We start from the raw sequence: 144,179 nt of genomic DNA, 5'->3' as shown, positions 1-144,179 counted from the left end.
AACTGTTACCTCTCAGTGATGAACAAATATCACGAGAGCTGCTAGGGTTATATTGAATAATCATCTCGAATATGATAACACTTATAGTGTAAACCCTATGTCTGTGTTTATATACTACACAGTTACAAGATAATCGCTAATTGATATGGAATATAATTCTGCTTCCTAAAATATATCAATCATATATCTTTTCTTCCAAGTATTCTATTCTTCACGGAACTCCTTCTTCATGCATATCTCTTCTTATGTTTATCTCGATCTTCTTTCCTTTAATCAGCTACTGTCCTTATCTGAACATCCTTCAGCACTTAAGTTCTGATATCCATCTTCTGATGATTATCTCTTGATAATATAAGTACTGATATCCTTAAGTCCTGACTTCCAGTAAGTACTGATTTATCCTGTTTAAGTAAGATCTGAAAACTAAACATAAATCATATTAGCCATGACATTATCAAATATATCTAAAAATCTCCCCCAACTTGTAAATTAGCATAATATACAAGTTTAACAGATATTTGATGATGTCAAAAACATTAAGTACAAATGCATGAGAATTAGACTAGATAACTATAACTTACAGTCCTTAAAGCTTTACCAATATTTAACTTCTGATAACAGCTTCAGTCTGTACAAATATCAGAATTTAATCAGTTGTAGATCTTGACTTGGCTTCATCTTCTGATCTCTCTGATGTCAGGAGTTGTTCTGAGATAGTCCTTCAACAAACATCTCTCAGCATATCTAAGTTCATCAATCATCCTCCTTTTAACATCTTTAAGCTCTGCAGTATCTTCACCAATTTGAAAGATTGCAGCCCTGAGATCATTAATCTTTGCTTTTCTTATATCCTGATCCAGTCTGATCAAGTAAGCTTTATCAGACTCAAGATTGAATTCCACAGCCATGTAACCTAGAAAGGTAGTTATAATCTTAGCAGTGTTGGGCTTCATTTCAACTATATCATCCTTGTGATCTCTGTACTTTGGAACATATGTGCTGTCAGACTTAACAGAATAAAGTCTTTTCTGTCTCTGAATCTGATCCTTCAAATAGTTTGTAGCACTTCCTGTCAATCTTTCATCCACTTGAAGTAAGAATAGTACATGCTCCAGTTCTTCAAAATACTTCAATGGAATGGCATTTTGCCTTATATGATAAACCCTACCATCTGTCATGAAGTACAATAAGATGTGTTCTTTCAAGTAGGTATGGTAAACCATTTGTACAGATTCCAGTTGATTCAATCTCTCAGGAGTTGCTCCAATACCTGGTTCACTTAAGGAAGTTGGATCATTGGTAGTGTTCTGTATTCTTCTTTCATCAGCACTTCCCAATCCAGTTTTATCTCTTGTTTCCTTTCCAGTAACTACTCTTGCTTCAAAACCACTTGCAGCAGTCTTCAAAGGTTGAGTCTGTTTTGCTTTAGTGAATCCTGGTAGGAGTGTCTTTGGTCTATCTTCTGATATCAAGTTAACTTGAGCTGTGTCAGAGGTTACTTGCTTCTTTGGAATATCAGAACTTGTTGTCTCTTGACTCTGAACAACTTGAGCCGTGTCATAGGTTATTTTAAGAACTTTTCTTGAAGTCAGAGCAAGATCATCCTTTTCATCAGTGATTTCTTCATTCTCAGGAGGCACATAAACCTTGATAGGTTCACCAACCTTTTCTTTACCCTTGGATCTTGGATCTATCTGCGGTTGTGATTTAGCCAATGTTGCTTCAGTATTTGTCCTTTCTTTTATCACAATGCCTTTGAGTTTTGGATGTGTCTTTTTACCAGAAGCTTCAGATTTAGATGTGACTTTCTCTAATTTAAGTCTGGCTTCTTCTTCCATTAAACTCTCCAAGTCCATTCCTGGATTTTCCTGAAGAAATAACTGTCTTGACATTTCTTCATCAATATCTAAAAGTTCATCAGAACTTATCCTTTTACCAGTAGCAGAACTAATTCTTTTCCCAGTATCAGAACTTGTCCTGTGACTTGTGATTTCAGCTTTTCTTGATGAGAAACCTCTACCTTGACTATGACCTCTACCCATTCCAGAGTTTCCTTGATCATCCTTTTCATCATCCTTCCCTTTCAGTGTCTTGTCAGTCTTGCATTTGGACTTAATTACTTTCTCCCCCTTTTTAGCATCAGCAGGTAGTAGAAGAGAGATAAGCAATTCCACTGAGGCTTGGATTTCAGTAAGTTGAGATTGCCGAGAAGCTTGATTTTTCAGAATATTATCAATCTGAGCTTGTTGTGTGTCTTGAGTCTTCTCAATATAAGCAATCCTGTCAAAGGTAGGTTGGAAGAACTTTTTCTTATCAATCTTTTAAACTTGTTCTTGCTTCGTTAGTTCTTCCCTTAAGAGATGTAACTCTGCATGAGTATGTGAATGAAGACCTTATAAATGTTTAGTACTCAATGCAGTGACTCTAAGATGTGTTTTGAAATCATCAGTATTTAACATCTCATCAGCTTTTGTCAATTGCTCAGCAAGATGCTTTGCAGTTGGAACACAGGTGACTGAGTTCCATTCCTTAGTCCACTCCTGTCCAGCAGGAGTTTCACTCCAAGGCACTGGTGCTTCTCTGGTAACAAACTTCTTAACAAGTTCAGATTTAAGAACTGTTTATTGAGGGGCATGTCCTGAAGGACCTGCTTCATCAGTATCTGCTTGTAGAGCAGCATCACCAGTATCTCCAGCATTTGCAGCATTAGAACTTACAGAATCAGTATCTTCTGATAGAACAACAGTGTGAGTAGCAATGGAGGCTTCAGCATCCTCTAATTGTTGATCTGGTTCCAAGTTCTGATCAACAGCCATATCCTGATGCTCACCTATATTCTGATAATCAGTATCTAGATGCAGAGAAGGTGTAGTAGATAATTCTGGAGTGTGAACAGCATCAGTAACAGGTGTTGTTGATGGATTAGTCGCTGTTGGAGCTTCTAAGAGAATTACTTCAGGCACAACCAAGTTTTGAACATCAATATCAGCACTTGTGCCTGGATCAACAGGATGACCTTTTCAAAAACAGCTTCCTGAGATGGAGTTGATGAAGAAGAAGTGACTTTAGCAAATTCCTGTTCTTGTGAGATCAGAGATTCCTGACCCCCTTTCTTAGCTGTTGCTTCTTCATCATCTGAAACTGGCCTTTTTGCCCTCTGTTTCTTGTATCTCTTTGTAGATATGGATTCCTTGGGAGTTTCAGGAACAGTCATTCTTCTAAGCCTCTTGAGAAGCCTAGATCCCCCAATTCCAGAATCCTTCTGAGAAGTCACTTTCTCAGCTTCTTTAACAACAGGTTCTGAAGAAGGAACCTGTTCCTCAGTATCAGATTCATCTCTCAAAGCAATCCTCCTTCTCTTTTGAGGTGTTTGAGGAACAGTCTTTGTCCTCTTAGGTTTGGAAGATGAAGGCTTCACAGTAGGTGCTGAGGATGAGGGTTGAACTGTCTGTGAAGTGGAGAGATAGGATTTGATATATTGTCTGAGGGGTGGTTGAGTAGAATGAGTGGTAGGTGCTGATGGTTGTTGTGGTGTTTGAGAGATTGATGTTGGTTGGACATCAGAATAAACAGATCTATAAGTATCAGGATCGGCATTTACTAAAATCTGTTTTACAGAGTGAGGAATCTGTAAAGGTCTAACCACTGATTTCTTAGTGTCAGCATTTATCAGGTCATTAAAGTAGCGTTTTGCAACCTTAAAAGGTGAAGTTGAGGAACTGACTAATTGAGGTTCATCAGTACAAAAAGTATATATAAGTTGAAAGAATCTAGCAAAGTAAACAACATTCCTATCCTCTGTCATCCTATCCCCAATAAAACCAATTATTGCAGTTGCAAAATCAAAATGAGTTTGGTTTATAATGGCATACTCGATGTGCTGACTCATTATAGGGATGGCATCAAAATTCGAACACTTGTTCCCAAAAGCTTTAGTGATGCAGTCGAAGAAGAAGCTCCATTCCCTTCTGATATGAGCCCGTTTCAACTGCCCAAGCTTTGCCAAACTCTGTTCATTCCCTAAACTGGCCATTAACTCCCGAAGAGCTGATTCCTCTGGAATTGAAAAAGTACATCCTTCTGGGAGATGTAGAGCCTTGCGTATTGTACCAGGAGTGACTGCATATGAAGAATCACCCACTTCGAAAACAATACTTGGAGTGCCATGTGTATCACCATTATCAAAGTGCCCAGTCCGCCAAAATGTCAGAACTTGTTGGCTCGAAAAGATTGATGGCTGGGTCAATGCATACCCAATCTCACTGTGTGCAAAAAGATCTTGCACAAAATGCAATTCAGATGGAGCTACAGCATGATCAAGAATTGCAGCATAGTTGTTTGGAACAAATTTAGCTCCATCAATGATTAAATCCTTTGGTGCCATGAGAAAAATTGATATTTAAGAGTGCATGTTAGGTGTTTGATAAAATGTCTGTATGAAAAACCAACGTGAGAAGAAGAAAGAGAGTAAAATTAAGTAGAGAGAAAAAGTATGAAAGAAAATAAAAGATTAAAAAATCCTCTCTCTGTCTTACTTATACTCTTAAAAAAAATGTTACCGTTGGACACCTGTCAGACATGCAGTAATAACGGATAGTTACTGGGCGCGAGAAAACCGTAATCATTACTTACCCACTTGTAGTTTTTCAAGGAGAAACCGTTCTACTTACCCATTTATTCCATTAATCAAGGTGAAACAGTTTTAATTCAGAATTGAATCCGTTCCCACTTATTTAATTATTGTTCACTGCAACATCAATATTCTGAAAATAAATCGAGTGAAAATGACCAAGATAAATCAGATGAGTAAGTACTGATAAAGGAAAAACAGAACTTAAATTAAAACAGAAATTATATGGTCTTCAGAATATGAATATGTATCAGGATTTAACAATGCATTAAAATATCTCAGAGATAAGATCTTGAAACAAAAACAAATTTCATTAATATATCAAGAGAATACATTCATGAAATTTAAATTACATCAGAACTTGTACAAGATTTCCCTAAGCTGCTAAACCTAACGTCAACAGCCTTTGTCCTAGCTCAAGAAGTAGGGCAAGGCTGATGATGAAGAAAAACAGGAAGAAGAAAATAAATCATTTCTTCTTCCTACTCTCGACAAACAGAATGGCGAGTCGAATGATTCGTTCTTGCTGGCGGAGAGCTTCCAGCCTTTCCTCCTCCAATCGCTCCAGATGGTGATGGTAATCTATATAGAAGAAAAGGAGGTGGGTGAGGACCTCCTGGGGAACAGAGTCCCATATCTCATCAGGAATGGCAGTGACGTGCCATTCCCGCTGCCAATCAGCACAGCTCAGCTCCATATTGAAAGTTTCGTAGTTCAAAAACATATTGTATCTGACCATGGTGTTTTTGATATAAAAAGTATGAAGGTGAGTTTGTGAGAAGAGATTTGATGGGAAGGCTGATGTGAAGTGGTTGCTTATATAGGCAAGAGAATGCCAGGAGACGTAAAGAAATTTAATGCTTACAGGTGGAATTAATTCTACCTCGTCTCCCCAGACTTGGAAAAAGAAAAACATTCATTGGAAAGAGAAAACATGATTTAATGCGCACAAGAAACAAGTAAAAGTTGACTGTTCAAGTACGAGTACCACTATCCCTAACCATAGTGACTATTAATCTTCCACTTCAACATATTCATGTTTAAACTGAGACTGTTAGGTCAAATTTTATCCACAAATAAGTCAAGTAAAAAATCAGACGTGAATATCAAAACTTAGACTTATATCAGAACTTAACAGTCATCAGAACATAATCTCTTAACTCGAAAAATGAATTCCTATCTTAGTAAATTCTCACATAAATTTTAATTTATATTCTTCAGAATATAATCATCAGAACATGCAATCAAAACTTGTCCTCAGAATTTGTGCAATGTGACATAATGACTGTTCATCTAAAACAACATAGATCACCACAGTGATTTTCATCATTCATATGGAGTGGTTAATGTGTGCATATCAGACAAAGAGTAAAGTCTGATTCACTTCAGTACATCTTAGAAATAAGGCATAACTAAAACTTTGTTAAAGAGCTGTCATTATCCTAAAACCTACTGGTGAATGAGTTCATGCTTGAGTCCACCTCAACTATTGTGTGCTAATTTTGTGCATCTTTTTAAATTCCTTTTTACAGTGGCTTCTCAGTGTAAGTGAGTCACGACTGCTTATCAGAATTTATGCTATTATCAGAGTATTTCTCTAGTAATCATAGAATGTGAAAAGTCACCAAGAAAATATTTTATTTGCTTTTCTGATGCATATTACTTAATACCAGCAATGCACTTGGGTCTTCCCTTCCACATTTTTACTCTAGATCTCAAAGGAGTACCTGATTTTTAATCCTTGTTTCATTTTTTTCTTTTGATAAGTGAGGTTTATCAGCACTTAGTTCATTCAATAGGCTTACTAGCATCAGAACTTAACAGATGAGCAGCATTATTCTAGTTTGTGACTTAGTAATAAGATAGACAAATTAAACTCAACTAAGCTCAATTATCAGAATTTGCTTGTGTCAATAGATTTCCACAGAAATAATTACTTCTTTCATTGGATCCCTTATTTATTGAAATTACTAGGTCAGCATCTAGCACAGTTATCCTTATAAGATTGAATATTTACCTAAACAGACATATCACTATCAGAGTTTAGAAACATTGATCAGACAACAGTCAGTACTTAAACAAAATTTTCAATTAAGCACAGAATACACAAAGAGATTAAATTCTGTAAAAACTGATCATAAAGTCTGATGCACCAGAACAAAACTAAGCAGATTTAGAGAAAGAACCTGAAACCATTCCAAGTTCATTTACCAATCTTGTAAAAGTAGCTTCACACAATGGTTTTGTGAAGATACCTGCTAGTTGTTGATCTGTTGGAACAAAGTGCAATTCCACTGTACCTTCATCTACATGTTCCCTGATGAAGTGGTACCTGATGCTGATGTGCTTTGTCATAGAGTGTTGAACTGGATTACCTGTCATAGCAATAGCACTTTTATTATCACAGTAAATAGGGATTTTGAAATATGTTAACCCATAATCCAGTAACTGATTCTTCATCCAAAGAATCTGTGCACAACAGCTTCCTGCAGCAATATATTCTGCTTCTGCAGTTGATGTGGAAATTGACTTTTGTTTCTTGCTAAACCGAGAAACCAATCTGCCTCCAAGAAATTGGCAGCTTCCACTTGTGCTTTTCCTGTCAATTTTGCAACCTGCAAAATCTGCATCTGAGTAACCTATTAGTTTAAAATCTGATTCTCTGGGATACCATAATCCCAGATCAGCTGTTCCCTTAAGATATTTAAAAATTCTTTTCACAGCTGTTAAGTGAGGTTCTCTTGGATCTGCTTGAAATCTTGCACAAAGACAGGTAGCATACATGATATCAGGTCTACTAGCAGTTAGATAGAGTAGTGAGCCAATCATACCTCTGTAATCAGTAATATCTACTGATTTACCAGTATCTTTATCCAGTTTTGTTGCAGTGGCCATGGGAGTAGATGCACTTGAACAATCTTGCATTCCAAATTTCTTCAGCAAGTTTCTGGTGTACTTAGTTTGACAAATAAATGTGCCTTCTTCATTTTGCTTGACTTGAAGGCCCAGAAAATAGCTAAGTTCGCCCATCATACTCATCTGATACCTTGACTGCAGCAGTTTGGCAAACTTCTTGCAAAGTCTGTCATTTGTAGACCCAAAAATGATATCATCAACATAAATCTGGACTAGAAGTAAGTCCTTTCCATGGTTGAGTTAGAACAGTGTTTTGTCTATTGTTCCTCTGTTGAATCCACTTTCCAGAAGAAACTGAGCTAAAGTCTCATACCATGCTCTAGGAGCTTGCTTAAGTCCATAAAGTGCTTTATCAAGCCTGTAGACATAATCTGGATGTTTGGAATCTACAAAGCCTGGAGGTTGTTCAATATATACTTCCTCCTCCAATTCTCCATTGAGAAAAACACTTTTCACATCCATTTGAAAGACAGTAAACTTTTTTGTGAGCAGCATAAGCCAAAAATATCCTTATGGCTTCTAACCTAGCAACTGGTGCAAATGTTTCATCATAATCAATTCCCTCATGTTGAGAATATCCTTTTGCAACTAGCCTTGCCTTATTCCTTGTAATTATGCCATCACTGTCAGTTTTGTTTCTGAATACCCACTTTGTACCAACAACAGATCTATTCTTTGGTCTTGGCACTAGGGTCCAGACTTTGTTTCTTTCAAATTCATTTAACTCTTCCTGCATTGCTTGCACCCAATCAACATCTTGAAGAGCTTCTTCCACTTTCTTTGGCTCAGTCTGAGAGAGAAAAGAATTGTAAAGATATTCGTTTGAAGTACCTGTTCTAGTTCTGACACCTACATCAGGATTTCCAATTATCAAATCAGGTGTATGTGATTTAGTCCACTTCCTTGCAGATGGAAGGTTTTCTCTAGAACTGGATGCTCCCCCATGATCCATGCTGTCTTCAATTTCATTTTCTGATGCTCCCCTTGAAACTATGCTCTCTGAGTTGGATTCTTCAGAATTTAGATTTTCAGCTCTATCAGAACTTGGCTTATTAGAACTTGACGAATCAGAACTTGAAGAGCCAGATGTATGTTTTGATGCTTCTTGAGATGTGGTAAGATCTTGAGTTTGCTCCCCCTGCATAGGTGCATCTTCCTTTGGCATAGTTACCACAGTTTCAATAACATCAGAGTTTAATCCATCAGAGTTTACAGTATCAGGACTTAGACTGTCAGGATTTTCAGTATCAGTACTTGAGTCTTCATTTTCAAATCTCAGCTGATCATGATCAATAAAATCTTCAAGACTAGTAATCTTCTTGTCATCAAAAGAGACATTGATAGATTCCATGACCACTCTTGTTCTCAAATTATAGACTCTGAAGGCTTTTGTGGAAAGTGGATATCCAACAAAGATTCCTTCATCAGCTTTTAGATCAAATTTGGATAGCTGTTCAGGATGAGTCTTGAGAACAAAACACTTACATCCAAATACATGAAAGTACTTCAGATTTGGCTTCTTTTTCCTCACCATCTCATATGGTGTTTTTCCTTGCTTGTTAATGAGTGTTGCATTTTGAGTAAAACAAGCAGTCTGCACAGCTTCAGCCCAGAAGTAGGTTGGAAGCTTTGCTTCTTCAAGCATTGTACGTGCAGCTTCAATGAGAGTTCTATTCTTCCTTTCAATAACTCCATTTTGCTGTGGAGTTCCAGGAGCAGAAAATTCCTGCTTAATTCCATGATTTTTGTAGAACTCTTCCATTATCAAATTCTTGAACTCAGTGCCATTATCACTCCTTATGGTTTTCACAGAATCTTTGACCAATTTATCCAGATGTTTGACATGATCAATCAAGATAGACACAGTTTCACTTTTTGTGTGCAAGAAATACACCCATGTGTATCTGGTGAACTCATCCACTATGACCAACGCATATTTCTTCTTTGCAATAGACATGACATTCACTGGACCAAATAGATCAACATGTAGTAGATGATAAGGCTCAAAAATTGATGATTCAGTCTTGCTCTTGAATGAAGATTTTCTTTGTTTGGCCTTCTGACAAGAATCACAAAGGCCATCAGGAGCAAATACTGACTTTGGCAGTCCTCTCACAAGATCTTTCTTGATTAGTTCATTTATATTATTGAAATTTAAATGAGAGAGTTTCTTATGCCAATTCCAGCTTTCTTCAATTGATGCTCTACTCATCAGACAGATTGCAGAACCATCAGTACTTGTTGAAAGCTTAGCTTCATAAATGTTACCACGCCTGTATCCTTTTAGAACAACTTTGCCTTTGGATTTACTCACAACTTCACAGTGTTCTTCAAAGAAATCAACATGATAACCTCTGTCACAGATTTGACTTATACTCAGCAGATTGTGTTTAAGTCCTGAGACCAGAGCTACTTGTTTAATGATGACATTCCCAAGATTGATATTGCCATATCCCAATGTTTTTCCAATGTTGCCATCTCCATAAGAAACACTTGGGCCAGCTTTCTCCACAAAGTCTGATAGCAGGGCTTTATTTCCAGTCATATGTCCTGAACATCCACTATCCAGAACTAGAATATTTTTCCCGTTGCCCTGCAATCACAAAGACCACTAATGATTAGTTTTAAGGACCCAGACTTGCTTGGATCCTTTGGCCTTATCAAGTTTGTTAACATTTGCAGCGGATTTAGCATCAGAGTTTATGTTAACATTTTTCTTATCAAAACTTACACTATCAGACTTTGTATCAGAATTTACACTAGAAGAAACAATGGAAACTTTCTTCAAAGAAGGTTTTATTTGATAATAATCATAGTACAAACTATGATATTCCTTACAAGTATAAATGGAATGCCATAAACTACCACAATGAAAACAAGGATTTTGTGGTTTATATCTAACAGACTGACTCTTAACTCCTGATTTTGAAGGTAAGGAGTTAATGTTCTTATTCTTCCTGCAAAAAGAGGCCAGATGGTTAGAACTTCCACATTTATGACATGTTTTCCTAGGAGCATCAGGAACAGGTTTATAATCATTGCTTTTATTTACACCTTCCTTTCCATTCCTATTTTTCCTAGGTGATTTTACCTTGTTTGCATTCTTAACATCTTTCAGCTTATGCTTAAGCTGCTTCTTAGTCATTAAGCCTATGTTTACTTCAGCTGTCTTTTCCTGTTTTAGTTTGTCAGAAGTTAATCCCTCTCTAACTTCTGATTTATCATTATCAGACTTTACAGTTACAAACTTAACAGGTTTTAACTTTGGCTTTTGCTTAACAAAAGGCTTAATTTCTACAGTTCCTTTATCATTCTTATCCTCTCCATAACCTAAGCCCTCTTTCCAATTTTCACTACTTAGCAAATTTTGAGTTATTCTGCCAGAGTTAGTCCAAGTCCTGATTATCTCTCTTTCCTTTTCTAACTCAGTTTTTAGAGATTCATTCATTTTTAGCACTTCATCCCTAACATAAAAAGCATCATCTCTATCCTTCTGAGTTTGATGGAAAATAACTAACTCTTTTTCGAAGAAATCATTTCTTTTCTTAAAAGCAAGATTTTCAGAAGTTAATCTTTCACATGTGAAAGGCATATGTCATAGCCTACTCGTTTATTCGAGTATTTAACTCAACTCAAATAAGAATGTAATAAGTAAATAGTGGATCAAGCATCAGAGAGATCTCACAAAGTAACATCTGTCAAAGAATAAAGAAACATTGTTCATCTGCAGACTTGAAGATTCACTGGAAGAAGTTCAAGAATTTGATCATGCCTCAGTGATATAAATCAAGATCGTGGATTTAATCAAGTGACAGAGATCTCGTCAAGGTATCATTTATTACAAGGATTCAATCAGAACAACAAAGTCAAGACATGAAGAAACGTCACGAAAGTTAGTCACTCATGAACCAGACAGTACATCGAGTGTCAGCATTGAAGTGACGGAATTGATTCATAAATCTCAAAGACTTTCAGAAGATTGTCAGAAGAATGGATGCTGCTCAGGGATAGTATTAATTCTCTATTAATTAATTAAGTCATATAATTTAATTAAGAGAATAAATTAAATCTGCAAGGATTAATTTATTGATTAATTGAATTAAATTGATTAATTAATTTAGAATTAATAATGAGGATTTTCAGAATGTTAATTGATTAAAATCTGTGTTAATTCTAAAAAGACAACTGATTGTACTAGTATGACAATCGGTATGACAATTGATAGTCATACCGAATGTCATGCTAATTCAGTTGATTGTATTGATAGAATTTTTAATTAGATTAAAATCAATTATTTATTCAGAAAAACAATTTCAATTGTACTACTATGACAATCGGTATGACAATTAATAGTCATACCGAAAGTCTTGCTAGTTCATTTTAATTGTCTTGCTAGCTCTAAAAGATTGTCACACCAGTTCAACAACTTCGGCTGTGATTGATTAAAAGGAAGCAGAAGACAATATCATTATATCACTTAGAAAAAGCAAGAGCAGCAAATACAGAACAAGAGAACACAGCAGAGAACAAAAGAAAAATATTTCATCATCCATCTGCTTATTCAAGATCAAATATTCTAGTTTGTTAATGTTAAATCCAAACCACTAGAATTACTTATCTTGTTCTTGTATATCAATCTAGCGGATTAAAATCCCTAGAACTTAATCTCAAATCGCTTTTAGCATTTGATCTTTTAATTACAAAAATAGAAAAAGTTCATGTCGAATTTATTCTAAATTTGTAATAATTGATTTGAGATTAATCCCTTGTAACCGATACCGTAGTTGTAACACCTTTCAAGTTTAATAAAAGTTTTATTTAACTTGAATTTTGTTTCACAATTTTATTCCGCATTTTATTCGACGAAACGGTATTGTTTGCATTCAACCCCCCCTTCTACAAACAAATTGGGACCTAACAATTGGTATCCGAGCCTTCTGATTAACGTACAAATCTAGATCCTAGACTTTTGTGTTTCTTTCACTTCTTGAATTTTTTATTCACTCAAAAAAAATTCATAATGACTACACAAAAAGTTGGAACCGTTAAAATTCCACTTTTCGATAAAGAAAATTATGTTATGTGGAAGAAGAAGATGCTACTGTTTTTACAGGTTGCTAATCCCAAATATTTGCAAGTGTTGAAGAAGGGTCCAAAAATACCTATGGTTATTGAACCAGAGGTAATAGAAAATGATGTGGTGATCACCAAAGCGAGAACTTATGTGAAGGATCCTGAGGACTTCTCTCCTGCTGAAATAGAAGAAGCTTCCCTGGATGCTAGCCTTCAATTAATCTTAGTAGATTCCCTTAATCCCCTAATGAATAGACATGTGATGAATTGTAAAGATTCCAAACATATCTGGGAAACTATTGAGATTATTAATGAAGGCACAGAGGAAGTTAGGGAGAACAAACTAGAAATCCTAACCTCTGAGTATGAATACTTTAAATCCAATCCAGGAGAAGGAATCACTGAAGTGTTTGAGAGGTACAATGCATTGATCAATAACCTGAACATTAATGGTAAATACTATTCCATCAGGGAGGTCAACAAAAAGTTCCTTTTGACACTGCCAACTCATCTCGAACATAGAATCACTGCCATAAGAGAAGCAAGAGATCTGAGTGAGATTTCTTTGGAAAGGCTCTATGGTGTGTTAAAGACTTATGAGTTGGAGCAGATTCAGCAGAAGGAAGTTTACGGGAAAGGAAGAGTGGTCAGCACGTCTACTGCTCTGGTAGCTGATGAACAACAACAACAACAACCACTATATCAACAACAATCTCAACAGTCAGAAAGAATGGTACAGTCTTCCAAGGTTGAAGATAATGTGATAATAGCAGAATTTGATTCTCCTGCTACAAATCAATCAGGAGATGATTATTATTCCTTGGAAGAACTGGAGCAATTGGAGGATGAGTCAATGGCCCTGATTGTCAAGAGATTCTCAAATGTCAGATTCAAAAGGAATCCCAAGTTCAAGTACAAGTCCAACTACAACAGATTCCAGAAAGGTGGATCTTCATCCTCTAACACCAGCAGTGGTGGGTATAAAACAGGGATGGTTGATCGAAGCACCATTCGATGCTTCAACTGTAATGAGTTGGGACACTTTGCCACAGAATGCAGGAAGCCAAAACAAGCAAGGAAGAACTCTTATGATTCTAATCAGAAGAGTAAATCTGAAAGGGCGTACCTGGCAAAGGGAAGAAGTTGGGATGATACTGACAGTGAAGACGAAGAAGTTGGGAATCTTGCTCTCATGGCTAGTGATGCAAGCACCTCATCGTCAAGAAAAGAGGGCATTAAACAGGTACAACCGGTAGTGTGGATTCTTGACAGCGGATCGTCAAGACATATGACCGGAGATAGAGCCCTGCTATCAAATGTGGTTGAGAAAGCTGGCCCAGTGGTTACCTTTGGAGATAACAGCAAAGGTTTAACGGAGGGATATGGCTGTTTGCAAGCTGGAAATGTTATCATTGAAAATGTATATCTTGTGCAAGGACTTGAACACAATCTGCTTAGCATTAGTCAGTTCTGTGACAACGGCTATAATGTTTTATTCGACAAGCTGAAGTGTCAGATTCTGCACAAGAAAAGTGAAAAACCCTCCTTAATGGGAATACGGAAAGGAAATCTGTTCGTAGCTGACATGAACTCTGGAAGCAATTTTGAAGTCAATTGTTTCTATGCAAAAGCATCGTCAGATGAGAGTTGGCTATGGCACAAGAGACTTTCCCATCTCAATTTCAAAACAATGAATTCTCTTGTCAAAAGAGAATTGGTAAGAGGTCTGCCTCAGCTGGAATTCTCTCCAGAAGGACTATGTGAGGCTTGCCAGAAAGGAAAGTCAAAGAAAGCAAGTCACAAAGGCACTGACACATCTTCCATAACTGGTGTTCTGCAATTATTGCACATGGATTTATTTGGTCCAGTTAATATCCTTTCTATGTCAAAGAAGTGTTACTGTCTTGTGATAGTTGATGACTATTCCAAGTATACGTGGGTTTTATTTCTTCACTCTAAGGATGAAACACCACAAGTTGTGATTGATCATATCAAGATGATTGAGTTAGATTCTAACGTCCCTGTTAGAGCAATAAGGTCAGATAATGGAACAGAATTCAAGAATGCACTTCTCAATGGATTCTGTACAGACAAAGGGATTACCAGACAATTTTCAGCTCCTAGAACCCCTCAGCAAAATGGAGTGGTAGAAAGGAAGAATCGTACATTGATTGAAGCTGCAAGAACGATGTTAAATGAATCAGGTCTTCCAATGTACTTTTGGGCTGAAGCTGTCAATACTGCATGTTATACTCAGAATCGAACTCTAATCAACAAAGACTTCATGAAAACTCCTTATGAGATTTTGAATGAACAGAAACCTTCTATCAAATACTTTCATGTATTTGGTGCCAGATGCTTCGTGCTCAAGGATGGAGATGATCGTCGTGGTAAGTTCGAGGCAAAGGCATATGAGGGTATTTTTGTTGGATATGGAAGAAGATCATATAGAGTGTATATCATTGATCAACACAAAGTAACTGAAAGTGTCAATGTTACATTTGATGACACTAAACTCCCTAGTATCCAAACTGAAGATCCTTCTGAGAAACTGAAGTTTGATGATACGTCAGATTCAGAGTCAGAACATGGTCAAGAACCTGAGGTTGTTACTGTTGAAGAACCTGTTAATCCTGATAATACTCAAGGTAATAGTGATGGAAACTCTGGAAACAATGGAGATACCACTGCTACTGACGGAGAATCTTCAAGTCAACATGGCAACAACTCAGGGGGAGATGCTGAAGGATCATCTAGTAGGACACAACATCACAATGAATTTCAAGGCGAATCATCAAGATCAAATCTTCCAAGACAGACTGTCTGGAATAAAGCTCACCCTTTTGAGTTGATTATTGGTGATCCAGATGTTGGAGTCAGAACTAGACGTGCTACTCAAAATGAGTGTCTGTTCTCAGGATTTCTTTCTGAGATGGAACCTAAGAAAATTGAAGAAGCACTGACTGATCCAGATTGGGTGATTGCTATGCAAGATGAACTCAATCAGTTTGAAAGTCAACAAGTCTGGAAACTGGTGCCTAGGCCTGTACACAAGAAAGCTGTTGGTACAAGGTGGGTATTCAGGAATAAACTAGATGAAGATGGTGTGGTTACAAGAAACAAGGCAAGACTGGTAGCTAAAGGGTATTCTCAAGCTGAAGGTATTGATTATGATGAAACCTATGCTCCAGTGGCTAGACTTGAGGCCATCAGGATATTTCTGGCATTCGCAGCATTTTCAAACTTTAAAGTTTATCAAATGGATGTCAAGAGCGCCTTTCTGAATGGAAAGCTGGATGAAGAGGTATATGTAGAGCAACCTCCTGGTTTTGAAGATCCAGATCATATGGATTTTGTCTTCTTTCTTTTCAAGGCTATCTATGGGCTAAAACAGTCACCAAGAAAATGGTATGACACTCTCTCTGAATTTCTTATTGAAAATAGCTTTATTAGAGGTGTCATAGACAAAACTCTCTTTTCTAAAAAACATAAGAATGATACTATATTAGTCCAAGTCTATGTGGATGATATAATATTTGGGTCTACTAATGATAATCTCTGTAAGAGATTTGCTAAGTTAATGCACAACAAGTTTGAAATGAGCATGATGGGAGAGCTGAAGTTCTTTCTTGGATTACAAGTAAATCAAAGGTTAGATGGAACATTTATTTGTCAATCCAAGTATCTCAAGGAACTCCTCAAAAAATACAATCTAGAGGATTCTGCATCAGCAAGGACTCCATCAACTACAGCTGTCAAGCTTGGACCATGTGAAAACTCCATTAAGGTAGATGTCACAAGTTACAGAGGTATGATTGGCTCGTTACTCTATCTTACTGCAAGTAGACCAGATATTATGTATGCTACATGTTTATGTGCAAGGTTCCAAGTGGATCCTAGAGATATTCATCTCGTTGCTGTTAAACGAATCTTAAGATATCTTAAGGGAACACCAAATCTAGGTATTTGGTACCCTAAAGAATCTGGTTTTAACCTTGTCGGATATACAGATTCAGATTATGCAGGAAGTGTTGTTGATAGGAAAAGCACCTCAGGAAGTTGTCAATTCCTAGGAAGCAGGCTAGTCTCATGGTACAGCAAGAAACAGCAAACAGTTTCCAACTCAACGGCCGAGGCTGAATATATTGCTGCTGGAAGCTGCTGTGCTCAGATCTTGTGGATTAGGAACCAACTACGAGACTATGGCTCTGTATTGAACAAGATTCCTATTTTATGTGACAACACAAGTGCAATAGCCATCACCAACAACCCTGTGCAGCACTCGAGGACAAAGCACATTGACATCAGGTATCATTTTATTAGAGAGCACGTCATGAATGGTACTGTTGAACTATTTTTTGTTCCAACAGAAGAACAAATAGCAGATATTTTCACTAAACCACTTGACGAATCCACATTTACCGGATTAGTTGGTAAATTGGGCATGTTGAATAGTTTTAGTGATTAATTTAGTTAATATCTGGAATCTGTTCTTGAATGAATTTACAAATGAATTTTTCATAAATGAAAAATTCATCTGCAAATTTATTTTATCATTTTATCATAATTCTTGCTTATTTCTATGTAATATATATTATCTTATCTATTTTTATTTTCCCTACTTGTTAATTTAAAATATCTCAGAATATTTTATTTCCTCTAAAAATATTTTTCTATGAATTTTATTTGCTAAAATTCAACAGAAATCTATTTTTGGAATAAAAATAATTAATTCTGATATATTATCTTTGTTTCTGTAAAAATTATAAGTTTTTATTTCAGTTTTACTATTTTAAAATGTGGTTTCAGTACATAAATAGAAGTCTGTACAATATTAAGTGTTTTTCTACTGCAATGACAATCGGCAAGACAATTGAATTGTCTTGCTGAAAATCATTTCAGTACTTATAAATATAAATACTTATTTTCATAATAATTCTGTATGAAAAGCTTTTATTTCCAGAATGACAATCGGCAAGACAATTGAAATTGTCTTGCTGAAAGTCATTTGCGAATATAATTGTCATTTCAGTGTTTTTTAGTTTAGTTTATACTGGCAAGAAAATCGGTATGACTATTGATTGTCTTACCAGTTATAAACATTATATATCTATTTCATTTTATTATTGTACTGGTATGACAATCGGTATGACTATCAGATTGTCATACCAGTTATAATTTTAATACTTATTCTGTTATTTATTTTCCTTCTTTTTGCCTGGTATGACAATCGGTATGACAATCCCGGATTGTCATACCAGCTGTTATATAAGGCTTTTGCTGTGTTGTGTTAAACCATTTTAATCATAACAGTTCATTTTCAAAAAATTGAACAGTTTTTTCTCTCCTCTTTTTCTCTCTTCTCTCTCCTCGAACAAAAACCATCAAACCTGTTATTCCCTTGCTCGAGTTTTTACTCAGCACACAAAATCATCACTTTGTGATATATACATACAAGTATATACATAAAGAAGTGCTGTTGAATTTTTCTTAAATAAAAATTATTATAAAAACGCAAAAACAAATTAAAATCAGTTTGCCCCTTCAAATTCCATTTGTGTTATTGAATTTGAACCTTTTATTTTAATTTTAATTTCTTATTTGTGTCTTTTGGTTTGTCAAAACTGTGTTAGTGATTTAAGAATTTTAACGAGATACATTTCTGTCTAAATTTTTCGATTATAATTAATTTAATTCGAATTATTAAATTAATTTAATTAATTCGAATTTTCTTAATATTATTCTTAAAATTCTGAAAAGCTTGTGTCTTATTATTATTTTAAAAAAAAAAAAAAAAAATGGCTCTCAATTTCCAAATTGTCGCGCATAATCAGGTTGGTTATTTTAATCCGGAAAAATGTGATGTTGAAAAATTTAAGCCTTGGATTAGATTTTTAAATGATCATTCGATTGTTAGCTCTGCTATTAAATCAAATGTGATTTTAAACGTCGATCTACTTAGACTGATTTGCACAACTTCTACTGTGGCCGATGATTCAAAATCTTTTTCATTCACCATCGCAAACACACAGTATGTAGTTGATGAAACAGTCGTCAATCGTGCGTTAAATTTTCCACTAGACAATTTCTGTAATTTACCCTCTGAAAATGATATCACAAATTTTTTCAATGCTATTCACTATCAGGGGGTGATCAATTTAACCAAACTTTCTAAATCGAATTTGGTGTCTGAATGGGATATATTCTTCGATACACTTTCCAAAGTGTTTGCCAACTGCACAAAATCTAATTTTCATAACATTACTTCCACCCTGCAGTATATTGGTCTTGCGGTTGTTTTCAATCAAAGGATCAATTTTGGCAAACTACTTTTTCCCATTCTCTTGAGACGTCTAACTTCTGCTTTACGTGATCATTCTACGAATCGTAGGGTATCATGTTACTATGCTCGTTTTCTTATGCTTATAGCAGATCATCTACTCACCCCTGAACACAAAGCACTTTTTGCTAACTCTGCTGTAACCGAACCCCCACCAGTTAGCAAAAAGATTTACACTCGCCAAGACACAACCTTCAAATTTATGCAAGTACCAGTACTTGTATCTGCTTTCATGGCCAATTATATTCCCTTGCCTATTTTTAATCTTCCCGGCCATGAACAGCAACCTCAACCTCCAGTGGTTCAAGCCACCCAGGCTCTTCCATTACAGGTAGTAACTCCTCACTCTCACTCTCTTCCTACTTCTGTTAACAGACCCTCAGTGGTTGATAGGGCTGACCATGAAGTTGTAGAACCACAGCTTCAATCCCAGGTCATAGAGCCAAACACAGAGTCTCATTCTATCTCACCCTCTCCCCCACTGTCTAAAATGTTACCCAGAAGATTACTAGGAAGTAGTACAATGTCAAATATGAGTGAACCCTCAGCTCTGCCTCCTCCTAAGAAAAGAAAAACCTATTCTGAGGCATCTGAAAGCCCATCCTTGTCCTCCCAACAGGACATGGACTTTGAAATGGCCAATGAACAGTTACTAGAGGCATTCTCTCAACAGGATGCATCTATTGAAATTCGCCATAGGGCCATGGCATCTTGTACTGAGTCAAGCACAATTCCATTACTCACAATGGAACCATACACTTCCCCAGATAATACTCAGGACACCCAGCGAGGAGTGCACGTAGAGTCGGTTACAGTGCCTGCCATAGTTACGGCAGAAGAGCAGTCACATGCTTCAGAGGGAAAATCTGACTCTCCGCCATCTTTAATAGAGTCATTTTCTCCCCTCCCAGATCCAACACCTCTGGCTCCCTTATGGGATTCTCCACTCGCAGATTTATCTGGAGAAAGTGGAGGGCAACTCGGTCAATCTATCCCTGAAGCAATTCAGACATCTATTCCAAAAGATTTGATAGCATTGACTGAGGATCGGGACTCGCGAATTCCCATTGCACCACCACTGACCTCTCTTGAAGAGGCTAGGGTGATTTTTAATGCAGGTACACAAGAACAGCAATTGGAAGACTCCTCACGAGCAATCATATTGAGAGAAACACATGCACGTGAGATGAGTGAACCAAATACGAGTGAACTTCAGGTGAGAGCACACACAGACACTGATACTGTCAACCTGTTAGCTCAGATTGCTGCCCTGAAAGAAGAACTTGCTAAAAGTCAAGCTGAAGCTCAAGCATTCAAAGCACAAGTGGTTGAACGGTCTTCTTCTTCCACCTCTGTCGACAATCAGCTTGCAATCATAAGGAATGACATCTCAGATTTAAAGACTACTGTAATACCAAAGCTCAATTCTATTCAGGACACTCCAAATTTATCAGCTGATGACATATCCAACTTCTGCTCCCTACATACAAGAATGACTTCTCTTGAAGACCTTGTTGAGATGAATCATTCACTGGACAACTCAAGATTTCTAAAGATAGAGACGGGCATGGAACATCTAAATGAAGGGATGAAGCACTTATATTACATGATCAAGAATTCTCATTGCCCTAATGAAGAACAAAGAGCTTATTTTGAAGGACCGTCTGGTGGAGGATCAGGCTCTGGAAGTGGTGGAGGTTTCAAAGGAAAGTCAGTAGAGGATCCCTCAACTAAAGGGGAGAAGAAAGGGAGTAGTACCAAAGGGAAAGAAAAAGATACTTCTGCTGGAAATAAAGGAAAGGCTGATGATGCCTACTACAGTGGAGAACAGGATGACTTCGATATTTTTGACATTCCCACTGAACCAGTTCAGGAAGATAAAGATGGGTTATTTGAAGCTGAAGAAGAAAGTGATTTTGAAGATTGGGAAGAAGAAGATACAGTGGATCCTAGGTTTCAGAAAGAGCAGTCAGAGATGCAAAGAAAAGAAGCTGAACTCAAGAAGGTCTCACAGATCATTGACAGGAGAAAAGACATACAAAGAACAGAAACTCTTCAAAAGCAACGTCTTCATGACATTAAAGCTCAAGAAAGGAGAAGAGATGTCAGACTAAAGATTGGTGGAAAGTGGGATGAAGCTAGGAGAGTACTCGATATGCCTCAGCTATGCACTAACAATGATAGGCAGTTCTTACATCTTCTTGACAAGCTGGAAATCTCAAATCCTAACAATGACATGTACATGAATGCTATCAAGACTGAAGTCTCAAGGATCACAGCTGCTTTTGATAGATCCCTAAATGAGATGAGCATTTTTGTATATTGTCAGAGTGAAGGATCATTCAAGGTGTCACTTCATCTATTTGAGAATCGATCGTTGTCAGAGATTTGGGTTCTTTTAAACAAAGTGAAAAGAAGCTCAGAGTTGAATGAAGTTCTTCGGGAAAGGCTTAAAGAGTTTGCCAGCAGGGCTAGTCCTCAAGTGGTCAACAATCCTCATCAAGTGAGATTCTTTAAGTCTGATTGTCTTCAAATCTGTCAGCTAGATGTACAATCTCTTAAAGACTACTCAGCTAAGCATCTGGTCTGGATGGAACATCATTTGAGAACTGCTGGATATTCATCCATGTTGAAGACTCAAGCTGCTGACTTGATTCAAGCTTATTGTGAAAAGAATGTTAAAAGGTACAATCAACTCAAGAATAAGTTGAAGTCAGTTGGAGTTCAACCAGTCAGACCTGCAAGCTTCACTTCAGAAAAGGATCGTGTTTTTGACAAGGAATTGCTTCAAGATTTAGAAGAAGGTGAAGTCAGAAGAGAAGACAACTAAAGTCAATTAGCTCAAAACTCAATGTAATATGATTAGAGCGTTATGAATCAAGATAGACTAATGTAGTTATATGTTCAGGCTAGAGGAACATCTATCTTGTATTCACTTGTAAATTTCATTTGGAATCTGGAAAATGTTAAATATAATCCAGAACTTTTCTGCTATTTACTTTACATTACTGTTTATATCTTTTTCTTATTTGTTAGTTGAGTTATCCTCTAGGTATTTGCTTGTTATTGTCTAACAAGCAAATAGGGGGAGATTGAAAGGCATATGTCATAGCCTACTCGTTTATTCGAGTATTTAACTCAACTCAAATAAGAATGTAATAAGTAAATAGTGGATCAAGCATCAGGAGAGATCTCACAAAGTAACATCTGTCAAAGAATAAAGAAACATTGTTCATCTGCAGACTTGAAGATTCACTGGAAGAAGTTCAAGAATTTGATCATGCCTCCGTGATATAAATCAAGATCGTGGATTTAATCAAGTGACAGAGATCTCATCAAGGTATCATTTATTACAAGGATTCAATCAGAACAACAAAGTCAAGACATGAAGAAACGTCACGAAAGTTAGTCACTCATGAACCAGACAGTACATCGAGTGTCAGCATTGAAGTGACGGAATTGATTCATAATCTCAAGAGACTTTCAGAAGATTGTCAGAAGAATGGATGCTGCTCAGGGATAGTATTAATTCTCTATTAATTAATTAAGTCATATAATTTAATTAAGAGAATAAATTATATCTGCAAGGATTAATTTATTGATTAATTGAATTAAATTGATTAATTAATTTAGAATTAATATTGAGGATTTTCAGAATGTTAATTGATTAAAATCTGTGTTAATTCTAAAAAGACAACTGATTGTACTAGTATGACAATCGGTATGACAATTGATAGTCATACCGAATGTCATGCTAATTCAGTTGATTGTATTGATAGAATTTTTAATTAGATTAAAATCAATTATTTATTCAGAAAAACAATTTCAATTGTACTACTATGACAATCGGTATGACAATTAATAGTCATACCGAAAGTCTTGCTAGTTCATTTTAATTGTCTTGCTAGCTCTAAAAGATTGTCACACCAGTTCAACAACTTCGGCTGTGATTGATTAAAAGAAGCAGAAGACAATATCATAATATCACTAGAGAAGCAAGAGCAGCAATAAAGAACAAGAGAACACAGCAGAGAACAAAAGGAAAAATATTTCATCATTCCATCTGCTTATTCAAGATCAATATTCTAGTTTGTTAATGTTAAATCCAAACCACTAGAATTACTTATCTTGTTCTTGTATATCAATCTAGCGGATTAAAATCCCTAGAACTTAATCTCAAATCGCTTTTAGCATTTGATCTTTTAATTACAAAAATAGAAAAGTTCATGTCGAATTTATTCTAAATTTGTAATAATTGATTTGAGATTAATCCCTTGTAACCGATACCGTAGTTGTAACACCTTTCAAGTTTAATAAAAGTTTTATTTAACTTGAATTTTGTTTCACAATTTTATTCCGCATTTTATTCGACGAAACGGTATTGTTTGCATTCAACCCCCCCTTCTACAAACAAATTGGGACCTAACAATTAAAAAATGATATGTGATTATATGTGGCTATGTGTACTATTGTATTTATAAGGTGATTAGAAATTGCGTGCATATAGGCCTAAGTGCCATTTGTGTTTAATTTCGGGTTGTAAATTGGTTGAGTTGGTGAGAATATATTATAATGAGGTTATTATTATTTATGTAGGATCTCGAGACGAGGGTAAACTTGCCATAAAGGTCGAGGTAAAGCTTCCAGTTGCTCCTACCAGCTAGACCAGACCAGCCTTTCTCAAGGCAAGTGATTCAACCTGTTTTTTCGTTTACACTGCAAATGTGTGATAATTAGTTCATATATATTGATGCTAGTGTCCTGAGTTATCTTGATATACTTGAACCAAGCGATTCTTAAATCTATCTTCGTATTATATAGAAATGCCATGAACCCTCAAGTACATATTGCAAGTCGATCAAAAGTCGTATCACACTAGTATATCAAAGTAATTGAATGCCATGATAAAAATAAAGATTTGATATAATACTTGATTGATCCTCTTGATTATCATGCTATTGATTCCTAAAATATTGACATCTCACCCTGATGCTTGAACCCCAATAGAAACTTTACCTTGATACCTAAAAGCCAGATATTCTTTAAAGTTGTTCTTAATTGATTATAACCCTTTCTTACCCTAAAGTTCGATAATCCTGATATACCTTGAGCTAAAGATCATTTCTTCATACCTTACACCCCTAGTATTCATGAAGCTTATCTTCTTGATGTTCTAGTACTTGTACCTTGTCGAAAACCATTGCTTTAAGCCTAGTTGGCATTACTCTTATCCAATAGCCTTGCTAAATCTCCTTGTCAAAGTTCTTGTATATGGAAACCTTTAATTACCCTAATATAGTAAAGTCTAGTGGATCATGGCCCTAAAATTTGGTGACATATTTCCAGTATTCGAAGTTGATCTATAATCCCTTGATAAAAATGTTTACTACTTAAGAGATTTATTATAAATCGGCATTAGTTTTTGAAATGATTAAAATGTGGATTTTCAGTCCCAAAGGGGGATAAATATTTCTTTGAATAGTGGATCTGGACTGAGACGCGAGTCTTTTCCACACTTATATTGTAGGCTTAAAAGTTGTCTAGGGATCTCATTAATGTTTGAGAACCCAGCGAGGTTCGGGATTACTTCGCGACTGATCACCGGCTGTAATCCGTAGCGTCATAAAATGATTTGGATTAAGTTATAATTTTGAAAATATTTTGACTCAAGCAAATGATGCCATCACCCAAAATTTCATCTCTTGTTATTAATTAGTTATATCTTCGCAATGTCATTCTTTAATATCTCGATTTATGTTTTGTACCGTATTGTTTAGCACTTGTTGAGCATTTGGCTCACTCCTTGCTTTAACCCTGATATTAAAGCTAGCAGCTATGGTTAGATTCAAGCAAACAACACGTAAGACCTGTGACGCCGATGCGTATGTCCGAGCTCAGGTAGAATAAGAGATAGTTTTGTGTGAGGACTCGATATTAAATCAGTTATAATAGATGGTAGTGTTGGGCTGTTCCAAAACCCTAAACTGTAAGATCTTGGATTCGGTTATATTTACTTTCTTTTAAATATTGTAATAGTTATATATTTTGTTTGTTAAGTTGGGGGTGTGACACATAGCACTGGTTGCTGAGTTGGAAAAGGAGAAGGAAGTGAAGGTAGAAGCTGTTGAGTCTACTTCAAAGGTCTGTGAAAACAAGGGCAAGGGGCTGGTAGGCTGAAAATGAAGATTCTTTGAGCCAAGATGATATGGATGATATTGATGAACATCTTGCATTTCTTTCCAGAATATTTGCCAAGCTCAAGTTCAAGAAGAACTTTGGAGCAGCCAAGACAAATAGAAATATGGAAGATAAATCAAAATTCAAATGTTTCAAATATGGCTTGGCAGGGCATTTTGCCAGTGAGTGTAGAAAGTCAGATTCCAGCAATAAAAAGTTTGAGTCTGTGGATTATAAACAGAAGTATTTTAAGTTGCTCAGACAAAAGGAAAGGGCTTTTATTACACAAGAAAATGACTGGCAGTAGATGGTTTGGATGAGGATGAAGATGTCAGCTATGTTAATCTAGCCCTAATGGTCAAGTATGATGAAACAGACACAGTTCTTCAAGTAATCAGGGAAATAGAAAGAATCTGTGGTACTTGGATAGTGGTTGTTCAAGACACAAAAATTGGAGATTCTACCCTGCTCACAGAGTTCAAAGAGAGAGCTGGCCCAAGTATTACTTTTTGGAGATGACAACAAGGTTATACTGTGGATATGGCTTGATTTCTAAAGACAATGTCATCATTGAGGAGGTTGCCTTAGTGGATGGTCTCAAGCACAATTTGTTGAGTATCAGCCAGCTTTGTGATAAAGGCAATTCAGTAACCTTCAATTCAGAAGCCTGTGTTGTGACTAACAAAAGGAGCAACAAAGTGGTTCTCACTAGTATGAGAAGAGGAAATGTGTATCTAGTTGACTTCAACTCATCAAATGCAGAATCTGTTACTTGCCTTCTCAGTAAAGCAAGTCAAGATGAAAGTTGGCTGTGGTACAAGAAGCTATCCCATCTAAACTTCAAGACCATGAATGAGCTTATCAAGAAAGAACTGGTTAGAGGTATTACTCAAGTGAAGTTTTCTAAGGATGGACTGTGTGATGCCTGCCAAAAGGGAAAACAGATTAAAGCATCATTCGGAAAGAAGCTTGATTCAATAATTGAAGAACCTCTGCAATTGCTACACATGGATTTGTTTGGACCAGTCAATGTATTGTCCATCTCAAGGAAAAGATTTTCCTAGTAATTGTAGATGATTTCTCAAAGTTCTCTTGGACATATTTCCTAAAGTCTAAAGATGAGGCTAGTGCAATCATCATCAATCATATAAGGCAAGTCAACAATTATCCGGATTTCAAAGTTAGAAGAATCAGGAGTGACAATGGAACTGAGTTCAAGAATTCTGTTATGAGAGCATTTTGTGAAGATAATGGGATTATGCATGAGTTTTCAGCAGCAAGGACTCCACAACAAAATGGAGTAGTGGAAAGAAAGAACAAATCACTTATTGAAGCTGCAAAAACAATGCTTGAAGAATCAAAATTACCAACATACTTCTGGCTGAAGCTGTAAATACTGCATGCTACACTCAGAATATTTCTTTGGTTAATCAAGCAAGGTATATGACACCCTATCAATTGTCAAGAACAAGAAGCCAACTCTAAATTTTCTTCATGTCTTGGCTGCAAATGTTATATCTTGAGAAATCAAACTGATCAAAATGGGAAGTTTGATGCTAAAGCTGATGAAGGAATTTTTGTTGGATATGCTGTGGGAAAAGCATATAGAGTCTACAATCTTAGAACCAACATTGTTATAGAATCAATACATGTTGTGTTTGATGATAAAAAGATTGAAGGACTGCAAGATGAAGATTCCCATGAGAGCCTCAAATTTGATAATGTGGAGATGATTAATGATGGCAGTGATGATGAAACTGATCAAGAAACAGTGGCAAAGGATAATGCAGAAAAATCTACTGCTAATGAAGCACAAAATTCAGCATCTGTCGAGTTACAAAATGCTTCATCCGTCGGGAGACAATCTGCCTTATCCGTCGGGAGACAACCAGCTTCATCCATCGGAACACAAAGTGCACCATCCGTCGGGTCATTGAGAGAAGCTGAAAATCAAGGTAGATCACTCACAGAAAGTTCCCCTTTATTAATCAAAGATACATAAACTCAGGGGGAGTTTCTAATAATCAAACTCAGTCACACATCAAGACAACAATGAGGCCACTTCATATAGAGCTAATCTACCTCAACAAAGAAAATGGAAAAAGATCACCCCTTTAAACTCATCATTGGTGATGTATCTTCTAGAGTTCAAACAAGGAGAACAATTCAAGGAGAATGTATATATTGCAACTTCCTATCTAAGGAAGAACCAAAGAAGGTAGAAGAAGCTTTGTTGGATCCTGATTGGATTTTAGCTATGCAGGAGGAGCTAAACCAATTTGAAAGGAATAAAGTATGGAAGCTGGTACCCAAGCCTAAAGGAAAGAATCCAATTGATACTAAATGGATATTCAAAAACAAGATGGATGAAAATGGCATAGTGGTCAGGAACAAAGCTAGATTAGTTGCTAAGGGCTATTATCAACAAGAAGGAATAGATTTTGATGAAACTTTGCTCTTGTTGAAAGACTTGAAGCCATCAGAATTTTCTTAGCCTATGCAGCCCATGCCGATTTCAAGGTCTATCAAATGGATGTCAAGAGTGCTTTTCTAAATGGAGATTTGGAGGACGAAGTCTATGTGTAACGACCGAGAAATTACGTTTGTATATGTTTTAATAAGATATTATGTGTATTATTATGTAATTAATGTGTTGAGTCTTAAAACCCAAACTGCTATGTGCTACGTGTTGTCTGTTTTGATCAGAATGTGTTTCGGGTATTTATTGAGTGTTTTATTATAAGTTATAAGTTTTATTTCAAAACCCGTACAGCTCAAACAGTGTTTTAAAACCCCGTATTTCAAACAAATTATTGGCCCTATTTTTCCAAGAACGCCTATACAATATCGTTATTCTGAACCCCTAGACTTTTACAAATTTACCTCTTTCCGCGAAAAATGATTTTTTTCCGGACCCCTTCGGGAGTCATAACCCCACAAAAATCACATTTTCATTTTTATATGATCATGAAATTATCAAACATCATTTTTCTTTGCATTTTTGTAATATTCATAATTTTTGGGAATTTTTGGCATATATTATGTATTTGTTGGATATTTAAAATTTTATTATTAATACCCAAAAATTATAAAAATTAGGGACAAATATTTTAATTAGATGTGTAATTAGCCCCTTAATTTATTTAGGGGTATATTTTTCAGTACTATAAATAGCTGTTTATTATTAATTAGTTAGTTAATTATTATTAAAAATTCAGAAAATCAAGAATTACGGTTTGTTGGTGAAGAACACTCAAGGAATTCAATCACATATTTGAAGGTGATTCTATTATCCAAATCAATCATGTAAGTAACCATTTTGAAGCCTGTAAATCGTAGTTTATGATTCTATGATCAATTTCAGTTATTGATTATTCGAATTTTAATTTGTGATTTTCGGATTATACTTGGAATTTGGGTTTTGATTTTGGTTAATTGGTAGATGATTATGTTAGTATAGGCTTGTAGATCGTCGTGTTGCGAGTCGAACGACACCGGTTTCATCGTCGTTGGTGCGCGATTTGTGGTCGTCGGAGAACCGCCAAGGCGGCGGAGTTCTTCGCGTTTCCGGCGTGATGGGCGACGGGGACGATGGAGGAAGGAAGGGAAAGGCTGGGGAGGCTGTAGGCTTGATTATCGAACGAAAACGAGGCTATGTTGTTATGTGTGGCCGTCGAATCGCCGAATTCAGCCCGCCGACGTCGGGTTTTTCCGGGAAGCCGCCTGTTCTTGAGAACCCGGGTTCGACCCAGTTTCAACACGGAATTTGACCAGGGTTTGATCCCCCAACCCCCAATTCCTGTTTCTGTTTTGTGTTTCTGAATTTTAGTTAATTATTTATATTTTATAAAAATCAAAATTTGTTTCCATTAATTCCAAAAATCAAATAAAAATTAGTTTTAAATTCTGAAAATTATTATTAATAATTTCTAAATTGTTTTATTAATTTAGAAATTCGAATTCAGTTATTTAATTAATTATTTAATTAATTATTAGTTATTTATTAATTAATAATTAAGTAATTAATTAATAAATAAGATTAAAAATATATTAAATAATATGATTGATAATTCGATAATTAGTCGAATAATGCGAGTAACTCGTAGTTGTACGGGTAGTAGTTCGATAAGTTGGAATTATTATTCGAGTGATAGTTTATTTATTCGAAGAGTGTTGTAATAATTATTCATATCTATTATTGATTTATACATAGTCGATTTAATCGGATAATTTGATAATAATATGTGAATAATTGTAATTAATCCTAATAATTAAGAATTAATTATTTTAAAATACTAAAAATATTAAATAATTATTTAAAAATATAATTAAGGTTTAATTAATTGTGATTAATTAATTATAATTGATTTATAATTAATTAAATCTTGTTTATTGCATAGAAATTAAAACGTTAGTCCGATTTGAGTGAAACGAAGACCCCTAGACTCAGAAAAATGAACTGATTCCATTAAAAATAATTATAAATCATAATTTCTTTCGGAAGCGAGTCATCTTGTGGTAATTAATTGCTTGTAGGCCCTACTAGGGGTAGAGTCGAGTCTAATAAATCCCGCATAATTATAAATCGAACCAGATAGTGTTTGTTAATGCGAGTTCAAGTCTAGTATCGATTCTAAAAATAATTATAAGTCTAAAATCAATTATGTGCCATATGTGTTATGTGCTTTACGTTATTATGTGAACTTTATGTGTCATATTATATGTGTGCGAGTCTGATGAAATCGTATGGGTAGACGATTAGGGCTACGTGGTATTAATTCGAGATACGCGTATGAAGTAAGTTATCTAAATGAATATCTTTCCATGATAGATTCAGTACCAACATGGCGAATCAAGCCAGAGATAGAAGGCAGTTAAGCATACGAGGTGAAGTGCACACCAGACAAGTTTTTCCCCTATTCTAAGTTCAGAATAGTGAAATATACCCCACTTTCCATATCAATTACACCTTTATAATTCTTGTTCATAAACACTGATACACAGTTATTGATTCTCGTTTCTATTTAATTTCGATTCTTGATTTCTCCCAATTTATTGAATCCTCTATTCATATTCCAATATTGATACCCTTACTTACATATACTATGATATATCCTGATGTTGAGATACATCAAAAGCATACCGATTGTTTAGGATGCTAAGCTATGGACCGGATGGTTACGATGCGGGCCGGGTATTAACCGGACCCTTGATTTTGAGGCCATAGTTTCCTGGGTACCCTATATGTTGGTTGGGTCTATGCAGTTGGGTATAGATCCACACTGTATCCTGACTGATCAACAGGTTATAGTGCATATGTTGGTTTTTGTTTCCAGTCTTGTTCATTTGGCACTCGCCAGTAATGGCAAATTATTATTCTTTACAGATGGTTGTTCAAACCAGCAGATTATCGGTTCATTATTCTTCTCTCTTTACACTATATATACTGTTGCAGGCTTGTTGAGTAATTTTTGCTCACCCCCTTCTATTGTTATTCACATTGTTTTCAGTTAAAATTGAGAATGAAACCCATCAGAACCCGCATAGTCAAGAAGCGAGTTAAGCAGCGGGATCATCTAATACCAAGGGTGTTTTTCCCTATCCCAAAAGAGAGCTTTGAGTTTCCAGATCAGGTGTAGCAGGATAAGTAATAGTCATAGTTTTGAATAAAAGTTGTTTAGTTTAAAATGTGTAATTAGAATAAAGTTTTGTAATAAAGAGAGTTCTTGAGACAGTTTTTTAGTTGTTTGTAATAAAGTTGTTTGTCGTTCTTGTTTTCAATCCTTAACCTTGAAAAGTCCTGAGTAGTAGTAGTTCGGGGTAATTGTTTTATTTATATTTGCTTGTACAGGTTTAGTGAGTAGTTAGTGTTAATAATGCCTCAAATCTATACCCCGGATTTGGAGGGTGTTACAGTTGGCATCAGAGCTTAGGTTTTGGCCCTTGAAAACAAGAACATTAGAGTTAAGATAAGATAGGAAGATCATATAAGATAGAAGTAAGAATGTTAGGGTTGTTTGTTTATGTGATTAGGAGTTATGAGTTCTAGGATTGTGATTTGATTGTTCTTGTATTATGATTATATTAGATGGCTTCTTCCGCGACATCCGAGTTAGAACCAGTAGCAGCACCGACACTAGCACCAGTATCGATGCAGGTATTTCCTCCATTACCACCACCTCCACCCCTACCGCAGGGACCAGTACCAGATCCGTTACCTGACCCTGAGTGGGAGGACTTAGAGCCACAGGTTCCCGTACCACAGCCAGAGATTCCCTAGATGGAGCCAGAGCTAGAGCCACCTATATATGTACCCAGGAGCAGCCTGTTCTATTCCCTGCACCACTGGCTATTTATGCCCCTGTGCCCGGGGTATACCAATTCCCGCGGCCGGAGTTTGTAGATGAAGTTGTAGATTAGCCATTACCATTGCCTTCTCGAGGTTCTCGCACAGATCTTCGCAAGCCCCACATGGTATCATATCAGCAGTACTAGTCAGAGAGAGAGGAGAGAGTCAGATGGCAGGATCAGTGTAGAGAGATTCTTGGGTTGTTTGAGACACAGGAGGACGGACTCGTACGAGCACTTCAGTCAGACTATATACTGAGGGAGAGGCTTCATCAGATATATCGTGCCGGTTCTCAGGAGATGGTTGATTTGAGACAACAGGATGTGCGCACCGAAGCCGTGTATCATAGGGCGATGAGAGTGACCGAGGCCGTACTAGAGGTGCTACAACAGGAGTTGAGCCGTGTATCACCCGGATTTTTGATTTCAGATGACAATAGAGTGTTGTACCCTGTGTATTATATGTAGATAGATGAAGCATAGTACAGTATGAACTTCTTTCATGATCAGTTTTATAAGGTAATTATTGAATCCCTTTCAAATCATTCCTTCTTCAAAATATTGTTTTCTAATTGGGACAAGCAGTGATGTGGTGTGACGATTTGTCGAAATGACAAAGAGTCTGGTGGGACGCGACCTAATCATGTGCTGTGTGCCATATGGTATGACAGACTGGCCATCTTGAGTACTAATATGGTTGTCTCATTCCTATTTAAATTATTATTCATTCTTTCTTCCTCACTCTTGATTTATTTATTCATGAATCTTTCCGATTGTTTCCTTGTACTCTTATCCCATACAAAAAGTTTCCAATCAGAATCATATACACAAATTCCTTCTTGTGTAAGGTCTATCCTTTGAATATTTTAAAAAGGAAATAAAATAAACCCATGTAGCAGATAATGTTACGTAATAAGTATGGACAATTGTAAGCCGATGGATGGTAGACATTTACGTGCAGAGAAGAATCATTATGCCGATAACGGGATAGTTGCGAGGACATCAAATCAAAGGCGGGGATCTGCATGCATGATACATTGCAAGTATGAGATTTTTGCGTGAATTAGAGTAATTAGCAAATCGCATGAGGTAAAGTAACTAGAGAAACAAGAAAGTTAAGCTGCATGTATCAGATGAGGCAAATGATCGATTGGACAACGGAGACGAATGAAGAAATCCTTAACAGTAACCAAATAATCGATTAACACGTTGTGAAAATGAAGCATACCTCAATCATGTGGGAGATATTTGTCATGAAGATTCAAGGTCGAAGAAATGCTGGTTACGAATAAACTTTGAGTGCATTCGTCAAGGAATGATTGGGCTTTCACATTCAAGTAAGTGAGTTGTGGTAAAATTAATGCTTGTAGCTGGGCTGGCAAAGAAGGTTCAATATGGAAAGACATAAAGGGAAATGAAGGTATGGTGGTTTGGCTGCAACAATTTTTAAGATGTGAAGCTTTAAAACTAAATGAACTCATTCGCAAGATTATAAGAAGGTGGGTTGAGACCAGGTGTTGGTCATCAAAAGTTGAACAAGTTAATTAATAAGAACAAGTGTATATTTCTAAGGATGGACGAATTGTTAAGTAGAGAGCTTGATTTGAAACATGAACTAGAAAAACTCTAGAATAAATTATAATTATACTCAGTATTGATATTCTGTTATAATCAGAAGATATGAGAAAGGTCATGGTATCATCAGAATTGTTCGCTATAATCCTAAGTTGAATTAAAATACGGGTTGAATAGTTAGTATTATATGTGGTGGTGACATAATAAGTTTAGAAGGTGGCAGTGAATTGGTATATTTGAAGGTTGATTGTGTTTGTTTGAGTGACTGTTGGTTGCTTGATTAATTGTTGGTGTCGGCTTGAGCCCGACTGGTAGTCAATAATGTAAAGGAGATGCTACCCAAATTTTCAGAAACTACCCTACTTTTGAAGATAGAAAGTATACTTCCATGTGTTATTGATATTCATGTTGATACTCCAAACAATTGTGATCTCGGTTCTTGAAAGAGATTGTTACAGCCAATCCGACTATATATATAATTGGTCTTTGATTTCATTTAGCTAGTCATTACTTGGTACAATTGATCAATTAAGTAAGTTAATGGGTTAGTTTTATCAATTAATGGTTAGTTAGATGGAAATCTATTCTAATTAGATTAAGTCAAATTTTGATGTGACTTTCTAATCCGAAATCAAAGCAATGAGGAATTTGGAAAAGGTATGAACACCAGTAGAATTCAGAAGTTGTTGCAAGTGCGTGACGCTTTACTTGGATGAATGTACCTTTGTAATAGACAAAAGAAATAAAAAGTTATTTGTATGGACAAGTGAGAAAAATGTTTTTAAGAACTAAAGATTGAAGATAGAGCAAAGAGAAGGAAAGAAAGGAAGAAGGGATGCGGATAAAAGAGGAGATTAATAATCACACCAATATGGATTTTATTAGACAGTCAAAGAGATCTTATCATCTGCAACAAAGTTTTATCAAAGGGCATCTTGTTTCTAAATTGTTTTGATAATCATACAATAAATGATTTTTCAAGTATTTCCGTTTTGGATGAAGTGTGAGATACAATTTTAACTCAGTTTCCAATTGATGTTGATAATTAGGTTGTTGTTAAATATCGAAAGTGGTATTAATATAGATGATTGATGTTTACTTCATAATGGGATGTTGTGAGCATCAAAGTTCATATTAATATCTAATTTGATATGACAACAAAATGAGTATTAATGTCAAGAGTTCAGTTTCGAAGGAGCTATGAGAATGTAGGACGAAAATAGGAAAGGAAGTGGAATCAAAAAGGGTGATGAAGAAACTTTATAAGATGCTAGGATTACCTCTAGATTGAGAAATCGAATTCACTATTGATTTGGCACCAGAGAATGAACCAATTTCAAAAGCTCCGTATAGAATGGCGCCTATTGGAATGAAAGAATTAGCAAAAAAATTGCAGGATCTTCTCGACAAAGGAATTATAAGGCCGAGTGTATCCCCATGGGGCACACCATAATTGTTTGTGAAAAAGAAGGACGGTAGTATGCGACTATGTATTGATTATCGTGCGCTGAACAAGTTAACTATCAAGAATAAATATCCTTTGCCTCGCATTGACGACTTATTTGATCAACTGAAAGGAGCTGCGTGGTTTTCAAAAATCGACTTACGATCAGACTATCATCAGTTAAAGATCAAGGCAGAAGATATTCCAAAGATTGCGTTCAGAATGAGATATGGGCACTACGAATTTCTTGTGATGGCATTTGGACTGACTAATGCATCTGCAGCATTTATGGATTTGATGAATCGAGTATTCAAGAAGTATCTGGATAAGTTTATCATTGTATTCATTGATGACATCTTGATTTATTCGAAGACAGAAGAAGAACATGCAGCGCACCTAAGAACTACATTGGAGACATTATGAAATGAACAACTTATTGTGAAATTTTCAAAATGTGAATTTTGGTTGAAGGAAGTGCAATTTCTAGGACACGTCATCAGTATTGAAGGAATTCAAGTGGATCCTGGAAAGATTGAAGCTATTTTAAATTAGGAAAGACCGAAAACTCCGACGAAAGTCAGAAGTTTCTTGAGATTAGCAGGTTGATACAGAAGATTTGTTAAAGACTTTGTAAAAGATAGCCACACCATTGACCAAGTTGACTCGGAAGAATGAAAAGTTCGAATGGAACGAGAAATGCGAAGAAAGTTTCCAAGAATTGAAGAATCGATTGGTAACCGCGCCTGTACTTGTCTTACCTGATGATCAATGAGACTTTGTTATTTACAGTGACACTTCTTATCGAGGACTTGGATGTGTTTTGATGCAACATGGAAATGTAATCGCATACGCTTCTAGACAACTAAAGCCTCATGAACAGAAATATCCGACGCATGATCTGGAATTAGCAGCAACGGTATTCGCACTGAAACTCTGAAGACACTATCTATATGGCAAAAGATGTGAGATTTACACGGACCATAAAAGCTTGAAGTATATTTTCACGTAGAAGGAACTCAACATGCGACAGCGACGCTGGCTAGAGTTAATCAAGGATTACGACATTTTAATTAATTATCATCCAGGAAAAAACTAATGTAGTAGCAGATGCATTGAGTCGAAAGGAATGATTGAACTGGTTAATATCTTCAAAAGACTTTATTAAAGAATTCGATAAATTGGAAATTGAAGTTTGTGTTCCAGAAAGCTCTACTGAAATGATTCACGCAATGACTTTCAGCCAGAATTATTGGAAAAGATAAGAAGGTGTCAGGAAGAAGTAATGGATCAGGAAATCGACAATTTGTCAGGAGAAGAGATTATCAGCCAGAAAGATGCCAAAGGAATTTTTCGAGTTGCTTCGAGGATCTGGATACCTAACATACCGGAATTGAAAGCGGAAATTTTACAGGACGCTCATAGCTCAAGATATTCAATTCATCCCGGAAGCACCTAGATGTACAGAGACTTGAAGAAAAACTTTTGGTGGCCAGACATGAAGAAAGAAATAGCGGAATGGGTTAGTAAGTGTTATACGTGCCAAAGAGTTAAGGCTGGACATCAACGCCCGAGCGGATTACTACAACCACTAGATATTCCAGAATGGAAATGGGAGTACTTCGCTATAGATTTCGTAGTGGGATTACCAAGGACTAAAGCAAATCACGATGTAATTTGGGTTATTATTGACAGATTAATGAAGTCAGCACATTTCCTTTCGATCAACGAAAGGTTTTCACTAGACAAATTAGTGCATTTATATCTCAAGGAAATCGTAATACGTCATGGAGTACCTGTATCCATAGTATCAGATCGAGATCCCCGTTTTAATTCAAGATTTTGGAGACAATTCCAAGAATATCTAGGAACCAAGTTGAACATGAGTACCGCTTACCATCCATAAACGGACGGGCAAAGTGAAAGGAATATTCAGGCAATTAAAGATATGTTACGTGTGTGTGCAATAGACTTTGAAGGCAATTGGGACGAACACTTACCACTAGTGGAATTTTCTTACAATAACAGCTATCAAGTGAGTATCGGGATGCCACCTTATGAAGCTTTATATGGAAGAAAATGCAGATCACCTACATGTTGGGATGAAGTGGGAGAGCGCAAGATTCTAGGTCCAGAACTGATTCAGCAGACCGGGGAAAAAGTAGAACTTATCTGAAAGCGACTCGAAGCAGCGCATAATCGAAAGCGTAAATATGCAGATCTATCCAGAAAGGATGTGGACTATCAGGAAGGAGAACAAGTACTGCTAAAAGTATCGCCATGAAAAGGATTAACTAGGTTTGGCAATAAGGGCAAATTGAAACCTCGTTATGTCGGACCTTTTGAAATTCTAAAGAGAATCGGAAAAGTTGCGTACGAGTTAGTCTTACCACCTCATATGCAGCATATTCATAATATGTTTCATGTATCTATGGTTAAGAAGTATAACCCTGATACAAGGCATGTAATAGAATATGAGCTAATCGAACTTCAGACAGATTTGTCATATATAGAACAGCCGGTAAGAATTTTAGATTGGCAAGATAGAGTATTAAGGAATAAGTCTGTATCATTAGTGAGAGTTTTGTGGAGAAACCCAGTGGTTGAAGAATCAACCTGGGAGCTTGAGAGCGATATGATAGAAAAGTATCCACAGTTATTTGCATAGCGTGATTCTGAGGATAGAATCCTATTAAGGGGGAGAGAATGTAACGGCCGAGAAAATTACGTTTGTATTATGTTCTAATAAAGATAATTATGTGTATTATTATGTAATTAAATGTGTTGAGTCATAAAACCCTAACTGCTATGTGCTACGTGTTGTCTGTTTTGATCAGAATGTGTTTCGGGTATTTATTGAGTGTTTTATTATAAGTTATAAGTTTTATTTCAAAACCCGTACAACTCAAACACTGTTTTAAAAGCCCGTATTTCAAACAAAATTATTGGCCCTATTTTGCAAAGAACGGCCTATACCATATCGTTATTCTGAACCCCTAGACATTTTACAAATTTACCTCTTTCGCGAAAAATGATTTTTTCCGGACCCCTTCGGGCGTCAAAAACCCCACAAAAATCAAATTTTCAATTTTATATGATCATGAAATTATCAAACATCATTTTTCTTTGCATTTTTGTAATATTCATAATTTTTGGGAATTTTTGGCATATATTTTGTATTTGTTGGATATTTAAAAGTTCATTATTAATACCCAAAAATTATAAAAATTGGGGCCAAATATTTTTATTAGATGTGTAATTAGCCCCTTAATTTTATTTAGCGGTATTATTTTCAGTATTATAAATAGTTGTTTTATTATTAATTAATTAGTTAATTATTATTAAAAATTCAGAAAATCAAGAATTAGGGTTTGTTGGTGAAGAACACTCAAGGAATTCAATCACAGATTTGAAGGTGTTTCTATTATCCAAATCAAACATGTAAGTAACCATTTTGAAGCCTGTAAATCGTAGTTTATGATTCTATGATCAATTTCAGTTATTGATTATTCGAATTTTAATTTATGATTTTCCGATTATACTTGGAATTTGGGTTTTGATTTTGGTTAATTGGTAGATGATTCTGTTAGTATAGGCTTGTAGATCGTCATGTTGCGAGTCAAACGGCACCGGTTTCATCGCCGTTGGTGCGCGATTTGTGGTCGTCGGAGAACCGCGGCGGTGGCGGCGTTCTTCGCGTTTCCGGCGTGATGGGCGACGGGGACGATAGAGGAAGGAAGGGAAAAGCCAGGGAGGCTGTAGGCTTGATTATCGAACGAAAACGAGGCTCTGTTGTTGTGTGTTGGCCGTCGAATTGCCGAAATCAGCCCGCCGGCGTCGGGTTTTTCTGGGCAGCCGCCTGTTCTTGAGAACCCGGCTTCGACCCGGTTTCAACCCGGAATTTGACCCGGGTTTGATCCCCCAACCCCCAATTCCTGTTTCTGTTTTGTGTTTCTAAATTTTAGTTTATTATTTATATTTTATAAAAATCAAAATTTGTTTCTATTAATTCTAAAAATCAAATAAAAATTAGTTTTAAATTTTGAAAATTATTATTAATAATTTCTAAATTGTTTTATTAATTTAGAAATTTGAATTTAGTTATTTAATTAATTATTTAATTATTTAATTATTTATCTAATTATTTATTAGTTATTTATTAATAATTAAGTAATTAATTAATAAATAGGATTAAAAATATATCGAATAATATGATTGATAATTCGATAATTAGTCGAATAATGCGAGTTACTCGTAGTTGTACGAGTAGTAGTTCGATAAGTTGGAATTATTATTCGAGTGATAGTTTATTTATTCGAAGAGTGTCATAATAATTATTCGTATCGATTATTTATTTGTAAATAGTCGATCTAATCGGATAATTAATAATAATTTGTGAATAATTGTAATTAATCCTAATAATTAAGGATTAATTATTTTAAAATACTATAAATATTAAATAATTATTTAAAAATATAATTAAGGTTTAATTAATTGTGATTAATTAATTATAATTGATTTATAATTAATTAAATCTTGTTTATTGCGTAGAAATTAAACCGTTAGTCCGATTTGAGTGAAACAAAGACCCTTAGACTCAGAAAAATGAACTGATTCCATTAAAAATAATTATAAATCATAATTTCTTTCGGAAGCGAGTCGTCTTGTGGTAATTAATTGCTTGTAGGCCCTACTAGGAGTAGAGTCGAGTTTAATAAATCCCGAATAATTATAAATTGAATCAGATAGTGTTTGTTAATGCGAGTTCAAGTCTAGTATCGATTATAAAAATAATTATAAGCCTAAAATCAATTATATGCCTTATATGTTATGTGCTTTACGTGATTATGTGAACTTTATGTGTCATATTATATGTGTGCGAGTCTGATGAAATCGTATGGGTAGACGATTAGTGCTACGTGGTATCAATTCGAGATACGCGTATGAAGTAAGTTATCAAAATGAATATCTTTCCATTATAGATTCAGTACCAACATGGAGAATCAAGCTAGAGATAAAAGGCAGTTAAGCAACGAGGTGAAGTGCACAACAGACAAGTTTTTCCCCTATTCTAAGTTCAGAATAGTGAAATATACCCCACTTTCCATATCAATTACACCTTAATAATTCTTGTTCATAAACACTGATACACAGTTATTGATTCTTTTTTCTATTTCATTCCGATTCTTGATTTCTCCTAATTTATTGAATCCTCTATTCATATTCCAATATTGATACCCATACTTACATATACTTTGATATATCGTGATGTTGAGATACATCAAAAGCATACCGATTGTTCCGGATGCTAAGCTATGGACTGGATGGTTATGATGCGGGTCGAGTATTAACCGAACCCTTGATTTTGAGGCCATAGTTTCCTGGGTACCCCATATGTTGGTTGGGTCTATGCAGTTGGGTATAGATCCGCACTATATCCTGACTGATCAGCAGGTTATAGTGCATATGTTGGTTTTTGTTTCCAGTCTTATTCATTTGGCACTCGCCAGTAATGGCAAATTATTATTCTTTACAGATGGTTGTTCAAACCAGCAGATTATCGGTTCATTTATTCTTCTCTCTTTACACTATATATACTGTTGCAGGCTTGTTGAGCAATTTTGGCTCACCCCTTCTATTGTTATTCACATTGTTTTCAGTTAAGATTGAGAATGAAACCCATCAGAACCCGCATAGTCAAGAAGCGAGTTAAGCAGCGGGATCCTCTAATAGCTAGGGTGTTTTTCCCTATCCCAAAAGAGAGCTTTGAGTTTCCAGATCAGGTGTAGCAGGATAAGTAATAGTCGTAGTTTGAATAAAAGTTGTTTAGTTTAAAATGTGTAATTAGAATAAAGTTTTGTAACAATGAGAGTGCTTGAGACAGTTGTTTAGTTGGTTTGTAATAAAGTTGGTTTGTCGTTCTTGTTTTCAATCCTTAACCTTGAAAAGATCCTGAGTAGTAGTAGTTCGGGATAATTATTTTATTTATATTATGCTTGTACAGGTTTAGTGAGTAGTTAGTGTTAATAATGCCTCAAATCTATACCCCGGATTTGGAGGGTGTTACACTATGTTAGTCAGCCTCCTGGTTTTGAAGATCCAAATTTCACAAATCATGTCTGCTATCTTTTGAAAGCACTCTATGGACTGAAGCAAGCACCTAGAGCCTAGTATGACACTTTATCAAAGTTCCTTTTGGAAAATCACTTCACAAGAGGTACTTTGGATAAAACTTTATTCTTTAGAAATGTTAATGGCTCTAGTATACTTGTTCAAATTTATGTAGATGATATTATATTTGGTTCTATAGATGAAAAACTTTGCAAAAAGTTTGCCTAATTGATGCAAAGTAAGTATGAAATGAGCATGATGGGAAAACTAACTTACTTTCTTGGTTTACAAGTTAAGCAAGTTAGTGATGGAATATTCATTAGTCAAACTAAATACATTCATGATCTTTTAAAGAAGTTTGATCTAATGGATTGCATATCTGCAAAAACTCCCATGGCCACTGCAACTAAGCTTGAATTAAACACTACTATAAGTCTGCGGATATTTCAAGTTATAGAGGCATGGTTGGCTCACTTCTGTAATTAACAGCTACTAGGCCAGATATAATGTTTGCTACTTGTCTTTGTGCTAGATTTCAGGCTGATCCCAGAGAATCTCATTTAGTAGCTATTAAGAGAATTTTCAGATATCTCAAGGGAACACCAAAACTTGGCATTTGGTACCCTAGAGACTCTGATTTTGATCTAACTGGTTATTCAGATGCAGATTATGCAGGTTGTAAAATAGACAGAAAAAGTACAACAGGAACCTGTCAATTTCTAGGGAACAAACTTGTGTCCTGGTTCAGTAAAAAGCAAAATTCAGTTTCTACTTCTACAGCTGAAGCTGAATATATTGCTGCTGGTAGTTGTTGTGCACATATTTTGTGGATGAAAAACCAATTGTTGGACTATGGTTTACAAGTGGATAGGATTCCTATTTTATGTGATAACGCAAGTGCAATTGCCATCACTGAAAATCCAGTACATCATCAAGAACAAAGCACATAGACATCAAGTACCACTTTATAAGGGAATATGTAATGAATGGTACTGTGGAACTGGATTTTGTTCCAAGTGAAAAGCAGCTTGCAGATATATTTACTAAACCACTTGATGAATCCACCTTTTCAAGGTTGGTAAGTGAATTAGGTATGCTTAATTTCTCTTGAATTATTTTAGATATTTTTGCAAGTGGTTATGTAGCCAGAAATTTAATTGATTTTTCTGTTTTGGATGAAATTTTGGCTAAGTCAAAATTTACATCCCGACGGATGATAATTATCCGTCAAGTTTGATCATCCATCGGAATACAATTTGTCAATAAAATCAATAATTTTTCCGGAATATTTTATAACTCGACGGATAACTGATTTGTCATCATCTGTCGTATTATCTCAATCCTAGCCGTTAATTCGCTAAATATTATCCATCGAGTATATTACTTTATTATTTTAGACTGTTAAGTTCTGAGATAGTATAAAAGCAAATTTACTTTTATTCATTTCTTTTATCATTCTCAAGATTCAATTGCTCCAATTTCTTTCTTCTCAAAAGCAAACTCTCTCTCTCTGCAAATTCAAAACCTCTAACAATGGCGCCTGTAGTGAATATCATGTCTCAAACTGGTTATATCTATGAGAAAAACAACTTCTCAGCTTTGGTGAACAAGGAGATTCAACAGTCTGGTGACTATCACAAAATGATGGATTTTGTGAAGAACTGCAAACTCAACTATGCCATGCTGGAATCACCCACCATTTACTATGAGGTTGTTGAAGAGATATGGACAACTGCAGTGTACAACTCGATAGACAATACCATCATATTTACTCTAAAAAGTAAGCAGTTTTGCATAAATAGTGATATTGTTAAAGCATGCTTCAAGATTCCTGATAATATTGTAACTGCTCCACACACAAACACTGACATTGTTAATATGCTTAATTCCATGGGCTATGCACTCAATACTTCTAAATTAAGTGAAATTAGAAGGTTGGGTCTTAGGAAAGAATGGAATTATCTGTGTGATGTAGTAACTAAGGTGTTTCCTGGTAAGATTAGTAACTTTGACTCTATAAACATCTCTATGCTTAACATGCTTTACATGCTAGTTACTGATAAGTACTTTAATTTCAGTGATTTGGTTTTGTTTGAGTTAGGCTTTTAGTTAGGAGAGATCAATAAGAGAGGTAAAAGTGTCTATTATGCTAGATTCTTTATGATACTTGCTAACCACCTTATTGAAGATATTGTGATTGAGAACCCAACCAATAAGTTAAATTGTTGGGTTCAAGAAAGGAGGATCATTGCAGGTTTAAACAGAGCAAACCATCATAAGGAGGTTCCCTTATACTACTTTCCAATAATGGAGGGACCTCAGGTAAGTGAGGTAATTTCTTCTGTCTCCACTCTTCCAACCTCACAAATTTCTTTGCTTTGTAGTGTAGCTATGGCAACTTTGTCAATGACCCAACAGTTGCCTACCCAAGCTACCAAACCAACAAAAGTTCCTAAATCCAAAGCTAAGAAAGCCCCCTCTGATTTCTTTCAAAAGAGATCAGTTGTAAAATCCACCAAACCTAAAGAGGGGAGTGTGAAGGTGGGCAAGAAAGGTGAGGGACAGGGTGAAAATCAAAGAAGCCCTAAGGATAAGGTTGGAGAGGTGAGTGTTTCCCAGCCTAGCCACACTGTAGTTTCTCAACAAGCTGCAGTGCTTAATAAGGATATAAGCTCATTACTAGTTGCATCCTCCCAAAAGGATGTGACTGTTGAACAAAGCTCTCAGCCAAGAGCACAGGCCAAGAGGGTAAGGGACACAAGCTCACCCCAAACTTATACCAGAAAGAAGAAGCCAAAAACCTTTGGGGATGCACAGGGTTCACACACTGTGCAAACTGGTGCAAAAGACCCAGTCACTGCACCTTCCCAAAGTCAGGTTGATGTGGCTCCAATAAATGTGGAGTCACAACCAAACTCTGTCATAATTGAAGCACCTGATACACCAAATTCTCCCACACACTCATTGGATGTTGACATGATAAATACATCACTTCCAAATTCTCCATCTTTAACTCTCTTGGAGAAGCCAAAAATCCAAACAAGTGAGCATCATCTTTTAGATGATTTGTTGGCTCACTTGCCTTTTTTTTCTGAAACTGTTTAGACATCTGTGCCAAAATTTTCATCAATCTGCACAGAGTCTACAATAGTCTCCACTCCAAACTCAATTATTTCTTCTATTCTGATGGATATTCATCATCCGTCAAGTAGTGATTGTATCCCGATGGATAAGTTTAACAGCAGTCATCCGTCGGATAGTCAAACTGCTAACCCGATGGATATTCCTCATCCGTCGAGTATCTCTACACAACTTCAAATTTCTTCAATTCTTACAAGTGCAGAAGACTTAGTAGTGGTGCAATCACTTCTAGGACTGAGGAAAGGGAGTGATTTGAGTGAGAGTCTGGGTTGCTCCCAGGAAAAAGAAGAGGAAAAGAGTGATCCAATGCAGTCCATTTATTCAAGACTGGAAAGTGAGTGAGAGGAGTCCCATCTTAGATGGTGAAGGTGAGGGTGTGAGAATGGGGAGCCAAGGTGAGACCTTGATGCAAGAAAAGAGAGATAATGAGAGAAATGCAGGTACAGGAGAAATAAGGGTGGATGTCATTGCAAGTGAGTTAATGAATGTCCAGGATGCCGACATGGAGGGACTATCTCATCAAAGTCAAGCTGTTATAGACTCTACCTCCTTAGATTCTGAGGCATTTACTCACCCTGTTTCAGCATATCAACTTCTAGCTGGACAGGGCAATGACAATACAGAAAAGATGCTAAATTTGGTGCACACCACACTGTCTATGCAAAGAGCAAAGGATGCAATCACAACTCTGCCCTCTACAGCCGATGACATTGACTATGAGACTGGTGGTTCAGAAGATTTCTTTGGTGGTGAGGATGAAGCAAGTGAAGAGGGGTCAATGGACATAGGGGTAGAAGTAGGCCCTAGTTCCAGATCTGGTATGCCATCTTGGGCATTTTCAAAGAAGTGTGATGAACACTATTTCAAGACTACCCTGATTCAACTTATAAGTCAGACACACTCTGCTCTCCAATCCACAATAAATGCCAACACCAAGAAGCTCCTACAAGCACACCTTACTTCTCTTCAATTACAATAAATCCAAGGCTTTCAACATACTCAGGATGTCACTTCTATCAAAGGTGAAATTGATCAAATGAAAAGGGACATTTCTGAAAGGTTGGATTCTAAACTTCCAGAAGCTACAATGCTTGACATTAAGAGACAACTCAGGAATAATTCTGATCTTGCCGCAAAGATAGATTCCTTGGATACCATAATGACAACATTGGAAGCCTCTCTAACAGCTATACATCTACATCAGGCACAACAAACAGACTTGCTCCAAAGGCTAGTGGCAGCACAAACCCCTTCCTATACTCAACTTGATGATAACAAAAAATGGGAAAAATAAACCTCTTCAAAGGGGAGAAAGAAAGCTCAATTGTCTTATTCAGACAAGGGGAATCAAGAAGTGAGGGGGAGCAACAAGTGCTAAACATACAAGTCAGCAAAGTGATTATGCCAACAATTGCTTTCACAAAGCCACCAATGTTGGATAGTATTGACCTAATCCAAAGAGCCGCTGAAAAGCCTAAATTGAAATCAAATTCTAAGATGATTGATGTTACAGCCGTAGAGAAGGAAATAAAATAAAAACGGAGGAAGATAGATGCAGATATCTAACAAAAGTTTGGGCCAATTTAGAATCCAGACAAAGTCTTCAATCATCACTCTAAAGTCATGAAAATTTCTGTGAATGACATAAGTATGAACTATCTGGAAAGAGGTCAAACTTCCTGCATCAAGTCTCAAAAGAAAGATCTCATTATGAAGGCCAAAAGGAACTATCCTAAGTTTTCATACAAGAATCCTATGGATACAGTGTTTGAAACACCTAAGCCAGATGAGAAGAAGCTGCTAGCTAGGTCTATTGCATTTGACAAGGATCCATCTGATTCAGCATTGAAAAGAAGAATTGCTAAAATTTATATAAATGGTAAGGAGATTTGTGTGGTGGTTGGACACCCACTATTTGTGGAAGCTAAGAAGGAAGAGAAAGAAAGAATCAGGCTAGAAAAGAAGCAAGATGCTTTGGATGCTAAGAAGCAAAAGCAAAACAAAAGAACAAGCTGTTATCTTGGCCAAGCTTCAAGCTGTAAAAACCACAACATTGCTTCCTGTACAACCAACTGTAATTACTGAACCTAAGGATCTAAAAATGCAAGAAGAATCACAGCAGAAAAGAAGATTTAGATACAAACTCCATTCTAAGAGGAAAGTGAACTTTAATGATGAGGAATTGGAAGACCAATTTCCCAAAAAGCCTACAACTACAACTCAGACATCAAAACCCTCAGTGGTATTTGAAGAATTCAAAGTGGTTGATCCAACAAGGAATATTCATGGTGAACCAATTGTTCCCAAGGATGAGCCAGTAGACTGGGATAGTTTACCAATTCCTGAGCTAAATTTACCCATCTTCAAGACAAAGAAGACAAAGACTAGAGCTAGCAAGAAAGTGGAGCCTATATCTCTCAAATCCAAAACTCTAACCAAATCCCAACCCACAGTCAACAAGAGAGATCTCATGTACATTTGTGATATCAAGGAATTTTCAGACTTGAATCTTTACTTGGATGAACTAGAAGAAGTAAGAGGAATTGATGCTTATAGACATCTTCCTGAAAGACTAGTTTTTAGATACAGGGGAGGGAAAGAGATGACATGGCCTCTTCACAGGATTCTCCAAGAAAGCCAATCTGTTCTGATTAAAGTCTACTCATCCTTCAAAAAGAACTTTGGATACAATGTGACTACAAGGAGAACAGTTCTATAAAGGATTGAGGAACTAAGGAGTATTAGAGCCAAAGATGCACTTCCAAGAACTCTATATATTCCCTTTACAGGAAAGAGAGTGCACTGAGGCCCTATTGACTGATGGAATTCAAGGATGAAAAAGGGGTTAGAAGATTTTTCAGATTGGAGGACCAATTGAGTATCTCTAGCAATGAGACTCTTTTGGAAATACAGGAAATGCTAGATCTCTCAGAAGATGATGAACTTGAATTCCACAGACAACTTCAGAATTAAATTGAAGAAAACAATAAAAGGCTTGAGAAGAAATCCAGATAATCAAGGAAATAGATATATCTGCTCAGACTAGAGGAGCATTTTGATAACAATTGTGAGAATTTCTTTGTGTACTTTGCATTATTCAACTTTCAGCAATTTGTAGCACTTATCAGTTTTATCTACTATTTTTCAATCTGTATGTTTAGGATGTTTTATTATCATCAAGTTTCTCTTAATTAATGGCTACAATTCTAGTAGACATAAATTGGGGGAGATTGTTAGGAATATGTTGTGTACTTGATGATAAGCTAAACAAAACACCTTAGTAGATTTAACTTAGTGAATTTTGTAGCACCCGACAGATGATCAATTATAGTCCCGACGGATGATTCAATATAGTCCTGACAGATGACTAATTGATATCCACCGAGTAAGTAGCTTATGTAACAATAAGTCATGTAGCACATTTCTGCAAACAACTTTGTATAAGATTCTGTAGTAGCTTATGAATCATGTAGACTACTAGTAGATGTGCAGAATAGGCTGATTAAATGTAAATATAAGATGTCTTATAATTCTGCATAAATGAAATGGAGTCAAGTGATAAATGGCTACCCGACGGATGATCAACAAAGCTACCCGACGGATGATCAACAAGGCTACCCGACGGATAACAAGCATGTACCCGACGGATGATCAATTCAAATATCTGTTGACAGGGACAACACAGTCACATGCATTGGGTGTTTGCAAAAGGAATGTGGCAGCCTGTTTAGCAGGGTTTTGAGAACAAAGAAGCATTACCATTTCCATGCTATTATGAAGATATTCAAAGATGCTGGAATAGAGTAGTGAAGCAACATGGAGTTAGACTTGAAAGGTTGTGTTTTATTATTCTGTCTTATTACCATGTAAACTTGGTGATATATAAACCAAGTATAGCTAGTAGAACAAACAACTAAGCAAACACATTTTTAGCAGATAAACATTTGTAAGCTGTATTCTGTAGAATTTCTCTGTAGTTTGTTTGTTCACTTGTAAAGCAGCTGTGAGTTATTCAAGCCTCATAGGGTTCTCTTTATATATATATATATATATATATCTGGTGGATACATTCAAATCCACCAGAAAGTTTTAAAGACTTGTGTTTTTATTACTTGTATTTTAATTTATATAATTCTTTCATTCCGCACTTTGCAAATCAAACACATATATATTATTGAATTAAAACCATTTTTCATAAATCTAAAAAAGAAGCCAGAATTACATTCAACCCCCCTTCTGTAATTCTTGTTGTATTGTTAGGGAATAACACCTACCATGCCTATGAATGATATGGCTACTCAGAATATGAATGCACAATTTGCTAATATACCATTTGCTCCTAATCCTTATTATGTTGCATTTAGTATGCCTCAAATGCCATTTAGCATGCCTTACTGGAATAACATATTTGCAAATAGCATGCATTTTCATGTAAACCAAAATGTGCATGATAATTCTCTTTTAATGTCTGGTTTCAATGGTTCAACTCAAATGACTAAAGATGAATTTGAAATTCTCAAGTCAAATGAGATCAAACCTAAGAAACCAAAGAAGAAAGCTAACAAGGCAGGACCCAAGGAAACTTTGGTACCAAAATCAACTTGATTTGATTTTGATGTGTGTAGAGAAACAGAAAGAATCTCTGGTATCTGGATAGTGGTTGCTCAAGGCACATTGTAATAACCCCAATTTTTGGAATTTTTGAAACCCTTATGAATAGTGTTATGCTGAATAAGAAAACTTTTCATGCCACACTATGTAGGGGTTCTTTTATTGATCTTCTGGGATATTATTAGTACTCTATGTGGTATATAAGTGTATGTAAAGATCGTCAGAATCCAAATTTGAACCTTTTGATTTTTCCCGAGAATCCATCAGATACCGAAAGAATTGAGTATAAGGTAACATGATTGAAATGATTTAAATTTAAGGATTATAAGAGAGGATCATAAAAGGAATATAATTTATTGAGAAAGGTTAAGGGAACACAAGTAATAAGATCCCAGGTATGATCCCTCAAACGAGAAATGAGAACGAAAGTTAAGCGAACCGTATAATAGATCAACGGTCATTAGCCAAGTAATTAGAAGCTAATCCAAGAGATTAGAGGGGATGATGTCATCCAACCAATAAGAAGAGGGCAAGTAAGGGATGGTGACATAATAAGGTGACATAAGCATGACATAAGGGGGAAGGAGGTGTGGTTGATTTAAAACCACACAAAGTTCATGGTTAAAAAGGTAATTAACCAAAATCAAGCTAAAAACAACCAACCAACAATCATTTCACCCAAAACACAAAAATCATTCATTTTCTTCATCTTGCTCTCGGCTTTTTCTTCTTAAACCAAGGAGGAAAATTTCAAAACCCTAGCTACACACCTTCATAATTCAAAAGGTTTGTTTCTTTAGCTTCTATAATTCATAACTTAGATGAGCCATAAGTTTAAGCTCAAGATTCCATGATTATCATAGCTAATCAATTCATCAAAGTTCTTTGTGAATAGAGTTTTTCAAGAACTTGAAATTTTGATCTTGTGTTTTTGTTTAGATATAGCTTTGGTAAGGATTTTCAAGGGTGATTCCAAGCTCCCTAGTACTTTTACTCACCAAGGAAGGTATAATCTCATACCCTAGCCCTACTTTTGTATAAATTAGAGTTATTATGTTTGGTATGGTTCATGAGAGGCATGGTTATTGAGTATTTAGAGATTGGTTGGTTTTGTGATGTGTTTGGAGTTGTAAATCTTGTTGATTATTTAAAGAACTTAAGTAAAGCTTTTAGTTCATGTGGGGAATAAGTATAAATTGTTAATGTTGAGTTGTTGGGGCTGTTATAATGTAGTATGGATGGAGTTTTGATTGGGTTGTGATTGTGGATTGATTGTGGGTTGAATTGGAGTGTTTTAAAATTGGGTAATCGCGTAAACATAGCCGTCGTAATGTCCGATTTACTTTAGGCTGTTTTTTTTTCTTAACATTAGGACCCGTGAACTCACTGCTAGGTTTTGACCATTGCCATGATTAGATAGTTTATGTTACGAGCTTCGTTTTGATATGTAGTTCGTTTGATTCCGATGTACGGTTTAGGAGAAATGACCGTTTTAAGTAACGGTGTTTCGCGACCGAACCATTACCCCTCGCCTTACTTTGAAACATAGGTTAAAGACCTAAAAGGACTAATTGGGGTATGAAATAATTATGTTAAGTGGATTAGGCAGTTGGTAAGGTACTCGCGAAAGAATCGCCTTAAAACCCTTAATGGTTAATTTATTAAAAATGGTGAATCCGAGGGTACTCGAGCGACTTAAGAGAATCAGTAAGCGCAAAACGAACGTTAGAGTCTAATTTGGTTAAAGTATAGATTTACAAGTGACTTTGGTTTAATTCCAACTTATATGTTGTTCATAGGTTACCAGACTCGCCCCAAGCCATTTATAACCCCCAATCGCTCAGGCAAGTTTTCTACCCGTATAACTGTTGTTGTGATGTATATGTGTATATGCATGATCTTGTGATAAATGCATATTTGTTATTAGCAAATTCTTGCGATATATTGTAGCATGTGATATGGTATATATGCATGCCTGTTTCGTATTCTTGATTTATATATCTGTTGGTTCAAATGCTTATTAGTTGCATAACACCTATGCTAGAGATAAGCAGTAGTTGCGTATACCCTGAGTATAGGGGACCCAAAGGTGAACCCTTTTCTAAAACCGGGAGTAGATGTTCCCGAGTATATGATATATATATATTGATATAGTTTTCAAAACTATTAATCGAATAAGGTTTATTCGATAAGTTTATATTATTTAATGAATATTATTTTAAATATTCATTCGAGGACTTATGACTCAGTTTATATTATTTCAAATATTCATTCGGGGGCTTATAACTCCGTTTATTTTATTAATGAATATTATTTTGAATATTCATTCGGAGGCTTATGACTCCGTTTATTTTATTAATGAATATTATTTTGAATATTCATTCGAGGACTTATGACTCCGATTATTTACTAAGTAATATTCTTTATTTTATTAAAGAATAATGTTTCGATAATCAAACTTATTTTTTTGATTATTCAAATAAAGATAGTACTTTCGTATAATTATATCTTTGGTTATTTAATACCCATTTCAAGTATGAGTTTAACACTTCTACTTCGATTATTTTAATAGAGATTATCCTTTTTTGGGAATATTATTTAAATAATAATATTCAGATATTTTCTAATATATTGGGACTGATTTATTTTAATAAATCAGCAGTACCCCAAACATTCTTAAAAATGTTTTCGAGTCTTCAAAATGACTTTTAAAGTTTAGAGCGGATCCCAAAACTCGTTTTAAAATTTAAGATCTCCCTTTTTGAAGGGGACTTGAATACTCGTTCAAAAATCTAAAGGATCCGGCTCTGGGGTGTATTTTATATTCGCAACGAGGTTGCTGTTTTGATAAATGAATTGATTACTTACCCAACGTTCGGGAAGTAAGTCCATCTAATTGAGTCGGCATAAGCGACAGGCCGGGGTACGGTCTATCAAAGTGTAAGTGGCTGGGTGGCAGTCCATCAACGCATAAGAGGCCGGGTGGCGGTCCAGCACAAGGTCCTTATGTGGCCAGGGTGATGACCGGTGGGGGATTCATCCATCTACTAGTAGAAAAGGTTACTTATTGGTATCTTTGCCTGATCAGCAAGATATCAGGTTTATGCCAAGGTTTTCTCCTTTCCAAATTCATTGGATATTGCAACTCTGTTTATAATTTTCATAACAGAGGTTTTCAAGGAGTGTATGAAATGTATATATATAGGTGTGTATATATATATCAGAACTTAATGAAGTATCTCGTAACTTCATTATTTATAATGATATTTCAAAGATTGAATCTATTCAAGTCTTATCTTGTAGTCTCATCAGTGTAATGAACTTTTGAAACTAATTATAACTTGAACGGTGGTAGTTCAAGTAGTATTCGAAAAAGATATAAGTATATTGGAGTATCTTGTAACTTCATCTTTTAAACTTATATCTAGTTAATGATTATCTTATGCATGACAAAGATTTTCAAAAAAACGTTGAGACAAGGTTGGATATATGAGATCACCTTGCAATGATATTTTTATACAGTTATAAACTGGAACTCTGTGTATATTATACATGTCAGAGGATTTCAAAGATTGTGAAAAGTATATATGTATATATACTGAATATTTTGCGACTTGGTCGCGTTAAGATATCAGCTTGGTTCATTTCTTCTTGACCAAGACTTTCATGAGTACTATGAGAATGCTCATATATTGTTAATCATTATAGATATTATTTTGGTGGGCTGGTTGCTCACCCTTGCTTTCTTCTTTCATCACACAACAACAGATAGAAAAGATGAACAGGACCAAGCTCCCAATTCACGAGCGGATAGGAAACGTTCCGCAGTTTCCTATAGGCGTTGATGTCGCTGTAGCTGAGGTAGGAACTACCAATAAGCTAGGATTTCAACTTTTGATGTACCAGACTTATGTGTCTTTATTAATTATAATAATGGCAAAGAAATGTAAATCTATTCAGAAACCCTTTTAAGGTGTAATGGCATAGAATTTTGGAATAAAATGACTCGTGTTATTTTTGGATATTCATCTTTGAGACTATAACTTGTGGTGTGTGTGTTTAATGTGGGGTCACAGTACAGAGTAGTTGATTGTTTATTAAGATTGGGTGTTAATAAGGGAAATGGAACTCGTGACGACCCGGATCCCCGACCTCGGATTTGGGGGTGTTACACACATGACTGGAGATTCTACCCTGCTCACTAAGTTCAAGGAAAGAGCTGGCCCAAGTATTACTTTTGGAGATGACAACAAGGGTTATACTTTGGGATATGGCTTGATTTCAAAAGATAATGTCATCATTGAAGAGGTTGTCCTAATGGATGGTCTCAAGCATAATTTTTTGAGTAACAACCAGCTTTGTGATAAGGGCAACGCAGTTACTTTCAATTCAGAAGCCTATGTTATGACAAACAAAAAGAGCAACAAAGTGGTTCTCACTAGAGTGAGAAAAGGAAATGTGTACCTAGATGACTTTAACTCATCAAATGCAGAATCAGTTACTTGTCTTCTCAGTAAAGCAAGTCAAGATGAAAGTTGGCTATAGCACAAGAAATTGTCCCATCTAAACTTCAAGACCATGAATGAGCTTGTCAAGAAAGAATTGGTTAGAGGTATTCCTTAAGTGGAGTTTACTAAGGATGAATTGTGTGATGCCTGCCAGAAAGGAAAGCAGATCAAAGCATCATTCAAAAAGAAGCTTGATTCAACAATTGAAGAACCTTTGCAATGGTTGCACATAGATTTGTTTGGACCAGTCAATGTGTTGTCCATTTTAAGGAAAATATATTGCCTAGTAATTGTAGATGATTTCTCAAAGTTCTCTTGGACATATTTTCTAAAGTCTAAAGATGAATTTAGTGAAATCATCATCATTCACATAAGGCAAGTCAACAATCATCATGACTTCAAAGTGAGAAGAATCAAGAGTGACAATGGAACTGAGTTCAAGAACTCTGTAATGAGATCATTTTATGAAGAGAATGGAATTATGCATGAGTTTTCTGCAGCTAGAACTCCTCAACAAAATGGAGTGATGGAAAGGAAAAACATATCTCTAATTGAAGCTGCAAGGACAATGCTTGAAGAATCAAAGTTACCAACATATTTTTGGGTTGAAGCTGTGAATACTGCATGCTACACTCAGAATATTTCTTTGGTTAATCAAGCCAAATGCATGACTCCTTATCAGTTGTTCAAGAATAGGAAGCCAACTTTAAATTTTCTTCATGTCTTTGACTGCATATGTTATCTCTTATGGAATCAAACTGATCAATATGGGAAGTTTGATGCCAAATCAGATGAAGGAATTTTTGTTGGATATGATGTTGGAAAAGCATATAGAGTCTATAATCTAAAAACCAACATTGTTATGGAATCAGTTCATGTTGTGTTTAATGATAAAGAGATTAAATCACTGCAAGATAGAGATTTCCATGTAAGCAACAAATTTGATAATGTTGAGATGGTTAGTGATGACAGTGATGATGAAAGTGATCAAGAAACAGTGGCTAAGGATAATACAGAAAAAACTACAACTAATGAAGCACATAATTCAACATCTGTCGAGTTACAAAATGCTTTATCCGTTGGTAGAAAATCTGCCTCAACCTTTGGTAGATAATAGCCTTCATCCGTCGAAATACAAAGTGCATCATCCGTCGGAACAATGAGAGAAGCTGAGAGTCAAAATAGATCACCTACAGATAGAACCCCTTCCTCAAATCAAGATTCACAAACTCAGGGGGGTTTCTCATAATCAAAACTTAGTCACATATCAAGACAACAATGAGGCCTCTTCATCTAGAGCTAATCTTCCTCAACAGAGAAAATGGACTATAGATCACCCTTTTGAGCTCATTATTGGTGATGCATCTCCTAGAGTTCAAACAAGGAAAGCAACTCAAGAAAAGTGTCTGTATAGCAGTTTCCTTTCTAAGGAAGAACCAAAGAAGGTAGAAGAAGCTCTGTTGGATCCTGATTGGATTTTAGCTATGCAGGAGGAGCTAAACCAATTTGAAAGGAACATGGCATGGAAGCTGGTACCCAAACCTAAAGGAAAGAATCCAATTGACACCAAGTGGGTATTCAAAAACAAGATGGATGAAAATGGCATAGTAATCAGGAACAAAGCTAGATTGGTTGTTAAGGGCTACTGTCAACAAGAAGGAATAGATTTTGATGAAATATTTGCTCCTGTTGCAAGACTTGAAGCCATCAGAATTTTCTTAGCTTATGCAGCCCATGCCAATTTCAAAGTCTATCAAATGGATGTCAAAAGTGCCTTTCTAAATGAAGATTTGGAGGAGGAAGTCTATGTCGGTCAGCCTCCTGGTTTTGAAGATCCAAATTTTCCAGAATATGTCTATTATCTTCTGAAAGCACTTTATTGATTGAAGCAAGCACCTAAAGCCTGGTATGACACTTTATCAAAGTTTCTTTTGGAAAATCACTTCACAAGAGGTACTGTTTCTTTAGAAATGTTAATGGCTCTAGTATGCTTGTTCAAATATATGTAGATGATATTATATTTGGCTCTACAGATAAAAACTTTGCAAAACGTTTGCCAAATTGATGCAAAGTAAGTATGAAATGAGAATGATGGGAGAACTAACTTACTTTCTTGGTTTACAAGTTAAGCAAGTTAGTGATGGAATATTCATTAGTCAAACCAAATATATTTTTGATCTTTTAAAGAAGTTTGATATAATGGACTGCACATCTGCAAAAACTCCCATGGCCACTGCAACTAAACTTGAATTAAACACTACTGAAAAGTCTGTGGATATTTCAAGCTATAGGGGCATGGTTGGCTCACTTCTGTACTTAACATCTAGTTGGCCAGATATAATATTTTCTACCTGTCTTTATGCTAGATTTCAGGCTGATCCTAGAGAATCTCATTTAGTAGCTATTAAGAGAATTTTCAGATATCTCAAGGGAACACCAAAATTCGGCATTTGGTACCATAGAGATTCTGGTTTTGATATAACTGGTTATTCAGATACAGATTATGCAGGTTGTAAAATTGATAGAAAAAGTACAACAGGAACCTCTCAATTTTTAGGAAACAAGCTTGTGTCCTGGTTTAGTAAAAAGCAAAATTCAGTTTCTACTTCTACAGCTGAAGCTGAATATATTGTAGCTGGCAGTTGTTGTGCATAGATTTTATGGATGAAAAACCAGTTGTTGAACTATGACCTACAAGTGGACAGAATTCCTATTTTATGTGATAACACAAGTGCAATTGCCATCACTGAAAATCCAGTATAACATTCAAGAAAAAATCACATAGACATCAAGTACCACTTCATTATGGAACATGTGATGAATGGTACTGTGGAACTTCATTTTGTTTCAAGTGAAAAGCAGATTGCAGATATCTTTACCAAGCCACGTGATGAATCCACCTTTTCCAGGTTGGTAAGTGAGTTAGGTATGCTTAATTATTCTTGAATTTCTTATGATATTTTTGCAATTGCAATGCAGCCAGAAACTCAATTGATTTTTCTATTTTAGATGAAATTCTGGCTAAGTCAAAATCTACATCCCGACGGATGTTCATTATCCATCGAGTTTGATCATCCGTCGGAATAGCATAGCTTAATAAAAATCAATTACTTTTCTGGATTATTTTATGCACGACGGATAATTGTTTTATTCTCATCCGTCGAATTGCTTTCATCATGGCCGTTGGAACTCTGAACATTATCCATCGAATATACTTACAGTCTGTAAGTATATCACGACGGATAATTGACTGAATTTTGACAGTTTATTTATTTTAAACGGCTATTTTGGGCTATTTTGATTGGTTACTTTATTTTACTTTATTACTTTTGACAGTTTATTTCTGAGATAGTATAAAAGCAAAATTCATTTTCATTCTTTTCTATTATCATTCTCAAATCAATTGCTCTACCTCTCTTCTTCTCCAAAGCAAATACTCTCTTTCTCTCTGCAAATTCCCTCACTTTAACAATGACACCAGTAGTCAAAATCATGTCTCAATCTGGATTCATCTATGAAAAGAACAATTTTGTAGCTCTTGTGAACAAGGAAATTCCGGGGTCTGAAGATTTTCACAAAATGATGGATTTTGTGAAAGGTTGCAAACTCAGTTATGCTATGCTGAAATCACCCACAATCTACTGTGAAGTTGTAGAGGAGATATGGACAACTGCTGAGTACCAGTCTACAGACAAAACCATAACTTTCACACTCAAAGGTAAGCAATGCTGCATTAACAGTGACACAATTCTAGCATGCTTTAAGATTCCTGAAAACACTACTATTGTTCCACACACAAATGCTAATTTAGTTACCATGCTTAATTCTATTGGCTATGCACTTCCTACCTCTAAGTTAAGTGAGATTAAAAGGCTAGGTCTTAGAAAGGAATGGAGTTATTTGTGTGATGTAGTTGCCAAGGTGTTTTCTGGAAAAATAAGTAATTTTGATTCTGTCAATATTGCCATGCTTAACATGCTTTATATGCTAGTTACTGATAATTATCATAATTTCAGTGACATGGTTATGTTTGAATTAGCCTATAAGTTAGGGGAAGTTAATAAGAGAGGTAAAAGTGTCTATTATGCTAGATTCTTTATGATTCTTGCTAACCATCTTATTGAGAATATTTCTATTGAGAACCCAACCAACAAACTGGATTGTTGTGTTCAAGAAAGGAAAATAATTGCAGATCTGAATAGAGCAAGTCACCACAAAGAGGTGCCCCTCTTCTACTTTCCAATCATGGAGGACCCTCGGGTAAGTGAGGTAAGCACCACTGTCACTACTCTTCCAACCTCACAAATTTCTTTGCCTTTAAGTGTAGCTATGGCATCTGTGTCAATGACCCAATAGATTCCTACCCAAGCTACCAAAACACTTCAAAATCCAAAACAAAGAAAGCCTCCTCTGGTTTCTCTCAAAAGAAACCAGTTGCATAATCTACCAAACCTAAAGAGGGGAGTGTGAAGGGTGGTGAGATAGGTGAGGGACAGGGTGAAAATAAAAAAAACCCTAAGGATAAGGTTGGTGAGGTAAGTGTACCCAAGCCTAGCCACACCATAGTTTGCCAACAAACTGTGGTAGTTAATAGGAAAATTAGCATAACTCTAGTTTCATCCTCTCAAAAGGATGTTACTATTAAAACAAGCTCCCAACCAGGAGCACAGGAAAAAAGGGTAAGGGACACTAGTTCACCTCAAACCTATTCCAGAAAGAAGAGAACTAAAACCCTTGGGGATGCACAGGGAACACTCACAGTGCAAACTGAAGCTAAAGACTCGGTCACTGCACCATCTCAAAGTCAGTTTGATGTGGCTCCAATAAATGTGGAGTCACAACCAAAATCTTTAGTAATAGAAGCACCACAAACACCAAACTCTCCCATAAATTCTCTGGATGTGGATATGATCAACACATCAATTCCTGATTTCCCTTCTTTAACTCTGTTGGGGAAGCCAAAATCTAGTGCAAGTGAGCATCGTCTTTTGGATGATTTGTTGGCTCACTTGCCAATTCTTTCAGGAACTGTTGAAACATATGTGCCCAAATTTTCATCAATCTACACAGAGTCCATAATAGTTTTCACTCCAAACTCATTCATTTCTTCTATTCCGATGGATATTGTTCATCCGTTGCTTCGTGATTATATCCCGATGGATGAACCCCGATGGATGTGCCTAACAACATTCATCCGTCGGCTATCCTAACTACTATCCCGATGGATGTTTCTCATCCGTCGGTACTCTCTATACACACTAAAATTTCAACAATTGTTACAAGTGTAGATGAGTCACTAGTTGTACAATCACTATTAGGACTGAGGGAAGGGAGTGAAATGAGTGAGAGGCTGGGCTACTCCCAGGCAAAAGAAGAGGAAAAAAGTGAACTCATGCAGGCTATTTCTTCCAGCCTGGCAAAAGAGAGTGAGAGGACTCCCACCTTAGAAGGTGAAGGTGAGGGTGTGAGGGTGGTGAGCCAAGGGGAGCCCTTGATACAACAAAAGAGAGAAAATGAGAGAAATGCAGGTACAGGAGTTATAAGGATGGAAACCATTGCTAGTGAGTCAATGAATGTCAGTGATGCAGAAATGGAGAGACTATTTCAGCAAGAATATCAAGATGTCATAGATTCTATCTCCCTGGAAGCTGAGACATTTACTCATCATGTTCCAGCTTATCAAACTCTAGCTGGACAGGGCAATGAGGATGCTGAGAGGATACTGAACCTAGTGCATACAACTGCTTCATTACAAAGGGCAAATGATGCAATTAGTGTTATGCCGTCTACAACTGGTAGTGATCCTGAATTGGCTGAAGACTCTTTTGGGGATGATGGTGAAGATGTGGAGGATGACAACATGAGCATAGGGGGAGATGCAGATATTCCATCCTGGATGATGATTAAAGAGTGTTCATATTCACATCTCCAATCCACCTTATTCAACCTAATTCATGACACCCAAATAGCAATTCAGGCATCCACAAGTGCAAACACTAAAAGATTACTCACAACACATCTTGAAGCTCTACAACTGCACAAGATTCTAGCTCTCCAACACAATCAAAGTGTGGATGAAATGAAGCAAAAAATTTCTGAAGTCAAACAAGATCTTGTGGCAAGGTTGGATGCCAGACTTCCAGGAACCACTGTTAGTCCCTAACAATGCCACAAGAATTACAGAAGGGGGGTTGAATGGAATTCTTGAAACTTTTTCTCAATTATAAAATGTTCTAACTAAAAACATATATATGTCAGTGTTTTGATTTGCAAAGTGCAGAATGACAAGTTAAATATGAATCAAAACATAAAGTACTAAAAACACAAGTCTTTATAACTTTATGGTGGATTTCAATATATCAATCAGATATATATATATATATATCAAGAGAACCCTGTGAAGCTTGAATAGCTCACAACTGCTTACAAAATAAGAACAACTAAACTTACAGAGAAATGCTAAGGATACAGCTTATAATTGCTTCTCTGAAAAATGTATTGCTTAGTCTTGTTGTTGTTCTATTTGCTACTCTTGGTTTATATATCACCAAGATTACACAGTAATAAGACAAGATAATAAAACAAAACCTATCAAGTCTAATACTATGCTACTTCACTACTCTATTCCAGCATCTTCGAATATCTTCATAATAGTATGGAAATGGCAATACTTCTTTATTCTCAAAAACCCAGTTGAATAGGCTTCCACATTCCTTTTACATACACTCGACGCATGTGACTGTGTTGTCACTATTAACAGATGTTTGAATTGATTATCCATCGGGTACATGATCATCCGTTGGGTTGCCTTGTTGATTATCCGTCGGGTTGCCTTGTTGATCATCCGTCGGGTAGCTATTTGGAAATTGACTTCATTTCATTTATGCAGAATTACAAGACATCATCTATGTACAATTAATCACCCTATTCTGTATATCTAATTAAAGCCAACATGACTTATATGCTACTACAGAATCTAAACAAAGGTGTTTACATAAATGTGCTACATGACTTATTGTTACATAAGCTACTCACTCGATGGATGTCAAATCATCATCCGTCGGGACTATATTGAGTCATCCGTCGGGACTATATTTTCTTGTTCGTCGAGTGATATATATTTCACTAAGTTAAATCTACTAAGGTGTTTTGTTAATGAAATCATCAAGTTCACAACATATTCACAACAATCTCCCCCAATTTATGTCTACTAGAATTGTAGCCATAAATTAAGAGAAACTTGATGATAACAAAATACCCTAAAAATACAAATTTAAATGGAAGTAGATAAAACTGTAAAGTGCTTCAATTCACAAAATGTACAAAGATTTGCTCACAGTCATTTTCAAGGTGCTCCTCTAGCCTGAGCAGATTGATCTATTTCCTTGATGATCCGGATCTCTTTCCAAGCTTTCTGTTGTTTTCTTCTATCTGATTTTGGAGCTGTCTGTGGAATTCCAGTTCATCAGATTCTGAGAGATTTAGCATTCCTTGCATTTCCAGAAGAGTCTCATTGCTAGAGATGCTCAACTGGTCTTCTAATCTGAAGAATCTTCTCACTCCCTTATCATCCATAAATTCCATCAGCCAGTAGGGCCTTAGATGCACTCTACTTCCAGTGTAAGGAATAGTTAGAGTATTTGGGAGTGCATCTTTGGCTCTAATAATCCTCAGTTCTTCAATCTTCTTTAGAACCAGTCTTCTAGCTGTCACATTGAATCCAAAGTTCTTCTTGAATGATTAATAAACCTTTATCAGCACAGATTGGCTTTCTTGAAAGATCCTGTGAAGTGGCCAATGTATCTCTTTTCCTCCCTTGTACTTGAATACTAACCTTTCAGGTAGATTCCTGTAAGCATCAATCCCTCTGACTTCTTCCAGTTCATCTAGATAGAGATTTAGATCTGAGAATTCCTTGATGTCATAAATGTACATGATATCTCCCTTGTTGACTTTGGTTTGAGCTTTGGTTAGGGACTTGGATCTGAGAGTTGAGGGCTACACTTTCTTGACTGCTCTGGTCTTTGTCTTTTTTAGCTTCATGAAGTAAGGTAGATTGAGTTCAGGTATTGGTAGACTATCCCAGTCTATTGGCTCATCCTTTGGAATGATAGGTTCACCATGAAAATTCTTGGATCGATCTATCTTGAATTCTTCATGTGCCACAGAGGGCATGGATGTTTGAGTTGTTGCAAATGTAGACTTTTTGGGAAACTGATCTTCCAATTCCTTTTTATCAAAATCCACTTTTCTCTTTGCATGAAGTTTGTATCTAAAACTTTTTCTCTGCTGTGATTCTTCTTGCATTTTCAGTTCTTTAGATTCACTGGTTTCAGATGATTGTTCAGGAATTTGTTATGTAGGTTTTACAGCTTGCAGCTTGCTCCTTCTTTTGTTTGACCTTTTTAGCATCTAGAGCAGCTTGCTTCTTTTCTTGCTTCAATCTTGCCTTTTCTTCTCTATTTGCTTCAGCAAATTGAGGGTGTCCAGCCACCACACAAATTTCCTTACCATTCCTGAAAACCTTAGCAATTCTTCTTTTCCATGCTGAATCAGCTGGATCCTTATAGAATGCAATAGATCTTGACAACAGTTTCTTCTCATCAGGCTTTGGTGTCTCATACACTGTGTCCAAAGGATTCTTTAGAGAAGATTTAGGATAGTTCACCTTTGGCTTCAAAAGTAGCTCAGCCTTTGGAGATTTGATGCAGGATGGCTGTCCTCTTTCCAGATTATTCATGCTCATATCATTCACAGAGATTTGCCTGACTTGAGAGTGATGAATGGCTGATTTTTCTGGCTTCTTTGCTAGCCCAAACTTCTTTTGAATGTCCTCATCAATTTTCTCCCAATTGATTGGGCTCAACTGCTTCTTTTCAGCTGCTCTCAATGTGGCTGCTTCTTCATTAATCAGATCAATGTTATTTTTAGTTGGTGGCTTAGTGAAAGCAATGGTGGGCACAATTACTTTACTAACTTGAATGTTAAGTTGTTTCTCCCCCTCACTTGGGACTTTCTCCCCCTTTTTTTATCATCAAGTTGTGTGGGAGGGAGTTGAGCAGCCACCAATTATTGGAGTAGTACAGTCTAAGCTTCTTGATTGTGTAGTATCTTGGCCATTGACTTCTCTACAGCAGATAGTCTTGAGTCCATGGCCTTAACTTTCCTATTGAGATCAGCCTCCTTCCTTAGTTTTTGAGCAATTTCAGTCATGGTGGTTGCAGGGAGTCTAACATCCATCCTTTCTATAACATCTTGCTTGACTTCTGAAATTTCTTGCTTGATTGTATCCACACTCTGACTGTGTTGGAGGGCTTGAATTTTATGCAGCTGGAGTGCTTCAAGATGTGTTGTGAGTAGCTTCTTTGTGCTGGCATTAGTAGCTGCCTGAATGGCTGCTTGGGTGTCATGAATTAGCTTGAATAGTGTTGATTGGAGATGTGAGTAGGAGCATTCTTTTGTTAGCATCCAGGCAGGAACATCTGCATCTCCCCCTATGTCCATGTTATCTTCCTCATCATCCCCATCAGTATCCCAAAAGAAGCTTCATCCAGTTCAAAATCACTGCCAATGTTGGAAGGCATAACAGTGATTGCATCCTTTGCTTTCTGTAAAGATTGTGTTGTATGCACCAAGTTCAGCAATCTCTCAGCCTCCTCATTGCCCTGTACAGCTAGAGTTTGGTAAGCTGTCACGGGGTGAGTAAATGTCTCAGTATCCAGGGAAATAGAATCTATAACAGCTTAATATTCTTGCTGAAATAGCCTTTCCCTTTCTGCATCATTGACATTCATTGACTCACTTGCAATGATTTCCATCCTTATCACTCCTGTACCGACATTTCTCTCATGATCTCTCTTTTGTTTCATCAAGGTCTCACCTTGGCTCCCCACCCTCACACCCTCACCTTCACCATCTAAGGTGGGACTCCTTACACTCTCTTTTGCCAGTCCTGAATAAATGGACTACATTGATTCACTCTTTTGCTCTCCTTTTTCCCGGGAGCAACCCAGACTCTCACTCATTTCACTCTCTTCCCTCAATCCTAGGAGTGATTGCACTACTACTAAATCTTCTGCACTTGTAATAATTGAAGAAATTTGAAGCTGTGCAGGGACACTCGACGGATAAGGAATATCCGTCGGGTTAGTAGTTTGACTATTTGACGGAAAACTGCTGTTAAACTTATCCGTCGAGATACAATCACTACTCGACGGATGAACAAGATCCATCGAGTGAGTACAAATGAATGAGTTTGGAGTGGAAACTATTGTGGACTCTGTGCAGATTGATGAAAATTTTGGCACAAATGTCTCTACAGTTAGAAAGAAATGGCAAGTGAGCCAACAAATCATCTAGAAGATGATGCTCACTTGTTTGGATTTTTGGCTTCCCCAAGATAGTTAAAGATGGAGAATTTGTAAGTGATGTGTTTATCATGTCAACATCCAAAGAGTGTGTGGGAGAATTTGGTGTTTCAGGTGCTTCTATTATTAAAGATTTTGGCTGTGACTCCACATTTATTGGAGCCACATCAACCTGACTTTGAGAAGGTGCAGTGACTGTGTCTTTAGCACCAGTTTGCACAGTGTGTGAACCCTGTGCATCCCCAAGGGTCTTTGATTTCTTATTTCTAGTATAAGTTTGGGGTGAGCTTGTGTCCCTTACCCTTTTGGCCTGTGCTCTTGGTTGAGAGCTATGTTCAATAGTCACGTTCTTTTGGGAGGATGCAACTAGTAATGAGCTTATATCCTTATTAAGTACTGCAATTTATTGGGAAACTGCAGTGTGGCTAGGTTGGGAAACACTCACCTCTCCAACCTTATCCTTAGGGTTTCTTTGATGTTCACCCTGTCCCTCACCTTTCTTACCCACCTTCACACTCCCCTCTTTTGGTTTGGTGGATTTTACAACTGGCATCTTTTGAGAGACAGCAGAGGGGGCTTTCTTTGTCTTTGTTTTTGAAATTTTGGATTTGGTAGCTTGGGTAGGCAACTATTGGGTTAATGACACAGTTGCCATAGCTACACTAGAATGCAAAGAAGTTTGTGAGGTTGGAAGAGTAGAGACAGTTGAAATTACCTCACTTACCTGAGGTGCCTCCATAACTGGAAAATAGAAGAGTGGCACCTCTTTGTGATGGTTTGCCCTGTTCAAATCTGCAATGATTCTCCTTTCTTGAACCCAACAATCTAATTTGTTGGTTGGGTTCTAAAGCACAATATCCTCATAGAGGTGGTTAGCAAGCATCATTAAAAATCTAGCATAATAAACATTTTTACCCCTCTTATTTAGCTCCCCTAACTTAAACCCCAACTCAAATATGAAAAGATCACTAAATTTGAAAAATTTATCAGTTACTAGCATGTAGAGCATGTTGAGCATAGAGATATTAACTAAATCAAAATTGCTAATTTTACCAGAAAATACCTTAGTAACTACATCACACAGATAACTCCATTCCTTCCTAAGACCCAATCTCCTAATTTTACTTAATTTAGAAGTAGAGAGTGCATAGCCCATGGAATTAAGCATATTAACAATGTCAGTGTCTGTGTGTGGAGAAGTTACAGTTTTATCAGGAATTTTGAAACATGCTTTAACAATATCACTATTAACACAGAATTCCGTACCTTTAATAGTGAAGGTGATAGTCTTATCAGTTGAGTTGTATGTTGCAGTCGTCCATATTTCTTCAACAACCTCACAATAAATGGTGGGTGATTCCAGCATGGCATAGTTGAGTTTGCAGTTCTTCACAAAATCCATCATTTTGTGGTAGTCACCAGACTGCTGAATCCCCTTATTCACTAAAGCCGTGAAGTTGTTCTTCTCATAGATGAATCCAGTTTGAGACATGATCTTGATGACTGGTGCCATTGTTAGAGAGTAAAACTTGCAGAGAGAGAGTAAGTGCTTTTGAGAAAGAAAGAAGTTAGAGCAGATGATTTGAGAATGATAAAAGAAAAGCAATGAAAATGAATTATGCTTTTATACTATCTCAAAAATAACTGTCAAAAATAGTAAAGTAAAATAAAGTAACCAATAAGAATTTCCCAAAATAGCCATTTTTTTAAAAAAATAAATTGTAAAAATTCCATCAATTATCCATCGTGTTATGCTTACAAACTGTAAGTATACTCGATGGATAATGTTCAGAAAATCAACGGCTAAGAATAAGACAATTCGACGGATGAGGATAAATCAGTTATCCGTCGAGACATAAAATATTCCAGAAAAATAATTGATTTTATTAACAAATAGTATACCGACGGATGATCAAACTCGATGGATAATGATCATCCGTCGAGATGTAAATTTTGACTTAGCCAAAATTTCATCCATGACTGAAAAATCAATTAAATTTCTGGCTGCATTACAACTTGCAAATTATCTATAAGGATTCAAGAGTAATTAAGCATACCTAACTCACTTACTAACCTTGAAAAGGTGGATTCATCCAGTGGCTTGGTAAATATATCTGCAAGCTGTTTTTCACTTGGAACAAAATGTAGTTCCACAGTACCATTCATTACATGTTCCCTTATGAAGTGGTACTTGATGTCTATGTGCTTTGTTCTTGAATGCTGCACTGAATTTTCAGTGATGGCAATTGCACTTATGTTATCACAGAAAATAGGAATCCTTTCCACTTGCAGACCATAGTCTAGAAATTAGTTTCTCATCCATAAAATCTGTGCACAGCAACTTCCAGCAGCAATATATTCAGCTTCAACTATAGAAGTAGAAACTGAATTTTGTTTTTTACTGAACCAAGACACAAGCTTGTTTCCTAGAAATTGACAGGTTCCTGTTGTACTTTTTCTATCAATTCTATAACCTGCATAATCTGTATCAGAATAACCAGTTAGATCAAAACCAGAATCTCTAAGGTACCAAATGCCAAGTTTTGGTGTTCCCTTGAGATATCTGAAAATTCTCTTAATAGCTACTAAGTGAGATTCTCTAGGATCAGCCTGAAATCTAGCACACAGACATGTACCAAACATTATATCTGGCCTACTAGCTGTTAAGTACAAAAGTGAGCCAACCATGCCCCTATAACTTGAAATATCCACAGACTTTTCAGTAGTCTTTAATTCAAGCTTAGTTGCAGTGAGTTTTTGTAGATGTGCAATCTATTAGATCAAACTTCTTTAAAAGATCATAAATGTATTTAGTTTGACTAATGAATATTCCACCACTAACTTGCTTAACTTGCAAACCAGGAAAGTAAGTTAGTTCTCCCATCATGCTCATTTTATACTTACTTTGCATCAATTTGGCAAACTTTTTGCAAAGTTTCTCATTTGTGAAAGCAAAAATAATGTCATCTACGTAGATTGGAACAAGTATGCTAGAGCCATTAACATTTCTAAAGAATAAAGTTTTGTCTACAGTACCTCTAGTGAAGTGATTCTCTAAAAGAAATTTTGACAAAGTGTCATACCAGGCTCTAGGTGCTTGCTTCAGTCCATAAAGTGCTTTTAAAAGATAGTAGACATATTCTCAAAAATTTGGATCTTCAAAACCAGGAGGCTGACTGACATAGACTTCCTCCTCCAAATCTACATTCAGAAAGGCACTTTTGACATCCATTTGATAGACCTTAAAATTGGCATGGGCTGCATAGGCTAAGAAGATTCTGATGGCTTCAAGTCTTGCAACATGAGAAAATGTTTCATCAAAATCTATTCCTTCTTGTTGATAATAGCCCTTAACAACCAATATTGCTTTGTTCCTGACTACTATGCCATTTTCATCCATCTTGTTTCTGAATACCCATTTAGTGTCTATTGAATTCTTTCCTTTAGACTTGGGTACCAGCTTTCTTACTTTGTTCCTTTCAAATTGGTTTAGCTCCTCCTGCATATCTAAAATCCAATCAAGATCCAACAAAGCTTCTTCTACTGTAATAACCCCAAAATTTTGAACTTTTTGTAACCCTTATAAATAGTGTTTTTGCTAATTATGCTGAATACGAAAACTTTTCATGCCACACTTTGTAGAGGTTCTTTTATTGTTATTCTGAGATCTTATTAGTACTCTATATGGTATATAAGTGTATGTAAAGATCGTCAGAATCCAAATTCGAACACTTTGATTTTTCCTGAAAATCCACCAGATACCGAAAGAATTAAGTATAAGGTAACAGTATAAAAAGGATTTAAATTCAAGGATTATAAGAAAGGATCATAAAAGGAATATAATGTATTGAGAAAGGTTAAGGAAACCCAAGTAATAAGATCCCGGGTATGATCCCTCAAACGATAAACGAAAATGAAAGTTAAGCGAACTGTTTAACAGATCAGCGATCATTAGCCAAGTAATTAGGAGTTAATCAAAGAGGTTAGTGATGATCATGTCATCACACCAACAAGAAGAGGACAAGTGTGGGAAGATGACATAGGAGGATGACATAAGCATGACGAAAAGGGAAGGAATTGTTGGTTGATTACAAACCACACAAATTTTACCATGGTTAAAAGGTAATTAAGAAAAACAAAAACATAACAACCAAGCAAAACAAATCACAAATCATAAAACACAAAGTTGACTTTCATTATTCAAGAAGAAGCTCTCGGCCTCTTTTCTTTTTCAAAGGAAAGAAATTTCAAACTCAAGTTCCAAGCTTTGTTAATTAGTGAGGTAATTATCTAAGGTTCCTTGTACATAGATATAGATATCCTATGAATTTAAGCTTCAAATTCCTTCACAATCTCTTCCAATAATTCATGGAAGAAGAGAGTGAATAGTGTTTTTCAAGAACTTGAAATTTTGATCTTGTGTTTTTGTTTAGATAAAGCTTTAGTAAGGATTTTCCAAGGTTGTTTCAAGCTCATTAGTTACTCCTACTCTCAAGGAAGGTATAATCTCTTAACCTAGCATTATTTTTTAATGTTAAGAGCTTGTTATGAGTAGTATAGTTCATGAGAGGCATGATTATTGTATATTTAGAGATTGGTTGGTTTTGTAATGTTTTTGGAGTTGTAAATCTTGATTATTAGTTAATGAACTTAAGTAAGCTTTTAGTTCATGATTGAGAAGTAGTATAAATTGGAAATCTTGAGATGTTGGGGATGTTGTAGTAGTGTATGTATGGAGTTTGGTTGTAGTAATGATTGTGGGTTGATTGTGGATTGATTTGGAGTAGTATAAAATTTGGTAATCGCGTAAACGTAGCCGTCGTAATGCCCGATTTACCTTAGACTGCTTTTGTTCTTAACATCAGCACCCGTGAACTCACTGTTAGGTTTTGACCATTTCCATGATTAGATAGTTCATGTTACGAGCTTCGTTTTGATATGTGGTTCGCTTAAATCCGATGTACGATTTAGGAGAAACGACCGTTTTAAGTAACGGCGTTTCGCGAACGAACCTTTACCCCTCACCTTAGTTTGAAACCTTGGTTAAGGCCCTTAAATGACTAATTGGAGTATGAGACAATTATGTAAAGTGGGTTAGGCAGTTGGTAGGGTACTCGCGAAAAAATCACCTTAAAACTCTTAATGGTTAATTTATTAAAAATGGTGGAGCCGAGGGTACTCGAGCGACTTAAGTGAATCGTTAAGCGCAAAAGCGAACGTTAGGGTCTAATTGGTTAAAGTATAGATTCTTAAGCGACTTTGGTTTAATTCCAACTTATATGTTATTTATAGGTTACCAGACTCATCCCAAGCCTTTTATGACCCCCAGTCGCTCATGCAAGTTTTCTACCCCTTATACTGTTGTTGTAATGTATATATGTACATGCATTATCCTGTGATAGATGCATGATTGTTATTAGCAAACCCTGCGATATATTGGAGCATGCTGATATGGTATATATGCATGTCTGTTTCATAATCTTGTTATCTAATTGTTGATTCAAATGCTTATAAGTTGCATAATACCTATGCTAGAGATAAGCAGTAGTTGCGTATACCCTTAGTATAGGGGACCCAAAGATGAACATTTTCTAAAACCGGGAGTCGATGTTCCTGAGTATATTATATATATATTCATATATATATATATAGATATAGTTTTCAAAACTATTAATCGAATAAGGTTTATTCGATAACTTTATTTTAATTAATGAATATTATTTTGAATATTCATTCGAGGACTTATGACTCCATTTATTCTATTTAATGAATATTATTTTGAATATTCATTCGAAGACTTATGACTCCGCTTATTTACTAGATAATATTCTTTATTTTATTAAAGAATAAGGTTTCGATAATCAAACTTATTTTGTATTACACAAATAAAGATCGTACTTTCGTATAAGTATATCTTTTGTTATTTATTATTCGTTTCAAGTATAAGTTTTAAAACTTCTACTTCAATTATTTTTATAAAGATTATCCTTGATGGGAATATTATTTAGATAATAATATTCAGATATTTTCTAATATATCGGGACTGATTTATTTCATTAAATAAGCATTACTCCAAACATTCTTAAAAATGTTTTCGAGTCTTCAAAATGATTTTAAAAGTTAGGGCGGATCCCAAAACTCATTTTTATATTTAAGTAACTCCTTTCGAAGGGGATTTAAATACTCGCTCAAAACCTGAGGGATCCGACTCTGTGGTGTAATTTATATTCACAACAAGGTTACTATTTTGATAAAAGAGTTTTTGATTACTTACCCAACACTCGGGAAGTAAAATTATTAGAACAAGTTAATCCATTAACAGGCACCGCCTGGGAAATATCGGTGAGTTTTCCTTTCCAACTAGATATGACTTCTTGGTGGAGCCGTATCAACAAGTTTCTACTTGGGGAAAATGGGGACGAGCTTTACGTTTCAGAGTCATGGATTTCATCTGAACTAGGAGTGGCGTAAGTGGTCGAGTGGCGCCGGCCCAGCCTTATTATATTGGCCCAAATGGCCTGGAAGTTCCGCTAAGACGGTCCATTCCTTAGGAGTCCAGTGTTCGGTTGACAAGTAAATCCGACAGGTTCTCCTCTACATATAGAAAATGGCGGGGTTGCACTACTGCGACTGATCATCGTAAGTGGTCTTCCTGGCGCGGTAAACTCCCGTAATGAGTTCATCATCCAGTTGGATATTTCTGCAACACTACCTGGAGCATTTCGATCGAAAGGCTACGGATGGGTGGTTGCCGAAGCATTGACAGGGTCAAACAATTATAATGGTGTTTCCATCGAATGAAGTATCTCGTTACTTCATTTCCTTTAAACAATATTTCAAAGATTGAATATAGTCAAGTCTTATATTGTAGTTTCATTTATATAATGAACCTTCGAAAACTTATTATACTTTGAACAGTGGTAGTTCAAGTAGGTTTCTAAAATGGTATAAGTATAGTAAAGTAATTGGTAACTTCATCTTCCTTTAAGCTTATATCCAGTAAGTAATTACCTTACACTTGTTAAAGGCTTCTAGTAAGTTATCCATTTAGATACTTGCATTACTGTTTACACTTATATATTATCTTGCGAGCTGGAAATATGGCCAGACTCAAGCAGACCCAGCTCAAGTGCGTGGGAAGCGTCCCGCGTCTTCCCATTGATATCGTAGTTGCTATAGCTGCAGAGGTAGATCTATTTGTAGATCAGGCATTCTACTTTTGGGAACCAATTATGTATAATTATAACTTGTGACAGATAATGGCAATTAACTGTAAACTTATCAAGTAATCATTTTGGGTTGTAATAACTTTTAAATTATAGATTCAAGGACTTGTACTTATTTCAATTTCATCTATGAGACTATAACGTGTTGTGGTGTGTGTTAGTGTGGGGTCACAGCATGAGGTTATTTATTATTAATTAAGTTAAGTGATATTGTGGAAAGAAAGACCGTGACGACCCGGATCCCCGACCCCGGATCTGGGGGTGTTACAGAAATGGTATCAGAGCTAAGGGTTATAAACCTCAGAGATGATGCGACGATATAATAATAAACTCACAAAGATAATAAGAACTCTTTCCAAGTTCATAGTCGGACTACTTAAAGTAGCACTGACAGTTAAAACCCTTACGAGAACCCTTATAAGTATCATGATAGTAACTTAGCCCGTTTAATGTGTAGGCACATGAGATAGAGGACCCAGAGATGTTCGAGCGTGAGCATGATAAGGCACTGCTAGATGCCGAGGATCAGGAGGAGCCTGGGATGGAGGAGGAGGAGGAGGACCCCTAAGAGGAGTCAGAGACGGAGATTATTGCGAGTGCAGATGAGGAGGACCCGGATGAGGTCCTAGTGGCTGAGGAGCATGTCGGAGCTATGGTAGAGTACACTGGTACCCCTTTTGCTTTTTTCCCGGTGGTCAGAGCTCCTACCCCTGCACCACTATCTTGGAGACCCTATGATGACAGCTCTGAGACCCATACTCCCGAGCCTAGGCAGACCGAGGAGGCACCCCAAGCGGCTCCGGATTCACCACCTCTCGACCCTGCCCATAGGCAGTCTTTGTTAGCTCACGACTATGTTCAGGATGTACTGAGGACTCGAGTGGCTGTTGCTGAGGCCCGGCTGGATGAGGTCAGGAGGGAGTTGGAGGTGGAGAGGGCTAGTCGGCGTGCCCGAGCTTATGAGGCTAGAGCTCCCATACCCCGATCCCTGAGGAGGGAGCTGAATGGGATAGAGCTCACGGCCCGTGCGAGACTCTGATCACTCCAGGGGGACAGGCATGGCAGGATCTATAGGAGGCAGGTTGACTACATTTTCCGTCGTGCGATGGAAAGAGTGTGGGAGCTGACCCGCTCCGGTGAGTGATTCAGGACCAGTGATGACGTAGTCTAGTCGTCTAGTTAGTCGAGGTCATAGTAAGAGCCAATTTTCCGGGATAGTTGACTTGTATATAGCATCTTTTTCTCTGACTAGACAGATAGACTCTTGTGTATCACTTTTGGGCAGATGGCTGTAGCACTGTTGTACTTTTGACCAGATCGAACTATGTATTTCTCGCATTATGTATATATTTATTTCCTTTCAGTTCAGTTCCTTAGTGACGAGATCACTTTTTTTTATCATTATTATTACTGCACTTCTTATTAGAACTGTCATAATATAATAGAATTGCGAGATACATTCTCCCCATTATAGAACTGTTCAAGGCACAATTTTATGTAGGATTGTGACCTAACGTTGAATTTTCCCAAAAATTTATCAGTATCATGCCGCCAAGAAAGATTGGGACTAGGGCGAACCCTAGATCTGAGGACCAGGGAAGCCATAACCAGGACGATAGGAACCAAAAACACAGTGAAGAGGAAGATGGGGATTATGTTGAACAGGATGACTCCCTGTATGAAGAGGAGGAGGAAACATATGATGTTGAAGGATTTGAGATAGAGGCTGAAGAAGGAAAAACCGAGGTTGAGCAACCAGTACCAAACCCAGGCATGGATCCCATGGGATAGTTCATGCAACTACTAAGGCAGAACTTGGAACGTCAACCCAACCCACCCCCTCAAGGAACTAACAATGTTGTGGCAAACTCTTTCAGGGCTTTCAAGTCCCTTAAGCCCCATGAGTTCCGTGGATCAGCCGACCCAGTTGAGGCAAGGGCATGGCTAAAGGAAATGGAGAAATCCTTTGAGATTTTGAGTACCGATGAGGCACAGAAGACTGTATTTGCTACCTACCTTCTGAAATGAGAGGCTAACTACTGGTGGGAGGCCAAGAAAAACATGGAGACAGATGCTATTATAACCTGGGAGAGATTCAGTCAGATGTTTTTGGGAAAGGATTTCCCGAGGTTTATAGAGAACCAGATGGAGCTCAAGTTCTTGGAGCTAAAGTAGAATAACTTATCTGTAGCAGAGTACGAAGCAAAATTTACTGAGTTATCAAGGTTTGTGCCGGAGTTTGTGAGCACCGAGGAAAAGAAAGCTAGGAGGTTTCAGCAGGGACTGAAACTGTGGATTCAGAATAGGGTGACAATCCTTGAGCTTACTGATTATGCCACTCTGGTGCAAAAGGCAACAATTGCAGAAGCCGGAAGTGAACAGATGCAGAAGGAAAGAGAGAAGAAGGGAATAAAGAGGAAAATTATGAGCATGGGTGGAGGTTCCTCAGGAGGGAGCTTCCCGACTAGATTTAATCAAGGAACAGTGTCCCTACTGGGAAAGAGCACTGGGTTTAAGCGGCCAATGAGTGTGAATGTGAGCCAGAGCGGCCAGGAGTCAAGAATGTCCTATTCTAACCAGTCTCGACCCCCATTGCTAGCCTGTAACACTTGTGGAAGGATGCATTCTGGGGAGTGTAAGGGAAATCCAGTAACCTGCTTTAAGTGTGGTCAAGTGGGCCACTATTCCCACAAATGCCCTTCATCAGTCCCTGCCGTCATTCCAACCACCACTTGTCATCAGTGTGGACGCCCGAGTCATTGGAAGAGGGAATGCCCAATGAACAGACCAGCAACTTCAGGAGCAAGCATAGCTGCTTAAGCCACCTACTGCGAGGACTTTCAACATGACAGTGCAAGATGCTATGAAAGACTCAGATGTGATAGCAGGTACCCTTTCTCTAAATTCAGTCAGTGCAAATGTTTTATTTGATTCTGGAGCAACTAAATCTTTTATATCAAAGGACTATGCGCATAAATTAAGACTTAAGGCTGAACCCTTGATAGAACCCTTACAAATAGAAATAGCCAACCATGAAATTATTCCTATTAACCAGATTCACCCCGCCTGTGAGTTTGGCATAGGGGAACAATCTTTTAGTGTTGATCTTATTCCTTTTAAATTAGGGGAGTTTGATGTAATTTTGGGAATGGACTGGCTATCTAGCAATGATGCTCAGATAGACTGTAAGGGGAAGAAAGTTAAGTTGAATATCCCAGGGAAGAAAGAAGTCATATTTAGAGGAAAGAGGCAGACACAGAAAGTTTTGACCATGGCCCAGGCCAATAAGATGCTACAAAAAGGAAAAGAGGCTTACCTAGCCTATGTGGTGGACACACAGAAGGAGGTCCCCAACTTGCAAGATATTCTGGTAGTCAACGAATTTGAAGATGTATTCCCACAAGACCTCCCGGGATTACCACCCGATAGAGTGATTGAATTTGCTATTGAGTTGGCCCCAGGGACGGCGCCAGTTTCAAAGGCACCTTACCGGTTAGCCCCATTAGAAATGAAGGAATTAGCTACCCAATTACAGGAACTTTTGGATACAGGTATGATAAGACCCAATGTGTCTCCATGGGGAGCACCGGTGTTATTTGTTAAAAAGAAAGATGGGAGCATGAGCCTGTGCATCGACTACCGAGAGTTGAACAAGCTAACCATAAAGAACATGTACCCGTTACCTAGAATAGACGATCTGTTCGACCAGCTAAAGGATGCTATTTATTTTTCCAAGATTGACCTGAGAACTGAATATCACCAACTAAAGATTAAACCTGAAGATATTCCCAAGACCGCGTTCCGTACAAGGTATGGGCACTATGAGTTCTTGGTAAAGTCCTTTGGATTAACCAACGCCCCATCGGCTTTCATGGATTTAATGAATAGAGTATTCAAGAAGTACTCGGACAAGTGTGTGATAGTTTTTATCGATGATATTTTAATATTCAATGACCGAGGCAGAACATGCAGAGCATTTGAGGATAGCTCTAGGGATACTCAGAGAGGAACAGTTATTTGCCAAATTCTCGAAGTGTGAATTCTGGCAGAATGAAGTACAGTTTTTAGGACATGTGATCAATAAAGGAGTATTGGTCGACCCCTCCAAGATAGAGGCGGTCTCAAATTGGGAAAGGCCAACCACACCCACAGAGGTAAGGAGTTTCATAGGATTGGCCGGCTACTATCGTAGATTTGTACAGGACTTTGCGAAGATCGCAACCCCTTTGACACGACTTACTCGTAAGACAGAGAAGTTTGAATGGACGGAAAAATGCGAGAACAATTTTCAAGAATTAAATAAAAGGTTGGTAACGGCCCCGGTGTTGGCATTGCCAGACGGAAAAGGAGATTTTGTGATATATAGTGACGCGTCGCACAAAGGATTAGGGTGTGTGCTTATGCAGCACGGTAAGGTGATTGCGTATGCGTCAAGACAACTGAAGGAATACGAGATTGGATATCCTACTCATGACCTGGAGCTCGCGGCAATAGTTTTTGCCTTCAAAATTTGGAGGCACTACTTGTATGGAGAGAAGTGCGAGATTTTCACCGACCATAAGAGCCTCAAGTATATATTTACACAGAAAGAGCTCAACATGCGCCAGAGGAGATGGTTAGAACTAATCAATGACTATGATTGTGAGATTCTCTATCATCCAGGGAAAGCCAATGTGGTGGCTGACGCCCTTAGCAGGAAGGAAAGACTCAAAATGATAATGACTTCGGAGGAATTGATAAGGGATTTTGAGAGAATGGAATTAGAAGTAAAGGTAACCGGAGCTGGAACTGAAAAGCTGTTTGAGATCTCGATGCAGCCAGAGTTATTGGAAAAGATTAGATTGTGCCAAGAGAAAGTAATGAATGAAGGCAGAGAGTCAATGACTGGAGAAGAGATCCATACTGAGAGAGATGATAAAGGGATAATGAGGTACTCCTACCGTATTTGGGTTCCGAATGTTCAAGAGCTTAAAGACGAGATTTTGGATGAAAGCCATAGTTCAAGGTATTCTATTCACCCGGGAAGCACCAAGATGTAAAGGGATTTGAAGGAGTATTACTGGTGGCCCAACATGAAGAGGGACGTAGCAGAATGGGTAAGTAAATATTTGACTTGCCAAAGAGTAAAGGCAGAGCACCAGAGACCCAGTGGACTTTTATGACCCCTGGATATTCCCGAATGGAAATGGGAACAGATAGCCATGGATTTTGTTGTCGACTTACCAAGGACGAAAGCCAACTATGATGCCATATGGATGATTATAGACCGACTGACAAAGTTAGCTCATTTCATTCCTATCAATGAGAGATACACGGGCGATAGACTGGTGGACATTTACCTTAAGGAAATAGTGAGGTGACATGGAGTCCCAGCGTCCATTATCTCAGACCGAGACCCCAGGTTCAACTCCAGATTTTGGAGGAGCTTTTAGGAATGTGCGGGGACCAAATTAAACATGAGTACCGCTTACCATCCCCAAACGGATGGGCAAAGTGAAAGGACCATCCAGACACTAGAGGATATGTTGAGAGTCTGTGCAATAGACTTTAAAGGAAGTTGGGATGATCACCTACCGTTGATCGAGTTTTCTTATAACAATAACTTTCATGCCAACATCGGAATGCCGCCTTATGAGGCCCTGTACGGAAGAATGTGTCGATCTCCTTTATACTGGGATGAAGTAGGAGAGCGAAAGATGCTCGAACCCAAAGTGGTCCAAAGGACCAAAGACATAGTGGATCTCATCAGAGGATGGCTGGTAGCAGCCCAAGACAGACAGAAGAAATATGCAGACCTAGCCCGAAAGGACAAGGAGTATGAAGTAGGGGACTTAGTATTGCTAAAAGTATCCCCTTGGAAGGGATTAATGAGGTTCGGAAAGAAAGGGAAACTAAGCCCAAGATACATTGGACCTTTTGAGATATTAAGACGGATTGGGAAGTTGGCTTACGAGCTAGCCTTACCCTCGAACCTACAACAAGTTCATAATGTGTTCCATGTGTCAATGCTAAGGAAGTATCATCGGGATGCCAGACACATAGTGGAGTACGAGCAGGTGGATATGCAACCAGATCTGACTTATGTGGAGAAACCAGTAAAGATTATGGATAAGAAGGAGCAGGTGCTTTGGAACAAAGTGATCAAGCTAGTCAGAGTGTTATGGCAGAATCATAATGTGGAAGAATCAACTTGGGAACTAGAGATCGCAATGCTAGAAAAGTACCCCCATTTGTTTTCTATTTGATTCCGGGACAGAATCCTTTTAAGGAGGGGAGACTGTAATAAACCCAAAATTTTGAACTTTTTGTAACCCTTACGAATAGTGTTTTTGCTGATTATGCTGAATAAGAAAACTTTTCATGCCACACTTTGTAGAGATTCTTTTATTGTTATTCTGAGATCTTATTAGTACTCTATATGGTATTATAGTGTATGTAAAGATCGTCAGAATCTAAATTCGAACACTTTGATTTTTCCCGAAAATCCACCAGATACCGAAAGAATTGAGTATAAGGTAACAGGATAAAAAGGATTTAAATTCAAGGATTGTAAGAGAGGATCATAAAAGGAATATAATGTATGGAGAAAGGTTAAGGAACCCCAAGTAATAAGATCCCGGGTATGATCCCTCAAACGATAAACGAAAACGAAAGTTAAGAGAACCGTATAACAGATCAACGATCATTAGCCAAGTAATTAGGAGTTAATCAAAGAGGTTAGTGATGATGATGTCATCACACCAACAAGAAGAGGACAAGTGTGGGAAGATGACATAGGAGGATGACATAAGCATGACCAAAAGGGAAGGAATTGTTGGTTGATTACAAGCCACACAAATTTTACCATGGATAAAAGGTAATTAAGAAAAACAAAAACAAAACAACCAAGCAAAACAAATCACAAATCACAAAACACAAAGTTGACTTTCATTATTCAAGAAGAAGCTCTCGGCCTCTTTTCTTTTTCAAAGGAAAGAAAATTCAAATTCAAGTTCCAAGCTTTGTTAATTAGTGAGGTAATTATCTAAGGTTCCTTGTACATAGATATAGATATCCTATGAATCTAAGCTTCAAATTCCTTCACAATCTCTTCCAATACTTCATGGAAGAAGAGAGTGAATAGTGTTTTTCAAGAACTTGAAATTTTGATCTTGTGTTTTTGTTTAGATAAAGCTTTAGTAAGGATTTTCCAAGGTTTTTTCAAGCTCATTAGTTACTCCTACTCTCAAGGAAGGTATAATCTCTTAACCTAGCATTATTTTTGAATTTTAAGAGCTTGTTATGAGTAATATAGTTCATGAGAGGCATGATTATTGTATATTTAGAGATTGGTTGGTTTTGTAATGTTTTTGGAGTTGTAAATCTTGATTATTAGTTAATGAACTTAAGTAAGCTTTTAGTTCATGATTGAGAAGTAGTATAAATTGGAAATCTTGAGATGTTGGGGCTGTTATAGTAGTGTATGGATGGAGTTTGGTTGTAGTAATGATTGTGGGTTGATTGTGGATTGATTTGGAGTAGTATAAAATTTGGTAATCGCGTAAACATAGCCGTCGTAATGCCGATTTACCTTAGACTGCTTTTGTTCTTAACATCAGGACCCGTGAACTCACTGTTAGGTTTTTACCATTGCCATGATTAGATATTTCATGTTACGAGCTTCGTTTTGATATGTGGTTCGCTTAAATCCGATGTACGATTTAGGAGAAACGACCGTTTTAAGTAACGACGTTTCGCGAACGAACCATTACCCCTCGCCTTACTTTGAAACCTTGGTTAAGGCCCTTAAATGACTAATTGGAGTATAAGACAATTATGTAAAGTGGTTTAGGCATTTGGTAGGGTACTCGCGAAAGAATCACCTTAAAACTCTTAATGGTTAATTTATTAAAAATGGTGGAGCCGAGGGTACTCGAGTGACTTAAGTGAATCGTTAAACGCAAAAGCGAACGTTAGGGTCTAATTGGTTAAAGTATAGATTCTTAAGCGACTTTGGTTTAATTCCAACTTATATGTTGTTTATAGGTTACCAGACTCGTCCCAAGCCTTTTATCACCCCCAGTCGCTCATGCAAGTTTTCTACCCGTTATACTGTTGTTGTGATGTATATATGTACATGCATTATCCTGTGATAGATGCATGATTGTTATTAGCAAACCCTGCGATATATTGGAGCATGCTGATATGGTATATATGCATGTCTGTTTCATAATCTTGTTATCTAATTGTTGATTCAAATGCTTATAAGTTGCATAATACCTATGCTAGAGATAAGCAGTAGTTGCGTATATCCTTAGTATAGGGGACCCAAAGATGAACATTTTCTAAAACCGGGAGTCGATGTTCCCGAGTATATTATATATATTCATAAATATATATATAGATATAGTTTTCAAAACTATTAATCGAATAAGGTTTATTCGATAACTTTATTTTAATTAATGAATATTATTTTGAATATTCATTCGAGAACTTATGACTCCGTTTATTCTATTTAATGAATATTATTTTGAAAATTCATTCGAGGACTTATGACTCCGCTTATTTACTAGATAATATTCTTTATTTTATTAAAGAATAAGGTTTCGATAATCAAACTTATTTTCGATTATACAAATAAAGATCGTACTTTCGTATAAGTATATCTTTTGTTATTTATTATTCGTTTCAAGTATAAGTTTTAAAACTTCTACTTCAATTATTTTTATAAAGATTATCCTTTATGGGAATATTATTTAGATAATAATATTCAGATATTTTCTAATATATCGGGACTGATTTATTTCATTAAATCAGCATTACTCCAAACATTCTTAAAAATGTTTTCGAGTCTTCAAAATGATTTTAAAAGTTAGGGCGGATCCCAAAACTCATTTTTATATTTAAGTTCCTCCTTTTGAAGGGGATTTAAATACTCGCTCAAAACCTGAGGGATCCGGCTCTGTGGTGTATTTTATATTCGCAACAAGGTTGCTGTTTTGATAAAAGAGTTTTTGATTACTTACCCAACACTCGGGAAGTAAAATTCTTAGAACAAGTTAATCCATTAACAGGCACCGCCTGGGAAATATCGGTGAGTTTTCCTTTCCAACTAGATACGACTTCTTGGTGGAGCCGTATCAACAAGTTTCTACTTGGGGAAAGGGGGGACGAGCTTTACGTTTCAGAGTCATGGATTTCATTTGAACTAGGAGTGGCGTAAGTGGTCGAGTGGCGCCGGCCCAACCTTATTATATTGGCCCAAATGGCATGGAAGTTCCGCTAAGACGGTCCATTCCTTAGGAGTCCAGTGTTCGGTTGACAAGTAAATCCGACAGGTTCTCCTCTACATGTAGAAAAAGGTGGGGTTGCACTACTGCGACTGATCATCGTAAGTGGTCTTCCTGGCGCGGCAAACTCCCGTAATGAGTTCATCATCCAGTTGGATATCTCTGCAACACTACCCGGAGCATTTCGATCGAATGGCTACGGATGGGTGGTTGTCGAAGCATTGACAGGGTCAAACAGGTATAATGGTATTTTCATCGAATGAAGTATCTCGTAACTTCATTTCCTTTAAATAATATTTCAAAGATTGAATCTAGTCAAGTCTTATATTGTAGTTTCATTTATATAATGAACCTTCGAAAACTTATTATACTTTGAACAGTGGTAGTTCAAGTAGGTTTCTAAAATGGTATAAGTATAGTGAAGTAATTGGTAACTTCATCTTCCTTTAAGCTTATATCCAGTAAGTAATTACCTTACACTTTTTAAAGGCTTCTAGTAAGTTATCCATTTAGATACTTGCATTACTGTTTACACTTATATATTATCTTGCGAGCTGTAATGCTCACTCTTGCTTCATTTCTTCATCACACAACAACAGTTAGGAAAGATGGCCAGACTCAAGCAGACCCAGCGCAAGCGCGTGGGAAGCGTCCCGCGTCTTCCCGTTGATATCGTAGCTGTTATAGCTGCAGAGGTAGATCTATTTGTAGATCAGGAATTCTACTTTTGGGAACCAATTATGTATAATTATAACTTGTGACAGATAATGGCAATTAACTGTAAACTTATCAAGTAATCATTTTGGGTTGTAATAACTTTTAAATTGTGGATTCAAGGACTTGTACTTATTTCAATTTCATCTCTGAGACTATAACGTGTTGTGGTGTGTGTTAGTGTGGGGTCATAGCATGAGGTTATTTATTATTAATTAAGTTAAGTGATATTGTGGAAAGAAAGACCGTGACGACCCGGATCCCCGACCCTGATATGGGGTTGTTACATCTACCTTCTTTGGTTCTTCCTTAGATAGGAAACTGCTATATAGACATTCTTCCTGAGTTTCTCTCCTTGTTTGAACTCTAGAAGATACATCACCAATGATGAGCTCAAAAGGGTGATCCTTTGTCCATTTCCTTTGTTGGGGTAGATTAGCTCTAGATGAAGAGGCCTCATTGTTGTCTTGATGTGTGATTGAGTTTTGAATATTAGAAACTCCCCCTGAGTTTATGGATATTTGATTTGAGAAAGGGGAACTTTCTGTAATTGATCTATTCTGACTTTCAGCTTCTTTTGATGACCCGACGGATGATGAATTTTGAGTATCGACGGATGAAGCTGGTTATCTCCCGACGGATAAAGCAGATTGTCTCCCGATGGATGAAGCATTTTTTAATTCGACGGATGTTGAATTTTGTGCTTCATTGGTAGTAGATTTTTCTGCAATATCCTTTGACACTATTTCTTGATCACTTTCATCATCACTGTCTTCACTGACCATCTCCACATTATCAAATTTGAGGCTTTCATGGTAATCTCTATATTGTAGTCCTTCAATCTTTTTATCATCAAACACAACATGTATTGATTCCACAACAATGTTGGTTCTCAGATTGTAGACTCTGTATGCTTTACCAACAGCATGTCCAACATAAATTCCTTCATCTGCTTTAGCATCAAACTTCCCATTCTGATCAGTTTGATTTCTCAAGATATAACATTTACAGCCAAAGACATGAAGAAAATTTAGAGTTGGCTTCTTGTTCTTGAACAATCAATAGGGAGTCATGCATTTTGCTTGATTAACCAAGAAAATAATCTGAGTGTAGCATGCAGTATTTACAGCTTCATCCCAGAAATATGTTGGTAACTTAGATTCTTCAAGAATTGTCCTTGCAGCTTAATAAGTGATCTGTTCTTTCTTTCTACTACTCCATTTTGTTGTGGAGTTCTTGCTGCTGAAAACTCATGCAAAATCCCATTTTCTTCATAAAATGCTCTCATGACAGAATTCTTGAACTCAGTTCCATTGTCACTCCTGATTCTTCTAACTTTGAAATCATGATGATTGTTGACTTGCCTTATGTGATTGATGATGATTTCATTAGCCTCGTCTTTGGACTTAAGGAAATATGTCCAAGAGAACTTTGAGAAATCATCTACAATTACTAGGCAAAATCTTTTCCTTGAGATGGACAACACATTGTCTGGTCCAAACAAATCCATGTGTAGCAGTTGCAAAGGTTCTTCAATTGTTGAATCAAGCTTTTTTCTGAATGATGCTTTAATCTGCTTTCCCTTTTGGCAAGCATCACACAGTTCATCCTTAGAAAACTCCACTTGAGGAATGCCTCTAACCAGTTCTTTCTTTATAAGTTCATTCATGGTCTTGAAGTTTTTAGATGGGATAGCTTCTTGTGCCATAGCCAACTTTCATCTTGACTTGCTTTACTGAGAAGACAAGTAACATATTCTGCATTTGATGAGTTGAAGTTAGCTAAGTACACATTCCCTTTTCTCACTCCAGTGAGAACCACTTTGTTGCTCCTCTTGTTTATCACAACACAGGCTTCTGAGTTGAAGGTTATTGAATTGCATTTATCACACAGCTGGCTGATACTCAACAAATTGTGCTTGAGACCATCCACTAAGGCAACCTCCTCAATGATGACATTGTCTTCTGAAATCAAGCCATATCCCACAGTATAACCCTTGATGTCATCTCCAAAAGTAATACTTGGGCCAACTCTCTCCTTGAAATGAGCAGGGTAGAATCACCAGTCATGTGTCTTGAACAACCACTATCCAAGTACCACAGATTCTTTCTGTTTCCCTGCACACATTAAAATCAAATCAAGTTAATTTTGGTACCCAAGTTTCCTTGGGTCCTTCCTTGTTAGCTTTCTTCTTCTATTTCTTAAGTTTAATCTCATTTAACTTGGGGATATCAGATTCATCCTTAGTCATCTGAGTTGGACCTTTGAAACAATTCATTAAAGCGGAATTATCATGCACGTTTTGATTAACAGGAAATGGCATGCTATTAGCAAACATGTTATTCCAGTAGGGCATGCGCATTTGAGGTATACTAAATGCAGCATAATAAGGATTAGGTGCAAATGGCATGTTAGAAAATTGTGCATTCATATTCTGTGTAGACATAGCATTTATAAGCATAGAAGGCATGGCATTCATGTCGGGAAAAGGAGGTGGCACAAATATGGAAGTAGGCATGACAGTTTTGCAATTAACAGACAGATGATTTACACTACCACACTTAACACAAATTTTTCTTGTAGCATACTTATCAGGTGTGTAGTTGTTATGTTTGTTAATCCCTACTTTACCATTTCTATTGTTTTTCTTCTTAGCCTCTATTTTAACCTCAATCTTATCTACTTTGTCATTCAATTGCTTGATAGATAGATGACCAACATTCACTTTCTTCTCCTTCCTCACTTGACTAGATTCTCCTGAAATGAAGTTTTTGGAAACTGATCAATATTTATCATTTAACTTGGCAAGTTTCGCTTTACTCACAGGTTTGCTCACAGCCAACGGATGAGGATTTATGTCACTCGATGGATAATCCTTTTGATTATCCGATGGATGACTCTCATCATCCGTCGAGTCCACATCTGTTAGCAATCCTTCAACTAAATTGGATTCCAGCTTCTCCTTATTCTTCTTCCAAGCTGCATCAAAAAAGCACTCAATACCTTGAACTTTGGTGATTCGAGCATGAACATCTCTAGATTTTTTCCATGCCTTAATCACCTCCTGTTCTCGTTCAAGCTATTTTTTCAAAATCTCTTCTTTCTTCAAGGACTCAGTTAATTCATCCTTAGCAATCTTACACTCAATTCTCAGTTTTTCAAATTCAATAAACTGAGACTCTAGCACATTATTTCTCTCACTTAAAAACAAGTTGTTTTCTTTGATTTTAGCATTTTCCTTAGTGAGGGACTTAAGTGTAACACGCAAATGATATAATTCTGTAGACATGTCATTTATTGCATCATTACACTCAGCTTTAGATAAATGTGCAAGGTTAGTGGTGATTACCTGATTACTTGAAGAACTTGTCTCTGTTTCATCAGACTTGGCTATTAGGGCTAGATTGACATAACTGACATCCTCATCCTCATCCAGACCATCTGCTGCCCAGTCATTTTCTTGTGTAATGAAAGCCCTTTCCTTTTGTTTGAGCAACTCAAAATATTTCTGTTTATAATCCACAGGCTCAAACTTCTTCTTGCTGGAATCTGACTTTCTACACTCACTGGCAAAGTGCCCTGCCAAGCCACATTTGAAACATTTGAATTTTGATTTATCCACCATGTTTTTATTTCGCTTAGCTGCTCCAAAGTTCTTCTTGAACTTGAGCTTGGCAAATCTTCTGGAAAGAAATTATAGATGTTCATCAATGTCATCCATATCATCTTGGCTCAAAGAATCTTCATTTTCTGCTACCAGCCCCTTGCCCTTTTTTTCACAGACCTTTGAAGTAGACTCAACAACTTCTATCTTCATCTCCTTCTCTTTCTCTAACTCAGCAACCAGTGCAATGGACCCTCCTTTCTTTCTCCCTTTCTCCATTCTTTCATCTTGCTCTATTTCAAGCTCATAATTCTTTAGAATGCCATACAATCTCTCTAGAGTAAACTCCTTGAATTCTTGTGAGTTTCTCAAGGAGACTGTCATTGGTTTCCATTTTTTGGAAGGGATCTCAGAAATTTTTGGTTAGAATCCTTAGTTTGGTAGACTCTTCCATTCAGCTTTAGAGCATTTAATAGCTTTTGAAATCTACTAAAGATATCCGTGAGAGTTTCACCTTCTTCAAAGTGGAAATGCTCATATTGCTGAATTAGTAACTGCATCTTGTTTTCTCTAACTTGTTCAGTGCCATCACAGATAATCTGAATTGTATCCCAAACTTCCTTGGAATTTTTGCAATTGATGATGTTGTCAAACATATCACCATCAACTCCATTGAACAAAATATTCATATCCTTCTTGTCTTTCTTGACTTGCTCAATATCAGGATCTGACAATTCATGCCTTGGCTTGGGAACTGATGGCTCATTTCCAGTTGCAGCTCTCATTAGTACATGAGGACCTCTATATATGCAATCCACATAGGCCTCATCTTGAGAAAAAAAATGAAGATGCATCTTTACCTTCCAGTGATGGTAATTATCTTTGTCCAGAAAAGGAATCTTGACTCCAACATCCTTCTTGTTCATCTTGTTGTTTGTTGTGATCTTTAAACTCTTTGTTCTTCAAGAGCTTGCTCTGATACCAATTGTTAGTCCCTAACAATACAACAAGAATTACAGAAGGGGTGTTGAATGGAATTCTTGAAACTTTTTCTCAATTATAAAGTGTTCTAACTTAAAACATATATATGTCAGTGTTTTGATTCGCAAAGTGCGGAATGACAAGTTAAATATGAATCAAAACACAAAGTAATAAATACACAAGTCTTTAAAACTTTCTGGTGGATTTGAATGTATCCACCATATATATATATATATATATATATATCTATATCAAGAGAACCCTGTGAAGCTTGAATAGCTCACAGCTGCTTACAAAATAAGAACAACTAAACTTACAGAGAAAAGCTAAGGATACAGCTTACAATTGTTTCTCTGAAAAATGTATTGCTTAGTCTTGTTGTTGTTCTATTTGCTACTCTTGGTTTATATATCACCAAGATTACACAGTAATAAGACAAGATAATAAAATAAAACCTATCAAGTCTAATACTATGCTACTTCACTACTCTATTCCAGCATCTTTGAATATCTTCATAATAACATGGAAATGGCAATGCTTCTTTGTTCTCAAAAACCCAGTTGAATAGGCTTCCACATTCCTTTTGCATACACTCGATGCATGTGACTGTGTTGTCACTGTCAACAGATGTTTGAATTGATTATCCTTCGGGTACATGATCATCCGTTGGGTTGCCTTGTTGATTATCCGTCGGGTTGCCTTGTTGATCATCCGTCGGGTAGCTATTTGGCACTTGACTTCATTTCATTTATGCAGAATTACAAGACATCATCTACGTACAATTAATCAACCTATTCGCATATCTAATTAAAGTCAACATGACTTATATGCTACTACAGTATCTAAACAAAGGTGTTTACAGAAATGTGCTACATGACTTATTGTTACATAAGCTACTCACTCAATGGATGTCAAATCATCATCCGTCGGGACTATATTGAGTCATTCGTCGGGACTATATTTGCTTATCCGTCGAGTGCTACATATTTCACTAAGGAAAGAAGTTGATCTAAACAGGAAGGTTGAGGCCATAGACTCTAGGTTGTCTAATATGGAGAAGTCTGTAAGAACCCTGATTTTTGTAATATTTTAAAACTTCAGTGAATAATAACTGGAACTAATTATGTAATACGTATGGAGTTCATCACAAATATGAATAGTGGAATTTTGGAAATCCGAGATCATATTCTTGTTTATCGAGGAAAATAAGTGAATGTAAAAGCCGTCGAAATTCGAAGATTCACGATTATACTATGTATTTTTGTATCTGTAAGGAATGGCGTAGAACGGGGAATACTACGTGGAATAAACATTATATTAAGGTATTATTAAGATCAAGATAAAGGAATGAAAGTAATTAAAGGATTATAAATAATAAAAGAAATCCTTACGAAATGAAACATTCTACGGGAAAACTATCAGAATAAAATGACAAGTGCATGAGTGTAAATTAAATAAGAAGTGAATGGAAGCCATGCAAGGTGGCCATGCAAGATCCTACACCCAACTAGTAGTTAGAAGTGTAGCTAGTAGTTAGTAAATCAAACTAGAATAGTAGCATGAATAGTGTAGGGGAGACAAGAAGTACCATGCACCATGCTTCTACTTTTCTACTCCACCACACAAATAATCAAGCCAAACCTCCACTTTTCTTTATTCCAAATAATTATATATCAACCCATACTTCTATTTTACACCACACCATCCAAGTACCCAAGTCAAGAAAAGCTCCCACACTCCTCATTACCAGCAGTTCGGATTTTCAGACCAAGGGGGAAAGAAAATTTATAACTTGAGTTTTAGAGCTTCATAAATCATGAAATTTGGACCATAGCTTCCTCATTACATATAAAAAGTACGTGAAAATTTTTATGGCCTTTCATTAAGGATTTCATAGGTAATTCGTGGTCCAAAGTTGGGCATGTTTTTGTTGGTTGGAAACTAAGTTATGTTCTTGATGTTTTCTTGTTAGTTTAAGGCTTGTTAAGGATAGATCAAGCTTCTCCAAGGTTAATACATCTTCCTAGATGTTCTAAGGATCAAAGAAAGGTATAACTCTTCACCCTTAAAGATTTTATGGTTGAATTTTAAGGATTTCTGTTATATAGTTTCAAGATTCAAAAGATTGTGAGTGCTTGAGGTTTATGTGTCTAAATCTTGTTAAGTTTTAAATATTATGAGATGTGGGTCTTGGATGTTACACTAGATGATGCAGAGAATTAGTAGATGAGTGAATCTTGAGAAGTAAAAAGTGTTGTGTTGGTCATAAGTAGTGATTTTGTCAAGAACAAGTAGTATAAATGGAATATGGAGTCTATTGCACTTGGTCTGCCTTCTGCAATGTATTTGGCCATGTAAATGTTTGAAACTTGTGAGTCACTAGCCATGACTGGGTAGATCTTAAATTTTAGTTTCTGTACATGTATGGATCATCACGAGGGGATTTACGGTTTAGGAGTTATGACCGTTTTAGTGTAGAGCGTTCATATGAAAAGCCAACTGCACATAAGGCCACTTGCATGATGATTTTGAAAGGCTGTAAATGATTTCGGAATCTTGGAAAAATCATGATAATTAAATAATGCAGCAAGGAAGACTGTACAAAAAGAATTTTAAGAAATTATTAATTTTTCAATTTTATAAAAATGTTTTAGTGAAGCGAATCGATAATCGCGTACTAACTAAGATCGTTGGTTATTAATTTTAGACCGCCAACAAAATCCCCGAGACCATACCACTCCTAGCACTCGAGGAAAGTTTACGAAACCCTATCACGAATTATCCATGCTATATATACTGTTGTGATATTGATGCCATGATTTACCGTTTAAAAATATATGCTTGTCTGTGATATCAATACATTCAAATTATGCGATTGTTCACGAAAACAAACTTCGTTTGATACGAGTATGAGAAATTGAAACGTAATTTCAATATAATACAAGATAGTGGGAGTCGGAGATATTTTAAATCGATTTAATTCCGGAACGAGCCGGACGCGGAAGATTTCTATTTCAATAAACAAGTACTTTCGCGTAACATACATATTAAGCGAACGATTGAGATTTGATTTATAACTATAAGAGACAATCGAATATTCACTCAAGGGATATCCTATTGTTTATTTATTTATAAGTAATACCTAAAGAGTTACTAAAATATCCGGGAAATACTTAAAGAGATATTGAAAAGTTTTTAAATCAATTCACTCTATCTAAAACGTATGTAACCATTCGAAGGATAATTATAAGATGTCAAATCATGTCTTAAGTATTTAATTAAGATGTTTATCAATTCATTGAACCTTATTGAGAAATATTTAGTACTCAAGGTTTTATCAATTCATTGAACCCTTCTTAAAAATATTATAAGAACGTAAATATTTAATATTCCGTACTTCTAAAAATCATTTAAAAATAGACATAGTTCACAAGGATACTTTCTAAATTATTCAAAATTCTCGGAAGAGATCAATCATCTGAAACCTATCAAAACCTTAGGGAACTTAGTCTAGAGGCATAAGGGTTTTGCTTCCTCGCTCAACGAAAAACAAGTGAACAATATATGTAAAACTCTACTACAGTTAAGGGTTTGAAAATGATTTTAAATTTAAAACTCCGACAACTCCCAAGGATCAATTGAATTAAAAGTGATGAATAAATCATCTTATTTAAAGGTCAACTCAGAACGATCTATTCCTTCGATAAAGGATTTTATGTAAATGATATAATTATTTTGGGACTGGAATGTGGCCTGCCCGGCACGGAGAGGTATCGGGTAGTGACCAAGCGCGGAGTGGCGCTGTATACAGTTATATGGTCTCTGTGACCATTGACTTTCGGACTTGCACGGAAATGGGCAACCATCGTGTAATGTCTTGATAAGCCTAAAGGCGGCTAGGTTTGTATTCCTTCTACTAGTAGAGAAAATTTCGTATTCGGCTGATCACCGGTACGTGGTTTATTCCAGTATAGTCCCTTTCCTCCACTTTGGATAAATTGTTGTGAAACCTACAGCAGAAGGCCGATAAGGCTGAGTTTTAAATAAGGATATTGATGTATATATATCACATCCATTTGAGAATCTTGGTTCAAGCATCATATTGAGATTTTGAGAAGTAATGAGTACGAGTATAAACTGATTAAACTGATACATTTAAAGTTGAGTTTACCATAAAATTGACAAGCATATAAACTTTTAGAAACCTTGGATATACAATGCTTAATGGTTGTTTTCCCCTAAATGATCATATTTAAATAATGGATATCTATATCTTGCTGAGCGTTAGTGCTCACTCTTACTTTTATAAATATCATATCACAACAGATTACCAGCATGGCCCGAACCAGGACGACTGCCCGCAAGCGGGTAGGGGACGCACGTGAGTACCGTAGACTGTTCGTCCGCCAGCCACCTCAGGTAGACGAGTAGAGATAGTTTCCTTTTGAGTACTTGAACCAAGACTATTTGTGACCCGAGCCAGTCTCATGTAGAGTTGTTCTCGGCGTTCACCCTTTTGAGATAATTTTCTGTGGTCTGTAATAACTTAAATACTTTAACGTTAATTTAGTAATGTTTCTGAGCATATAACCTGTGTGTGTGTGAGTTTGGTTAAAAGGTCGAGTAAAGATGTGAAAAGAGGATTAATTATTTATTAGACAAGATTAAGTGATCGTAACAACCCAAATTCCCGACCTTGAATTTGGGGGTGTTACAAAGTCAGTGGCCAACATACTTGCGAATCAGGAAGCTCAGACTGCTCTGGTACAATAGTTGGTGGCTGCACAACTCCCTTCTTCTCAACAACTTGATGCTAACAAAAAGGGGGATAAAGGCTCATCGAGTGAGGGGGAGAAACTGCTCAAAATTCAAGTCTGTAAAGTAATTGTGCCAGCAATTGCTTTCACTAAGCCACCAGCTATGAACAACATTGATCTCATCAATCTAGCAACAGAAAAACTGGAATGAAAAGACACTACACCATATATGGGCTATTGCAAGCCCAATATGTATTAGTGTTGCATGAAGTGTTGCTAAAAACATAAAACTTGGTAATCTATTGCAATACTTTTAAAACTGTTACATAAAATATAAAAATGTTGCAAGTAAAATGAGAGTTTTGAAATTTTCAATACAATTACAATACTATTACAAAGTGTTACAATAAACGAAACACTTTTTATTCTTTTCCACTAAAATTATAGGCGGGAACTTTTTTCATTGGGCGGGATGTTTATATGCCAAAATTTTTCAGAAAAAATATTTCTAACACCTAATTAAACAAAATATTACTCACTCTCTCTCATCTCTCTCCCTCTCTCCCGACCACTCTCTCCTGAAGCTCCTCTCTCCCCCCTCACGACTCTCCTTTCCTCTTTCTTTCTCTCTGTCCCCCACTCTCTCATCTCCAATTAAGCCGAAGCTCAAAACCCCAAACCTAATTGAGCAAGATTTGTGCAAAAATCAAAGTAAAGATTCAATTAGAGGTATTTTACTCATCTTTTTATGCTTATACTTGTATATATATGTATGCATGTGAACAACTTTACCTGAAAGACAGTGTATGTGAAATTTGTTGGATTTTTGTATTAATTAGTTGAATATATGTGTTAATTTTGTTGTGATATATAACCCGCCTGTTAAATTGTTCTTATATTTGTGATTTATTCTTGTAATTTAGTAGATATTTGGTAATTTATGATTTTGTTGGACTGTTTATGGTATAATTTGTTTGTTGTTTTAAATGGATTTATTTATGTTAATCTCTATTGAGCTTAATGTTGTAATGTTGTCATTAATTAAGGTTTAAAACTTGAGGCTGTTAATTAAGGTTTAAAGTTTTAATTTTAAGTACGATAAGAGCATGTTAATGTTGTAATATATGTGCTCTGTCTCTACTGTCTCTACTGTCTCTCTGTCTTTGTTAGTATTTGATATACTTTGTTTTTTTGTCCAATTTATTTATGTAGAAAATGGATGTTGAAGGAGAGAAATGGATATTTCTTCCTAAGTACAGTGATAAATATAGGAAGGGGGTGGAAGATTTTGTTACGATAGCATTTTTTAAATATGCCGTAGAAAAGGAGTTAACGTGTCCATGTAAAACCTGTAGTAATCGTTTATGGAGTGATGCCAAGGGTATACGTGAGCATCTCATATGTAATGGTCCTTGTCCCCATTATCTTGAATGGATTTACGAGGTCTCAACCCTTAGGATAGAAAACATGATCGGCGACATGGATGAGATGGATACTGATATAGGTATGGGTTTAGGCGATGAGTTCGAGGTGATGATGCAAAATGTATATGGAACTGGTAATGATACTGGTGAACACGGAGTTAGAAAGGGAATGAATGCTGATGCGAGGAAATTTTATAGGCTTGTTAACGAGGGTAGGCAGCCTTTATATCCCGAGTCTAAAAATTTTACTCGTTTAAGTTTCATAGTTAGGCTTTACCAACTAAAGTGCATTCATGGATTTAGCGAGGCGGCATTTAGCGATTTGCTTGAGTTAATAAAGGAGGCTTTTCCCAACGTTAACGTGCCGTCATCTTTCAATTCAGCCAAGGTTATTATTAAAGACTTGGGTCTTGATTACCAAAAAATACATGCATGTCCAAATGACTGCATGCTATTTTGGGCTGAAAATGAGGGGCTGGATATTTGTAAAAAGTGTAAAACATCTAGGTGGAAAGTAGTTGAAGATAAAAATGGGCCTAATATGGATATATCTAAGTCGATGGAACATAAAGTCCCAGCAAAAGTGCTGAGGTATTTTCCTTTGAAGCCAAGGCTGCAAAGAATGTTCCTGAGCTCTGATTATTCTAACTCAATGACATGGCATGCGTTAGCACGAAAAAAGGATGGCAAGTTGAGGCATCCGGCTGACGGCATGGGCTGGAAGTCGCTAGATACCAAATATCCAGAATTCGGGGCTGAAATGCGAAATATTAGGTTAGGATTAGCTGCCGACGGATTTAATCCATATCGGTCAATGAATATTTCTCATATCACCTGGCCAGTTGTGCTAGTGAATCACAACCTTCCCCCTTGGTTAATCATGAAACCTGAAAATTTAATTCTTTCAACCTTAATTCCTGGCCCTATTTATCCTGGCAACGAGATTGATGTTTATATGCAGCCGTTAATCAAAGAATTGAAAGAATTATGGCAGGTTGGGATAGAAACTTATGATGCAAGGGTAGATAACACATTTAGGCTGCACGCAGGCCTCTTATGGACGATAAGTGACTTTCCGGGATATGCAGTTTTATCGGGTTGGAGCACAAAAGGTAAAATGGCCTGCCCTTCATGTCACTACGAGACCTCGTCAACATATTTAAAACATAGCAAGAAGGTGGTATATTTAAACCACAGAAAATTTCTTCCTCACGACCACAAGTGGAGATCTGATAGGCGGAGATTCAATGGGGATGTAGAATTGCTAGGAAGTCCTGAACTGTTAATAGGAACAGAGGTTGAACATCTTTTGTGTGGCTATGAAAATGACTTCGGGAAGCAACAAAAAAAACATAGGGGTTCTTCATCAGATTGCCCTTGGAAGAAAAAGTCCATCTTTTTCGAGTTACCATATTGGAGCAGTAATATGGTAAGGCATAACCTAGATGTGATGCATATTGAAAAGAACATTTGTGATAAATTCTGGGTACTTTATTAAATATCGGGGGCAGGACAAAAGATCATCTTAGTGCTCGTCAAGATCTAGAAGAAATGGGCATTAGGAAAGAACTTCATCCAGTCAGATGTGATGATAACAAAAAAGTTAAAATTAGGGCAGCTAGTTTTGATATGACCAAAAAAGAAAAAGAAATCTTCTGTTCAGTTCTGATGAATGCTAAGTTACCCCACGGATCTGCCTCTAATATTAGCCGATGTGTTCAAATGAATGAGCGGAAGATATCGGGTTATAAGAGTCATTACGCACATTTTATTCTTTAATTTCTATTACAATTTGTTGTGGTTAAAACTCTAAAATCTGAGGTAGCAATACCTTTAATGAGGTTGGGGGCATTTTTTCGGGGTATATGTGGCAAAGTCATCGAATTAGAAGATGTTGAGAAGTTACAAAATGAAATCATTGAGATAATTTGTGAACTTGAAATGATCTTTCCACCTGCGTTTTTCGACATAATGGTTCACTTACCAATTCACTTGTATAAGGAAATCGAATTTGGAGGTCCGGTGCACTTAAGGTGGATGTTTGGAGTTGAAAGTTATTTGTGCAAGTTGAAATCCTACGTTCGAAACAGGAGCAAGCCAGAGGGTTGCATAGCTGAGGGGTACTTGGTTGAGGAATGTTTAACATTTTGTTCTCGATTTTTTGATGAGCAGTGTAAAAACAGAAGTGATCAGAAGGACTGTAACAAAGATGCTGGATATCCTATTGGATCTTGTAAAAGAAAAGATGGGAAATCTATACACCTAGAAGATAAAGTATAGACTAAGGCTCATCGATACATATTATTCAACTGTGACAACGAAGAAATCGAGAAGCTTAAAAAGTAAGTATTTCTGGGAACAAAGAAAGCTGATCCAAATTTTATAAAACTGTAAACCATCATAATCTTGTGCTAATTTGGTGTTATTATAATTGCAGTGAACACCGTAGCTTGGTTAAAAAAGATGCGAAGGAAAAGAAGTATAAACGTGAAAGAACACATGCAACTGAATTTCACAAGTGGCTAAAAGAGGTGGTTCAAAACAAAAATGACATATCAATGGAATTATCGTCTTTGGCAAGAGGGCCTCATCGGGCAACTAAGTAATTTACGGGTTATATTGTCAACGGGTTCAGATTTCATACCAAGCAGAGAGATAATAGGTGTACTACACAGAATAGTAGGGTCTTCCTCACTGCTTTAACCACTAGTTTTGCGACTGTTAGAGACAAAAATCCAGTAGTTGGGGAAGTTGGTTATTATGGCGCAATTGAGGACATCATTGAGGTTGACTACTGGGGAGCACTGGCTGTAGTCATATTTAGGTGTTATTGGTATCAAAAAGAAAAGGATTGTCATGGGTTAACAAAAGTGAATTTTAATAAATTATATGAAAAAGATGATCCTTTCGTTCTAGCTATACAAGTTCAGCAAGTCTTCTATGTAGAAGACCCTACTGAAAAGAATGTGCATTTTGTCATCAAGAAATTTTCGAAGGATCAGTATTCTGATATAGAAGACGAGATAAATGCAGTAGTAGAAATCACCGAAGAACGATTACCTACAGATGATATCATGAGTTGGTGCAGAGATGACGTTCCGATAAAACAAATTTCGGTTACCCCTGATGAAGAAGTAGATAATAATGAAATCTGACAAAAAGAGAATTTATTTTCTCTTTATAGTTCTGCTACTTTGTAGTTATTTCATATTTTGATCAGTTTTAATTGTGGTAGTTTAAATTAAAAGAATCATTTGTATTCCATAGTTGTAAAAGAATGTTGCATTTAGTTGAATTTTGTGCTAATTTGGTGTTCTATTTCTCTTGTTCATAAAATCGGTTGTGTTTCCATTATTCATGTTTTCTTTTATTTTTGTTGTAAAATCTAATTGTGGTAGTTTAAGTTAAAAGAATCATTTGTAGTCTCTTGTTCAAATATAAATGTGGTATTCAGTTCATTTTTTTTGTTCTAGTCAGTGTTTCTATTATTCGTGTTAGTTTTTATTGTATTTCTCTTTGTCATATTTGTGCCCGTTTTAATTACTAATTTTTCTTAAAATGTTCTTATTTTCAGGATGGCGTCTAAGGATTACATTCTCAGATTTTTCCACAAGGGACAGTTCACAAAGACAAGATATGTTGGTGGTTTATGTAAGGAGATAGTGGAATATGTTGATTATGATAGGTTCTCGTACACTGTCGTGATGGAATATGTGAAGGATGATGTCAAATATGGACAAATAGGCGGTGTTTATGTTAAAAAGGTGCCAAGTGGTTGGAAGCTTATTGACAATGATCACGACTTACAGGAGTTTGTACAGACAGTTGAAGGGGATAGGTTGGATTTTTATGTTGATGAGATTGTTGATAAACCTATGGAGCCTAAGCCACATATGCAGCCATATGTGATTGTGCAACCAAGAACTCATTTTTTTGAAGGTATATTTATTTTATCGAGTTGCGTTCATATTTTTTGGTTATTACTCATGTATGGTGGTGTCAAAATAATATTTTGTATCCACTTAATGTACCAAAAGGTTTAGAAGCAAAGCATAAGTTTGTGATGATAGACGGACTGCAGAAACAAAGAACTAGTCGTCGTTTGCTTGTTGATAATCCTGAGGCTGAGAATGAGCAGGGAAACTCAAAGAAAGTTGTTCCAAAGGTAATAAGTTCAATCTGGTAGGTATTCTTCTACCATAACTGCCTTGAGTCTAACTTAAAATTTATGTTTTCTCTATGAGATAACAGAGTATGAGAAGAAAAGGATGGTGCAGGTAGTAGAAAATAAAAAGAAAATTGAAGAGTTGGGATTAGAAAGGATCGCTAATGGTCTGACCAATAAGAACAAAGAAAAAGTTCAAGTGGATGATGACTTGGAACTTGATGGGGAGTACGTTCCTAGACAAGATAGCTGCGAAGCTGAAGACGACGAAGACATGGTTGCTAAGAAGGTTGCTAAAGAAAAACAATCTTTCAAGATTAAAGCTAAAACGGTGAAGAAAGTGTCCAATCCTATTGGCAGGGCGCCAATGACACGTTCAAGGACCGTAGGTCCTTCATCTACACAGGTACGTAATTTCATTTGTGTTGTGGACTTTTTAGCAGTTTTTGATTTTTACACTATTTTTAATTATGTTAATAACTACTAACAGTCTGAAAACTCACTCCATCCTCCATCTCGAAAGTCAACCCCTCCGGTAACTGAACCTCCGGTAACTGAACCATCATCCCCTGTTTTACCACCTCCCCCTCCCTTGCCTAAAGATATATCACCAACCTTTCCTCAGAGAGTGGCACCACCAAAAAAGTATAGTAATCAGGGTATTGGTTCAATGGAGGCTTATAACTTGATGAAAGAATGCCAGAAAACATTAGAAAAAGAAAAAAACCAAACTAATGATGGTGGTCAGCCATGTGAAGAAGAAACTCATGAAGAAGCCACATCTCCTGGTAATAACTGTTTTTTCTACTATTGGATGGTTCAACAATTTGAATAGGTTCTTGGCTTAATCTTTTTTACAACTTTTTGGTCCAAAAAAGAAGAGGAAGCGTAGAGGACCCACTTTAATGAAAGCTGTGTACACAAGAAAAGAAGATGAGAAAAAGATTATTAAGCTGAATAAGGAGTTGCAGGCCGTGGCCGATGATGACAAAACCTTGTCCGAATTCAAGGATTTTTTGGGGACATTGGGTAGGCAGTCTGTCCCCCTTGATTCAATTAACTGGCATAGAGTTCCTGAGCAACTGAAGGAGAATTTATGGAAATTTGTGAAGGTAAACACAAAAAATAATCTATGTATAATATCTATTTTTTTATTTGTGTTCATAGTATATGATTAATTAAAATTGACACTCTATATCCCTGAGATGTAAAAGGCAGCTAATAATTTAACTTAATTTATTTAGACAAAATATGAGATTCCCGAAGAGGGAAAAACTTACACATTAAGGACCATTGGTGCTCTATGGAGGCTGCACAAAAGCTGAGTTAAGCAGAGTCATTATCTTGCTTATGATAATGATGACGACAGGCTAAAAACAAGCCTAATGTCATTCCACTTGAAGTATTCAAGGTGCTTCTTAAATATTGGGGGAATGAAGAAGTTCAGGTATATGTATTTATTTATCAATCACTTAGCTAGATGTCCACCTTATCGCAATGTTTTTTTAAAAAATTGGTGGAACTTATTTTATATTTCTGCACCTTATTGGATAATCAGGATCGTGCTAGGAAAAATACGAAAAATCGTACGTTGATTGTAGAAACACACACAGCTGGTCGTAAAAGTTTTGCTCAAATTGGAGAGAAAATTGTATGTCCGACGTTTAAAAATTAATTTCCTTTTCTCTGTTTTAATCATTGCATTTCTGTTTTCTTGCATTATATTGGTTTGACATAATGCCATTCTTTGCATTTTTTCACAGAAAGAGGAAAAGAAAATTAATCCATCTGAATTAGCTCCAAAAGATGATATTTACTCAAAAACTCACAAACGGGAACTAGGATGACAGTATAAGGTACCAATGCAATTTACTTAATTGTTTTAGTCATTTCCATCTTTACAATATCATATAGTTTTTATTATTCAGAGTGGCACTCATTTTTAATGTGTTTGTATTATTGTTTATTGGTAGACTCTCAATGCTGAAAATATCACTGGTGATGACCAAGTCAAAAAACCCAGCCATGGTCCCAATTGGCTTCTGGGCAGATCTGGGAAATGTAGAAAATTGAAAAAGGATCAGCAACAACAGCTTCTTAGTTCCAGTACTACTCCTGCTGATATGGAGGATTTGAAGAAGACAATAAGGGAAGAATTGATGGCTGAAATGTAGGAGATGGTAGATAAAAAGGTTTCTGAAAAAGTTACCAAGGTCATAGTAAAGCTTGGAGAAATCAATCCAGATTTTAAACAAATTGATCTTGAAGAATTATGCGCAGACAGTGATGAAAGTGAGGACAACAATGAAGAATAGGATGGTGATTGTGAGCCTGAAAATGACGAGCACGATCTTAATGAAATTCATGATGCTTAATGTTGTTCAGTACTTTTATTTTATAAATGTGTGATTTTGGTATATTGCTACTTAGACATGAAAATAGACTATGTTTTGTCTAGATTTATGGTGTAACGACATAGGTCGACTATGTGTTTCGACTTTGGATTTAGTACTAGACGTAGCTGCAAGATGATCTTCTGGTATAAACCATTTCTTGGGCCTTATTGACTTGTATTTTGTTGGATTTGCCATCTGGTCAGAATTGGAAATGTGAAATCCATATTTATTGATAACTTGTGATTTTGGGATGTTTTTTGATATTTCAAACAGGATATTGCAACTTAGAGTAATAAAAAGTGTTGTAAATTAATGTTGCTAAAACTATTAAAAAGCATTACAATATGAACACAAGTGTTGCACTACAATGTTGCTAAAACTATTAAAAGCATTACAATAGGAACACAAGTCTTGCAGTAAAATGTTGCTAAAAATGATAAATTATGCCAATAGGGAAAAAGTGTTACATAAAAATGTTGCAATAAATTGACTTTTGTAACACATTAGACTCCAAAATGTTACAGGAAATTGTTGCAATATTTTATTGCAACACCATCAATATGTTGCTAAAACTGGCAAAAATGTTGCAATAAAGCGAGTTATTGTGACACATTTAAATGTTGCAATAAGTCCAAAAAATGTTGCTATAGGTTTCTATTGCAACGGCAGTAAATGCAACGCTGGATTTTAGTAAAAATGTTGCAAAAACCTCTATTGTAACATATTTGGTATCTTTTACTACACTTTTTTGGGGTTGCAATAGCCCATATATGGTGTAGTGTGATAAACTGACAAAAATTGATGTAGCAGCAGCTGAGAAGGAGCTAGATGATAAATGAAAAAAGATTGATGCAGATATTCAAAAGAAATTTGGTCAGATTCAGAAACCAGACAAGATTTTCAACACCACACTCAAGTCACACAAATCCTAGTGAATGAAATGAGTCTTGGTAGCTCGGAAAAAGGACAAACTTCATGCATCAGATCTCCAAAAGCTAATCTAATTATGAATCCTAAAAGGAACTATTCCAAGTTCTCAGATAAAAACCTTGTGGACCTTATGTTTGAGACACCTAGGCCAGATGAAAAGAAGCTGTTGGCGAGGTCAATTACATTTTACAAAGATCCATCTGATTCAGTTCAAAAGAAGAGAATTGTCAAAATTTACAGGGATGGAAAAAAGATATGTGTGGTGGTTGGACACCCTCTGTTTGTAGAAGCTAAGAAGGAAAAAAATAAAGGATCAAGCAAGAAAAGAAGCAGGCTGCTTTAGATGCTAAGAAGCTCAAACAAAAGAAGGAGCAAGCTGTTATCTTAGCCAAACTTCAAGCTGTCAAATCTACAACTGAGATTCCTGAAAAACCACCTGTGATTACTGAAGCTCAAGATCAACAAATGCAAAATGAACCTCCACAAAAAAGAAAATTCAGATACAAGCTTCACTCCAAAAGAAAATTGGACTTTAGTGATGAGAAAATGGAGGAATACATTCCCAAACAGTCTATATCTTCAACTTAAACATCCCAACCCTCAGTGGTACATGAGGAATTCAAGGTAGATCCAACTAAGCTGAAACCGTCAATGAAGTGTGTTTGAAAGGGAGAGAAGGAGAGAGAGAGAGAGAGAGAGAGAGAGAGAGAGAGACTAAGCTGAAAATTGAGAGTGAGGATATATCAGAACTCTCTTCCTAATTGAACCCCAAATTAATCTCGTTGAATCCGTTCAATTGAATCTAAACAAATGTGACCCTAATTGAACCCCAAACTACTGAATCCAACCCGATTTTACTACTGAATTTGCGGGCCCTCGAATGTCTTTCAACCCTAAACTGAGCTCCAGTGAGAAAGTGATAATGTGGGCTATGAGTGATAAATAGATAAGTTAGAGTGGGTTTTGACCCAATTTGTTTTCCCTCTTTATTTTTCCCCAAAATTTCATTTGTCGCCCTTGAAGTAAAAAATTATTTTAGTAATTTCAATAAATATTTATAAAATAATAAAGCGTATTCATTTAGTTTTATATTCAAATAAAATATATTGATATTTACAAAATATGAATAATTTATTAATTTTACGTGCATTTACTTTCTACAAAACTCCATAAACAATTTCCTACAAATCACTTAATTTTTAAAGAAAAATTTTATTTTGAGTTAAATTTAAAAAAAAATTATTCAGTCGTCTATGCTAACATGACCTCGTGGGTTGCAATAGGGAAGACATCTATGTCAACACCATAACTGTATTGTTAGGAATATGTTGTGAACTTGATGATAAGTCAAACAAAACACCTTAGTAGATTTACCTTAGTGAAATTTGTAGCTCTCGACAGATGATCTAATATAGTCCCGACGGATGAAATTTATAGTCCCGATGGGTGACAATTTGACATCCATCGAGAGTGTAGCTTATGTAACAAATAAGTATTGTAGTACATTTCTGCAAACAACATGTTTTAGTCTGGTAGATTGTGTAGGGTTTTCTGATTCATATTGTCTACTAGATTGATATGCAGAATAGGTTGAATAATTGTAAATATGATATGTCTTGCAATTCTATATAAGTAAAATAGAGTCAAGTGGCAAATAGACTCCCGACAGATGATCTACAAGACTCCCGACGGATGATCAATAAAGTTCCCGACGGATGACCAACATAGTCCTGACAGATGATCAAATTCAAAATAGTTGTTGGCAGTGACAACACAGTCACATGCGTTGGGTGTTTGCAAAAGGAATGTGGCAGCCTGTTAAGCAGGATTTTGAGAACAAAGAAGCATTACCATTTCCATACAAATGTGAAGATATTCAAAGATGCTGGAATAGAGTAGTGAAGTAGCATGAAGTTAGGCTAGATATATTTTGTGTTATTATCTTGTCTTACTATCATGTGACTTGGTGATATATAAACCAAGAGTAGTAAGTAGAACATTTAACTAAGCAAGTTTATTTTCAGAGAAACATATCAAGCTATATTCTGCAAGAATTTCTTTGTAGTTTGTTTGTTCAACTTGTAAAGCAGCTGTGAGCTATTCAAAGCTTCACAGAGTTATCATTCTGATATATATATATATATATGTATATAAGTTAGAACACTGTTATATGTATTAAGTTAGAACATTTTTAAAATCAAGAAAAGTAGCCAGAATTACATTCAACCCCCCCCCCTTCTGTAATTCTTGTTGTATTGTTAGGGAATAACATGTATTGAGCTATAGCAACATGTCTCGGTGCCTATAGTAACACCAAAATCTGGGTGTTGTGATAGCCCCATAATTTCATATCTATTGCAACATTTTCTAAGGCAACACCAGATAAAACCGTGCAAATAGGTCATCTATGGCGTAGTGGTGTGTCATTCCATATGTGTTATATGCCATCTACATATAATACTAGGAATGTCACATGGCTCCCACTAACCTTCTTGCAAACACATGGTTCATCTTCGTTTTGAATAAAACCAAACACTTTGACCGTTTTATCAAAATGAATATTCATTCTCCTTGAGGCTTGCTGCAATCTATAAATAGATAAAAGCAACTTACAAACTATCTTAACAAACTTTGGATCGACAAAACCCTCAGGTTGTATCATATATACATCCTCTTTAAGGCTTTCATATAAGAAAGCAATTTTGACATCCATTTGCCAAGTCTCATAGTCAAAGTAAGCAATTATTACTAACAAAATCCTGATGGACTTGACCATAGCAACTGGTGAAAAAGTCTCATCATAGTCTATATCATGAATTTGTTTGAAACCTTTTGCCACTAGTCGCACCTTATAGGTCTGTACTTTTTCTTGAAAACCCACTTGCACCCTATAGGTTTTACCCCTTCGAGTAGATCAACTAAAGTCAATACTTTATTTTGATACATGGATTCCATCTCGGATCTCATGGCCTTCAGCCATCTCTCAGAGTCTGGACGGTTCATAGCATCTTGGTAGGTGAGAGGCTTTATCATTATCCATAAGCATCACATCACCATTTTGAGTCAAAAGAAATCCATAATTCCTCCTAGACTCATGGTGAATCCTACAAGATCTACGAATAACCTGTGTTTCTTGGACAAGATTACTTTCAACATTTTGATGTACATCCTGATCTTATTTCAACTCTGGTTCAATTTTATTAGGTGGTTCTCGATCTTTATCGAGATGTATTATCCTCCCACTAATTTTCTTAGAAAGTAGTTCTCCCTCAAGAAATACAGCGGCCCGAGCAACAAATACTTTGTTCTCGGAAGGATTATAAAAACTATACCGTAGTCTCACTTGGGTATCCCACAAAATAGCATCTACCTAATTTTGGTCCAAGCTTGTCAGAGGCTAAATGTTTTACAAATGCTTCACATCCCCAAATTTTTATAAATGACATGCTATGACATTTGTCACTCTATATCTCATACGGAGTATTTTTAACCGCTTTAGTCGGAACTTGGTTAAGTGTATCTAGAGCATTACCCCGGAAACTGAATGGAAGATCCGCTTGACTCATCATCGATCGCACTATGTCCAACAAGGTACGATTTCTCCTCTAAGAATATCTATTCCATTGAGGTGTTCCTGAAGGAGTAAGTTATGATACACTATCACACTCCTTCAAGAAACTCTTGAAATTGAGGCTTAAGTATTCTCATCCACGATCTGATCGTAGAACTTTTATACTTTCCTCTGTTTGCTTTTCTACTTCAGCTTTATATTCTTTGAACATTTCAAAAGAATCAAATTTGTTCGTCATAAGATATATATTTCCATACCTATTGAAGTCAACAGTAAATTTTAAGAAGTAGTAAAAGCCACCCCTTGCCATCATACGCATTCGACCACATACATCATTATGTATAAGTCCTAATCGTGCGGTGGCCCTTTCACCTGATCAGGTAAAAGAAGCTTAAGGCATTTTTCCAATGAGACAAAGTTCGCATCTTCCGTATGATTCAAAATCAAACTTATCCAAGTATCCATCTATATGTAACTCAGAAATGCATTTCTCATTAATATGGCTTAACGACAATGCTAGAGGTAATGTTTGATTTGAGTTATCTTAGAACATATAAATTGTTAACTAATTGTGTAACATTATAAGCCTTATCATTAAAATAGAATAAACAACTATTATTTATTTAATTAAAAGGAAAACATGTCTTGTCTAGATAAGAAATTGATTTAACGAATCCGCTAAAGGCAGGCACGTAATAAAAAATTATCAAGTTCTCAATCTCGCCTTATGGGCACAATTAGGTATCGAGTTCCTTCAACTAGAACAACAAATTTTGCTCCAATTCTGACCCGATAGATGAAGCTTGACCATTGTTAGTCTTCTTCTTTAGATCTTCTAAACAAGCTCGACAATTTAACTTCTAGTCATTCAGCTATTTCCACATAAGTGACAATCATCTCCTTTAGTAACACCACTATCAGGCTTCAAAAGCCCTTTGGGATTTGTAATAACCCCAATTTTTGGAAATTTTTGAAACCCTTATGAATAGTGATTTTGCAGATTATGCTGAATGAGAAAACTTTTCATGCTACACTATGTAGGGGTTCTGTTATGGATATTCTGAGATTTTATTAGTACTCTATATGGTATATAAGTGTATGTAAAGATCGTCAGAATCCAATTCCGAACACTTTGATTTTTCCCGAAAATCCACTAGATACGGAAAGAATTGAGTATAAGGTAACAGGATAAAAAGGATTTAAATTAAAGGATTATAAGAGAGGATCATAAAAGGATTATAATATATTGAGAAAGGTTAAGGAAACCCAAGTAATAAGTTCCCGGGTATGATCCCTCAAACGATAAACGAAAACGAAAGTTAAGCGAACCGTATAACAGATCAGCGGTCATTAGGTAAACAATTAGGAGGTTAATCAAGGAGGTTAGGGATGATGAGGTCATCCAACCAATGAGAAGAGGGCAAGTAAGAGATGATGACACAATAAGGTGATGCAAGCATGACATAAGGAAGGAGGAGGTGTGGTTGGTTTATAACCACACAAATATAAGGTTATTAAGGTAATTAACCAAAAACAAAACAAAAAACAACCAAGCTAAGCCAAACAAATCAAAAAACACAAAATCATTTCATTCTCATCATCTTGCTCTCGGCTTTTCTTCTTTTTCAAAGGAAGAAAAATCAAAAATCAAGTTCCAAGCATTGTTAAATCACAAGGTAATTATCTAAGGTTCCTTGTACATAGATATGGATATCCTATAAGTTTAAACTTCTAATTCCTTCACAATCTCTTCCAATAAATTAAGGAAGAAGATGGTGAATAGTAACCTTCAAGAAATAACTTTGGTTTTCTTGATTTTTATGAAAGTTCAAGGTAGCTTAAGCATAGATCAAGGCTTCCATGGGCATTCCAAGGATCTTTCATTGATTAAGAAGCTTCAAGAAGGTATAAACTCCAAACCCTAGCTTTAGTTTTGAGTATTTAGGAATGGTTATGAGTAATATAGTATATGTGAAGCATGAAGCTTGTTTTTTTAGAGTTTGGGTTGGAGTGGTAGTGGTATGAATGTTGAATCTTGTTGATTTGTTAAAGGAATTAAGTATAGTTTAAGTTCACGATGAGAATAACATAAATTGGAAGAACTTGAGGTGTTGGGACTGTTGTAGTGTGTTTTGGATGAATGTTGATTGTATGAATGAATTGGGATTGATTGGTGGTTGAATTGGAATGGTATAAAATTGGGAAATCGCGTAAATATAGCCGTCGTAATGTCCGATTTACTTTAGACTGCTTTTGTTCATAACATTAGGACCCGAGAACTCCCTGATAGGTTTTGACCATTGCCATGTTTAAATAGTTCATGTTACGAGCTTCGTTTTGATATGTGGTTCGTTTGATTCCGATGAACGGTTTAGGAGAAACAGCCGTTTTAAGTAACGACGTTTCGTGAACGAAACATTACCCCTCGCCTTACTTTGAAACATAGGTTAAAGACCTTAAAGGACTAATTGAAGTATGCAACATTTATGTAAGGTGTAATAGGCAGTTGGTAAGACACTTGTGAAAGAATCGCCTTAAAACTCGTAATGGTTAATTTATTAAAAATGGGGGAGCTGAGGGTACTCGAGCGACTTAAGTAAATCGCTAAGCGCGAAAGCGAACGTTAGGACTCTAAATGGTTAAAGTCTAGTTTCTTAAGCGATCGGGGTTTAATTCTGACTTATGTTGTTGTTCATAGGTTATCGGACCCACTCTAAGCTTAAGTCTATCCGGGAGCACTCAGGCAAGTTTTCCATCCGTTATACTGTTGTTGTGATGTATACACTTGTATATGCATTATCTTGTGATAGATGCATGATGGTTAAATTAGCAAATTCTTGCGATATATTGTAGCATGTGATATGGTACATATGCATGCCTGTTTCGTATTCTTGCCATATATATCTGTTGGTTCAGTTAATAATACCTATGCTAGAGAATAGCGGTAATTTGCATATACCCTTAGTATAGGGACCCAAAGGTGAAAACATTTTCTAAAACCGGGAGTCGAGGATCCCGAGTAGATTATATATATATATATATATTTATATATATATGGTTATAGTTTCAAAACTATTAATCGAATAAGGTTTATTCGATAACTTTATATTATTTAATGAATATTATTTCGAATATTCATTCGAGGGCTTATGACTCGGCTTATTTATTTATTGAATATTATTTCGAATATTCATTCGAGAGCTTATGACTCAGCTTATTATTTAATGAATTTTATTTCGAATATTCATTCGAGGGCTTATGACTCAGCTTATTTATTTATTGAATATTATTTCGAATATTCATTCGAGGGTTTATGACTCAGCTTATTTTATTTATTGAATATTATTTGAATATTCATTTGAGGATCTATGACTCCGATTATTTGCTGAGATATATTCTTTATTTTATTAAAGAATAAGGTGTCGATAATCAAACTCACTTTTGATTATTCAAATAAAGATAGTACTTTCGTATAGGTATATCTTTGGTTATTTAATATTCATTTCAAGTATAAGTTTTAAAACTTCTACTTCAAATATTTTTATAAAGATTATTCTTTATGGGAATATTATTTAAATAATAATATTCAGATATTTTCTAATATATTGGGACTGATTTATTTTGTTAAATCAGCATCACTCCGAACATTCTTAAAAATGTTTTGCGAGTCTTCAAAATGATTTTTAAAAGTTAGAGCGGATCCCGAAACTCATTTTTATATTTAAGATCCTCCTTTCGAAGGGGATTTAAATACTCGCTCAAAACCTGAGGGATCCGGCTCTGTGGTGTGTTTTATATTCGCAACAAGGTTATTGTCTTGAATAAAGAATTTTAATTACTTACCCAACACTCGGGAAGTAAAATTCTTGGAACAAGTTAATCCATTAACAGGCTTCGCCTGGTAAATATCGGTGAGTTTTCCTTTCCAACTAGATACGACTTCTTGGTGGAGCCGTATCAACAAGTTTCTACTTGGGGAAAGGGGGACGAGCTTTACGTTTCAGAGTCATAGATTTCATCTGAACTAGGAGTGGCGTAAGTGGTCGAGTGGTGTCGGCCCAGCCTTATTATATTGGCCCATAATGGCCTGGAAGTTCCGCTAAGACGGTCCATTCCTTAGGAGTCCAGTGTTCGGTTGACAAGTAAATCCGACAGGTTCTCCTCTACATGTAGAAAATGGTGGGGTTGCACTACTACGACTGATCATCGTAAGTGGTCTTCCTGGCACGGCAAACTCCCGTAATGAAATCATCATCCAATTGGATATTTCTGCAACACTACCCAGAGCACTTCGATAGAAAGGCTACGGTTGGGCGATTGTTGAGTGTTGGCAGGGTCAAGTTTTCAAAATGATGTTTGCATCAAATGAAGTATCTCATAACTTTATTTTATTTTGATGATATTTTAAAGATTGATTCTATACAAGTTTTGTCTTATAGCTTAATCTATGGGATGAACTATTTATACATTGAACGGTGGTAGTTCAAGTAGTATTCAGAAAAGATATAAGTATATTGGAGTATCTTGTAACTTCATCTTTTAAACTTATATCTAGTAAATGATTACCTTATGCATGTCAAAGATTTTCAGAAAGACGTTGAGACAAGGTTAGATATATGAGATCACCTTGCAACGATATTTTTATACAGTTATAAACTGGAACTCTGTGTATATTATACATGTCAGAGGATTTCAAAGATTGTGAAAAGTATATATGTATATATATTGAATATTTTGCGACTTCATCGCATTGAGATATCAAACTTGGTTCATTTCTTTTGACCAAGACTTTCATGAGTACTATGAGAAGGCTCACATATTGTAAATCATTATACATATTATTTTGGTGGGCTTGCTGCTCACCCTTGCTTTCTTCTTTCATCACACAACAACAGATAGAAAAGATGAACAGGACCAAGCTCCCGATTCGCAAGCGGTTAGAAAATGTTCCGCAGTCTTCTGGAAGCGTTGATGCCGCCGTAGCTGAGGTAGGAGCTACCAATAGGCTAGGTTTTCAACTATTGATGAACCAGACTTATGTATAATATGAATTGTAATAATGGCAAGGAATATGTAAATTTATTCAGAACCTTTTTAAGGTGTAACGGTTTATAATTATGGAATATAAGGACTTGTGTTATTTTTTTGAGTGTTCATCTCTGAGACTATAACTTGTGGTGTGTGTGTTTATTGTGGGGTCACAGTACATAGTAGTTGATTATTTATTAAGATTGGGTGTTATTAAGGGAAATGGAACTCGTGACAACCCGGATCCCCGACCCCGGATTTGGGGGTGTTACAGAAGTGGTATCAGAGCCAAACGTTATAAACCTCAGAGATGATGTGACGTTAAGATAATAACTAAGATAATAAGAACTCTTGCCAAGTTCATAGTCGGGCTACCTAACGTAGTACTGACAATTAAAACCCTTATGGGAACCCTTATAAATATCGTGATAGAAGCGTAGTTCGTTATCGTATATGGTAGCGAGACACCCAACCCTGAGGTTGAGGAGTAACAGCGCGATGATGTTTTATACTAATTGGAGATCGGATTGTGGATCCGATAGAGCGTCGTAACACAGGACCGGATGATGTTGATATTGAGGATGTAACGGTTGAGGATGTTGTCCTAGAAGGGATTATTGCTGAGGAGGATCCCGTGAAGGATCCTGACAAGAATGAATAAAGGACCACTGAGGAATTGATGACCATGGTTAGGGAAACTCCCAGAGGTAGGATTGGCCGGTCACTACCAGAGGTTCGTTCAAGTTTGTAAAGATAGTAGCCCCTTTAACGCGGCTTACTCGTAAGACTGAGAAGTTCGAATGGACAGAGAAATGCGAGAACAACTTTTAAGAACTGAAGCAAAGGTTGGTGACGTTCCCTATGTTGGCGTTGCCGGATGTAAAATGAGATTTTGTGAAGTGTAGTGACGCTTCGCATAAGGAATTAGGGTGCTTCTTATACAGCACAACAAGGTAATTACGTACGCGTCAAGACAATTAAGGGAATATAAAATTCGATATTCCCACCCATGAGCTTGGGCTCGTGGCAATAGTTTTTCCCTAAAGATTGGAGGCACTACTTGTATGGAGAAAAGTGCGAGATTTACACAAGCCATAAGTGCTCTAGTATATTTTCACGCAGAAAGAGCTCAACATGCGCCAAATGAGGTGGTTAGAGCTAATCAAGAATTATGATTGGGAGATTCTTTATCATTCAGGGAAAGCCAATGTGGTGGCTGATGCCCTTAGTAAAAAGGAGAGACTCAAGATAATAATGTCTTTGGGAGAGTTTATAAGAGATTTTGAGAAAATGGAAATAGAAGTGAAGGTAACCGGAGCCGGTACCGAAAAGCTGTTTGAGATTGCAATACAGACCGAATTTTTGGAAAAGAACATATTATGCCAGAAAAAGTGATGAATGAAGGCAGAGAGTCAATGACTGGAGAAGAGATCCATACCGAGAAAGATGATAAGGGGATAGTGAGGTGTTCCTACAGAAATTGGGTTCCAAAAGTTCAAGAGCTTAAGGATGAGAACTTAGATGAGAGCCATAGTTTGAGGAATAAGATTTAGGGCAAACCCTGAATGTGATAGTCAGGGAGGTTGCCATCAAGAAAGAAAGAACCCATAACATGATAGAGTGGAAAACAAGGTTTTTAATGTATAAGATAACCCCGATTATGGGAGAAGGTTGAAACATTTCATACTAAGGAAACAGAAAGTCGAGGAAGGAAAGGAGACCCGAGACGGTACTCCTATACGGCAATTTATGGACCTGTCTAGACAGAACTTAGACTATTATCCCCAACCACCACCTTGAGGAAACAATGCGGTAGGAAATTCTTTCAGGACCTTCAAGTCTCTAAGCTCTCAGAGTTCTAAGGAACAGGTTGACCTAGTCGAGACAAGAGCCTGGCTAAAGGAAATAGAGGAATCATTTGAGATTCTGAATGATTGACGAATCACAAAAGAGTATTTTTGTCACTTACCCTCCTAAGAGAGAGACCACCCACTGGTGAAAGACCAAGGAAGGCACGGAGCAAGAGATTATAATAAACTGATTTAAGTTCAGTGAATTGTTTTTAGGAAAGTACTTCCCAAGGTTATGGAGATAGTGTAAAAGCTTTAGAGACAGAACAAAGGCAGAAGAGTATGATGAATTATGAATCTAAGTGGTAAAAGTTGTCAAGATTCGTTCTGAGGACACGAATCCAGAATGACGGGATGTTTGAAATCGATGCTTATGTTGGGTTGGTTCATGAAATAATGAAAAGAGAAAGGAAAATAAAAAGAAACTGAAGTGGAAAGGAATATAAAGGCAAGAGAGTTTGAGGAATGATAAGGGAGTTGGGTATGAGGAAACCCTAAAGACTCGTAGTAATAGAAATAGAAAAGTATGTAATCGTCAGGATGAGGGTGATTCACCATGAGTTAAATTGATGGTTGAAGGTATAAGAGATACATATATTTCATCCAAGGATTCGAGGAAACCTTGAGATAATTCGAAGGATAAATAATGAGACGCGGATAGACTGAGGAGACAAGAAAGTAAGAAATTAGGAAAAATTGGATGAAGGAAGTGACCTTCAAGAATGTGAAGTGTAAGACCGGTGGCTTGATACCCAAAAAGGGAGACACCATGTATGAAAGATATCCCAACATTGAGGTGACTGTTGAGATAAATAACAAAAGTAAATAAGGAATTATTAAGAAGAGGTTCACGTTGAACACGACCAATATCTTCCAGAACATCCTTGTTATCGTTACCAAATTAGGCAAGAAAAGCGGATAACCGTTGTTATCTTTTGGAGGCCATATTGATTAACCTCATTTTGAATACAGATGTTATTGTGAAACTAGGCATATACTATCGAGGTGGGAATGATTGAATAAGACTCCCTTATCGGGGATATATGACTTGATTTATCCATGGAAGGATGCATGTACCTTTTTAAAGGTGGAATTAAGGATAGAACATCGGTAACTTAAAACGAATCCTAGGGGAATGCATAAAGGCTGGCATTTCACCCTTAATAGGGACATCATGAGTTTTGACAGTATGAATTGGAAAGGATTAAGGTAATAACAACCTTTAAGAATCAGTGGAGAAATTTTTTCAGAAGTATATAGACAATGATTCTGGTATTAATAAATGGTATCTTGATATGCCCTGCATCTAGGGAATACATGAGGAACGATTCAAGGATAACCTTAGAGGTTTTACAAGTAGAAAGGTAATATTCAAAATTCTCAAGAATAGAAATGTTGATAAAGGAAATATGACGTAATTATAATGATGCCAAGTGGGGCACGTGTTAAACCACGAGAAGGTATGGATCGAACCAGTAATGGTCGAAATTGTTCAGGGCAATTAGGACTTAAGATAAAAGATGTTCTAATTATGATTGAGAGTCAGTCATGACAGTGATTAACCTCTAAAGACTGAGGCAATAACTTATGGAAAAATGGTGATTTTTTTTTACTCATCAGATTTTAAGGAAAACATCTTCACATAAGCTGTGATTGAAATAAGGTAGAAAATTTATTTGGAGGTGGTTAAAATGACATTGACTGTAAGGAAATTTTACTATCAGGAAAGGCCAAAGAGGTGGCCGACACTTTAAAGGTAAGAGGATAATTATAGGCGCTTGTGCCAAAGGAATACAGTGATGATGGTTAAAGCTATGCAGATTGTATTATGGTTTGGAAGATTGACATTCCTTCTGATGACTGTGCAATACCCAACCGTAATAGTAGTTGGTAAATGTTTAATTCGTGTAATCTCCATGAGCGGGCTATCTATCTCAGAAGGTACTATCTTGAGAATAATCCAGGACCATATTTCAAAAAGGACTAAACGAACCTTGAGTTAAGTCTTCTATTTAAGGCATACGATTAAGAATGGTATTCACCTGCTATCGTTGCTTTGACTGAAACTCTTCTGCAATTTGATCTACTTTATGTCATGAAAGTATGTCAGAGTTTGGATTGTTCTTCATGAATTATGATTGGTGATTATGTTAACTCCTTAGAAGTATTCTATACGACACGTATGGACTCTGTATGGTTAGATATTAAGATTTCATGGAAAATGAATGACGACAGTAGGTCAGTAGTGGACCATAGTAGTGCAGCAATGATTCTGCGAGTAATGAGCTGATTACAACCGTGAGAGTTGTATTGAAATGAATGTTGAGATTGAGTACCACTAATCGGGTCGTGGTGGTGTATAAGTTATCATTGATAGACTAATTAAGTAGATTATCTACCTATTGAATACTTATTCCTTCTTATCAATAGAGAGTCATATTACTATACGAGGAAGGTTGCGATGCAAGCATAGAATTCTAGTAACGATGATGTATAAAATGAGATTCCAGATTCGATTTTCGATGTCGAGGGAGTTTCGAAGGTGATTGTGTATAAGCTTGAGCAAAAGCATGGGTCCATAGAATGATGGATGGAATAGTAAATATTTAAGCATATGAAATGCGATGCTATTATACTTGATGTGGGTTTATATACACATATGTTTCGTTCTCCTATAACAAACCTCTATAGTTCAGAGGTAGGTTCCAAGCCAGATATTTGGTGGCAGTATATTTTTTTTATATATACAATTCTCTTCAATTCATTTTTTTTTCTCTCATTTTCATTTCATGTAAGTTGAGAAGAACAACCCTTCCAGAAGGGGAGGTATTGCCGAATGACTATCTATCCGTGTGATAGAAGCCGAGTAGGATACCAGCTATTGTTTAATTGCTTGTCAAGTACTAAAGGCTGGCCACCTTCTGTACTAACTATGCAATGTAACAAGTGTTCATGATCATAGTGATCTCTCAATGAATTCTTTTACTTCTATATGATGGATCAAGCTTTTAAAAATAGAAACAGCTGAAAAAGGAGTAGTAAAGTTATGGTGGTATTCGGAATGGAAACACATTCGTGATACTAAGGTTGACGTGGTTATTAAAAGGTTATCGAACGCTAACGAGCAGAAGTATAACCAGTATAATATTAGGAACGGAAGGTAGTAGCGATTACAAACTGGAAAAGAATGGGTATTGAGAAGCAAAAGCTCTAATGCTAAAAGCTATAATGAGAGTCTGTGCAATAGACTTGAAAGAAATTGGAATGATCACTTAACACGGATTGAGTTTTCTTACGACAATAGATCATATGTCATTATCGAGATGTCGCCTTATGAGATCCTTGAGGGAAGATAATGTCGATCTCCCTTATGTTTGGATGAAGTTGTAGAGCGCAAGATGCTGGGACCCGCAGTAGTCCAAAGGACCAAGGATATAATAGATCTAATCAGAGGACGGCTGGTAGTAGCCCAAGATGGGAACACGAAGTATGTTGATTTGACACGAAAGGACAAGGAATAGGAAGTAGGGGACCTAGTGTTGTTATAGGTATTCCCTTGGAAAGGATGGATGAGGTTCGGAAAGAAAGGAAAGCTAAGCCCACAAATTGTTGGACCCTTTGAGGTATTAAGACATATTGGGAAGTGAGCATATGAGCTAGCCCTACCCCTGAACATGTAGCAAGTCATAACATGTTCCACGTATCAATGTTAAGGAAGTGTAATTCGGATGCCAGATAAATAGGGGCATATGAGCGCATAGACATGCAACCCGACGTAACCTATATGGAGCAACCAGGAAGGGTTATAGAGTGAAAAGGAACAAGTGCTTAGGAGAAGGGTTATCAAACTAGGCAGAGTTTGGTGATAGGACCACAATGTGGGAAAATTTACTCAAGAATTAGAAAGTGCAATGCTAAGAGAGTATCCCTATTCATTTTCTATCTGATTCCGGGACGGAATCCTTTTAAGGAGGGGAGACTGTAATAACCCCAATTTTTGGAAATTTTTGAAACCCTTATGAATAGTGATTTTGCAGATTATGCTGAATGAGAAAACATTTCATGCTACACTATGTAGGGGTTCTGTTATGGATATTCTGAGATTTTATTAGTACTCTATATGGTATATAAGGGTATGTAAAGATCGTCAGAATCCAATTCCGAACACTTTGATTTTTCCCGGAAATCCACTAGATACGGAAAGAATTGAGTATAAGGTAACGGGATAAAAAGGATTTAAATTAAAGGATTATAAGAGAGGATCATAAAAGGATTATAATGTATTGAGAAAGGTTAAGGAAATCCAAGTAATAAGATCCCGGGTATGATCCCTCAAATGATAAACGAAAACGAAAGTTTAGCGAACCGTATAACAGATGAGCGGTCATTAGGCAAACAATTAGGAGGTTAATCAAGGAGGTTAGGGATGATGAGGTCATCCAACCAATGAGAAGAGGGCAAGTAAGAGATGATGACACAATAAGGTGATGCAAGCATGATATAGGGAAGGAGGAGGTGTGGTTGGTTTATAACCACACAAATATAAGGTTATTAAGGTAATTAACCAAAAACAAAACAAAAAACAACCAAGCTAAGCCAAACAAATCAAAAAACACAAAATCATTTCATTCTCATCATCTTGCTTTCGGCTTTTCTTCTTTTTCAAAGGAAGAAAAATCAAAAATCAAGTTCCAGGCATTGTTAAATCACAAGGTAATTATCTAAGGTTCCTTGTACATAGATATGGATATCCTATAAGTTTAAACTTCTAATTCCTTCACAATCTCTTCCAATAAATTAAGGAAGAAGATGGTGAATAGTAACCTTCAAGAAATAACTTTGGTTTTCTTGATTTTTATGAAAGTTCAAGGTAGCTTAAGCATAGATCAAGGCTTCCATGGGCATTTCAAGGATCTTTCATTGATTAAGAAGCTTCAAGAAGGTATAAACTCCAAACCCTAGCTTTAGTTTTGAGTATTTAGGAATGGTTATGAGTAATATAGTATATGTGAAGCATGAAGCTTGTTTGTTTAGAGTTTGGGTTGGAGTGGTAGTGGTATGAATGTTGAATCTTGTTGATTTGTTAAAGGAATTAAGTATAGTTTAAGTTCACGATGAGAATAACATAAATTGGAAGAACTTGAGGTGTTGGGACTGTTTTAGTGTGTTTTGGATGAATTTTGATTGTATGAATGAATTGGGATTGATTGGTGGTTGAATTGGAATGGTATAAAATTGGGAAATCGCGTAAACATAGCAGTCGTAATGTCCGATTTACTTTAGACTGCTTTTGTTCATAACATTAGGACCCGAGAACTCCCTGCTAGGTTTTGACCATTGCCATGTTTAAATAGTTCATGTTACGAGCTTCGTTTTGATATGTCGTTCGTTTGATTCCGATGAACGGTTTAGGAGAAACAGCCGTTTTAAGTAACGACGTTTCGCGAACGAAACATTACCCCTCGCCTTACTTTGAAATATAGGTTAAAGACATTAAAGGACTAATTGAAGTATGAAACATTTATGTAAGGTGTAATAGGCAGTTGTTAAGACACTTGCAAAAGAATCGCCTTAAAACTCGTAATGGTTAATTTATTAAAAATGGGGGAGCCGAGGGTACTCGAGCGACTTAAGTAAATCGTTAAGCGCGAAAGCGAACGTTAGGACTCTAAATGGTTAAAGTCTAGTTTCTTAAGCGACCGGGGTTTAATTCTGACTTATGTTGTTTTTCATAGGTTATCGGACCCACTCTAAGTTTAAGTCTATCCGGGAGCACTCAGGCAAGTTTTCTATCCGTTATACTGTTGTTGTGATGTATACACTTGTATATGCATTATCTTGTGATAGATGCATGATGGTTAAATTAGCAAATTCTTGCGATATATTGTAGCATGTGATATGGTACATATGCATGCCTGTTTCGTATTCTTGCCATATATATCTGTTGGTTCAGTTGATAATACCTATGTTAGAGAATAGCGATAATTTGCATATACCATTAGTATAGGGACCCAAAGGTGAAAACATTTTCTAAAACCGGGAGTCGAGGATCCCGAGTAGATTGTATATATATATATATATATTTATATATATATATGGTTATAGTTTCAAAACTATTAATCGAAGAAGGTTTATTCGATAACTTTATATTATTTAATGAATATTATTTCGAATATTCATTCGAGGGCTTATGACTCGGCTTATTTATTTATTGAATATTATTTCGAATATTCATTCGAGGGCTTATGCCTCAGCTTATTATTTAATGAATATTATTTCGAATATTCATTCGAGGGCTTATGACTCAGCTTATTTATTTATCGAATATTATTTCGAATATTCATTCGAGGGCTTATGACTCAGCTTATTTTATTTATTGAATATTATCTGAATATTCATTTGAGGATCTATGACTCCGATTATTTTCTGAGATATATTCTTTATTTTATTAAAGAATAAGGTGTCGATAATCAAACTCACTTTTGATTATTCAAATAAAGATAGTACTTTCGTATAGGTATATCTTTGGTTATTTAATATTCATTTCAAGTATAAGTTTTAAAACTTCTACTTGAAACATTTTTATAAAGATTATTCTTTATGGGAATATTATTTAAATAATAATATTCAGATATTTTCTAATATATTGGGACTGATTTATTTTGTTAAATCAGCATCACTCCGAACATTCTTAAAAATGTTTTGCGAGTCTTCAAAATGATTTTTAAAAGTTTGAGCGGATCCCGAAACTCATTTTTATATTTAAGATCCTCCTTTCGAAGGGGATTTAAATACTCGCTCAAAACCTGAGGGATCCGGCTCTGTGGTGTGTTTTATATTCGCAACAAGGTTGCTGTCTTGATAAAAGAATTTTGATTACTTACCCAACACTCGGGAAGTAAAATTCTTGGAACAAGTTAATCCATTAACAGGCTTCGCCTGGGAAATATCGGTGAGTTTTCCTTTCCAACTAGATACGACTTCTTGGTGGAGCCGTATCAACAAGTTTCTACTTGGGGAAAGGGGGGACAAGCTTTACGTTTCAGAGTCATGGATTTCATCTGAACTAGGAGTGGCGTAAGTGGTCGAGTGGCGCCGGCCCAGCCTTATTATATTGGCCCATAATGGCCTGGAAGTTCCGCTAAGACGGTCCATTCCTTAGGAGTCCAGTGTTCGGTTGACAAGTAAATCCGACAGGTTCTCCTCTACATGTAGAAAATGGTGGGGTTGCACTACTACGACTGATCATCGTAAGTGGTCTTCCTGGCGTGGCAAACTCCCGTAATGAGTTCATCATCCAATTGGATATTTCTGCAACACTACCCAGAGCACTTCGATAGAAAGGCTACGGTTGGGCGATTGTTGAGTGTTGGCAGGGTCAAGTTTTCAAAATGATGTTTGCATCAAATGAAGTATCTCATAACTTCATTTTATTTTGATGATATTTTAAAGATTGATTCTATACAAGTTTTGTCTTATAGCTTAATCTATGGGATGAACTATTTATACATTGAACGGTGGTAGTTCAAGTAGTATTCGGAAAAGATATAAGTATATTGGAGTATCTTGTAACTTCATCTTTTAAACTTATATCTAGTAAATGATTACCTTATGCATGTCAAAGATTTTCAGAAAAACGTTGAGACAAGGTTAGATATATGAGATCACCTTGCAACGATATTTTTATACAGTTATAAACTGGAACTCTGTGTATATTATACATGTCAGAGGATTTCAAAGATTGTGAAAAGTATATATGTATATATACTGAATATTTTGCGACTTCATCGCATTGAGATATCAAACTTGGTTCATTTCTTTTGACCAAGACTTTCATGAGTACTATGAGAAGGCTCGCATATTGTAAATCATTATACATATTATTTTGGTGGGCTTGCTGCTCACCTTTGCTTTCTTCTTTCATCACACAACAACAGATAGAAAAGATGAACAGGACCAAGCTCCCGATTCGCAAGCGGTTAGAAAACGTTCCGCAGTCTTCTGGAAGCGTTGATGCCGCCGTAGCTGAGGTAGGAGCTACCAATAGGCTAGGTTTTCAACTATTGATGAACCAGACTTATGTATAATATGAATTGTAATAATGGCAAGGAATATGTAAATTTATTCAGAACCTTTTTAAGGTGTAACGGTTTATAATTGTGGAATATAAGGACTTGTGTTATTTTTTTGAGTGTTCATCTCTGAGACTATAACTTGTGGTGTGTGTGTTTATTGTGGGGTCACAGTACAGAGTAGTTGATTATTTATTAAGATTGGGTGTTATTAAGGGAAATGGAACTCGTGACAACCCGGATCCCCGACCCCGGATTTGGGGGTGTTACAGGATTGGACTTTGGTTTGGCACCGAATAAGATCAAATCTTCACCTTGCCTGTCCACTTTCCTTTCCCATTTGCATTCCATGTGTACACCATCAATATGGACGTAATTCATGCCCTTACTGTGTTATTTTCAGCAGTTCTAAACATGCCTAACAACTCGGTGAGTGTTTCGTCTATCTCATTCCTTTTGTTCTTAACAAACTGAGAATAGAAGTTGTTCAAAGATTGTTTGATCAAATCAAGCTGAGTCTCTAGACCATTCTTGAAACCCAAAAATATCAGGGTACATATACCTATCATCTTTAGAACATATGGTCCAACCGGATATCATTCTCCCATTAATGCAAAAGTATGGGGCCTTATTATTGTCAAATCTTTCTGACGAGCCTATCCTTTAAATATCCTTTAAAGGTGCTCAATCATATTATAAGCATCATTATGCTCTTATTGCTTCTAAAGCTCAGCACTCATAATTACAAACATTAGACATGAGACATGAAACATCAATTGCATAATCAATTTACTTCTGGTAAGAATTTTGTTCAACACATGTTTTATTCTCAGCTAGAAAAATAAGGGAGGGGATCGCGTGACATCCTTGAACCTGAGGACAATCCTCAAGTTCCCATTTCAATTTAGGAAATTATTTCATGTCATCTTGTCCTTCTCAAGGACTATTACATGGAGAAGTTATTTATATTATTTGTCATTTGATATCTACAATATTAAAGTGCATAAAATGACTAAGTCTATAGATGATCATTAAATTATGTTCAAGTGATTATCCTACTATTTTTATCAAATCAATAGCCCTAACTATTAATTCGGAAAGAATATCTTCTATATCCTTTTTAGTGAGCCAAGATCCATATTTCACTATGCGTCAGGTCAGCTTTGGCTTTTCTTCTAAAATATGATTATTTAGGTAGACAACATTTTTCAATTATATCAACTATAATAACTCTTGGATAGCTTGGTGGAACAACATTTGTTCATATTTCTCCAAACTCTATGCCTCTAAGTTCACAATCCTATAGTGGTAACTAAGTTAAGTCAAACCCAATAGTCAAAAAGTATAAATATACTTCAACACATCTTCCACGATGGATGGGAGTACTACGCTTTGGCAAACCCACTCCTTATCGATCTAGGGGTTAACGCAATGGACTCATTGGAAGGCATCCGATCAACTTAATATTAACTTTAGGGTTTTGTTAATTTTAAAACGATCATGATCCCATCATAAAGAGATTCTCAATTTTTCCTTGAATAGAATATTTCAAATCAATATTCATCAATGGTTTGATTTTCAGGTAGTGAGGGAATCACAATGGTCTCGCTTAAAACCCACAACCTTACAAGTTCAATGAACTCGCTTTTGACAAAATCGCCCCATGTCAAAAACAAAGAAAATTTGAATTTTATTTCGTGTTTCATAAACATAAGAATCTCATAATCGTTTGTTTATTTTAAAATCTTGAGTCGTTACAGATTTTATCTTATTTAACAATCATGGCATGGGTGTCGTATCTAATACATACATCCTTAATCTAATTAAGCATGCATTTTTATAAACTACTCTACACATACATTCATCATATGCACATATATGTAAAGTGAAATAAATAAACGTGGTTGGTTATAGATTCATCCTATGTGATCTTTATCAAGCTAATAACAAAGATCTAGGTCAATCTAAGGTGAAAAATAAATACAAGCTAACTATTACATGTCTTATTTCTTGTATTGCTTCCATGGATGGCCTCCATGTGAGATTACCCTTCCTTGATCTTCAAATCTTCATGTCTTAATGTACATTACACGACTAATCTAATGTTATTACAATAAGAACTCGAGTTACATTCGAGATTTAATAATTAAAAGATCAAATGACATGCAAGCCGTATTTAAAAAAACAAAGCCATTAACCTAAGGTCATAAGCCATAACCATCCACTATGCTCAATTAACACATAAGAACATGTTAAAATATATAATATGATCTTAACATATCATACCCATCATGATCTAATCATAAAAACCAAATATGGCAAAAATTAGAAAATTCAAAATTAAATCAGATAACATTAAATCACAGATTACAGGGTCTAAACGACGTCAAACGCCTTAAATATCAGTCAATTTCATGTGAAATAGCATATTTGTTCGCCAAAATCGGACACCAGACACAGATTTAAGCAAATCCGCTGCATCTGATTCAGAATCGTATCAAATATGATTCTTATAATAAGAACAAACACAAAACATGTATATATCAGTATATATACAGATTATATATTCATCATATGATTATACAACTCTCATGAACATAATATATTCAAAACATATTGTTAGTCCTTAACAATACAACAAGAATTACAGAAGGGGGGTTGAATGGAATTCTTGAAACTTTTTCAAAAATAAAAAGTGTTCTAACTTAAATATATATATATATATATCAATGTGAATTGATTTGCAGAGTGCGGAATAATAACTTGAAATGAATCAAAACACAAGTAATTAAAAACACAAGTCTTTAAAAACTTTCTGGTGGATTTGAATGTATCCACCAGAGATATATAATATATCAAGATAACTCTGTGTAGCAATTAGCTCACAGCTGCTTACAAATTTTAACAACTAAGATTGCAGAGAAATGCTAAGAATACAGCTTACAAATGTTTCTCTCTTGGTTGCTTAGTTACTTGTTCTATTTGCTACTTCTTGGTTTATATAACACCAAGATTACAAAGTAATAAGACAAGATAATAAAAAAAACTATCAAGTCTAATACTATGCTACTTCATTACTCTTTTCCAGCATCTTTGAATATCTTCATAATAGCATGTAAATGGCAATGCTTCTTTGTTCTCTAAAACCCAGTTGAATAGGCTTTCACATTCCATTTGCATACACTCGATGCATGTGACTGTGTTGTCACTGTCAACAGATGTTTGAATTCTTTATCCGTCGGGTTCATGACCATCCATCGAGTTCATGATCATCCATCGGGTTGTCTTGTTGATCATCCGTCGAATGGCATTGTTGTTTATCCGTCGGGTAGCAATCTGGCACTTGACTTCATTTCATTTATGCATAATTACAAGACATCATCTATGTACAATTAATCAACCTATTCTGCATATCTAGTTGAAGTAAACCTGACTTGAGTACTACTTACAGAATCTAAACAATGTGTATGCAAAAATGTGCTACAGACTTATTATTACCCAAGCTACTCACTCGATGGATAATAAATCATTATCTGTCGGGACTATATTGAGTTATCCATCGGGACTATAATCCTTATCCGTCGAGTGCTACATTTTTCACTAAGTAAAATCTACCAAGGTGTTTTGTTAATGAAATCATCAAGTTCACAACATATCCACAACAATCTCCCCCAATTTATGTCTACTGGAATTGTAGCCATAAATTAAGAGAGACTTGATGATAACAAAACACCCTAAAAATACAACTTTGAAAGTAAGTAGATAAAACTGTAAAGTGCTTCAATTAACAAAATGTACAAAGATTTGCTCACAGTCATTTTCAAGGTGATCCTCTAGCTTGAGCAGATTAATCTATTTTCTTGAAGATCTGGATCTCTTTCCAAGCTTACTGTTGTTTTCTTCTATCTGATTTTGGAGCTGTCTGTGGAATTCCAGTTCATCAGATTCTGAGAGATTTAGCTTTTCTTGCATTTCCAAAAGAGTCGCATTGCTAGAGATGCTCAATTGGTCTTCTAATCTGAAAAATCTTCTCACTTCTTTGTCATCCATGAACTCCATCAGCCAGTAGGGCCTTAGATGCCATCTTTTCCCTGTGTAGGGAATGATTAGAGTCTTTGGGAGTGCATCTTTAGCTCTAATACTCCTCAGTTCTTCAATCTTCTTTAGAACCAGTCTTCTTGCAGTAACATTGAATCCAAAGTTCTTCTTGAAGGATGATTAAACCTTTATCAACACAGCTTGGCTTTCTTGAAAGATCCTGTGAAGTGGTCATTGAATCTCCTTTCCTCCCTTGTACTTGAAAACCAACCTTTCAGGGAGATTCCTGTAGGCATCAATTCCTCTCACTTCTTATAGTTCATCTAGATAGAAATTTAGATCAGAGAATTCCTTGATGTCACATAAGTACATGTAATCTCCCTTGTTGACTTTGGATTGAGATTTAGTTAGAGATTTGGATTTGAGAGGTGACAACTTCACTTTCTTGACTGCTCTTGACTTTGTCCTTTTTGGCTTGCTAAGGATTGGCAGATTGAATTCAGGAATTGGTAGGTTCTCCCAGTCTATTGGTTCATACTTAGGCACAATAGGTTCACCATGAATGTTCCTGTAAGGATCCACCACCTTGATGTCTTCAAATACCACAGAGGGTTTTGATGCTTGAGTTGTAGTTGGAGTGGATTCCTTGGAAAACTGATACTCCAATTCCTTATCAACAAAGTCCAATTTCCTTTTGGTTCTTTTGGCCAATTCCTTGTATCTTGGAGCTTTCTTCTGTTGTGGTTCAACTGGCTTCTTTGGATCTTGAGATTCAGTGATTTCAGATGGCGGAGCAGGAATTTGTTGTGTTTGTTTTACAGCTTGTAGCTTGGCCAAGATAGCCGCTTGCTCTTTCTTTTGCTTAGCCTTTTTGGCATCTAGAGCAGCTTGCTTCTTTTCTTGCTTTAGTCTTGCCTTTTCTTCTCTCTTTGCTTGAGCAAATTGAGGATGTCCAGCCACCACACAAATTTCTTTACCATTTCTAAAAACTTTAGCAATTCTCCTTTTTAAAGCTGAATCAGCTGGATCCTTGTAGAAGGCAATTGATCTTGACAGAAGCTTCTTCTCATCAGGCTTAGGTGTCTCATTCACTGTATCCAAAGGGTTCTTTAATGATGATTTTGGATAGTTCACCCTTGGCTCAGAATTATTTCAGCCTTTGGAGATTTGATGCAGGATGGCTGTCCCCTTTCCAGATAGTTCATGCTCATTTCATTCACAAAGATTTTCCTGACTTGAGAGTGATGAATGGATGACTTTTTTGGCTTTTTTCCAGCCCAAACTTCTTCTGAATGTCCTCATCAATCTTCTCCCAGTTGATTGGCTTCAACTGTTCCTTTTCATCTGCTCTTAAATTGGCTGTTACTTCATTTATCAGATCAATGATATCTTTATCTAGTGGCTTGGTGAAAGTAATTGAAGGCACAATTACTTTACTAACTTCAATGTTGAGCACTTTTTGCTCCCCCTCACTCCTAGAATCCTCTTTCTCCCCCTTTTTGTTATCAGCAAGTTGAGTAAAGGAGGTTTGTGCAGCCACCAGTTTCTGAAGCAAGTCCGTCTGTTGAGCTTGATGCAGATGAATTGCTGTAAGAGATGCTTCCATAGCTGTCATCCTTGTATCCAAGGCATCTATCTTTGTGGAAAGATCAGAATTTTTCCTGAGCTGTCTCTTAATATCAAGCATTGTAGCTTCTGGAAGCTTAGAGTCCATCTTGTCAAAAATAGCCTTCTTCATCTCATCAATATCTCCTTTGATGGTGTTGACATCTCTAGAATGTTGGAAGCCTTGAATTTGTTGTAGTTGCAAAGAAGCAAGATGTGTTTGAAGGAGCTTCTTGGTGTTGGCATTTGTGGTGGTTTGAAGAGCAGAATTTTTCTGATTTATGAGTTGAATCAGGGTTGTCTTGAAGTAGTGTTCATCACAATGTTTTGAAAATGCCCATGATGGCATGCCTGATCTTGAACTGGAACCTACTTATCCCCTATATCCAATGGCTCTTCTTCACTATCTCCACCTTCATCTCCAAAGAAATCTGCTGAACCACCAGTCTCATAATCAACATCACCAGCTGTAGAGGGAAAAGTTGTGATGGCATCATTAGCTCTTAGCATTGACTGAGTGGTATGCAACAAATTGAGCATCCTTTCTGTATTGTCATTGCCCTATTCTGCTAGAAGTTGATAAGCTGGAACAGGGTGAGTAAATGCCTCAGCATCAAGGGAGGTGGAATCTATAACAGCTTGAAGTTGCTGAGATAGTCCCTCTCTGTCTGCATCCTTGACATTCATTAACTCACTAGCAATGACATCCATCATTATAGCTCCTGTAACTGCATTTCTCTCTTGTTCTCTCTTTTGTTGCATCAGGGTCTCACCCTGGCTCCCCACCCTCACACCCTCACCTTCACCATCTAAGGTGGGACTCCTCTCAATCTCTTTTGCCAATTCTGAAGAAATGGATTGCATATTTTCACTCTTTTCCTCTCCTTTTTCCTGGGAGCAACCCAGACTCTCACTCATAACACTCTCTTCCCTCAATCCTAAGAGTGACTGTACAACCACTAAGTCTTCTGCACTAGAGATAATAGATGAAATTTGAAGTTATGCAGAGACACCCGACGGATGAGGAATATCCATCGGGTTAGCAGTTTGACTATCCGACGGATAAATGCTGTTAAGCTTATCCGTCAGGATACAATCACTACTCGACGGATGAGCAATATCCATCGAGAGAGTAGAAATGAATGAACTTGGAATTGAAACTATTGTGGACTCTGTGCTGATTGATGAGATTTTTGGCACAGATGTTTCAACAATTCCTGAAAGAATTGGCAAGTGAGCCAACAAATCATCCAAAAGATGATGCTCACTTGCACTAGATTTTGGCTTCCCCAACAAAGTTAAAGAAGGGGAATCATGAATTGATGTGTTGATCATATCCACATCCAGAGAGTTTGTGGGAGAATTTGGTGATTGATGTGCTTCTATAACTAATGATTTTAGTTGTGACTCCACATTTATTGGATCCACATCAGGCTGAATTTGTGAAGGTGCAGTGACTGTGTCTTTAGCACCAGTTTGCACAGTGTGTGAACCTTGTGCATCCCCAAAGGTTTTTGATTTCTTCCTTCTGGAATAAGTTTGGGGTGAGCTAGTGTCCCTTACCCTTTTGGCATGTGCTCTTGGCTGAGAGCTTTGTTCAATAGCCACATCCTTTTGGGAGGATGCAGCTAGAAATGAGCTTTTGTCCTTTTTAAGCACTGCAGTTTGTTGGGAAACTGCAGTGTGGCTAGGCTGGGAAACACTCACCTCTCCAACCTTATGTCTTCTGCACTATCACTCGGGAGCATACTAGATGCTCACAAGTTGACTAATCCTAATTTAGCTGTATGCTTTCACTGTAACAAGTTAGGGCACTGGAAGAGAAACTGCAAGGTTTACCTTGCAGAATTGAAGAAGAAGAAGGGTAGTAAGACTACCGCTTCTGATTCAGGCATGTTCATGATCGAAGTTAATATGTCACTAGGTCAAATTTCTACTTGGGTATTAGATACCGCCTGTGGTTCTCATATTTGCAATTCGTTGCGAGGACTAAAGGGAAGTAGGAATCTTGAAAAAGATGAGGTGATTCTACGTATGGGCAATAGAGCAAGGGTTGCGGCCATAGCTGTAGGATCATTTAGTTTACATATGCCTACGGGCAAGACTATTATTTTGAATAATTGTTATTACATTCCCTCTATCGTGAGGAATATTGTTTCTATCCCTATGTTGGATTTGGATGGTTTTTCATTTATTATTAAGAATACTGAATGTTCTATCCTTAGAGATAATGTTCTTTATGGACGTGGAATTTTAAATAATGGTCTGTATGTATGTGACGTAGAGCATGATTTACTTTAGATTGAACAAACTAATAAAAGAAAACGAGATGATGAAAATCTGACTTATTTATGGCACTGTAGGCTAGGTCATATTAGTGAAAATAGACTTCGGACATTGCATAAGGAAGGGTTACTAGACCCCTTTGATTTTGAATCATATCCTACATGCGAGTCTTGTCTATTGGGTAAAATGACCAAATCTCCATTTAGTGGACATGGAGAGAGGGCTGCAGATTTGCTAGGATTGGTACACACAGATGTATGTGGACCAATGTCTACGCAAGCCATGGGAGGATTTTCGTACTTCATTACTTTTATAGATGATAGATCTAGATTCGGATATGTGTATTTGATGAAACACAAGTCTGAAGCCTTTGAAAAATTCAAGGAATATAAACATGAAGTGGAGAAACAAACCAAACACAGTATTATAACTCTTCGATCAGATCGAGGTGGTGAATACTTGAATGGAGAGTTTCTAGATTATCTCAAAGAAAATGGTATAGTCTCCCAGTGGACTCCTCCATATACTCCACAGTTGAATGGGGTATCTGAAAGGAGAAATCGAACTCTGTTAGACATGGTTCGGTCCATTATGAGCTATGCGAATCTTCCAGTATTCCTATGGGGTTACGCATTGGAAACCTCAGCATATTTACTGAATAAGGTGCCTTCCAAATCTGTTCCTCAAACTCCATATGAGATATGGAAAGAAAGGAAACCGAGTCTCAAACACGTTAAGATTTGGGGATGTCCATCTTATGTCAAGAAAGTTGACCCAGATAAGCTGGAATCTCGATCCGTAAAATGTAGTTTTGTGGGATATCCTAAAGAGACTTCAGGGTATTACTTTTACACCGATCATCGGGTGTTTTTCTCCAGACATGCTACCTTCTTGGAAAAGGAGTTTATCCTTGAAGGAAACAGTGGGAGCAAAATTGAACTTGATGAAGTTCAAGAAGCACAAACTACTACGGTTCAAGTGGAAACACTTGTTCAGACTGAACAACCTTCTATGGAACAGCCCATTCGTAGGTCAGAGAGAGTGTCTCACCAACCTGAGAGGTATTATGTCCTTGTCATTGAGAATGACAATGAGTTGTCAATCATTGATGAAGACAACCCTAAGACCTATAATGAGGCTATGAGTAGTGTTGACTCAGAGAAATGGCATAGTGCCATGAAATCCGAAATGGAATCTATGTATACCAACCAAGTATGGACTCTGGTTGAAGCGCCTGAAGGTGTTAAGCCTATTGGGTGCAAGTGGGTATATAAGAGAAAGATTGGAGCAGATGGCCAGGTGGAGACCTATAAGGCTAGGCTAGTGACAAAAGGATTTAATTAAAGACAAGGGATTGACTTTGATGAAACCTATTCGCCTGTAGCCCTGTTAAAATCAATTCGGATTTTGTTTGCGATTGCTGCTTACTACGACTATGAGATCTGGAAAATGGACGTGAAAACGGCCTTCTTCAATGGGGAACTTGAGGAGGAAGTGTATATGACACAGCTGGAAGGTTTTCTTTCCAAGGGAAATGAACACCTAGTGTGTAAGCTGCTGCGAACCATATATGGTTTAAGGCAAGCTTCTCGTAGATGGAACACCCATTTTGATGAGACAATCAAAGAGTTTGATTTTATCAAAAACATGGATGAACCATGTGTCTACAAGAAGGTTAGTGGGAGCACGGTAACATTTCTTGTATTGTATGTGGATGACATACTTCTTATAGGAAATGATATACCGATGCTGCAATCAGTCAAGGTATGGCTATCAAAGAACTTCACCATGAAGGACTTGGGAGAAGCATCCTACATTCTCGGTATGAAGATCTATAGAGATAGATCTAGAAGAATGATAGGTCTTACCCAGGGTACATACATCCAGAAAGTGCTTAAAAGGTTTAGCATGGAAAGCTCCAAAAGAGGTCTCATAGCGATGAGTCATGGAGTGTCCCTTTCCGAAAAAATGTCTCCTAAGACACCTGAGGAAAGAGAGCGTATGAGTAAGATTCCTTATGCTTCAGCAATAGGATCTATCATGTACGCGATGTTGTGTACAAGGCCTGATGTTGCTTATTCAATTAGTGTGACGAGCAGATATCAGTCCAATCCAGGTGAAGACCACTGGAAAGCAGTGAAAAACATCCTTAAGTACTTGCAAAGGACTCAGGACATTTTTCTTGTTTTTGGTGGTGAATCTGAGTTGAAAATAGAGGGTTATACTGACTCTAGTTTTCAATCAGAGAGTGATAGCAAATCCATGTCAGGGTACGTGTTTACTCTAAACGGTGGTGCGATAAGTTGGAAGAGTTCCAAACAGTCGACAACGGCTGACTCCACAGCGGAAGCAGAATATATAGCTGCAAGTGAGGCTGCAAAAGAAGCTGTTTGGATGAGGAAATTTATTTCTGAGTTAGGAGTTGTTCCTAGCGTCGAAGAGCCTATTCTGTTGTATTGTGATAAAAACGCAGCAAAAGCACAAGCCAAGGAACCTAGGTCTCATAAAAATTCCAAACATGTCCTGCGGCGTCATCTGATTAGGGAGATTGTTGAAAGAGGAGATGTCAACGTCGAGAGAGTTGACACACATAACAACGTAGCAGACCCACTCACAAAGCCACTTTCTCATAGTCACTTTGATCGTCATAAAGACAAGATGGGTATTAGATACCAGAGTGATTGGCTTTAGTACAAGTGAGGGATTGAAAGGAATATGTCCTAAGTCCAATCATGTATTAGGATTTAGTAATAACTTTTTATGTAATCTGTTTTGATTTCATTGATATTAATAAAAGACTTGTTTTGTTTTTATTATGGGATCTATCTATTTAAGTGTTTAAATAAGATATACCGTAGTTTAGAGTAAATCTTTTTATGGATTATGATGAGATCATAATAGTGAGACCTAAAAGATGATAACTCGAAACTTAAATAGTTCATGATCATAGGATTACTAACTGGTAATTAATAATCCGCAAAGATCGGTACATACTTTGCTTGCTTCATTATGAAGGATGTCTGTTCTCATAGACATTTGTGTGGTGACACTATAGCTAGTATGTAGGTGCTTATTATAGAATAAGTTCACTGAACATGACTCGCCCAGCTGAACAACTGATGGAGTTCACTCACGTGTCAGCAGTTGTTCACATAGTGATAGTTGTACAAGTATCCTTAGACTTGAGGTCATCATAGTCATCTTGTGTACACTGAACTATGCTTTGGTTTAGTTCTTAGTCTCCAGCGACAATTATTAGGGCTCTACTGGGTATAGGAATTTGTACACGAAGATAGTGTATGATCAATAAAGGATTTACCCCTTCCAGTGAAGGAAGCGAATGTTCAAGGCTGATCCACTTATGCTAGTTCAGGAATCTCTGGCCAGAGTGAATGAAATTAGAAAGGAGTTTCTAATTTGCATAGAACTAAGCATAGTAAATGGTAAGCAAGTGATTGAATTAGATAGGCTTGACACGAGATCCATGCCTTGTATTTAATCGGGACATTGTAGGGTAGAAGGAGTTTATTGTACGGTAACTATTCACTGAATAGGTTCTTGGTATTCTAAGCAGTGAATTCATATTATCCGAATAGTCGCGATATGCTGAGAAGTATCCCTCACGATGTAGAATAAATGTGATTAATTAATTAATCATATTTAATAAATTAGAGAATTTATATAAATAATGATAAAATAGTTTTATTATTATTTATTTCTACTACCGGCTTAATATTGAACCTACAGGGTCACACCATAAAAAGAGAATGATTTAATGGTGGAGGAATTAATTAATAATGGCTAATAATTATTTATTTATGAAATAAATAATTAATTGGCAAATTTAATAATTGATTAAATGAGATTTAATTGATTATAAATTAATTAAGAAAAGTTCTTAATATTATTAATTAAGAATTTAATTTTTGGAAATTAAATCAAGAGAGAGAATTATTTCTAAAGTGTTTAGAAAAAGGATTAATAATTAAAAGGTATTTTAATTATTAATGAGAATAATAAATGGGATAATAATAATAATATTTATGGGAAAATTTCAGCTGAAAATTTTGCCTATAAATATACTATTATAAACCCTGTTTTTGATTCGAACCCCAAAACCCAAAAAGTTTGGAAAACCCAATTCTCTCCACCTCCTTCCTCCTCCTTAACATCGTTTTCTTGGTGGATACCGGTGGAGTGCTTCACACTTGAGGAGCAACTGCTAAGGATCACTGATTGTTGTCTCCGAATTATTTTAAAGGTTAGATTCGATCCCTATGTTTTTACCACGAATTATATGCTTTTATTTGGATTTTATATGTGTAAAAGTGTTTTACCATGCCTCCGCTGCGATTAAAATCCAACAGTGGTTAGCTAACATCATGAAAAATCTAGCATAATAAACATTTTTACCCCTCTTATTTAACTCCCCTAATTTAAACCCCAACTCAAACAAAACAAGATCCCTAAAATTAAAGAACTTATCTGTAACTAGCATGTAGAGCATGTTAAGCATAGAAATATTGACAGAATCAAAATTACTGATTTTACCAGAAAAGACCTTGGTCACTACATCACACATGAAACTTCATTCCTTCCTAAGACCCAATCTCCTAATGTCTCTTAACTTAAAAGTAGAGAGTGCATAGTTCATGGAATTAAGCATATTAACTATATCAGTGTCTGTGTGTGGTGAAGTCACAGTATTATCAGGAATTTTGAAACATGCTTTGATAACATCACTATTAATAAAGAATTCCTTACCTTTAATGGTGAGTGTGATGGTCTTATCTGTCGAGTTGTAGGAAGCAGTAGTCCACATCTCTTCAACAACCTCACAGAAGATGGTGGGTGATTCTAGCATTGCATAGCTGAGTATGCAATTCTTCACAAAATCCATCATTTTGTGGTAGTCACTTGAATGTTGAATCCCCTTGTTTACCAGAGCCGTGAAGTTGTTCTTCTCATAGATGTATCCAGTTTGTGACATGATCTTGACTACTGGTGCCATTGTTAGAGAGTGGAAATTGCAGAGATTGAGATGATAGTTGCTTTTGAGAAAGGGAGAATTTATAGCAGATGATTTAAGAATGATAAAAGAAAAGTAATGGAAATGAATTAAGCTTTTATACTATCTCAAAAATAATTGTCAAAAATAATAAAGTAAAATAAAGTAACAAATGAAAATTGCCTAAAATAGCCGTTTAAAAATAACCTGTAAAAATTCCATCAATTATCCGTCGTGTTATGCTTACAAATTGTAAGTATATTCGATGGATAAGGTTCAGGGAATTAACGGCTAAGATTCAGACAATTCGACGGATGAGAGTAAGTCAGTTATCCGTCGAGTTATAAAATATTCCAGAAAAGTAATTGATTTTATTAATAAAATGTATACCGACGAATGATCAAACTCGATGGATACTGATCATCCGTTGAGATGTAAATTTTGACTTAGCCAAAATTTCATCCAAGACTGTAAAAATAATTAAATTTCTGGTTGCATTACAACTTGCAAATTATCTGAAAAGATTTAAGAATAATTGAGCATACTTAACTCACTTACCAACCTTGAAAAGGTGATTTCATCCAGTGGCTTGGTAAAAATATCTGCAAGCTGCTTCTCACTTGGAACAAAATGTAGTTTCACAGTACCAGTCATTACATGTTCCCTTATGAAGTGGTACTTGATGTCTATGTGCTTTGTTCTTGAATGTTGTACTGGATTTTCAGTGATGGCAATTGTACTTGTGCTATCACAGAAAATAGGAATCCTTTCAACTTATAAACCATAGTCTAGCAATTGAATTTTCATCCACAAAATGTGTGCATAGCAACTACCAGCAGCAATATATTCAGCTTCAGCTGTAGAAGTAGAAACTGAATTTTGCTTTTTATTGAACCAGGACACAAGCTTGTTTCTTAGAAATTGACAGGTTCATGTTGTACTTTTTCTATCAATTCTAAAACCTGCATAATTTGCATCTAAATAACCAGTTAGATCAAAACCAGAATATCTAGGGTAACAAATGCCAAGTTTTGGTGTTCCCTTGAGATATCTGAAAATTCTCTTAATAGCTACTAAGTGAGATTCTCTAGGATCAGCCTGAAATCTAGCACACAAACATGTAGCAAACATTATTTCTGGCCTACTAGCTGTTAAGTACAGAAGTGAGCCAACCATGCCCCTATAACTTGAAATATCCACAGACTTTTCAGTAGTGTTTAATTCAAGCTTAGTTGCAGTGGTCATGGGAGTTTTTGCAGATGTGCAATCCATTAGATTAAACTTCTTTAAAAGATCATAAATGTATTTAGTTTGACTAATGAATATTCCATCACTAACTTGCTTAACTTGCAAACCAAGAAAGTATACTTACTCTGCATCAATTTGGCAATTTTTTTGCAAAGTTTTTCATCTGTAGAGCCAAAAATAATGTCATCTACATAAATTTGAACAAGTATACTAGAGCCATTAACATTTCTAAAGAATAAAGTTTTATCTACAGTACCTCTTGTGAAGTGATTTTCCAAAAGGAACTTTGATAAAGTGTCATACCAGGCTCTAGGTGCTTGCTTCAGTCCATAAAGTGCTTTCGAAAGATAGTAGACATATTCTGGAAAATTTGGATCTTCAAAACCAGGAGGCTGACTAACATAGACTTCCTCCTCCAAGTCTCCATTCAGAACGGCACTTTTGACATCCATTTGATAGACCTTGAAATTGGCATGGGCTGCATAGGCTAAGAAGATTCTGATGGCTTCAAGTCTTGCAACAGGAGCAAATGTTTCATCAAAATCTATTCCTTCTTGTTGACAATAGCCCTTAGCAACCAATCTGGCTTTATTCCTGACTACTATGCAATTTTCATCCATCCTGTTTCTGAATATCCATTTGGTGTCTATTGGATTCTTTCCTTTAGGGTTGGGCACCAGCTACCATAGCCTATTCCTCTCAAATTGGTTTAGCTCCTCCTGCATAGCTAAAATCCAATCAGGATCGAACAAAGCTTCTTCTACCTTCTTTAGTTCTTCCTTGGAAAGAAAGATGCTGTATAGACACTCTTCTTGAGTTGCTCTCCTTGTTTGAACTCTAGGAGATACATCATCAATGATGAGCTCAAAGGGGTGATCATTTGTCCATTTTCTTTGTTGAGGTAGATTAGCTCTAGATGAAGAGGCCTCATTGTTGTCTTGATGTGTGATTGAGTTTTGATTGTTAGAGACTCCCCCTGAGTTAATGGATCTTTGATTTGAGAAAGGGGAGCTTTTTGTAAGTGATCTATTCTGACTTCCAGTTTCTTTTGATGACCCGGCGGATGGAGAATCTTGAGTACCGATGGATGAAGCTGGTTGTCTCCCGACAGATAAAGCAGATTGTCTCCCGACGGATGAAGCATTTTGCAACTCGACAGATGTTGAATTTTATGCTTCATTGGTAGGTGATTTTTCTGCATTATTCTTTAATACTGTTTCTTGATCACTTTCATCATCACTATCATAACTAACCATCTCCACATTGTCAAATTTGAGGCTCTCATGGTAATCTCCATCTTGCAGTCCTTCAATCTTTTTATCATCAAACACAACATTTATTGATTCCACAACAATGTTGGTTCTTAGATTGTAGACTCTATATGCTTTACCAACAGCATATCCAACAAAAATTCCTTCATCTGCTTTAGCATCAAACTTCCTATTTTGATCAGTCTGATTTCTCAAGATATAGCATTACCAGCCAAAGACATGAAGAAAATTTAGAGTTGGCTTCTTGTTCTTGAACAATTGACAGGGAGTCATGCATTTTGCTTGATTAACCAGAGAAATATTCTGAGTGTAGCATGCAGTATTTACAGCTTCAGCCCAGAAATATGTTGGTAACTTAGACTCTTCAAGCATTATCCTTGCAGCTTTAATAAGTGATCTATTTTTCCTTTCTACTACTCCATTTTTTTATGGAGTTCTTGCTACTGAAAACTCATGCAAAATCCCATTTTCTTCACAAAATGCTCTCATGACAGAATTCTTGAACTCAATTCCATTGTCACTCCTGATTCTTCTAACTTTGAAATCAGGATGATTATTGACTTGCCTTATGTGATTGATGATGATTTCACTAGCCTCATCTTTAGATTTTAGGAAATATGTCCAAGAGAACTTTGAGAAATCATCTACAATTACTAGGCAAAATATTTTCCTTGAGATGGACAACACATTGACTGGTCCAAACAAATCCATGTGTAGTAGTTGCAAAGGTTCTTCAATTGTTGAATCAAGCTTCTTCCTGAATGATGCTTTGATCTGCTTTCCTTTTTGGCAGGCATCACACAATCCATCTTTAGAAAACTCTACTTGAGGAATGCCTCAAACCAGTTCTTTCTTTACTAGCTCATTCATGGTCTTGAAGTTTATATGGGATAGCTTCTTGTGCCATAACCAACTTTCATCCTGACTTGCTTTGCTGAGAAGACAAGTCACAGATTTTGCATTTGATGAGTTGAAGTCAGCTAGGTACACTTTTCCTTTTCTCACACCAGTGAGAACCACTTTGTTGCTCCTCTTATTAGTCACAACACAGGCTTCTGAATTGAAGGTTATTGAATTGCCTTTATCACAAAGCTGGATAATACTCAGCAAATTATGCTTGAGACCATCCACTAAGGCAACCTCCTCAATGATGACATTATCATTTGAAATCAAGCCATATCCCACAGTATAACCCTTGTTGTCATCTCCAAAAGTAATACTAGGGCCAGCTCTTTCCTTGAACTCTGTGAGCAGGGTAGAATCACCAGTCATGTGTCTTGAACAACCACTATCCAAGTACCGTAGATTCTTTCTGTTTCCCTGCACACATCAAAATCAAATCAAGTTGATTTTGGTACCCAAGTTTCCTTGGGTCCTTGTTAGGGCGAAAACACGCGCTAATATTCACGCAAGTATACGCGTTCGCAAGTAATATAGAATACTTTCAAGTTCGTTCCCACAGAGGCTCAGACTAATTATTGTTTAATTAAACTCACGCACCAATGTATGATTACTTCTCAATGTTAAGACACTAACACTGAGAATTGTTGACTAAATATTAACTACAATTAACTACTTAATTAATCACTTCAAATTAACAATATTAAAACACTCATGAGATCACAACTTCATTACTACTTCCTTCAATAGTTATTGTTATTACCTTTAGCATGTGACAGTGATGATATTAATCGAATAACACGAAACTGATAAAAGCCAACTTTCATTGTACTAATACCATTCTACCAAGCATCCACAATTAAGTTGGAAGTTGAATAGTCATCAATTATGTTGAGGTCCTATATATCTACAGAAATTGACAACACAACGATTTAAGCACAAGTTATTCCCTTTTGAGTACACAGGGCGAATAAAACTGTTAGAGTTACCCACTAATCATGCACATCGTACATGAACCTATGCTAGCATGGCAAGTTCTAAATCTCAAGATCCACCGTCGCTTCACAAGAGATTAACACTCTATCTTATATGTTCGCGACGCACATAAGACGAATACGCACAACCAATACTAGATATCATACAATCATCACACACTAAAATATTAAACAATTAACTAAAGAATTCCATAGTAAATCCGTTGCAACCCCATGATCACGATTAGCCCATAATAGCACTTATCGTCATCATGGGTTCATATGAAATCATGATAAACAAACACAAGAAAATAATAACTAAACTAATTATATTAAATCAGAGTACGTCACAAGAGTAAATAGGTTCAAAGTAAGAAAACTAGCATCCAACGTTACAACGAAACAAGAATCACAAGAAAATATGCTTCCTCTTCGTTGCTGTGTGCTAAACCGGTCTTCTCCCTTCTCTCCTTTTCTCCTTGCTTAATACCACGATCCTCCCTCCTAAAAACGTCTCCAAATCTACTTATATACTAGTCCCATAAAACTCAGATTACATAGAAGTTGGAATCCAAATAGAAGTAGAAGTCTAAAACAATTTATTATTTTTCCCGACCCTGCGCGGCCGCTCAGCATAGCTGAGCGGGCGCTCAGCTTTCTGCGCGGCCGCTCAGCATTGCTGAGCGGGCGCTCAGGACCCTACTAGAAAATTCTTGAGTTTGCTCCTTTTCTTCGCCGTAATCTGCCCCTTTCTTTCCTCTCGCAATGGTGAACACATGCCAAGGCTTATTCTTGATGATTACTCCTCCGAAATGCAACTAATACCCTGGAATGCATAAACACTAGAAAAACGCATCAAATACACAAAATACTTGATTTCAAGGCACCAATTTAAGCCATTTTAAGATGTTCTAAGTGGTATAAAATGCCCCTTATCACACCCCCAAACTTAAATCGATGCTTGTCCTCAAGCGTCACAGACTCAAAAACAAATAAAAACATGCATGAATGCAATCTATATGAAGATGCAGCGATCCCCCTTACTACGATCCCCCTTGCTCAACCCTAGACTACTCGCACAACATGCGAGCTGGCTACTAGCCATTTGACGCCTAGCCACAACTAGCAATAAATTCCATTTTTACTCCAATTTTTTTTCTTTTTCATGCCTTTATCACTAAGAACCTATTATCGAATTCTAAGCATAATAAATAGATTAACCTCGAAAATAATCAGATCATAACAACAATCTTGCCCTTAAGCATTCTCTAAGACTTATTGAAAATATAAGTGCTTCTAGCATGCATATCAACCTACACGACTAAACATCACTTTAATGCTATCACTACACTTGCATCAATATCACAATTCAGTCGATGAATCATCACAAAAGGGATCATGGCATATGCATGAGCTACATGACATGATAAACAAATAATAAAAAAAACAAAAAAAAACTATATAGCACAAATTATGCAACTATATGAACTAAACTATCATGAATATGCAGCTATATGACACACACAAAATATTCCTTAACTACCACCCCCAAACTTGAAATCTTCACTGTCCCCAGTGAAGGTAGTAGAAAGGAACACAGGGTATACCTACTCGGAGTCATCATCATCATCACCCTCAGTGGGTGGAGTATCAGGCGGCGGGCATGCAGAGTCCTCACCAAAAACTGGCCACTGGATATCAGCTCCAAGGCCCCAAAAAGCAGTCCCTAACGCAAGGGTGAGCTCCTGAGCAAACCTGCTCTGCGTCTCGTACATGGCATCCATCCGCTGTGAAAGCCTCCTATACTGGGTATCAGCCATCCCAGCACCCTCCTGAGCTCTCGAAGAACCAGCCTCATCACGCCTAGGCCTAGCCATAGTAGCACCTCGCGCTTGACGCCCTCCCGGAAGACGATAACCCAGCCCATACTCCTCGGGCTCACCACCGGTCCACTCCTGCATCCCATTCAGAGTCCCAGAATCAATCGGAGCGGCTGGCAACTGCAACTGCTCATGAGCCGGCCAGTTCACTCCCACTGCTCGGCAAAGCTTCATCGCCGTGGATGCATAAGGGATGTTCATATGCTTAGCTCCCCTCAAAAACTTCAGAATTCCTTGGTAGATAAACTCACCAAGGTCCATATAGTACTCCTCATTAAGAATTCCCCACAACAACTGTGCTCTCTCAACTGTGACCTCGTGTTCATGCGAAGAAGGCAAAATATTAGCACAAATAAATGCATTCCATGCACGGGCATACCTGTTCATAGTGATCGCCGGGAAGTGACAATACTCATTAGTGCCGGTCTTGAAGGTCCAAACTGTGCCCGGCCTACAGAGAGTAGCACAAATCAAATCCAAGTCAAAATCCTCAGCAGTCTTCTCATTCCAGTTCTCCTCCTCGGGCTTCCTCTCTCGCTGCCCAATCACACGGCGAATCTCCGCTGGGTGATAATCAACCGTCAGCCCTCGGACCACAGAAAACCCATTTTTCTCGGCCTTCGCGTTCGCATAGAACTCGCGAACCACGCTCATCGGCACTGCTTCGGGCAACTCACAAAAAGCTATCCACCCCTTCTCTGCAATCATGGGTAGCAACTCACCATCCCTCCCCGATAGTAAAAACCCTCTATCCTTCATAATCGGCTTTCCCAAAAGCCTAGTGTACTCCTCCTCCGCAGCTCTGTCATTCAACCGAGGCCTTGAAGCAGTACCCCTCGATGAATCAGCAGTAGGGACTGTGCTGCTGCTGTCAATAATTCGAGCTCTCTTGGGTGCCATTGAATCTCGAAAAAGTGTTTAAGAACTGAGTTTTTATGTTTGGGAGAGAGTTTAAGTGTAGGAAGTTTGTGGGAGATATGTAGGATAGGTGTATGTATATATAGGGTGTGGATTAGGATAAATTAGATTAGGAGTGGGGTTGAGGGATAAAATCATGGGGTAATAGGAAAAGAATTCGTGGGTTTATGGGCTGTGATGGGTTTTTTAATTTTCTGATTTTTTTTTATTTTTCCGAACTAAAATTTTTTTCTGGCAGTCAACCCCTGAGCGGTCGCTCAGCAAAGCTCAAGGGGTCACTGGAAAAAAAAAATTCAGTCCCGTTTTTCTGATTTTTTTGTGTTTTTGGATAGGTTATTAACTTCTAAGGGTTCCTGTAACAACAAATCATGGGTTGCCTCCCACGCGGCGCTTCTTTTTCGTCATTAGCTTGACGTTGCGTACCTTTCTCAAGTAGTCAATAAAATGGCACTAACCACTTCTCGGTTTGCCATGTCCCCATAGTAGTGCTTCAAACGCTGACCATTAACCTTGAATACTTGGTCCGGATCATTCTCAAAAATTTCCACCGCCCAATGTGGAAACACAGTTTTGACAATAAAAGGTCCAGACCACCTTGATTTCAACTTCCCAGGAAAAAGTCGGAGACGAGAGTTGAATAAGAGAACTTGTTGCCCCGGCACGAATAACTTAGGATGTAGCTTCCTATCGTGCCACCTCTTCACCTTTTCCTTGTACATTTTGTTATTCTTGTACGCTTGAAGTCGGAATTCATCAAGTTCATTAAGCTAAAGCATTCTTTTCTTACCAGCTGCATCTAAATCCAGGTTCAACTTTTTCAACGCCCAGTAGGCCTTATGCTCAAGCTCCGTAGGTAAATGACATCCTTTACCGTATACCAACTGAAACGGGGATATACCAAGTGGAGTTTTGTATGCTGTTCTGTAAGCCCAAACAGCTTCACCGAGCTTTAAGGACCAATCCTTCCTTAACGGACAAACAACCTTCTCTAGAATGCGCTTTATCTCTCTATTAGACACTTCCGCTTGACCATTTGTTTGCGGATGATAGGCAGTAGCAACTCGATGATTCACATTATAATGCTGCATCATAGAAGTGAACTTACGGTTGCAGAAATGCTACCCTTCATCACTTATGATTACCCGAGGTGTTCCAAACCTTGTGAAAATCTGCTTATGAAGAAAATTCAGCACTGCCTTTGCATCATTTGTCGGTAAAGCTTTGACTTCTACCCATTTTGGGATGACTGCCAGTAAGATGTACTGATTATTGCAGGACGAGATAAAAGGCCCCATGAAATCGATTCCCCAAACATTAAAGACCTCGACTTCAAGCATCACATTTAACAGCATCTCATCCTTTCTCGTCAAATTTCCCACTCTTTGGCAATGATCACACCTTAAAATAAACTGATGAGCATCCTTAAACAAAGTAGGCTAGAAAAAACCTGCTTGCAGAATATGAGTTGCCGTCTTCTCACCACCATAGTGTCCACCATAAACTGTGGAGTGGCAGTCTCGTAATATCCCCTCTGTCTCACAGAACGGGATACATCTCCTGATGATCTGGTCAGCTCCCTGTCTAAACAAATATGGTTCATCCCACATATACCACTTCACCTCATGCATAAACTTCTTCTTTTGAACTGAGGTCAAATTAGGAGGCATTATATTGCTGACAAGATAGTTCACAATATCTGCAAACCATGGCTCTTCCTCCTGAACTGCGAACAACTACTCATCCGGAAAAGATTCATTGATTAATGTCCTATCTTGTGAAGTAGACTCGGGATTCTCCAACCTAGAGAGATGGTCAGCTACCTGATTCTCAGTACCTTTTCGATCCTTGATCTCTAACTCAAATTCCTGAAGTAAGAGCACCCAACGAATGAGTCTCGGCTTCGAATCCTTCTTGGAAACCAAATAGCGAATGGCCGCATGGTCAGTGAATACTGTTACTTTAGTCCCAAGCAGATAAGATCGAAATTTCTCGAAACCAAAGACTATAGCCAAGAGCTCCTTCTCCGTAATGGTGTAGTTCATTTGGGCCCCATTTAAGGTCTTACTCGCATAGTAGACCACATGAAAGAGATTATTCTTGTGCTGCCCCAGAACTGCACCTACCGCATAATCACTCGCATCACACATCATCTCAAACGGCTCTGTCCAATCCGGTGCTGTAATAACTGGTGCAGTGATTAAACTCTTCTTGAGAGTCTCGAATGCCGCCAAACATTCATCATCAAATTTGAAAGGCACATCTTTCTCAAGCAAATTGCACAACGGCTTAGATATCTTCGAAAAGTCCTCGATGAATCGCCGATAAAAACCCGCATGACCAAGAAAACTACGGATTCCTTTCACAGAAATAGGTGGTGGAAGATTTTCAATGACTCCCACCTTGGCCTTGTCCACCTCCAGACCCTTGCTAGAGACCTTATGCCCAAGAATAATGCCTTCACGCACCATAAAATGACATTTCTCCCAATTGAGCACCAAATTAGTTTCCACGCACCTTTTGAGTACGGCACGAAGATTATTCAAACATTCATCATACGAATGTCCAAAGACGGAGAAGTCGTCCATGAACACCTCGACATTATTTCCAATCATGCCAGAGAATATAGCCATCATACATCTCTGAAAAGTAGCCGGGGCGCCACATAACCCAAACGAAACTCTGTGAAAAGCAAACGTGCCAAATGGACAAGTGAAGGTAGTCTTTTCCTGATCCTCTGGTGCAATAAAAATATGATTATACCCTGAATAGCCATCCAGAAGACAATAATACTCATGACCAGCCAACCTGTCAAGCATCTGATCAATGAATGGAAGAGGGAAGTGATCCTTCCTTATGGCTTTGTTCAACTTCCGATAATCCATGCATACTCTCCATCCTGTAACTGTTCGAGTGGGGATGAGCTCATTCTTCTCATTTGCTACCACAATGATACCTCCTTTCTTAGGTACATATTGTACGGGGCTCACCCAAGAACTGTCAGAAATAGGATAAATGATGCCTGCATCTAGCCATTTTAGAATTTCTTTCTTCACCACCTCCTTCATGATAGGATTAAGTCCGCGCTGCTGTTCAACGGTCGGCTTACTACCTTCCTCTAGCAGAATTTTATGCATACAATATGAAGGGCTAATCCCCTTGATGTCTGCTATGGTCCATCCAATAGCCGATTTGAATTCTCTCAAAATCCTTAAGAGCTTGTCTTCCTCACTACCTGAAAGTTCAGATACAATAATAACAGGTAAAGTAGATGCATCACCTAAAAAAACATACCTCAAGTGTTCAGGTAATGGCTTGAGCTCCAAAGTAGGTGCTTCCTCTATTGATGGTTTGAGCTTTCCTTCAGCATTCTTGAGGTCAGAAGTACCAAGAGATTCAAACGGCATGTCCAGCTTCCGCTTCCAGGGAGAAGCATTCAGATATTGTAATTGCTCATTGCCATCTTCATCATCAATGTCAAAATCCCCCACTAAGGCCTTTTCCAATGCATCAGACATTAGCATGCGATCGAGTTCCGAAGTAACCGCAGAATCAATCACATCCACTTTTAAGCACTCCTCATCTTCTGTAGGGAATTTCATTGCCTTGAATACGTTGAAGGTCACATCCTGATCTTGTACCCGCATAGTAAGTTCACCTTTCTGCACATCTATCATGGTACGGCCAGTAGCCAAGAAAGGTCTCCCCAAGATTATGGGAATCTTCTTATCTTCCTCAAAATCCAGAATAACAAAATATACAGGAAAGAAAAGCTTATCCACCTTGACTAGCACATCCTCCAATATGCCCCTTGGATAAGTAATAGAATGATCAGCCAATTGTAGAGACATGTATGTGGGTTTTGGATCAGGCAAATCCAACTTTTTAAAGATCGACAACGGCATCAGATTGATGTTTGCTCCCAAATCACAAAGGCACTTGTCAAAAGTCAACTTGCCAATGGTGCAAGGAATGGTGAAGCTACCTGGATCTTTCAGCGTTGGAGGTAACTTTTGCTATAGAACAGCGCTGCATTCTTCCGTGAGAGCAACGATCTCAAGGTCATCCAGTTTCACCTTCCTTGAAAGAATACTCTTCATAAACTTCGCATAACTAGGCATTTGCTCCAGAGCTTCAGCGAAAGGTATATTGATGTGAAGTTTCTTGAACACCTCTAGAAACTTACCGAACTGTCTATCCAGCTTTTGTTACTGCAATCTTTTAGGAAAAGGTGGTGGAGGATAGAGATGTTTCTCCCCTGTATTACCCTCAGGCAGAGTGTGTTCAACAGTAATCTTCCTTGGTTCCGCCGCTTTCTCCTTTTGCTTAGCATCTTCATCTCTAACTTCAGCTTCTCCTTCTTTTGCCTTTTCAGAATCAGCAACTTTCCTAGACCTTAAGTTAATAGCCTTGACATGCTCTTTAGCTTCCTTCCTGCCTGGTACTTCCGTGTCACTGGGAAGTGTGCCAGGTTGACGATTGAGCACTGCATTGGCTATTTGACCGATTTGGTTTTTTTAAGGTCTTGATCGAAACCTCCTGACTCTTGCATAACAGCTTAAGTTCATCAAAATCAGCACTAGTAGGTGTAGCTGCACTTCCCTGTTGAGGATATGATTGCCTTTGAGCATACTGCTGTGGTTGCTGGAATCCAGGTGGATTAAACTGTTTACTCACACCTTGCTGATATGGTGGCTGAATAGCATTCTGATTATTACCCCAGCTGAAATTTGGATGATTTCTGTTATTAGGATGATAAGTAGCTGGCACAGGCTGCTGTTGTCGCTGATAATTATTCACATACTGAACAGATTCGTTGACAAGAGAACACTGATCCGTAGCATGAGAACCTGCACAAAGCTCATAAACCATAGCTATTTGATTAACTTCATATGTAGCCAGAGAATCAACCTTCATTGACAGCGCTTGAAGCTGCGCTGCAATAGCGGTGGCTGCATCGACTTCCAGAATACCTGCTACCTTCCCAGGCATCATCCTCTGAGTTGGGTTTTGATGCTCATTTGCAGCCATAGTCTCGATAAGATTATAAGCCTCAGTATAGCTTTTAGCCCATAAGGCGCCTCCAGCTGCTGCATCGAGCATGGGCCGAGATTGGGCCCCCAAACCATTATAGAAACCAGTGATCACATCCAATCGGGCATTCCATGATGCGGACACTTCCTCAATATTTTCTTGTAGCGTTCCCAAGCTTCACACATAGATTCTTAAGGTTGCTGCGCAAACTGAGTAAGAGCACTCCTCATAGCAGCAGTCTTTGCCATCGAATAAAACTTCACCAGAAACTTTTGCGCAAGATCTTGCCAAGTAGTGATGGACCCAGCTGGTTCAGAATGTAACCAGTCCTTAGCTTTGTCCCTCAGTGAGAATGGGAAAAGCCTCAGCTTGATAGCCTCATCAGTCACGCCTTATACTTGAAAGTGCTGCAGATCTCGACAAAATTCCTTATGTGCATGTTGGGGTCTTCAGTCGCAACTCCTCCAAAAGAAACAGAATTCTGCATCATCTGAATAGTGCCCGGCTTGATTTCAAAGGTGTTAGCTTGAATAGCCGGATGAAGAATGCTTGACTGAATGTCATCAATTTTTGGCCGAGAAAAGTCCATAAGAGCTGGATCAGCCTGAACAATACGATCACCCATGATTACTGGTTCTTTCTGCTCAATTCCTGAATCCGAATCTTCAAAATCTATCTTCTCCGGAATATCAAGAACTTCATCTGTCTCTTCAGCTGTATCTAAAGTCCTCTTGCGAGTACGAGAACGAGTTTGCATAAACGCTTGATAAAGTACCTGAAACACAACCGAAAACAATAAGTAACAACTACGTCCTAATCACTGAGTCCTAATGACCAATGATGGTAAAGACATAAACTAAACAAATACGCGAGTCCCCGGTAGCGGCGCCAAAAACTTGTTAGGGCGAAAACACGCGCTAATATTCACGCAAGTATACGCGTTCGCAAGTAATATAGAATACTTTCTAGTTCATTCCCACAGAGACTCAGACTAATTATTGTTTAATTAAACTCACGCACCAATGTATGATTACTTCTCAATGTTAAGATACTAACACTTAGAATTGTTGACTAAATATTAACTACAATTAACTACTTAATTAATCACTTCAAATTAACAATATTAAAACACTCATGAGATCATAATTTCATTACTACTTCCTTCAATAGTTATTTTTATTACCTTTAGTATGTGACAGTGATGATATTAATCGAATAACACGAAACTGATAAAAGCCAACTTTCATTGTACTAATACAATTCTACCAAGCATCCACAATTAAGATGGAAGTTGAATAGTCATCAATTATGTTGAGTTCCTATATGTCTACAGAAATTGACAACACAACGATTTAAGCACAAGTTATTCCCTTTTGATTACACAGGGCGAATAAAACTGTTAGAGTTACCCACTAATCATGCACACCGTACATGAACCTATGCTAGCATGGCAAGTTCTAAATCTCAAGATCCACCGTCGCTTCACAAGAGATTAACACCCTATCTTATATGTTCGCGACGCACATAAGACGAATACGCACAACCAATACTAGATATCATACAATCATCACACACTAAAATATTAAACAATTAACTAAAGAATTCCATAGTAAATCCGTTGCAACCCCATGATCACGATTAGCCCATAATAGCACTTATCGTCATCATGGGTTCATATGAAATCATGATAAACAAACACAAGAAAATAATAACTAAACTAATTATATTAAATCAGAGTACGTCACAAGAGTAAATAGGTTCAAAGTAAGAAAACTAGCATCCAACGTTACAACGA

The 144,179-nt window shown here is 36.8% G+C and overlaps 1 protein-coding gene and 1 non-coding gene across 2 annotated transcripts; both read left to right on the top strand.

The window, feature by feature from the left end:
- Positions 1-31,224: 31,224 nt before the first annotated feature.
- LOC141674595 (uncharacterized) lies at positions 31,225-94,368 on the top strand. Its single transcript, XM_074481306.1, has 7 exons — positions 31,225-31,386; positions 31,701-31,865; positions 38,091-38,258; positions 91,002-92,642; positions 93,035-93,333; positions 93,651-93,815; positions 93,939-94,368. The coding sequence occupies exons 1-7, from the start codon at positions 31,225-31,227 to the stop codon at positions 94,366-94,368; spliced, it is 3,030 nt and encodes a 1,009-aa protein (XP_074337407.1).
- Positions 94,369-142,510: 48,142 nt separating this feature from the next.
- On the top strand, positions 142,511-142,617 carry LOC141675678 (small nucleolar RNA R71). Its single transcript, XR_012556319.1, has one exon. It is a non-coding gene; the product is annotated as a small nucleolar RNA R71 (small nucleolar RNA).
- The last annotated feature ends 1,562 nt before the right edge of the window (positions 142,618-144,179 follow it).

The sequence above is a fragment of the Apium graveolens genome, chromosome 7 (genome assembly GCF_009905375.1).
Source record: "Apium graveolens cultivar Ventura chromosome 7, ASM990537v1, whole genome shotgun sequence".
NCBI classification, from domain to species: Eukaryota; Viridiplantae; Streptophyta; class Magnoliopsida; order Apiales; family Apiaceae; genus Apium; species Apium graveolens.
Note: the sequence above shows the minus strand (reverse complement) of the source record. Positions and strands in the feature narration are given on the sequence as shown.

What these genes read in the sequence shown, in the direction of transcription:
- LOC141674595 (XM_074481306.1), top strand. Translation starts at nt 31,225, where the DNA reads ATGGCTTCTTCCGCGACATCCGAGTTAGAACCAGTAGCAGCACCGACA. An exon ending in AGGGAAAAGCCAGGGAGGCT is followed by an intron (nt 38,259 to 91,001) that starts GTAGGCTTGATT and finishes TTATTTATGTAG; the next exon opens with AAAATGGATGTTGAAGGAGA. An exon ending in GGGCCTCATCGGGCAACTAA is followed by an intron (nt 93,816 to 93,938) that starts GTAATTTACGGG and finishes TGCGACTGTTAG; the next exon opens with AGACAAAAATCCAGTAGTTG.